This window comes from Anguilla anguilla, chromosome 5, assembly GCF_013347855.1.
Source record: "Anguilla anguilla isolate fAngAng1 chromosome 5, fAngAng1.pri, whole genome shotgun sequence".
In the NCBI taxonomy this organism is placed as follows: Eukaryota; Metazoa; Chordata; class Actinopteri; order Anguilliformes; family Anguillidae; genus Anguilla; species Anguilla anguilla.
Genome location: NC_049205.1, coordinates 51,239,996 through 51,383,842, shown reverse-complemented (window position 1 = coordinate 51,383,842; position 143,847 = coordinate 51,239,996). Strand labels below are relative to the sequence as shown.

The following is a 143,847-nucleotide window of genomic DNA, read 5'->3' as shown; positions in this document are numbered from 1 at the left end:
TCCATATAGAAATGTTTTTTTTCAAGAACGATGTGGAAGAACTTGACCGGCCTGCACAGAGCCCTGACCACAACCCCATCCAACACCTTTGGGATCAGTTGGAAAGCCAACAGGCTTAATCACCCAATCAGTGCCTAACCTCACTAATGCTCTTCTGGCTGAATGGAAGCAAATCCCTGCAGCAATGCTCCAGGGTCTAGTATAAAGCCGTCCCAGAGGAGTGGAGGGTATAGCTGCAAAGGGTGGACCAACGCTATTATTAATGCCCATAATTTTGGATGAGATGTTGAATGTCTGGTGTCCACATACTTTCGGTCATATAGTGTACCATCTGTATATAATAATCTGGTTGTAAGAATTACTGAAACACAGTAGAATTAAAAGAAGCATGAAAGATGCATGTAGATTAATCATTCCGAATCCCATTAGTCAAAAAAAAAAAAAAAACACTCATCTCTTTCTTTAAAAAAATGAATCTCTTTAATTAGATGACAAAGACTTTACCAAAAGTACTGTGCTCCAAGCGTTTTTGGCAGTCTAATGCACTGCATGTGTCAACAATGGCAATTAGAACCTTATAAAAGGACTGGAAGGTTCCCAGTAGATTTGCTTGTTTTGACTTTATTTCCAGTGTGTGAATATGTATTGTCTGAGATGAGCAATTGGTAGGCTTGTTGAGTGTTCAACTGGGAAAAGTAAAGAACTTTGATACTGTTTCTCTGTAAGACTCACTAGGCAATACAGTACATTTTCCATCCCCCTATATTGCACGAGGTTGCCGTCAGTAGGACACAGTTAGCTCTACACTCAGGTTTCCCTCTCTGTGTGAATTGAGCACCCAGGTCTGAGCAAACACCTTCTGCTCAGTCAGCTTCTAGTCGGCTAGCTTTTGTGTCAGCTTCCCTGCAATGCCTTATGGTTTGAAAATAGCTACACATTAGTCACATAGCCACATTTTGATACCTTACTTCCATTTAGCTTCTTACAGACACCAAAACTAGATACGCAGAGCTTCTGCAGTATTAAAAGTAGGAAAATATATACCACAGTGCAAATGTAGTAGTTGTCAGGCAGGCTCCACGCTAAACGTTCCCAATGTAGCCAACTACATTTTCATAGAGACCACTCTCCACCTTCACAACTGTTGCCTGGTGACTCTCCTGCAGTGTAATCACCAAGCGTGATTATGAATTTTCTGGATTCTTGTTTGTTTCTATGTTGCTAGGGCAGGAGTCTATGACCAGTCATGGACAAAACCACAGGCCATCCCCAAAATCTCTGGGAACATGTTGTTCTATCGTTCTGGCCACCACAATAGCCAGAATTGCTGCTGTCGTCGAAGAGTTGGACTTTGAATTTCGGGAGCCATGTCAGGATGACCTCTGTCCCCTTAGGCTGAACTCTGTCTCTTACACATATATATGTAGCAGCTTTGTTTGTGTACCAAAGCGCTCCTCAGGGACCTGTCAGCATTTATTACCTGGCTTCTTCCCGCTCCCTGAAATCTATCACTCACCAGGTCAGTGAACAAGTATCTGCCTTTGACTGATCTAATGCAAACTGACTGAAGAAGTTTCACCCTGCAGACCTCTCTCTGATTAGCTGCTCTACTGGTTTCTGCTGCACAAAATGACCAGTCTTTAATTTGGGTTTTTTTGGGACTGCCAGTTTAAACTTTTTTTTCCTTTGGTCTGCTGCCCCCCTCAAAGGGGAAATGAAGAGATTGTCGGCCCATATACAAACCTTCTGTCTCCCTCTCATATCCCCCATCCTTTATAGTGTAGTACTGCTTCATTTCTCTCCTGTCTGTTTTAAAAAAAACTTTCCAGAGTGAAGAAGAGGTAGCAAGGCTGATTGGCAGGTGAAATCCTGTCTTGAAGTCCTACTTAAATCTGTGTTAAGCATCCCTAAATACACAAGCCAAGGATTGGTGAGGCAGAAGCACATCCATGATGAGGTGTATACATTGCATGGTGAGAGCTGAGTAGGGGTTGTCAGGGCTGGCTCATGTGCACCGGGACTGTCGGCTAGTTCACAGTTACAGGTGTAAAAGCAACAATCTCCATTATTGAAAGTGAACAACACTAATCTGGCCTGGGACCTGGCAAAATCTGGCGATGAACAGTGAAGCATATGACATGATGGCTTCTGTGCTGCATGTTGATGACATCACCAAATGACCCAACCAACAGTCACTGATATCCGACCCCTGTGATGTATCCACATCCCATGACCCTGACGTAACCAGCAGACAACATGCTTCCTCTGTAGTGATGTGGCAAGACTGGCTGTTTATCTGGTCAAGAATTGCTGTTGCTAAACAGGTCATAGACAGGGAAAGAGACCCTTGTACTTATTAAAATTTACTCAAAATATCAGTCTGGATAACTGAAAGGACTGTATTCCAGCAAAGGCGTTATCTTAGTGTAATTTACAGTGATGAACTAATGTGTTATGTTTTATCATCACACAAAAACACAATAGCAGGGCTGTAACTATGGTGACAATTAAATGTTTAAAGGTTATTCACAGTTATATTAAATTAATTTATTGTATATTAATAGAAGCTATTTGGCTTGATTGTTATGTGCTACCTAGTCTGCAATTTACATTTTATTTTTTTCTTTCTATTTTAGGGACTAAATCACAAGAGACTGCTATGATTTGATTTAAAGGAGTTATCTCAAACTGTCTGTCTACAACAATAGACATTCAACTCACTATAATGAAAAGTAGGATTATAAACTGGCATAATATTCAAGCAGTTATACACTCCTGTAAACTGTATGGCTTTAGGAGTGGAAACATATCAGCAACTTTATGCAACAGTATGATGAACAAAATGTACTTGTTTTTATAAAGTGGAGGCCAATTGTGTTTTTATTACTATTTTTTATGATTCAGTTAGGCAGGTGGTTGGGTTTGGACATAAAGTTGAGAAGCTGAGTTAATAGATAATGATGTTCGAGACCAGAACAGTGTTCTCTGGGGGAAGTAGGTGGTAAGGGACTGATGCATAGAAGAGAATCCAAATGAGTCTCATCTGTGACAGAATTAATTTTCCAGATGAAACAGATAGGCAGACAGTTCCTATTAGTGTTAAATAACCAGGTGAATTTGGTTCTGCAGTGCCTGGTGACTCAATATGTATAGCTGGGGAGAAGATTGCTCTGTCATGCCACACCATGTGACCTGTTATGAATTAAGGACCAAGATTGCACTTTGGCTGGAGCTGAATTTAAAGCATACTTTCAGCCTTCTCTTAATGGTAGTTCAGCTCATTTATTTGCAAGTACCAAGGCAGGACAGCTTTATATGTTCATGTGAGGAACAGGGCTGGGTAGTGCTGGGCATTCTCCTGACTTTAAATACAGAAAGAGCACACAAGCACGCATATACATGCACGTACACACGCAAATGCAGACTCATTCACACACAGACATGCACACATGCATGCCCGCATGAACGGACACATAAATGCATTCAGATACACGCACACACACACGCACGCATGCACGCACACACACACACAAACCTGCACATACATACTCAACTACATTGGTAACAGTGCCTGGCCTTGCGTAGCAATATAACAGCTCTTCTGTCTCTAAATGCAGCCTCTTCCCACAGACATTTTGTTGCATCGAGGAAGGACAAGCGCCTGCTCCTGTTTCCTGAAAACAGAAAACTCTTTGTTTGTTTAACTGCACTAAAACAGAAAAAAAATGATCCTGTTCAGGTAAGCTATTCGATCTGAACAATAGTGCAGGAAGGCAGGAAACTGCAGGTGTGGGCACCTTTGAGTTGAGGATAATTCAACCATGAATAACACTGCTTATTACTGACTGCAGACGGTGATTTTTTATTTCGACTTTTTTTTACCACTGCTTCTTAATCAGAAATTACCACAACAATCTTTTTTTTTTTTAGAAGGCAGTGGTGACCACTGCAGTGTGAGACTTCACTTCAAAACACAAAAAAATACATTTGCTATTGCATTCTGCCAGTAATGTCCCTGCCGGTGATGCCACTGTGGGTATAGCCTCTGAGGTGTTCTACCACAGGAAATACTACTGAGACGCATGTTGTTTTCCATCTTGTTTTTATTTTGGTTCTCTTTCCCCCCAAACACCTCAGTGTCATATTTAAGCAAAATACATCTTTTACGACTGAAACGTGGGTCGCCATGATTTCATGTGCATGCGCCAGGGTGCCCCTGGGGGAGCAGTATAATGACTGTCATTCTGCCAGTTCTGTCCGCCATGGGGATTTGGACAGATTTATTACCGCAGCTACCCAATACCATAGGACTAGCTCACATCCCAGGGCTAGGCAATAAGACAGCCACAGACAAGATTGTAGACGGCTAGAACGGTGTGTTCTCTTTTTCTATGGTCCATCCAGTGCTTATTCTTTGCAATATCAATATGCGCCACCCCCCAGATCTCCTGCTTTCATTACTGCAATCTGTAATGTGTCACCCCACCAGCCCCCCACCCCACCCCCAGGTTGTTTCTAATCCCAGCACATAGTCCATGTTTGTCAAGCAATGAGCATACCTCTCCCTGGGGAAATCACCCTCACCATGTGGTACATCTTTCCCCTGAAACACTGAGACTAAAATGTGAAAAAAGCAAATGGCTGAAAAAAATAAAACGATATAGAAACTGTGCAGATGTAGGCAGTGAGAGGAAGCTGAGAGGTTTGCATTGCAGACAGGCAGGACCTGCATGAGCTCACAGACACTCCGACCTCGTGCATCAAATTATGTGAGAATAATGTCCAAACTATTCTGGCCTTGGCTGGATCATTAGTTGACTGTGACTGGCAGTCTGCATTCCTGCTACAGACGGGTATGAAATGTGATTTGGAAAGGGGAAGAGGCCAGCTGAGACGCTGAGGAGCGCCGTTTATGAGCTCGCTGAAGGTGGGACCCCTGGTGCTTGGTGTTCTTTGGACAGTGTGTGTTCTGCTCAGGGAGGCCAAGAGGGTCAGACAGATATCAGTTCTTTCCTGGCATCAGAGCCAGTCATCCCAGAATGCTTCACTCTCCCTCTGCTGCCTGCTTGCCCCTTGTCTCCCGGGCTGTATGGAGGCCAGAGGCAGAGGGAGACAGCAGTTTGGTTTGAGGCAGATTTCCCCCCTGTATTTTGTACATATTGGCTTCGCTCCTGGACAAATCCCCAATATCTCTTTCAATCTGGGCACCTAATCATCACCTGATTGTCTGTGAAATCTTCCTAATTCCCTTCCTGGCTTTCCCCAGGTTTACCCAGGTTGTCTCTGCAAATGAAAAATTAGTCCTCATTTGCACATTTTGTTTAAATAAAGGTTTGTAATGTTTTTGTTAGCCATAATTGAATCTGTGAAAATGTATTGCTTGAATGGAGAGGGATTTTCTTAGTGAATCAATTCCCCATCTCCCATCTCATCCCTGCCAATGTGTGCCCACTTCCCACCCTTGCACCCAAACAGCTGATCTGATAAAGATGATGTCATCTCAAACATGAACACCTAGCGACATAATACGTATACAGTATTTGCACTTTTAATTCTCTAAAAGCTAACATTTGAAATTTGAAGGTTGTGCAAAGGAGTTTAGCTGGGAACAAAACAAATTAATTTGCCACAAGAGGCGTCCAAAATGGATCCCTGACAATATTTCACAAACTGAAAGCTCTATGAGGAAATGGCTGTCCTTGCATTAATCAAACCACCCACACACAGCTGCGACAAGTACAGTGGGTACTTGCAGCCATAGAAAAACAAAATATATTTTTTGCTTCACTTTAGCATTAGTTTCTCTTAATTTTGCCTTGAGTGAAGTGTGTTGAGGCGGGAGTTCAAATGTCTTCTTACCACCTGCCAGAAAAATCACCAAAGAAAGTGTGGGAATGCTAAAATAAACAAACAACCGTAATTAGATTAATTGTGCGTGACCTGCTAAGGATCACACTACTTTCTTTCCCTGCTTGTGGGTCCATAAATATCAATTATATTATTTTAGCAATTCGTTTAGTGGTGAAATTGATTTATTGGAATTTATTAATTGAATACTTAATTCTGTGTCTCTGTGGTAATGGTAAAAATAAAAAATAATCAGGTTTAAATCTAATGTACCCAGATATCTACTACTCACTGTCAATATGGTATGAATTAGAAATATATTATTCACAATACCACTATGTGCTTTTATTTTGCAAAATAACCCCAGATTATTTTTGACAGAATGTTTAACTAAACAACAGAGAGCATTTAATAATTTGCATATGTCATACTGTTTTCCACACAGAGATTAATAAAGCAATGTCCCTTGGTCAGGAAATAGCAGGGGTAATTTTTGCTCCACTGTAACAGTTGGTAAATTCTGCCATGTCAGGGACTGTGCATCTTGTATAATGATAACATTTTCTAGGTCAGAGCACTTAAAATGCCTCTCTAAAGAGCTTTAAATAAATTATACCTTTCCTATATTATGCTTGTACAGCTGTTTGCTGTTTCAAGGACAAGTACATCATTACTGACCGTTTGCACAAATTCCCAATCAGCAGTTTGAGGGAAGGTATGAGAAGAGTACTACATAGGTACCTGTGTGTGAGAATGTGTGTATGTGCATGACTGTGTGTGTGTGTGCGTGTATGTGTGCGTGTGTGTGTATGTGTTTGTTTGTTTGTTTGTTTGTAAGCATCAATGTGTTTGACTGTGTACACATCGAAAGGTAACCTGCAAGTAAGGGAACAGCAGAAATACGTGAAAGAAAAATTTTCACCATTCTCACATGCAATATAAATGAGGAAGTTAATGTTTTGTGACAGAAAATTGACAGGAAATAAACTGCTGTGAGTTGCCTCAGCTTTTTTAGGCTTTGGTCAATCAGACTTGTGTATCCCAGGGTTCTTACTAAGACGTGTGTGGGCAGTATGGCGATATCCAGGGGGATGTAATGCCTGCAGCTTTGAGACTGGGATGGATCAGACAGCTGGGAAGATTAGATGAAGGACAGGTGCCTCTGTACATTTGAGACAGCATGCATAAAATTTAACACTGCAGAAAGTTACTCCGCTTTGCTATATAGGCACTTGTTGAAATTAGAGTCAGCTGATGTCTGCATGTGTGGAAGACATACTTTTTGTGTTTTAAAGAGAAAGTGTGTGTGTCCGTGTATGTGTGTATGGGTGTGTGTGTGTGTGTGTGTGCATTTACATGCATATCAGTTTGTGTGTGTGGGCGTACTGATTTCATAACACAGCAAACCCCTCTCAAAGCATCATATCACAATTCAATCTTAGTTTTACCAAAATTACATATGTTCTTTTAGCCACATGCCATAATGCATTCATATTCCAGATACGGGTTACATTATCTCAACCGATGACATTTCATATAACTCGCTGGCTCTAATCCAATAATATGTAATTGTGCAATGATAAGGCATGGTCTCCACCAGTTGCATTACACTTCTCTCTCACATCATTCTGGCACTCACTCTGCAGTAGAAGGCATGGTTAATGTATTACCAGCACTGGGAAAAATAGCTGGAGACTGGACTCTCCTTTCTCCCTTAGTTACTCAGCATCCTCTTATTGGCCAGGGAGTTCCTAGTAAAACCGCATAATTAATTCACAGCCTCCAATGGGCGCTAAAGGGCTTTTCGCTTGTATTTTGTAATGTCCTCTTAATCTCAGTTGAAGCACTCTATGTTCTTATGGTAAATTAAAATGGAATAAACATTCGGCTTTCGAGGTAGAGGATGACACAGACTGTGTGTATTGCACAGAACTTACTACGTGGGGCTCAGTGCTTCAGCTCTGGCAAGAGCTGTCTGAAGTGCATCCACACAGATAGCAGTGATTCAAATCTTGGACATGGAAACTGGTCAGGCAGTCTTTGGGCCGCACTTTGTCAAACGGTCTATAGTTGGACCCAGACTGCACAGGCGGATCCCTGTGGATTAGCGAGTGTTGGATGGGTAATTCACAATATTTCAGCCATACTCCAGTAATGGTCCTGTATAGCAAACAGCCAGTCCTGCTCAGAGAGAAATCTTTTTTGTAGAAGAACAAGACCTGTAAATGATACTGGTTACACATGGTTATGGTGTACTACTAGGGATCTTTTCAAGAGAAAACTATTATGATCCAACCGGGAATGAAAAACTGTCTGAATGTATAGCAAACAGCCAGTCCTGTTCAGAGAAAAATAACAAAATAATAATTAATGTATTCCTCAGGTCCTCTTTGATCGCTCCTCCTCTGAAGTAAAAAGTTAATTAGTTAATAGTTAGTAGTAGTTAATAGTTTTTTGGTTTGTATTTTTTACAAAGATATTGCTTATAGGATAATACTAATAATACATTTTTTCCAGCATTGTGGCTGTGGCTGCACTGTGTTTCTAAGGCCACCAGGCACAGCCACAGGCATCTGTATCCACTTGACAAACAAAAATATTTTATTTGAGAATAAAAACTTTCACTTCCACTGTGTTTGAGCTTCTATTACTTTGTTTCAGTAATATTTAGTATAATTCGGACTCTTGTAAAACAAACTAGCAAGGGTTACCTTTCCTAAAAGACTGGGATTATGTATGTAGTCAAAAGGGTTCAAGAATAGTAACCATTTCATTTTGGGTATGTCATTTTCAGGCTTGTGTTAAAAAAATGGGTGCTTCTTTTCTGAATGACAGACTGAGGTGGAAAAGTTATGCATACAGAAAAGTTATGCATTTCAATTGAGTAATTCATCTTAAATCAATTTTCCATGTGTACCTCAATATCTTTTGTACTTGCATTTTATATCTCAGAACAGTTAGACATGGTATATTCTTTAATTATTCACAACAGGCACTCCAAAGAGCACACCGACAAGTAAAGGAAAACCGTCTTTATTAACAATTAATTTAGAAGTTCAGTTATCAAAAGGACCCAGGGTCTGCTTTCTCTGCACCTCCTATTTAACGACCTCCCGGAGCTCACCATGCAGTACAGGAGGCTCCCCACAGGTAAGCATGCCTGCACATCCACTGCACACTACACTCTAACAATTATTCCCCAAAAACGGTTTTGCTTGCACACACACAGGGAGGCACTCTGCACTCACCCCCACCGCACACAGTTAACAACCTCCCTGGAATGGCCTACCACCTGGCACACCTTGACTCTCTTGGGGGAACAGTTGTGTCCGTCTTGGACACACACTGTCTATACACCACAACCCGCCAACGCACAACATATAACAAATAAACCAAAATACAGAGGAGCCCCCTCAACTGTGATGCAATGCTGGTGGGGGACTGCCACAAAATAAAAATGAACACAACACAACAGAAATGTAATTTTTTGCCGCCATCCTCCAAGCTGGGGTGCAGCGCCACCTCATCAAGCTACTCCATGGCGGAAAAAGACATCGCCGTAATAGCCTGGGCAGAACAGACAGACAAACAGGAAAACAGAATTAGCGAAAGCATGTTCCTTATGACCTGGGGGGAACCTCCCCCACAGTAGCTACATATCAGCTGTCCGCTTAGTGGTCTCTTGGACGATATTGCTCACATGACTGCACACTTAGATCTGAGGCTCGATTAATATGGTTTAGAAGTCTGGGTTCTGTGCCTTGTTAATGCCCTCACAGGAAGCACTCTCAGAAAGAAGGTAGTGAAATTTGGATACCTTCATCGTTGGCGTCAAACCCGCCATCCGAGAGTACCCTCCTAACTGTCGACTTGAGACCTTCATCATTGGTGGGCACTCCTGAAGCCTCGGGGGGAGGTTGGGTGGTGCCATCCCAGTTGTCCACTTGGTAGTCTCTCAGACAATATTGCTCATATGACAGCACCCTCAGTTCTGAGGTCCAAGTAATATGATTTTATTATTCAGACTTTATTCATTAATAATAATAATAATAATAATAATAATAATAAAGTTATATTGCATGTGTATAAGGTCAAATAGATTTGGCCTCATACACTTGCATGAGGTCAAATAGATTTGACTTTCTTCTTCAGATGAAGCATCCTTTTTTTTGGGAGGGGGAGGGGGTTTCCTGGTTTGGTATGCCAGGACATATAATAAAATGTTGTCAAGGGTTCTCAGAAAGTACTACTTACGCAGCTGCATCATGCAGGAATAACTAGTAAAAATCTGAAGTACTGGGCCAGTGACTTATTTTATTGTTTTGGCTTTGCACCCCAGCACATTGAATATGAAATAAAATTATGAAAATGCAGTTAAAGTGCAGACTGTCAGCTTCAATTTGAGAGTTGTTTCATCCATATCAGGTTTTCAATGTTGGCCCTTTTTATACATAGTCCCCCCATTTAAAGGGAGCAAATTAACGTAATCAAAAATAAAGTTGTCACATTTAGTACCTGGTTGCAAATCTTTTGCATTCGATGACTGCCGGAAGTCTGTGACCCACAGACATCACCATGTATGGTGATGCTTTGCCAGATGTAAATACCCTTTAGCTGCATTTTAACTTCATATTGTTTTATTTCAAATCTAATGTGCTGGAGCACAGAGCCAAATGTTGTCACTGTTCCAATACTTTTGAATTTAACTATGTGCGCAGGTACACTACTGTATTGTCAAAAGTATGTGGACACCTCACATCCAACATCTCATCCAAAATTATGGGCATTTATATGGAGTTGGTCCAACCTTTGCAGGTATAACAACCTCCTTTCTTCTGGGAAGGCCTTATACTAGATGTTGGAGCATTGCTGTTGGGATTTGGTTCTATTCAGCCAGAAGAGTATTAGTGAGGTTAGGCACTGATTGGTCATATAGTGTATAACAGATTGACAGTTTATTATTTTTATCTAATTTGGATTAAGTAAATTGGAAAAAGTGCTATGGCTAATTATGAATGCAGGGCTGCCAGCTTCAGTGAGATGTTATAGCACTACACGAGACCAAAAGATGCAACACACAATGGAACCTGATACTTTATCCTCCCCATGGTGGTATTTCAACAGAGCAAAAGAAAAAGAGGTAAGAAGACCGAACTTACCCAGGGTGGTCAGAGTTGCAATTGTTGCCAGTAAAAGAATCTTCATTATGACTGCCGCTGACCTTCACTGTCTTTCTGTGACTGTTGTCACTGTTTTGTGTTAAGAGAAGTCACGTTAAGTTGACTAAAATGTTCACTAATAGAGAAGGAAATGTGTAAATGAGAAGTGGTAACCTGCTTTTAAATGAATGCTCTCACCATGTTTGTGCAGATGCTTACTAACTGATAGAAGTGACAATTCTTCTGCTTTTCTTTTTCATTTTAGAAGTTGGTGCAAGAATAAGACTTGTAAATGATACTGTGTGGCAAACACGCCTGCCACAGACCACCGAAGTGGCTTTCCTTGGGGCCCTCCAGCACAGAGACACAGAGAGATGATGTTCCAACAGTCCAGATTTATTTTATGAGGGTTTGGCAAGGTGGTACAGCCAAATGAGCAGACCTTAAACCCTGTCATGACAGAGAGCTCCCCTGTGGGTGGGGATGGCAGATTTAACCTGTGCGCAGTGATTACCTCACTACGCACAGGTGCAGCCACTCCTGTTCCTGGGTCCAATTAGCCTGGCCAATTATCTAATTCTTAACCAATTATCCAATTGGCCAGGTCTAATTAGCTTGACCCAGGGCAGGTGTGGCTGCTTAAACCAGCCATCCCCACACCACATACCCCCAACGCCAAACTGAGGCCAGGGAGAATCCCTGGCCGAAGCCTACTCCCCCCTCCCCAGCACTCCAACCAAGCAACAAAAAAACAAAAACAAAAAAAAAAAATCCAAGCGCCCTTAACACTTTAAGGGCCCCGGAACAGTCCAGTACAGTCGTGACCCTCCCCCGGACGATGAGGCATCCCTCCCTCCTCCTCCCTCTCGGAGCGCGGGGAGTCCTGGGCTGCTCGGCTGGCTAGTGGGGGTGTCACCGGCTTGGGCTGTTCCAGGGGCTGTGGTGGGGTGGCTGGGCTGCTGGGCTGGTGGGCTGGCCTTCTTGTGGCGCTGGGGACCAGGAACCCTCGTGGCTGTGGTGGCCGCCAGTCGGCTCTGCTGGTGGGCTGCTGCAGGCTTACCCCCTCATGGGCTCCGGGCAAACCAACCAGGCCAAAACAACAAACTAAAACAACAAACGGACCAAAAAAGGAAGCAAAACGGCACGGCCACCGCTCGTGCGCCGCCCGTAGCTGACCTGCCTTCACGGCCAAGTCCAGCTCACGGCGCGACCACTTCTTGTGCACCGCCCGTAGCGGACCTGCCTTCCTGGCCAGGTCCAGCTCCCCTGCATCCCAGCTGAGGATCGCTTCCTTCCCCTCCGTTGTCATTTCCCGCTCCCTGTTTTTGGCCTGGAGGATCCGCCCGAAGCCCTGTCGGGAACACCTCAGCTGCCCCTCCTCCAGTGTGCTTCCTGGCTGGCCCTCCTGTGTCTCTTTCCTGTGCCGGAGCAGCCCCACGTTAGGCGCCACTGTGGCAAACACGCCTGCCACAGGCCACCGAAGTGGCTTTCCTTGGGGCCCTCCAGCACAGAGACACAGGGAGATGATGTTCCAACAGTCCAGATTTATTTTACGAGGGTTTGGCAAGGTGGTACAGCCAAATGAGCAGATCTTAAACCCTGTCATGACAGAGAGCTCCCCTGTGTGGGTGGGGATGGCAGATTTAACCTGTGCGCAGTGATTACCTCACTACGCACAGGTGCAGCCACTCCTGTTCCTGGGTCCAATTAGCCTGACCAATTATCTAATTCTTAACCAATTATCCAATTGGCCAGGTCTAATTAGCTTGACCCAGGGCAGGTGTGGCTGCTTAAACCAGCCATCCCCACACCACATACTGGTTACACAGTTATGGTGTACTACTAGGGCTCTTTTTAAGAGAAAACTATTATGATCCAACCGGGAATGAAAAACTGTCTGAATGACACAGGCCATCTCACCACACAGATAGCCTATACATCTGTTTCCCGAACACGGGCGGTGTTGTAATGCTCCGGGACAGTGTGGGGGGCCTTGTAAATTCACAAAAATGTCCTCTGCACCACCAACACCAGCTAATTTGCCTTTTGGATTGTTTCATTGGGCTGAATGACCTGTTCTCGTCATTATATTATGGTATGGTACATGGCTGGCCAGTGAAAACATGGCTGAGGTCAGGGGGTTAGAAGCCTTACAGCAATCATTGGATTCCTAAAAAATATTTATATTAATATTAATATATACATATTTAATTAGCAGGTGTAGTCTCACAATTATTATAATGAACATCCACAAGCACACACGCGCATACATATACACAAACACACAAACAGAACTGCAGAGATATGACCAGTCAAACAGACAAGCTAGTGATAGATATCATGTGTACAGCAGAACACATGCTGTTTCCTGAAAGATCAGGAAGGCCTTATCAATATCCCTCCAGTACAGATACAGAACACAAACTGTGATCCTGGATCAGACATTGGCCGTACTACTGTAGCATGATTGAAACTACTGCCTGATGAAACATGTATCCAATAGGAAACCATTTCTCACACGTTATATATCTAATAGCAAATGTGCCCCCAAACAATTTTATCTGGTATAGCAGGGAAATGGCAAGAGTCCATGTTTCCATATGTTTAGAGTGCCCAGATGAGCAGTGCTGATGAAAGTTAAGTTATCAGAATCAGCTTTGAAAGGAATGCAACCAAGCTTCACGTACATGAACAGCTAACTGTATCTGAATGGAACAGCCAATAATGTTTACCATGTGTAAGATCTCTGTATTCTCACTGAAGGTAAATTGTCACCTTCTTTCGAACTTACAGACTGGCGGAGACTCCCCAGTGACTTTAATGTCTGGGTTCAGATAGTATCCTGATTAATGGTGCTGTGTCTGATCCCAGAAGGAATTGCCCTTGGAATCTTTGCCTGAGTAAGCCGAGAAGGCTGATTAATCGGATGGGACGTCAAGTGCTAAATGTGCCGTGACCAACAAGCAGAAGTCAGTACTGTTGGGAGGGACTGGGTGGGGAAGTGCTTGTTTGCAGTGGCGAAATTAGGGTTGGTGACACCCGGTGCGGTTGACCGTTGGTGTCACCCGATATTGTCGATGTGGGTTGGGGGGGGGGTGGGTCACAGTCTGACATTGTCGCTGGGGTTGCGGTGGGGTGGGGTCGGGGGGCGGTGTGGTCTGTTGGATGTTGCATTTGTGCGTTATGCATTAAAACAACAAAGCGCTCCTCCTCACATTAATACCGCTAATTAAATCAACCAGCAGTACACTGCAACGGAGAAATTTGCTGTTTCGACTTGTCACCAGTCATTTCGGTGTTACCCCCCTCTGATGGTGTCACCCGGTGCTGGCCGCACCCCCCACACCCCCCAAGTGATGCCTCTGCTTGTTTGCAAATGTCTGTGGAGGCCAGCAGAATCAACCACAAAACAGACATGGTGTGAATGTACACTTGTGAAAAACAGCACATTAAATCTGCCCTTCATACATTTTACTTCCCCTTTTGCCATTACATTTTGGGCATTATTTTGTTTTACTGTGGAAAGAAGGCTGGAGTGAAATTAGTGAAATTAGCCCATACCCTGCAGACAAATTTCAATCTGTATTTCAGGCCAAATATAGGGCAGCCAGGAAGTATTTGGACAGTGTGCAATTTTTGGTGTTTTGGCTCTGTACTCCAGCGCATTGGATTTGAAATTAAACAATGAATATGAGGTTAAAATGCAGACTGTCGGCTTTCACTTGAGGGTATTTACATCCATATCAGGCGATCCATGTCAAAATGACAGCCTTTTTAAATACATAATTCCCCCATTTAGGGGGCCAAAAGTGACCAGACAATACAGTTCAACTAATACTGGGCAGCATTTTTTTTTAAAAATATTAATTTAATTTCTGATCCTTGGAACTTCCCCGAAACATTGGGTCTCCCAATAAAGTCCCAATGTGAAATGATTATGATGAGCTGATAAACTCTAAAACTACAAATATTAATACAATATTTAGGGATCCCGGGGGTCATTAAAAATGCTGAAAGTGTTTTATTTGGAATGGGGGAGATTCAAGGTTATGGAAACGCTTGTAACTTGTGTTTGAACATGCTTGATTTTACTAAACACTTTTGCATAGCTATACAGTACATGCAACTATCATACTACAGAGATAAGAATTGCTCTGCACGAACTGACGGCAACATTCAGTTCTTGAAAGCATTTTCTCTCTGATGGTTACAATTTTTCTTAAAAAGGTCCTTGAATGACACATAAATACTGCAGGTACCCTTTTTATTACTCTTCTCTCAAAAACCAAATGGGTAATTTATGTGGCAGATATGATTTTATAACTTTGTTTTGTAAAATAATTTGCCTAAAAATTTCATTTCTTAAGTTTGTGAAACCAGAGAGCAAGTTCATGAAAACATCTTCATCTTCATGTACCAATTGCCTTCGCAAATTTTCAGCATATTGACCTTGGGCTTCTTTGGGTTCTGTTTTTTGTTCTTAAGCAAAGACTTATTTAGCACATTATAAGAAGAATGAATTAAAGTTGCCCTGGGAGAGTGCGAGCTAAAAACAACAAAAACACAAACAGTCCCTCAGTCCTCCGTGTGACTCCACTGAGTCTCTGTGTTTCCTGGAGCGATGTAAATTATCCAGGCCATGCAGCAGGGAGCTACCATCGAACAAACAAACAAATGAGCAAACAAGCAAAAAGAAAGCACTACTGAAAGACCCTCCACAATCAGAATAAGCATATAAATGGAAGTTGCTTTAATGTGTGGAGCATTGTAACTATGGGTGTCCTTGGGCTACGGATTGCAAAGAGCACCAACCTTTTTTTTAGTGTGATTTCATGATAAACAGAATGTTTTGTTCAGCTGTGAATTAGGTTGTGTAAATCTGGTCGCTAGCACAAGTAAGCAAAGTAAGCAACCTGTGAAGTAAGAGAGCACTCGAGATATAGTAACTAAATAAAATTTCAGCCAATACCAGACCTCATCTGAGAAAATAATATAATTGTTGGTTTCCAGGAGTTTGACCTGCCTCTGTGCTGATATTTCTTAGTTGAAGCCCACTAAGTACACACAGGACACATTCACCACTTTAACATGGGAAGGAAGGGACGAATACAGATGTTTGTGATGTGATTTTTGCATATCTGCCTGGAAAATTGTAATGCTGAACAAACAATGATATAAAGATTAATTAAGTGATCTGTAGCATCTGCTCTGCTTTCCTATAATCGGGTGATTGCCATCTGCCATTATGTCATTATTCCTGTAGCTCATCAAAGAATGGTAATAGTAAACATCATTCTTTATTGGCCACACATCATTAAATGCACATTACATCCTCATTTCTTCAGTCAAATAGTGAGGGAGTTCAGTAGAATGAATGAGTTGTGTGTGAATGACATCTTTCCAGTTCATTGGAGTCAATATAGCATGAACAGTCATTTATGGGGGAGGTGACTTTCAGGGTTACCAACTTTCACAAAATATGTGTGACTAGACCTGTTTATTAGAATACCGTTGATAGTCGCCACATGATTCTCTCACCTTTGGTTTCAATTAACACCCGGTTGCGATACAACTTCAGAGTGTTTCGATGGATATCGAAGATGGCCAGTGCTATAAATGGAAAAGGGTGTGACTTAGTTGATTCCACTCTGGATCAAGTGGAAGGCCATTGGTGCTACATTTGTCAGAGGAATATCAAAAGACCTTAGATGGAACACAGATCAAAACCTCTATAGGATAACGCGTGCATCCTATTCTGTTAATCTGAGTTTTGGACATTTTGGAAATTTAAACTCACAGTACAAGCTGCTTTGGAGTTGCATGAAAACCATGAACCCCTGATTTGCCTCTATGGCCTCCACTGTCAAGATGGCAGGTCATTCGAAACTTCTCTACGCATGTAAAATATATTTCATCACACACACAAACCATCTGGGCCAATCGAAAACATACACTAAAACAAAAATATTATTAAAAACTCCAAATATCAAATAAAGTTAACTATCCCTTTAATCGTGACACCAAAATTTCAAGCCGGCAATAACACTATCCTTCCATTTGGGGAGACTGAAGAATCTCAGTGTGATTTTTTGGATTATGAAAATTACATTAATTAGCACCCCCTTTTTGTTGTTGACTTTGAGATGTATGATATCAGCCTTGAACTTGATTTCATCAGACATGGGAATTTCTGAAATCCCTAAAATGTAATTTTATCGTAAACCCACGTATGCCAACATATTCCTATAGAGGGCACCCCTACCAAAGTTACGTGAATTCACCCTGACTATCTATTTCTCAGTGAGATCTGTTCAGTTTTAATTTTGAAAGTTGCTATTATCTCTAGACAGGAGTGGAGGTACAGAGAGCGAGAGTTCGACAAGAGTGCAGTTTGGAATAAAGGTGGGTAAAGGGTTTGAACAGAGGCACAGAAGCATTATTGTGGCTCTAGGGAGGTGTAACTGCAGCACTATTGAGAGGTTTCAGCTCATTTCCCACAATATTTAACAATTAGAACTAATGAAATACCATTCTAATAGAAGGGAGACTCTATTACTCTGTATTCTCTGTGTTTTAATTTAATTTGATTTCAAGAAGAAGAAGAAGAAGAAGAATGAGCAACCATTGTATTTTTTTTAAAATTCTTGGTTATTAGTGTTTAATTTCTCATTTATATATTTTTTAGTACTGAAGTACCTAAGAATGTGCATCTGCTTCCCCAGGACTCCCTGCCAGCGTACTGAGTACAGACCGCACCTTAGTGCCATGTTCTGAATGCTGAGGTATCAACACTCAAACACAGTTTACAGAGTTTCAGACAAACAGGACTAAACGGAGCCCAGCGAAGAGGGATTGACTGAGCAACTCTGCAGGTAGATCATTCATAGTGACAAATATTATTGCATATTTGTCACTATGAATGATTTCAGATCTTTAGACAAAATGTAATATTAGACAAAGTGAAACAGCATAAACACAAAACATATTTTAGAAATTATTATTCTATTTATTTAATGAAAAAAAACCATATCACCCATGTGAAAAAGTAATTGTCCCCTTAGTTACTCAATCAATCAATTAACCTAATTTAATTGATAATTAGATTCTGCTGATTGAACAGAGGCCAGGCTTGATTGTAACATTGCTTACTATCAGAGTAGTAACCACAACATTTCTACAGGCACACTATGCCATGATCAAAGGAAATTCCAGAAGAGATGAGAAAAAAAGTTGCTGAAATTTATCAGTCTGGAAAGGGTTACAAAGCAATTTCTAAGGTGTGGGGACTCCACCAAACCACAGTGAGAGCCATTACCTCCAAACGGAGACCACTTGGAATTGTGGAGAATCATCCATGAAGTCACAAAAGATCCCAGAAGAACATCCAAAGAATTTCAGGGCTCTCTAGCTTCAGCTAAGGTCAGTGGTCATGACTCCATAATAAGAAAGAGACTGGACAAAATGCGATTCATAGGAGAGCAGCAAGGTGGAAATCACTGCTAACCAAGAGAAACATCAATGCTCATCTCACATGTGCCAAAAAGCATTTCACAATAAGAGCATCATACCAACAGTCAAACATGGTGGTGGCAGTGTGATGGCGTAGGGATGTTTTGCTGCCTCGGGACCTGGATGACTTGTCATTATTGAAGGTACCCTGAATTCTGCTCTGTACCTGAAAATTCGATGTCTGGTCATCTGCCCATGAGCTGAAGCTAAAGAATAATCAGGTTATGCAACAAGGCAATGATCCCAAGCACAAGGCAATGATCCAAAACACTAAAGCAAGTCCACATTTGAATTGCTGAAACAAAACCAAATAAATGTTTTGGAATAATCTATTCAAAGTCTTGACTTGAAACCAATAGAGATGTTGTGGCAGGCCCTGAAAGGAGCAACTCATGCTCAAAAACCTACCAATTTGTCTGAATTAAAGCAGTCCAGCAAAGAACAGTGAGCAAAAAGTCCTCCACAGCAATGTACAATATTGATATGAAATTATGGGAAGCGTTTGGTTACAGTTATTGCTGCTAAAGGTGGTGCAACCAGTTATTAAGTTTAAGGGGGCTATTACTTTTTAACATGGGTGATATGGGTGTTTGATACTTTTTTTAATGAACTAAATGAAATTATTATTTAAAAGGTGTGTTTTATGTTTACTCAGGTTTTCTTTGTCTAATATTACATTTTGTCAAAAGATCTGAAACCATTCAGTGTGACAAATATACAATAATAGGGGAGATCAGGAAGAGGGAATATACTTTTTTTTTTTTTTTTTTTTACAGAACTGTATATTCATTAGGGATAGTAATAACAGAAACAAGCCTGGCAGACATGCTGGAAGGACCACTTCGAAAAACCTCCTGCAAAGAAACAGACGCTTTTAACTGATAAAGATAAAACAGAGGGTTTATATACCCTATTTTAAATCCTGATGCACCAAGCAGCTTTTGGCAAGGCAGTGGTAAAATCTTGCAAAATCATACCAAGGCATTCATTTTTTTAGAATGTCCTAGAATGCCTCAAAGGCCCACAGCGGTCAAAAGTTTAATCCGTACTGTCAACGCTAAAAATGGGCGCAAAAAAAAAAAAAACTACTCAGGCTTTCTGCAAGTCTGAGACCAGCAGCTTACGTGCAGACCAACACTGGGTTAAAACTAAGAAAATATAGCGCACCTACAGATCAGAAGCTTAGAAGATGTTTTTCTATATGAAATAAAGAAGCTCAGTAAGAAAGTCACCTCATGCAAGACTCAGGCAATTTTTTGTACAGTCTTGAGTGCAAATACAGGGCATCCTCGAATGGAAATGCCTCTTCGGTAAATCCATTTCCTCAGATGATAGTTGGTGTACCAACAAATGTAGACAGAACACTGGCTTCTTTTCATCTTGCTTTTTGTAGCTGTGACCGAATGTTGACCGAGTTAGAAGAAGGCATTAAAAAAAAAAAAAAAAAAAAAAAAAAGTTTGAAACTGTGCGCAGAAATAAATGAGGTCATATATACACAAATAGGTATTCTACACAGCTGTATTTGCAGAAAGCAACCTATGTGTACCTAAGCTACAGACTCCAGGGCCTGGAATTTCCGAAGTAAACTGATTTACTCTCAGGTGGTGCAAACTCCTTTCATATTCAATGGGCCTCCATCACAAAACTTTTCGTAAAGTATCCTTACTTTTGTTCTTATGAAAAACCAATATGGCATTCATGACACTTGTGCATACATTTGTTTTTGTGCATATCCTAGGTGTATGAGATTTCTGACTGTTTGTGAATTTTATGCACAATCCTGTTCATGTGATTAATGTAAATAAGCAGCCATGAACAAATACAGATTTAAAAAAATAATGCAGAATTATTCTTGGAAACTCAATCAACTGTGATTGCATGCATGTTTTATGAATGTGGCCAAATTTGAGTAGTGGGATATTGGGACAATGGTTGCAATGTTAGGGTATTACAGGTTCTTTTAGGTGCACTAATGAACTGATATCTACTCTGGTTAGACTCAGAACACCAGATTAGAGCACGGTTATGTTACTTTTTTATTCTCGCTTTATATAATTAGGTAGATTTCTGAGAACTCAATTCTCTTTATACTGATTCAAAGTGGGGGTACTAAAAAAATGAATAAATAATGCAGTTTGTGTTTTGCATCATAATTGTTTTTGCATCTGAAATATGCTTTTGTACGAGTAAAACTCATTTCAGTACTGTTTCACATAATTTACTACAGCTCTTGTTTGCAAATCAATTTTGATTAAGCAATATTTACTCATCTTATTTGCATTTGGTGAATGGACTCCCATGACAGTAAAATGCTTCACGGTAAAAATGATTTTAATATGGGAAAGTTTATTTAAAGTCTTTATTCTCATAATTAAGACACACAAAGAGAAGAGGGAGTTTGTACTCTGATCCAATATATAGAGGTGTTCTCATGTGGCTAACTGGTGTTTTGAGGTGACAGACAATTCACTGGTCTCCCTCTCTGCAGAACAGCAACATTACCACAGTCCAAGTCCTACCACAAAGTAATTTCCAGCTGTGTCTCCTTGCATCTGACGGGCGTACTCACTGCCCTCCCCTTTAACTGAGACTCATGTGGATGCAACTCACATCCACCACCACTGAGGCAGGTTTTTGTGTTTTCAGGGTGCGGAAGAGCTTTATCAAGACTTTACCAAGGCAAAATGTTGTATTACAAATTGCACACATTCCCATCGCGATTTATGAATGCTTTCACATTCAGACCAGCAGCTGGCATTCAGTGGCCACTGTGATCAATATAGTGGGCCTTTAGAATCTCTCTCACATTTTCAACACTGAAGACACCCCTATGCTCAAACCATCGTTGAGCACTACTGTGCTCAAATTAAATTATGATTATTGGTCGCTTTAAAGTGATCAAAGCCATTGTGCAGTCCCACAGGTCCCTCCCACCCTTGATGACACTAAGGCCAATAATACTTTCCTCTGTGGGGATTTCAGTCACAGCTGACACTGGCATGGTCTGGATTTGGTGGAGCCAATCCACACTAGAATAACCAGTAGCCTTTCATGTTTTGTCTAAATGTGCCATCTTATTTCATTTTGATTGTGGACATGTCTTTTTTTAAACTTTTTTCTTTTGCTCACAACAAAATGAATCATAAACACACATGCACACACACACACACACGCATGCACGCACGCACGCACGCACGCACACGCACACACACGCAGACACACTAACAAACTTATTTCTGTCATGTCAAATACTGAGAGTGCTAGATGACAAATACCATGATAGGGCAGACTTATCTCTCAAATAAATGTCTTACTTCTGACAAGTTCTGAAATATTATTTGAGAGAAGTCAGGCAAGAAAGGTCACACTGACATTGCTTATCTGATTTTAATCAGAAATCCATGGCTATTTGAAATGTTGCTGAGATGACAAGCAACTATTTTCGAAATGTGAAATCTTTTCCCTGTAAACTTAATATACAGTTATAGCCATAAATACAGACATAGAGTATTAACAGTTTACTGTCTTTTCCTTATGTTTGGTTTCCCTCCTTCTTCCAGACATGTTTACTTCTTAAAGTTTACATACTTAGCTGTGATAAATTGTATTTCCTTTTACCATGTGTTGAATTTATATGAATTTATTCATATTAAATGTATTATGCTGAAGCATACTTTAGGTGAAGCTACCATATAACATCAATTACTGATCTTTATTAATACATTTAATAACCTTGATCTCCTTAGCTATAATATTCAGGGACTAATAATCTGGGACTTATTCATACTGTAGCTCCATATTTTTCTTGGTTCAAGATGCCTTCCATCACTACAGTTGAGCTGAAACTCTTACACGATGCATAATGATTCCAGTACTTCATGTACCAGATATGCTACAAAATTTTCTCTCAAGGAAAATAACAGTCAATGTTTTCAATTTTTTAAACACAAGTTGCTTCTATTTTTATTCCGCAGTCTTCAGAGTTGCATGCGGTAGAGTGGCAGCTAAACATTGATGTTCATAAAAATATCAAATACACCACCGGCCTTTTCCCCTGTGATGCTCAGTAACTCAACATGCACACCACAAACTGTCAATCTAACGCATGAGTATCACTCTGAAAGATATGCCCTGCAAATAAAATAAAAATTTTCCATGAATTTTGTGGTAAAGGTCTATAAAATAGCAAAGGTACAAAACTATAAACAGTTGAAATGTAATTAATTGTGTGAAACATCGTAGTACATTTAACATTTGTTAATATATGCTTAACATATTTGTTACCATTATTTATACTGTAATGTTCTGGCAACCCAGCTGCCAGTATTTTACCATAAAATGTACTTCTTCTTTTTTTACAGTGAGAGTTAACATTTCTAGGTCAAGCTTTGGCCTTTTTCAGTCTATTGCTAATAATCATCTGAATATGTAATAATCCATAACCGCAGTGGTTATGAATGAAGTGTTCACTGTTCAGGAAAGTACAGCTTTAAAGGAAATGTGATGATTTTGGCTTCCTTTTTAATGGCCCCACTGTGGAACCTTCAGAGAATAGCTAAGCAGACTCTGAATTTTAAAGCACAATTCAATTCAAAATGTATGAATGTAGTCACAGTAATTCATCTTAAAAAACTGCCTGTCACTAATTAAATGTGAAGAAATCTAAAAGATAAAATAAGGTGCATCATCTGCCTTTCTATACCTATTAAGCATTCCCCCTAGAGTGCTCCTACACTCACAAACACAGCACACATATTCAAATATACTATCAGGGTCGTCTTTCAGGTCATAGTAGTGACAAATGAAGATTTATTTGTTTTAAATAAATGGTTGAAAGGTACATCCTTTTCTCTAATTTTACAAATGAGAGCAATTTTCACTCTTTGCCCTTTGGTGCATTCAGTTAAACCAAGTGGTACTTCATCATGGAAATGCTTATCTGGAGAGTGATAATCCTAACGGACATAAACATTGTGCATTAAAGTTCAATGACCTGTGTGTGTGGTTCGCCTTCGGAGCCTTCATCTAATCAGCAAGGGAACAGTTTTTCACGTAATTTGGTTCCTGATACACACTTTGTGTGTGTGTGTGTGTAAAGTATGAGGAGACCTTTGGCAATAGGGTTTCAAAAAGGGTGTTTATGTTCTTTATATTCAGAATAATCTGTTGACTCTGAGGACGGCATCATTGGCATCACTTAGCAAAGAGCGCTGTGCACTTCAACTGTCATTAGTAAGTCACTGTTGGTGTTACCTGGATAACGATCCATTTACATCTGCTTATGCTTGTCTTGGCTGTTGAGCATGAATGCAATCCTCTGGTCAGAAGTGTACCAGGGGATAGAGTTTTGCACTCTTTTATTCAATTTAGGGGCATTACATTGTAGTCACACATGGAATGGAAAGACATAGTTTCCAATGGGATGCTGATGACTGGATTAATATGAAAAGGTGAGAGCGGTTATTTTATGTACAGAGAAAATAGACTCTTCTAGCAGTGTCTAAAAGCCAATATGTCTGGCTGCACTGGGCGTTTAATGTACTTGTAGTGTCCTTCAACTAATGTCACACAATAGTCCATATAGCCGCTATCATGGCCACTGGATACATTCAGTGAATGGAAACAAGTTTGAAATATCCAGTGCACTACAATTGGTTTGTAGTATGCACAGTGGTTTTCTCCATATAAAGTCAATCAATAGTTTAAAATCAGCTTGGTTTATAGATTTGGTTGGAGAGGTCGACGGCAATATAGCAGAGGCCCTAATGTGCCACATTTCAAGATATGTCCACTGAAAAAAAGAGAAAAAACCCTCTTTGAAATGTGTTCAAATATCATATATCAAACTATGAATACATTTTCACAATTTAGCTTCAGCCGACTATGTTAAATGAGATATCACTCCTGGACTTTCAGAAATGTAGATGCCTGAGGAGCCTTGCATACTGAAAATGATCTATTGCTTGCTTTTTCCAAGTATTTGTTCAAAACAGATTTACAACACGTCTGTTAATGCCTCTGGATGTTATGGTTTTAGAGTAGAATCTAGGATGGAAGATGTGTGTGTGTGTGTGTGTGTGTGTGTGTGTGTTATTTTGCTGTCGATGACAGGCTGATGATTGAAGGTGTGAGGTGAAATTTGGAAACAAAGTTGTATGCTTTTTGCCTGCAGGGGCTGAAGCTAAGTGGGGCTGGGCTTAGTTTCAGTTTCTTATTAAAAGTGATGTAAAGACCATTAGGGGGCAATCTTCCCACTGGCCCACATAAAAAAATGACTGGCCCTTTGCAGCAGTGAGAACAAACATCCAGACTTGAGGATGATAGACCTAAGGATTCCACACAATGCATTAAAAACATGTTTCATTATAAGCCCCCCAAGTAACAGTTACAGTGTTTCTGAATGTATTACATAATTCCTGATATAAAGCTTTAGACAGTGATGTATTAGGTTACAAAATATGACTTTGAATGAAATATCAAGTATTCATACTGGTTTCACAATATACATTCATTATTAATATTTAATAATAAATTCACAGTAAAATTATGCTTTGTAGTCTAATATATACTCTTACTCCTATTACATTCTTTATCAAGAATGGAATAATGCATTAATGCTCTATGCATAATTTTAATGCGACATGTATGTAATTCTCATGATTGTATCATAATTGCTTTATGTAGATTAAGTCCTTCGATTTAAATCCTTATTGTATGTTTTCATTGCTAGATTTTATTCAGGAGAAAAAAATACAAACACACTCATTCACCATCTTTACGTTTACTGTCAGTTATAAATATCCAGAATATTTACATTTATAAAATAGTTTTACATCTTCAGTCTGATATATTCTACCATATCGGCATTTCCTCCAAACTTGATTTAACTCAATTTCATAATAAACTACAAACCTGAGACACTAGGAAAAAAATACAGCAGGAAACTTTGCAATTGCTTGCTACACAGTAGCAAAAATATACAAGGTACAATACAAAGTGTTTTGGGTCCAGCGCAAGTCATTGCAAAAGAAAAAGAGAAAAAAATGATTTGCACAAAATGTAGTCCGTTGTAGTAGTCTCTCAATATGCAAAGTATAAGCCAACCACCTGGCTTCTTCGTAAGCACACGTAGGAAAGAAATGTTTGACATATACTGAATGACGTCATCTGATGAAAGGGAGAGACATCAAGGTGTGTGAATAATTGCTGTTGAGTTTATGTGATTCTTGACTTCCAGGATTGCACACAGACAGATGGTCTGACCTGGTCATAATGACCTGGTCATGATGAGGGGCCAGTCAGGACATGAGTGATTGTCCATGACTGACCAGAGCACTTCTGCAGAGCCAGCTGGTACCCAAACTCACTCTCACTGCTCTCCACCAACTCAAGGCATCGCTTTGACTTCCTGTTCTGGATGGAACCTCCCTACAAAACAAAACATTCATATTATAGTATTCACATTATTAGAAAATGTTGATTTTTTTATTTACTAATTAGTATAATAATAATAATGATGACTCAGGAGAATTTATCCTATCACAAAGGATAACTTAAGTTGTTATGTCACCACACATACACTTCCAATAACACTTACACAGCCAGTCACAATGTAATGACATAAAATCTATCCTTTATTTACATATTTTAAGGTGACTCCATAGCAACAATAGCTGTGTCTCCATTAGAATATAATGGTGAATTGACTTGGGAGCTACAAAGACCATGATATGTGCAATCAGTTGAGCGGCATCAAAAATCTTTTGTTGAAGTTGGTTTAACTAAATAATACAATTTCAATGCTACCCGGGTCAGCTACATGGAACCTGTTGACATAACTGGGTTATATAAGTCCAACATTTATGGCAAATGCACACAAGTACCCCTCGTCCATCCCTCACTCCTTCAGCTGATTACCTCCCCCCTCTGAGTATCAGACTTGCTGAATGAATATTGTAGTGAGAGCCTATCTTCCTTTGTGGGTGTGCTGCAATGGGATTAGATGAGCAGGGGGAGAGGGAAATGTGCTACTGTAAGTCTGAGCCCCAGCTCTCCTCTGTAATGGAGGAGCATCTCAAATGCGCAGAGGTTAATGGCGTAACAAGATGCAGCTGCTGTGCTCTCCTCTGCACTAATGAACTTACACTCCGGCAGGTGAGCTCCCGGCTACGCCGACAGAGAAGGGCCTGTAAACTTAGCATAAAACAACAATTCACCAGCCATTAAATTTAATGTTCTTCTCAGCAGGAGGAGCAAGGCGCAGTAATAATGGCACCATGATGCGAGACAATCAGCTCAAACAGCCCATGCTGCAGATCCACCCAGTGAACCAACCTACATGGTGTTATACAGTGTCATGTGTCGTACTGATCCAATACTGCTGCAAATTAAACGGCGACAGCAATAATAAAGCAAAAGAAAGAAGGAAAGATGTATGTCTCATTCCCCATTGACAAGCCGTCTTCTATGAAAGGCTGAGACTCCAAAGGCCTCTGTCTCTCTCTTTCTCACATGCATGCACATACACGCACACACAGCCGTTAGTTGTGTTGAGGGTTTTTAAAGGGCCAGTATTTATGCACCAGTAATTATTCACTATTAATGAATGTGTTCACAAATCTTCATTCTGTGTATGATGGAATGTCAGGGGTGGAATATCACTGTTGCACAAAAGTATTAATATTTTCGAAATCAAACAATATATGCTTTAGATCTGCTACTCATTGCAATCTTACTCCACCAGTTTCTTCAGCATTGAAATGTCAAATGATTTGGTGTATTAAGACCTTTATTTAGCGTACAACACATTTGTGGAACTTCAAAAAGACCATCTGATAACCAACCACCTTATAAACATGTTGAAATTTTATGTGTGGGAACTGCACCCAGAACACATTCACAGATTTTGGGAGCAGATTTCCCAAGTTAGGGGTCTGGTGGCTGTAGTTAATGCAGAACCCTCCTGGTGATACCCGTTTGCTCACTTTCATGTTACATTTGGCACTTCAGTGTTCCTGTTTTCAGTGTTTTAATGATCTTAAAACAATGGATTCACCAATCTCGCTCCAGGTACCCAAACCTATCTGCATCCCAAAGACTTTCATTTCACTCAGTTCTCTATTTCTCATTTAATCCTGTATTACACAATAGGTACATAATTCTGATGTTTTTTAAAAGTTCTTTTGGAGGGGGGCTCCATGAGCTGGTGTACGATGCAATGTAAATATTATAGTTACTAGTTATATTGAAAATATATAATATCGTTAAATACAGTAATTTGAACATTTGAATGAGAATTGAAAAGTGGGCCATGCACAGCATTTCCTCAGAAGGGGGAGAAGAGCTGATATGTAAGGTTACAGCTTAATCTGGCACAGTTTATTTATGCTCTTCTTCAGTCCCCCAGTGCATGCTGGGAACTGCCTGGTTGCTGTCAATCATGCCAAGGTGTACAAGATAAGGCAATTATGCACTTACCTGCTTTGAAAAACAAAATACACGGATACAAGGCTTGAATGTTATTCATTTGTAATTTAAAACCCTTCATACACACTATGACATAATGATGAAACAAACCATGGCTATGGCTGATTAATTATGTTCCATGTAATTCATAACATGCATGAACAACAAGAAAGCACAGTCAATGCAAAAGAAATTATGAGTTAGTTTCAATTCACGCTAAATCTGGATTTTAAAAATATATGATGTTAACAACAATCATGAACAGAGATGTCAAATGCAGTAGCATTTAAAATTACCATAAAATTAGACCTCCAGTTGACTTTGGAAGGTTCTGGCTGCTTTGAGATATTTGCAAAAGTTTGAAACATTTGAAATAAGTTCCACTACGTATAATTAAATTTTTATTTAAGCCATGGTGACTGCAAAGGGAATCTAATTAGAAACCAGAAGCCCTGAACTGCATCGTCTTATCAGCCAAATTATATATAGTTTCGCATGCAGACATTTACATACACTGTAACCACAGTGAGTAGGCACCAGATCACTGATTATTTATTGTAATCACTGCTAAGTTTCAAACATGAGCTAAGCTGCTCCTTTCGCTACGTTACAGCAAACCCCTCCACCCTCGGACTACTCATAAAAGGGCTACATGGTTGAAATCCCGACCACATTAAGCATATACCTGCTGGCTATCTGATGGCTTTGATCGCACAGCCTTCACCACCCCAATTACTCTGCAGTAATTCGGCTGTACTTGACTGAGTTGCTTTGCTAAATGGAGCTGGGGGCCCATTAGCCCCCCAGGCTTCGGGTGTTATCTGGGCCTCGGGCCTGCTGAGAGCTACCTTCATACCCCATTGAAGGCAGAGCGCTTACCCTGCGTCAAAGACCTGCAAGGGCAAACTCTGAAATTTCCCAAAGACCTCATCAGAGCTCTTTTGTCACAAGTTTATCAAGGAGATATAGTCCTTGACATAGGAGTAGTCTGGAAAACAGAATGCTGGTCACTGAAATCAGTAATTTCCTACATTTAAAGTCAAGAACTCAATATTTTCATTGTCCCAATGATTTATGTACAAACGCTGTACAGCCTGGTGAAGACTTATGATATTCATCCTGGTACTGCAGTGATGTATTTAACTTTGAACACATTATGTATTCATCCACCTGACTAAAAATTAAATGAGAAAAAGAATACTAAACACAGTAATTCATCCTTGATTAAAGAGCACATTATAAATGTTTATTACAGCATCCTGTACGGTATGTAGCCCTGATTTAATATAGAAATTCAAAGACAAGAATTGCACAATATTCAATCAAATACAATTAGGCCCAGATTCAGTCAAATTCACTTAGACTGCTAAATGGTATTATGATATTCAGTCAAACTAAAACAAACTAGATTAATCTAGCATCATAATTCAATAAAGTCTGCTTTGCTCCTGGAAGTTAAATGCTTCTTGACAATAAAAATGCATTTTTATCACGTGATTGATATCCAGGATTCTGATTGACTGGTCAGATACACAAAGTGGCAACTGCCTTGTTGTGCTATGTGTTTCAATTTTGGTTGCAATTGTCTAGCATGTTAAATTCAGCTCAATATTCTCTGTAGCATGAAAAAACAGGCAGTTGACACTTTAAGATGACTTTCAATTACCCTGAAAATGTAATAAGAATAAATTGGTTCATTTTGTTTCATTGATTTCATTTGGTTAGCCTGTAAAAACATTTCCAGATCAACTCGGCTTGTGTTTGTTATAAATAAAGCAAATATAATAATGCTTAAATCTAGCATGGCTTAAAGACAAAATGGTTTTCAGACTATTTGGATTTCATCATTAAAGCTTCTGCAGTTTTATAAATGGTTTCATTTACCTCCAGCAAGCAACAGCATGTTGTTAATTACAGAATTGCATGTGGGCCCATGCAAGTATGTCTGTTGAACTGGAGATGCAGAATCTGGATTTAACAGTATAGATAATTTGATTGCATACCATTTTTCCCCTGGAGTAGCTGTCAGCCTTTTGTCTGTATGCAGATGAGTTTTTATGTAATTCCTACAATGTTAACTTGGCAGGGAAAGAAAAGCCTTTTTCCCCTGCCAAGTAGAATGCCTTGAGGATGTCCTGACTTTACAGTATTTTAACAGAGAATCTGTACTTTCACCCTGTTTGTGTGACCTGAAGACAACAAAACACCCTGCTTGTGTGATCTGAAGACGACAAAAACATGTTCATCAATAACCCAGATAAGCTTGGGAAGCTTAGTCCAAGTTCAGATTGAATTTGTGAGAGTAGGGCAGAGTAAACTGAACTCATTTTTTAAAACTCATCTTATTCTGCCCAACTGAGTAAAGATTACATAGTTGGCACCAGCAAATTATCAAATGAAATTACTTTCCACAACAATGAACAATGAGTTGCTTGAGCAGACCCATCTCTTCTTTCTCAAACTTTGCTTGGAAGATAAATAACAACTCTCAGTTGACTGTTTTTTCACGCTGAACGAAATGCCTTCTGAAAAGATTAAAACAATCTCATTGGTTTGTGACTTTATTAACTGAAGTGGCCTGCATATTCAGTCATCACTTATTCATGCAACCAAAACTTAGAATATCACTACTTTCAAGTGAGCTGCCTGGCTGTTTGTATACAACTCACTGTATGAGCAATAGTACATCAAAAAGGGTAGGATTCTTGAAAGGCCTTCAAAAAAACTCATACTTTCAAAATGTGAGCAAAACTCACATGCTCATCCATTCCGACTTTGCCCCCTTTAAGCTAAAAATTAGTGACAGTCTGTAGGAGCTTGGGTATTGAGGACATAATTAGCGGGTGTTTGTTTCCTTCTAAATGATTTTGAGGAATGCAGATGTTTAATGAGGGAAGAGTCCAGTAGACAGCAATAGCCCCTAATTCAGTAGTTGGGTTAAGTTCTCAGTAGCACCAAGGAGACAGTACGAAAGCTTCAGGGTTTTTCCTCCCTACATTGTCCCCAGTTATTACCATTCCATGTCCGTCTGAATCATCAGCCTTATTTTACTAGTCAACAACAAATGTCTTAGGCCTTCATTTTCGCTGAAATGGAATTGGTTTTTCCCCCCTCAAGATAAAACACACATAATTCTTTACCTGAGTAAACAGCCAGTGCAGCTTCATCCTCTTTGCTGTAGCGTAGCTGCACTCAATTAGCCTCGGCCTGCTGTTGACGTCCACCAGGCACTTGTTATCATCATCGTCTATGGTAGGACTCAGGACCCCCACATGTAGCCACTGACTGCTAGTATAGTACACATTCTGGAATGACAGAGGATGGATCTGTTGAGTGCGGCATTTTAGAATCACGGCTACATTCTGAAATTGAAACAGTTCTGGAATAACAAGAAACTAGGAGGTGGTGGCATAATATACTGCTAAACTCTGACAAAGATTTACACCTTCGAAGAAGACACAACATTTTGATGTTCACCAGATTCTTGGGAACTGGCAAATATTTTAATTCAGCTCGACATTTAAGCGTTCACTCTTTTATCACAAGCTGTCAGAGCACGAAATAGCACTCTCACATCCTCCTCAACAGCTAACATGTGCAAAATATTATATTAAGAATATTCAAACTGTACGTCCCTTTTCAAGATTGTCGGAATCCTATTTAAGAGTCCACTTAGTCACTTATGTGAGCCACTTGTGAGATCCGATTGACAGATGAGATATTTTTATTCAGTGAAATACGGCTGCAGGTGTGATCTCTGCTGCCCTTCACATTCCTTCAACTATATTAGCATGTTAATACCGTATGAACACCAATGGCTACTTTCAGTCTCTCATACTTTAAAAAAAATGTAGTTCCTTTTTCCACTTATTTTTTATGAGTGACATAAATGTCAAAGCAGACTTACTTCAAGGCTAGACACTGTTATTAAATTCAATCTTAGATTGCCCCATTTTCTTTGCCTTTTAATCAGCCTTGATGCACATTTGTATTAGTGTTTAAGAGAACAAGAGTTACAGCTACATTATCCCTGGAAAAACGGATTCAATCAACAAGTAACCTTCATTTTGACACATACTGAATTTTATGAAGTTAAAGACAACATATTGATGAAATCTGGACCTGCATCTCTGTTAGTCTACAGGAGTCCAGTGCAACATCAGTTACTTATGATGTAAATACAGCAAAGCCTATATATACAAAAGCAGAAAATGAACAGTAACAATATCTGATTTTATCTGAATTTATTTAAAGCTTTTCTTCCCTTGATCTGAAATGTACATGCAGAAAAGGCTTCAGGTTTACCTGATGCAATGCACTTCACTCTATCTTCACATTAGTAAAATATTGCCCAAAATATCTTTCCAACATGCACATGAATAAGATCCATGCAGGCGGCTGCACATCAAAGCAATATGCAAATGTCTGGTAAGGCCTTCTACATGTGCTGCTGATTTGCTTTGTTAAGACCAAACAGCACTATTTAGGGTTGGGTTCCTTTATCAGTGGATCTAAGCAGTGAAAATCTCAGGGTAACATCAGTATTCTTCTGTATCCTAATGATGATGTTCACTGAAAATAACTGGATTCAGGTTTTCTGCTTTCATTCGTCCAGGCGTAATTATGCGGCATTCGCTCAGGAGGATCTGGCAACGGGAGAATTTTCGGTTCCCTCCCTCGGCCTTCTGGGTGTGTCCTTGCGCAAGACGCCTAACCCCAATTGCTCCCGATGAGCTGACTGATGCATAGCTGCCATCGTTGTGTGTGTGCGTGTGTGTGTGTGTGCATGAATGGGTGAATGAGAGGCATTCATTGTAAAGTGCTTTGTGCGGTAGTTGCTGAAAAATGTTCAATTTCAATTTCAATGGTATTCCAAGGCAAAAGGAAACAGACTTGATGAAAACATTTATTTTTTGTGTGTAGTAAAAAACTATTAATTGGCTCTTTCAGAAGGGTTGCAGGTACTGTGACATTTCACAAATCTTTTGCTTTTCTGAAACTTCAACAATTAAAATGGACACAGTAATAAAGATCAACACTCAAAGCTACTTTCAGTGCAAAAATCTGTACACAAAAATATCTGTATCTTTTTCTATCTGTATACACAGTATACAAAAGATACCGTGCTCCTGGTACATTGTAAAAGATGTTCCTATTGCCATAGAAGGAGAAGATTTTCCCCATGCGATAACCCATGGAAATAGAACAGAACTGGTTTGAAAAAGTATCCCTTACCAGTAAATGCGATTCAAACAAATTTTATGAATGGAATAAAAAAATAAAAATTCTCATTATCTCCCAAGTTAAAACAACTCAACTTTGAAGCCAACTTCAGATATCAAAAATGAACAAACACAGTTCCTTCTCGTATCTGGAAATCTCTGGCTATTACATGCATTACTTGCTCAGCAGTGTCTAGTTAGGGATACTCAGAGCAGAGGGGGCTAGCTTATTTTACCTTCCCATCAGCAACAGGACTTTAATTAGCACTTTACAATTCGCAAATCCCAAGTCAAATAACAACATATTTTCATAAATACAGTGCCTGTACAATGGTCTAACCCTACATAACTATTATGAGTCACTATAGGGCACCACAAGGGCCAGAATACATACCACTACTTCATACATAATTACTTCAGGTAATTGATTTTGGTTTTTGCCATATCTCTACTTTCATTACACATTACATCCACTGTACCGTATAACATTGCAATGAGATCTGTTAAATTGTTTTGGTTCAGTGCTATAGCACATTAAAATATTGATACAAAAACAACTAATTCAGAATTACTTTCAGTTAATATCCACCCACAGAATATGGACGTGTAAAGTGTGAAATGTAGTGTCAAGTCCAAACAAATCGATAAGCATAAACAAACAGATCAATAATGTAAGTTACACTTTTCTTTGCCTGTAAATAAATATTTTTCCCGTATTTATGATACTGACTGCTACACGGCTTTTTCCAAACTGAAGAAAAGAAAAACAGACTTTTTCAAGTGCTTTTTTTCAAGTGTTTAGTAACAGCATAGTTTAGTAACTTCTTTCAGAGGTCTGTGAGTTTAGTTCCCTGCTGAGTTCCATCATTATTCAATGCACTCACACCATCCTACTGAGTCATGGCCCTCACAAATGGCTGGTAGACTGGTATCTTGGCTAAATGTCATTTAACCACAGATAGAATAGGGGAAGATCTGCACTAATCAGCCAGCACTGAAGCTTGGTATTCTACTGATGTTTAATACTTTGTCAACACTTGCAAATGACTTTATTTGAAGTAACAGACATTCCATCACTACTGTCGGCATTTTAATTTGGTGAGGGTTTTCTCATTTTCCTTGGTCTTTCAACTTTATTGCTGTAGGAATTTTTTGTGGGAAAAGGATAATTCTGCATTACTACTTCTGTGTTTTAAACTTCTTCATAACTGCATTACTACTTCTTGAATAAGTAAATTACATTTAAAGATTTTGGAAGTCTTAATGTGCAATTTTCAGTAACACTGGTTAATTCTAGATATGAGATAATATGAGAGTATAATTTATAGGGACCATTTGCATTGCACACAGCAGCTTGGGTTGCAGAGGAAATCTCTGAGGAGTGAATCTATTCTCTCTGACAGAATATTAACTCTTTCAGACCTCTTACAATCTTGCGTCATCTCTCTTTCTCTCTCTTTCTCATTTTTTGTTTAACAAGGCTACCATTTTGAATCTGGCTCAAGGGCATCCTGATTCTTAAATTATAAATGTGTTATAAAAGCCATCATATTATACAATTAAAGGAATATTGTGTTTCTGTTGCTGCACAGATAACACACTGAAATATACTAAATATATGGAAATATTGTACATGACACATTGATATATGGTATATACATTACGGATAAAAATGTATAACATATGAGTATATGCTATATGCTCTGAAATGTATAAAAAGTGCTCCACAAGGTTAAACCAAAGCATATAAAAAATCCCCTTAAATAAAAGCTGAGAATGTGCACTTTAACCACATGTGAATTGTCTGATTACAAATCAAAAATTGAGGAGTACAGAGCCAAATCAAGAAAAAAATGTTTAACATAATGGAGCTCATAATATAAATGCTGTATATCATCTCTGCATTGAATGTAACCCAGGTTTCATTGCCATAGCAGCAGTGTGGGATGGCATGGTGATGCATAGAGATGATCCTGGTGTGGCTGATCACTATCTATGTGGCAGAATGAACAGTGGACACAGTTCAGGAAGCCAATTAGCGATTAGCCCAGGGAGATCAATAAGCACAGCAGACACTGACACTAACTGCATTTTCAACAGAATGAAGAAATTCAAATTCAAGTTTCTGTCAATAATATAAATAAATAAACATTGCTAGTTCTTTACTTTTTTCTATTGTCAATATAATTTATTTGTTATTGCGTGTATTCTGTCATGCATGACTTTGTCATGTCATTGCTCTATAACTGCTGTACATCAGCTATACATTGGGTTGAATTGTTGTATTCTAAAGTAATATTTTTAACTTTTTGTTTTCTGTAAAAAAAAACCATATACTGTAGACCTCATTCTTCAGGGTATTAATATGTAATCATTTTAAAATACAGCTGTAACCAAAAGGACTATTTTAAATGTAATTTAAAATAATCCTCATGGAGTTCCTATGGGTCATTCTCATTTGGAAATGAAAAAAAAAGTCATTCAGCAAGATGAACTGAAGCTGCATTTTTTCTGTAATTGGGGCCATTGATAGAAGTGCTGTACATCCAGGGCTATCAAGATACAGCATGACCTCCCACTACAGTGATAATTGAGTCCAAAAAAAGCCATTGGCTTGAAGGTTTTTCAAACCAGTAGTTTTTCTGACTCCGTTATCTCTGGGATATTCTTTCTTTGGCTGTGATCACTGAGCTTAGGACGGGGGTACTGACCTGGGGGGTCATCCCATGGCAGATGTAGAGGATGGGGACATTGTCTGTGTTTGGCCCCTGGTCCAGACACAGGTCAGTCCTGAGGGAGCTTTTCAGCTGCAGATGCACAGGAAACAGAGAACAGAGGGAACAGAGTCAAATGCTGCACTCTGAAAGGTCAGTCACACATCTTCATGCTCTGATAATATTGTCAAAGAAATCAGCAGGTTACTGAACCCTGTGCAAAACTACTAGATCTACTGAACAGTCTATTTATTGTGGCAAAGATGTATAGATGAATGCTTTTTTATTTGACATATTTATACACAACCCATTGAGTAAGCATGGAATAAACTGTTACATTGCAAGTGATGACACACTCTGTGTGTTGTATGAAAGCTGATTTGAGTCGAAATTAAAACCCATAAACAAAAGTGAGTGCAACTGTTTGTGACTGCAGTTTGTAATGCTTTTCACCCTGCGTGTGCGTGTGAATACTTTATGCACCATTGAAAGATCAAAGGGAAAGAGAGCAATCTGAAAGCCCCTAAAGAGTTATGCTAAATGTCACATGATATTTTAACACAGTAACAGCAGCAGTACATTATTTTCCATTTGTAGACCTACAGCTCGGATAGACACAGCCTTTACAGATGTAAATCATAAGTGGTTGTCATTCACAGGACTGATAAAAACTCCAAAAAGTGTTTCCCACTTGCTTGAGCCAAACAGAAGGTCATGCAATGCACATCGAAGTGCTCATCAAACACAGACTATCAAGCGAGTCTGGGTATAATTCATCTCCTTGTTCTTATGCTTCATCATAATGATGCTGATCTATTTTTCAGAACTGAGTCATTCAGTGGAAATGTATACCCTCAAAATTCACCCAGGCTGCTTATGCGAAGCTGCTTGTGTGCTGATATTTGCTAAAATGCTAGGAACTGTAGCTCATGAGTGGAATAAAATAAGACAAGTTTGGGTCTTTTTTTAACAGGAATAATGAATATAAAAACAGCTTCTCTGCAGAGTAACTAGAATGCAGGTGCAAAGCTGTTCCTCTGGCATTGGTGAAAAGCCCTTTGCATGGCGTCTCATTCAGCTGCTGAATAATGTGTGAATAACTCCCTGGTGCACAGACTCCTGTACAGAGAGAATGTGTGAATATTACCCATGGAAACCACAAATTGAAGCTACTGACAAGTGAACCACGGGCTTTACAGCAGCCGGTGATGAACAGGTACAGATAACAGCTCTCACCACTCCATAGGCCATGATGTCAGTGTACATTCTCATCTCGGAGTAAACGTTGACTAGGTACCATCGAAACGTCTTGCACTGCAGCCTTTTCCTCAGGGCCTTCCTCTCCGAGACATCCCCAATGTCAATTCCTGGGTCCTGTATGCTCACAAACACACGCACACACACACGCACACACACACACACACACACACACACACACACACACACACACATACACACATACACACATACACACACGCATGTACACACACACCTTATTATCAGGGTAATCGATCGCCATGTTTTCAATGTATTTTCATACAGTTTGCAAATGGCTGTGGAGTAAAACAATATGTTATGCCACTATGCCACACAAAATCATACATCCTATGAAATATTTTTCTGCCATGCAGCCTGAGAAACAAAAGATTCCATCTTTCATGAATGTTAACAACAGTGAGTGATGCCTTTTCCCACAATGCCCAGCTTGCTGCTGGAAAGGAGACAGATTCCTCCGGGGGACAGCTGGACTGACAGAGAGAAGAAGCCCCTGAGACCACAAAGCATGATGGGAACACAGCGAGGAGACGGCTATCACCAGCTCAGTCGCCGATTCTTCCAAACACACCCACACTCCTGAGCAGCTCGCTGCAGAGAATACAGCACTGCTCTGTCGCTGAACCCGGAACGCACCGGCACCGCTGAAGTGCTCACGGTACGGATAAACAGCTCTGTTCATCGCTGACACCATCTCGCGCTTGCTCTCACGCCTCTCACAGTCAAGGTCCCCCCGCCTGCTCTTCGGCGGTAATCTGTGGGCTTGAGCGGTAACTGCGGAGTCATTTCCTCATTATTTCAGTCCTCGCCACTGCAGGACCTCTCACACTGTGTCACTTCCCACACTAATAAATTCATGCGCCGTGATGATACGCGATATAGAGGGAAAAAAAAGGATTTATTTGTTAATTCAGCTGCATTCGTTTTTGTGGTGTTATTGGGCACATTCCACATGCGCAGCGATTAAACAAACAGGTCTGGTCTCACAGCATCCTGTAATAAACGTTGCTTTACCAACACGGCTGGCTAGCCTCCCCACCAGTTAAATCCTCTCTGGCATCGCTAACGGACTCATCTCAGGGGTATTGAGTGCCTGTGGATAAGCGCGCGCCCCAGTCAAATCATGCAAATGGCAGGGAGACGGCACAGCCCCTAGAGGAATTTTCCCCTCTCATGCTTACAGCAGCTCTGTCCCCCCCACCCCCTCCTCCCCACCCCCCCCACGCTCCGCCACCAGCAGGCCGTCATTCACACTCCAGACAGAGGAAGACGGGGGGGGGGGGGGGTTGGGGGATATTTACAGCGCCACGCGAGCCAGGGCCGGCAGGACAAGCAAGCCGTTTATCTGCCCAAAATTAACTTGTCTCTAATTTCCAGAGGGACGCGATGGCCGCCTGGCGGTGAGGGGGTGGGGGCTTGGCCAGAACCCCGGTGCCCCGGTGAAAGCCGAGAGACGCGGAATGTAACGGGAGCCTAATGAAAAGAGATCAGGAGCAGCTGTGCGCCGGATTCAGCCGGGCTCGGGGATCAGCGCGCACGTGGGCAGCTCCCGGAGAGAGAGAGAGGCCAAAAGCGGAGGGTACATCTGTCCAGGCTGAACAGGTTGGATTAGAAACCTGCTGTCTTTCAACACAACTGATATCATTATTTTTAGCCCCCCTCATTGTTTTCAGAAATTGTTTGCACGCTTTTGTTCATATAAAACAGTCCAATTAAAAAGTACAGACGTAACAAAACAGAAAATAATATTTAAAAATGTGTATGGAGCACTCATTTATTAACTGAATCATAATAGTTAAGTCTATGGCCAATAAACTTTTCAACAGTTTATTTATTTGGTATGACTACTATCTGGGCACTACTCAGAAAATAGAAAATTCTGGATAGTACACGCCCCAGAGATAGCATAGGAGCCATATTAGTATATGGTCATTTTTGTTGTTTAAAGGCAATTTATTTCCAATTTATGTGAGCACCTGGGCGTATTTTCAATTTTTGTGCAATTATTGATTTTTAAATTACATATTACATAATAATTATAATTACATAATTATTCCCTTACCCTGACCAGTGAGTCTGTGGGAGAGGTTTGCATTGGGTTGATTACATAGGTCACTTTGGGTAGTAAAAAAATGCATATTTCAAAAAAAAAAAAAAAAACACTCAGCACAAATTATACTAAGTAGAACATTCCAGAAAGTAGAATGCCAAATAGTAGAGGTTCTATTGTTTATTAATTCAATATATGAGTTCACATTTTTAGCAACTACACAATATAAATTTATGCACAAAATGCACTTGTTAGTATGCTACACAAAATAGCATCCAGTCGTTTGTTAATGTAAAGGACCTCATCACAATTTGTTCCTGAAGTAGGTTCTAATCGCACTGTTTACGCAGTCTGTTCCTGATGTAGGCTCAAACCACATTAACATTCACACTGTGTTCCTGAAGCGGGCTCAAACCACGTTAATTCAGACGCTGTGTTTCCGCCTCACCTCCTGTGGAATGTTCCAGGCCATGTAGACGTGGCTCTTGAACTCGTCCATCCACACCTCAGCCACTCTCAGAGCGTTCCTGCGCACGTGTGCCGTCAGGTCCTCAGTGTATGGCTTGTGGGCACGTTCAATGTGGGCGATCCGGGCACAGGGCAGAACCTCCACACTGCCCCCACACTGCCACACCTGGTATTACATCGATGGACACACAGACGCAGAGAGACAGATTAGTGAAGTGGGATTCAGATAAGCAAAATATACTGAATATGCAGCTCATGTGGAGTGATATTCACATAATTATAATATTGAATGTATATGTCTGTATGCACCCCCTGCCTAATTCAGAAGCACCCCCTGCCTAACTCAGAAGTAAAATTCAGAAGCAAAGGTAAGCTCTGTCCTTTGACACACAGTTCATCACAGCCTTTATCCAACTGGGCTGAACAATCTGCTAGTGCCATATTACCACAGCAGGGAAGACCAGCTGTGGTGTGAAGCAGTACAATGTGCCACTCCAAAGGCACAGCCTTTATATTTCCCACATTGCTGGCTTTGGACTACGGCTAGGTATAATAATAATAATACATTTATTCGTATAGCACCTTTTCATACATGGGTTGCAGCACAAAGTGCTTTACAGCAGACAGGCAAAGCACATGTTGAATCATTTTAAGATAAAAGTAAAAGGCTAAAAAGAAGAAAAATTTGAAAATGATTAAAAACTATTTAAAATGGCATTAAGAATACAGTGGATAGTTCAATAAAAATAATTAGATTTGTACAGATTTGTATTAACAGATGGTGGAATTATTGCTGTTATGCTACTGTATGTATGAGTTACAACGTTATCAATTGCCTATTTGACTCAATGCAGGTCATGCGTACGCAATTGTGGGGAGCGCTCAAGGTAACTTCAGTGTGAAGTAATAGTTCCAGCAGAAAGAGAAGATTTGTTGCCCATAAATGGCAACAAAGCCTGAAATATGTTTGTCAGAAGAAAAATTGTATACAATTTGTATACTCAATAGTAGGCAAGTAAGCCATTTTGGACACAACCACAGTGTACCTCACTGGAGACTGTAAGAGTAAATTCAGTAACAGCAGCAGTGGGAACAAAGCACGTAACCAGGAAGGCTGTAGGTTCACATCCTGAATGCATCATTGCTACAGTAACCTTGAATAAGTTTACATATGGACTCAAATGTACTACCATGCACTGTGTTCATTACTGATATGTAGTCTGCTGCTAAAAACCAAAGTATCCATACTGAAGCTAATTATCGGTGATTTGTTAATCCTGTTTACTCATTCATTCATACGAGGGATTAAATAAATGCCAAGTTACCATGGTAACCTTGAACAAGGTACTTAAATTCAATTTCTCTTTCACAAGTAAACATTGCTGGATGGATGAAATCTAGTCCAGAACAGATTTACTTCATTTGTAATATCAGCTGTCAGTTTACATAATGGACTCAAATAACGACCATGCACTGTGTTCAGTACTGACCAGAGGTACTGACATGTAGTTCTGACACGTAGTCTGCTGCTAAAAACCAAATGATCTATGCTGATGTTAATTACTGGCAGTTTGTTCATCTTGTTTACTCTTTTATGCACAGGAGGGATTAAATAAAATCATCCACTAAGCCTGTTGCAAATGCACTTACTGAACAGGTTAGTTTATGCAATTATGCATAAAGTGAATTCCACATCTCCAACTGGCAAGTATTCTTGGCTTCTGAACATCCATACAGCTTCCATACATTTTATGTGTGTGACTATTTCATACTCTGGGTGAATGCCTCACATTTACATGAAAGCTTTATAAGTTATATCGCCGGATTCAGCAATCTCATTTTACAGTACAATCTACTTGGCAGTCGCTAAAACCAACGCTGTCCGCTGTGATTCATTCTACAAGGCTTACAGTTAGGATGGGGAATTGGTAGCTGTTTTTCATCTGGAGAGGTTTTACAACAGTTTGTGAAGGTTAGAGTGCTTATTCTGTATAAGTACCAACACCCATTTTTTCATTATAACACAACAGAAGGAAATTACATAATTGTTATTTATCCGCACATGATATACAATTATACAAACATATAACCTTCTCATATTGTTTCATTTGTTTAAAGCTTGCTCTTTGGGTAATTCAGTCAACAACAACAACTACAAAGAGGGGGATAATTTTTGTGTGATTTTTAATTTACATTTTACATTATTACAATTTCAACACTGTAACACGATGTAATTAATCTGCTAATTATTGCTCAGATGATTAGTAGGCTGGAAATTAAAATGTTGATTGAGTATTTGAGTTTATTTACCTCTCGAAATACACTGGCTGGCACAGCATTGACCTGATTCTGAAACGTTCAAGCTGGTGGCCATGCTTCTCAGCAGAGCCCCTGCACTCCAGGCTGCAGCGCTGAGGAGAGGCACACGGCCAGCATGGAGACTGCACGGAGACTCCAGCTCCTGTGAGCGCTACGCTGGTGTCCGTGCTGGTGAGAGGGGCTCTCTTTGAGTGCAGAGCAGCTGCAGCTCTGGAGCTGGTGCCAGGGTCTCTGCGACCTCTCATCTCACAGCACTGCCATCTGTTAGGAGCCCCATCACAGCCCACAGCCAGAATATAAGCACTGCAGACACGGCCAAATCAACCTGCACAACGAGGGGCCAGTTCCTCCACAGCAAACTTCCTGTTTCAAGCCAGCAATCAAAACAAATACCCTGCTCTGCCCAGCAACTTAATCCAATCCTGTCTCAGCTAAGCAATTAGAACACCGCAGGTCATCTCTACAAATGCAAAACACAGGTGACTAGCTTGACCACCTGTTTTTGGTTTCGGTTCACACTGATGCTCCAGCAGTTCTTACAGGATGAAATAGAGTGTTTGTGTTTTCAAGAAAAAAAACTCATTATCTTTCTTTAAAGCCTGGCTTTCCAAAACACATGAAGCAGATCCAACATGGAGACCCTTCTGTCCCATTGTGCGATTGATAGTGACATGTATCCCCCCTCCTGTTGTGTAATTAACAATTATCTGAGTCATTGCTGGTTGGGGAGCATGCAGCTGCACTGTGGGTCCCAGTGGACTGCCAATTCTCTGACTGTGCTGTAATACTGGGCCATATTACCCACATACAGTAGCATTGCGGTTGGACGATGGACATGTTTGATGGGCGTGTCCGCCGGCAATATGGTGCCATTCGTTGAAACCGATTGCTGTATGACTGGTGTTAGTTCATTCCCCACACAGTGCATGTTATGGTTGTATTACGAGCCTTCACCAGAGAATGCCACATTATTCCAGCTCTTTCTTTGGCCCATCTGTCCCACTGCCGAGCTGGTATGGAGCTTTCCAGTGGTGTACATTACACAACACAGCAAGTCTAATGTGCAATACGTGGAGCAAGGCTTAAGCATGGACATTCACAGGAACTGCACATTATCGACAGAATGACCGGATGAATAATTCCTGCCTGTCGTTCGGCTAACCACCTGGGAGATAACAAATACACTTTCGTGTAGTCTGCCTGGAGCAGTGGCGCTGTGTGTGTGTGTGTGTGTGTGTGCGTATGTATGTACATATGCGAATGACAAACTATAAATGATGCATATAATCATTTGCGGGAGAAGCAATACAAGCCATACAACACTTTTATTTTAAATTAATTTTTATATTTAAAAATATTTTCTGTAAATGATTATTTTTAAAAGAAATTACAGAGGGTCTCCTGAATATCGGAGGCGATAAGCAAAGGCCAGTTGAATTTGTGCTAATGTTGTTGCAGTGTAATGGCTGCAGCGGTTGCAATGTAATGGCAGAATTGTGTTGTGTCAACTCGAATCAGCTGACTGAAGATAATGTGATTACAGCACCGATGTGAGTCTGAGCTCTGGGCGCCCAGTAGTAACCGGAGAGGCCGGAGGGAGAGGGGGCGCTTTGCATCAGTCAAACCTGCCCTGGCAGCAGAGCCATATGTTCCCATAATGGGACAGCAGATTGCTTAACACAGCCACTAATGGGTTCGCTGAGTAACAAAATGGAAACAGGAACAAAGCGAGAAAACTTTGAACATCTGCCAAAGAGAGGCTTCATCCCGTTCCCTCCCAGTGATGTCTGTGTTTGTTTTCTTGCATATGTTATAAAAGAAATAAAGGGGCCACACTATAAAGCTGTTGTCACTGTTGCTGATACAGACTCAGAAGTAATGGGGGTGTACATGCAAGAACTGTCTTTCCCTGGGACTTACTCTGACACCCAGCTCCACGTTCTCTCCCCCGTACACCTCCATCCCCTCATCCAGAAGGCCGATTTCCTCAAAGTACTGCCTGTCCACCACAAAGCAGCCAATCAGAGCTGGGCTCCTACAGGGACCAAAGAGGGACATTGAGAATGTAACCAGACAAGGCAGTGGCGCAGGTTAAATAGTTAATTAACTCATTTCTTTTGTACAATTTTCAATGTCATTTCTTTCAGAGAACCTCCAAGCCTGCGATATGAAAATAAACCATGACTAAACATGAGCGCAGTACTTTCTTCATGGCCAGCGCTAAATTAATCTGCCACGCTGCTTGTTTGCGTATGGGTGCAATAAACATAAATCCCTCATGGCTGAGGGGGTGGAAAAATATTTCCACGCGCGCTTTGCATGCTGTTCAGGGGGCCACTGTTGTATCGATCACAGAGCACCGAGGCTGAAAGCGCCTCCACCAGAAACTCCACAGCCCTGAGGTGGGAGGTTGCCTCCATTATTCACACACATTAAGGAGCATTGATCTTTAAGAAGACTCTTTAAATCTGCCACAGGCCATGGTACATTTAAATAAGCTGTACTCCTACGTATAGATTTGTCTCTGTGAAGCCACATCAGTAAGCACTCGTGCACTTTAATGGCTGCGGGTTCCTTCAGCGTGATGCAAAGAAAACTAACGATACACCTTAAGGGAATATGCTATTCCCTCCCTGATTAATACAGCACTGTGTTACAATAAGGCGATGCCTGGATTGAAACAAGACCTGCAAGCCATCTCCACAGAAAAGTCACTTTGTAACGGCAAATTATTTGGACAATAAACATATACATTTTAATGCTATTAATTTCTTTTCGCAAGCATTACTTTTTTCACAAAGGCAGATTTGGTGGGTTCAGAGATCACCACAAGAAACTCAAACTCTATGATCCAGGCCTAGGTCTTTTTATTAAATAGTCTTTCACACATATGTATGAATACACCATTGTCTTTACAGTGTGCAGGAAACACATAGTGAAGTGTACATTAGCAAGATCCCAGTTACCTGATAGGAGCAGTGGAGTTGGCCTTGTTCCACCAGGACTTCGGTGGGTTTAGGTAGCGACACCACAGCTCCCAGTCAAAGCCTTGTGCAGACAACGGGTACTCCTCGATCTCGAATGTGTCGTATTTAATATTGTCGAACGACGGGGAGATGATTCGAGTTCGGTCCTCCTTAATTCTCAGCAGGATAGGTTCAGCCCTTAGAACACAATGGCAAACCCTATTACCGTTTCCTCAGAGACCCAGATAAAATCAAGTGTTTAATCCATTTCAACATACCAGAAAGCAGAGAGAAATACTCCAGAAACATCCAGCACTTCAAAGAAGCTCATTTTATTCCTTTTACTAGATAGTGACATATCAGAGAAATAGGAATTTGTGTTTGGGCTCTTTTCCGTATTGCCAGCAAATATACGATCCATATCTTACTTATTCTTTATAGTGTGATCTATTTCTAATTTATTCATTATAAAACCCTTCACCCTTACAGTTATGTTGTCCACAGACACAGGAAAAATCTTAATGGAAATCTATTTCTGAGATAGCCGTACATTGCTATGGCATGAATTTGTACGGCTTGTGACTGAAAGAGCGGGTTATATAGTCGAGGTTTCTACTGGACTGTTTCATTTCAAAAGCTCATACATATTCATACAAATCCACTGCCTAGATAATAAAACTTCCTTCTTCCCATGCAATATGCCCTTCCTAAGGTAATGCATATGAATTTCATTTACTGCATAATAAATTGCTTGGACAGTCACGCGACCTATTGATCACTGCCATTTGCACAAAAACCTCCCTGAACAACTCGCCAGATAATTGAAACTTTAACTGCACGGCGATGTGATTAATATGGATGCCTGTCACCCGCTCACTTAATTATGGTAATCTTGGTATCTTTCAAAAAGAGCCACATTCAGAATCAATAAGGCTAAATACACAAAGGTTTATGCTAATTAATTCTGCAAAAAAAAAGAAAAGAAGAAAAATCACAGAATCAACATTCAAAACAGGACAACATGAGCAACAGAATTCAAAATGTGCCTCTGGTTTATTGTGAATGACAATTCCAGCCATCAAAAACATAACAAGTAACTAAAAAGAGGTATTTAAATAGCACAATTATTTAAAAAATATAAAAATGTCATTCCATTTAAGAGGTTTGTAAGGCCATTTGCACCCCTGCCAAATATATGAAGTATAACAAGCGTGTATTACTCATTGGTGTAAAAATGTGTCCTCAAATGAATTCCTGAAAGCTGATGTTCCCGACACAGTAATCTAAGGTTGTTTTCTGTATCAGGAGTTGGTCAGTATGGATTAAAGGCACAAACATTTTGGAAGCCGTTCAAAGCCTCTGAAAGATTTGGATCAGGCCGCTGAGGGTAAGATTATGTGACAGGAAAACTCTGCTAGAGAAACTATCTCTTTGACCTGAGGAAGTGTGGAACAGATTTGATACTTTATCACCATGTGCGATACACCAGTGCTCAGGTGACACAGCCATCTTCACCTCCAGTAAAAAGACCAGGGTTTAATCCACATTTGTTCTTAACTTAAGATTAAATACATACAAACAAATACAATACAAACAAAATTTGCTCATCAAACTGTGTCCATGAAAAGAAAAAAAAGCACTTCAAAGAAATCAAGGGAAAGGGAAAAAGTTGAATCACTTTTTTTTTGACTCAGTGAAAGCCAGTGAAAGATTCTCAAATTGCCTTAACATGAATAACAACTACTGCAGAAATAAAATCTGTTACCACCTCAAGTAAGAGCTTACATTTTTTGAAGCAGCAGGACATTTGTGCTCCTGCTGTGAGCAAGTAGAGGAAATGTTGAATATGTGAGAAACAGACGGGGGGGGTGCTCACCATCCAGTGTTGAACTCCACGTGGGCATCGAAGAGTGCCACGACAGGCGCAGTGGCCGCCCTCCACCCGCTGACCCGCGAGCGGATCAGGCCCTCCTGCCGGGTGTGGCGCACCACCTTGATGAAGCCGGGCTGCTGGCCATTGGTCTCGTCCACAAAGCCCTGCAGCTTTTCCTTCAGGTCCTCTGCACACATTGGAAACACAGCAGACAGATACTGAGGTCTGGTCCAAATCAAAGATGGTAAAGTACAGCGAAAATCAAAACTGCCTGTGGGTTCTTTCTCCCTCTTTCTCTCTCTCTTTCTCTCTCTTTCTCTCTCTCTCCCCTTCCCTCCCTTTCTTCATCTTGTCCTCTCTGCAGACTTTCCAGTTTTTTTCAATTTGTTTCATTTTTATACATGAAAAAATAATGCAATATCAGTGAATTTAATCAGGATTCCAGAAAGCCTTTGAGATCAGTAGGAATGGCAGAGAGCCTTGTCTGCAAATGAGGAGTTGCTGATGGATGCCCTGGGCTCTGCAGTGATGACACGACCGTGAACCACCCCCCCCAAACACATCCCCCCCCCCACCCCCGCCACATCTCTGACTGCACTGATTGCCTTCATGGGTCAACACACACTTATTGGCAATGATTTGGCCCATAATTCATCTTCTGCTGATGCCCTGCAGTAAGGAGGGGCTCGGACCTGGCCAGCCGAGGAGGATGCTTCGGTTACCACAGGGCTATATGATGCCATAGCTGTGACATGAGGCGTTTCTGGGAGAGGGTGATTTAGGACCTGGATACCGGTTTCCACTCTGAAAATAATAAGTGCCCACACTCAGTCCCATGTGCAAAACAAGCATGTGATCAGAGAAAAGACAGATTCACTCATTATGCCACATAATTAAGTTACGTTATGAGTATATTATGTTAATACGTTACAATTATGCTGATTATGCCCGATTAGCTATAGTTAGTTGTGAGTTCAATAATAGTGTTTCTCAATGTGCATATCAATCTGTCATTACTAGCCTCTTGTGCATGCAGTGCCTTTACATTACACTGTTACACAAAAGCATTGAAATGTTTGAATACCCACAGACCTACAAAGTGGTTTGCAGGTTTTTCTGAAAGCACGCCAAAGTGGCAGCATTCTGAAAAGCAGTAGGTGTTGGAAAGCACTGTTATATAATATCTCAAAATATTTTAAAAAGTACTCAAAAGTACTTCAAAAAAATATATTTTCACTGTGTCATTTAAATTGGCTAGTTTCAGCACAAAGGTCCACCACAGAAGTCCATTGTACCAACGCCCTCAGATAGTTAGACTGTACAAGCTCTATACTGTCTAAAACTGGGGTCCATTTAAAAATACATAAACAACAACTCTATGGCAAATAACCAGAAATCTATATTTTCGAGTTATGGTCCAGCAAGGAATCCACTAGGCAGGCCACTCAGAGCAGCTGAGACAGGACAGAATGATGAGGAAAAATGGCTGAAACTGACTGTTTTATTCTTGCCATAATGCTGACCTGGACTCAGCGGGTTGGGTAATGGTCATCATTTGATTGTTTTTTATATGAGTCAATCAATTTGGCGCATTGTTAGAGTGCTATTCCTTTCCTCATCACAGTGGTGAGACGGGTGTGTATCAGTGTATCACGGCCACTGTTGTCATGGCTATCTGGCTGAGCGTAAGACCGAAATGATTAAAGATAGCACGCACCACACTCCTGACAAAACTGGGGTGTGATGATGAATAAAGCCTCTCCCTTTCCTGGAGACAAACTAGGCTCACAGCGACACTGATGGCCCGAGAGAATGGGCGAAAGGGACAAATGGGTGAATTGGGCAATCTGTCAATACCAGCCCCTGCAACAGCCCACAAAAGGTGCTAGAATGGAATAGGACAGGCTCTGCTCACTCCCTGCTGAGGGCTCTGACTCCATGTATCTCTGAATTCTAACTGAGCCAGGCTTGATCACGGTACAAAGACCATAAAGCTGGCATACACGTTAAGTCTGACTTCACATCTATATTTTAATGAAGCTATATCAACTGCACATAGGCAGAGATGTTAGATTTAAAGGGATGTGCAGCCTTTAAAGCAAAATCAGAAGTTAACTAAGACTTTACCTTTTTTACCTCTATTATTTAAATGGATTCCACACCACTCCACACTGCACCTCCTCTCGCACAGTAGATGGCATTGATACGGTATGTCTGCACTCCTGTACAGAGCCTCGTACGCTGCTCTAATGCCCACAGAATCCCCAGCTCGTATCCCACAAATTACAGTCTGCAGTACACCACCTCCAAATATCTCCGTGCCAAGAGCACTTTAACAATTAAAATCCTATAAGACACCAGACTCTTTCTGAACTCCTCGGCAAGGGCAAGAAACTTGCAAGAGGTTTTCTTTGCATTAAGGAATCCAAACTCATGTTTATCCCATCTGTGCTTACCAATATATGAGCATTGTCTACTCAGAGGCAAAATATACAGACACTTCCGAACAAGACTGAAGCTGAAGGCTGTTTGAACATAATACACATGTGCTGTGAACAAGTATCAGAAGAAACTCTCCATCAATTGCATCGATGTCAACACAGACCACTGCATGATTAGTATCCAGAATTTTATTTAGAGAATATTATCTACAAAATCCGTTCTTATTTAGACACATGTATTTGGCCACTGCGGTGTCTTTACCAGCAACAAATATCCAGAATAGGAGATAACAGAAGGAGCTGACAGCTGAGTTTGGATTGGCTAGAGGAAGCAGTCCTGGCTGCAGTTGTGCTGTAACAATGATTAAAACAGCTGTGCCAAAATCTTTCAGTGGTGCCAGCACAACCACACTCCATATGGCATGAATCATAAACACATGGCTCCAAACACCGTCACTCCCCATAAACACACTGCCCTATATGGCATGAATCCCATAAACAGACTGCTCTAAACACCATCCCTCCTCACAAACACACTGCTCCTCACATACACACTGCTCCTCACATATACACTGCTCCAAACACCATCCCTCCTCACAAACACACTGCTCCAAACACCATCACTCCTCACAAACACACTGAATCAAACTGATGGCAGGAGACAGCAGTACAAATTCTTCCGTTTGAAAAGGACATCACTAATTCTGCCACTTAGTAGCCGTTCCCTCCCGCCCACATTTAAAACGAGACATAATCATGGAAATACTTTTTTTTTTTTAAACCTTCATCCTTTATCTAATTAGGTAGGTCAACTGCTAGAAGTGTGATGACACTGAGTGTACTTAAGGCACAAGTGAAGTGTGTAGGTTGTTCTGAAGGAGCAATGACCTGCCCTGTTTAACCAAGCACATGAGAGGCCATTCTCAAATACCTTCCCTCACTATTCATAAAGCATGCTGAACTTTTCTGTGCAAAGTACCGTTCTCGTATGAAATATTCAAGTAAAATAAGTGAAGCTAATGCATCCATTGTCCTATGTATAATATATGAGCCCTGACATGTAACCGAGGCCTCTTTGTGATTAATGAGAGGGTAAAACTGTGGATCCTCATGTTTCCAACTTTTCACCCTTCAGTTTGATACATTCCCTGTCATGGAGTCCACACAGTACGGATACAGAAATGATGAATCTCCGTGGACTACATTTGCTTCGCAGATATTTTTTCATATCATTTGCAATAAAGCAATTCAAATGCAAGAGAATTGATTGGGAATAACAATGACAAAATGTAATGGATCACCATCAATCATAACAAACCAATTAGAGTAACAGGTCCATTACCTCAGCAGAGGCCCATGGCCAAGTCAATAAGACTTCTGGCCAGAACTGACCTAACTATACTTGCATAAAAACACTAATGTAGCATAACAGGCACAACGGTGTCACCGCAACCGTGTAAGGAAAATACTACGCAAGATGTAAAAATTCAGTTTGAAGGTTCTGGCACAAGGGTGTGAAGAAATCCATGGGTAAACTGACGTCAGCTGCTGGACACACGCACGCATTCTCCAAACACGTCTCTGTGCTATAGTTGGCTCCGTGCTTTATCTTTCTACCTCCCGTTCACCGTGGAAGGATACTAGCTCTAGCGCCCGCACTGTGCACAGTTCTCATTGCGTCAGATTACAAAGAACGGCAGCCATTTGCAGGATTATTTTGTGGAGATTGTGCGAAATATGATGGGTATTACACCGCTAAAACAAAAGCAGCTTAGCTCCATCATAATTACTGCGCAGTGTGAGCCATCAGTCAAGTCACGGATGAGGAGTTAAGGAATGCATCTCGCTGCCAGAATTAATAACATAGTACTTTTATCAGCTCCAGCTAATCTCATTTGGCACGCCATACATTGCCTGCTCAAGAGTGGTATATCTTGTTATGTATCTAAATCTATGTATATTAGCTAATTACAATATCCTGGCAGTTTGGTGTGTTAAATTTGATGATTGCTGAATTTGCCAAATTGGGAAGAAAAAAAATTAATTTATTTGTACAGTAAACCTATTTCATAAGTAAAAATGTTGGTTCAAATCAGACCTAGGTTTGCTGCATACTGTAGAGGCTCGGATCTGTTCGACTTCTTTACTTCCAGACTGAAACTGCTCTTTAGAGAGACTGCACAGTACTCAGCCTGAAAAACAGAGATGTAGAATGAATACGCTTTATGAAAGCATATTCGGGGAGGCATCTCCTCACTGAAACCTGCCTACACACCAGCAGAACCTGCTCCTTGATTTTCATGCATTTTGTCAAGCGTAGCATTTTGAGACTCGGATACAATCAGCATTCGTTCTTAACTAATTATTTTTTGTTCTTCACAAATACAGGTAGTCAAGTTCAGCTAAACTAAATCCCTAAAACTAAATTTGCCAAACTGAGTTTGTGAAGAAAAGGTGTAATGCTTACATTTACTTGTGTGTCAAAGTTAAGAACAAATGTTGAATGAATACAGGCCATATCAATTTTTTGGTTCTAAGCACAAGCAATAGCAACATAATTCCTATATCTCTTTCAAAATATTTCAACAAAAAATGATTTGAAATATAGTCTTGTAAGAGTGACAGGGTTTTTACAATGACAGCAAGACATGAAGAGTATGAATTACTAACTGAAACACAAATAAACCAAACAGCCATTGTTTAAACCTAGGAAAGATATAATGAAAGTTCCTGATGTCATTTGACAGAGCATTCACATACACCCTCCATCTATTAAATCTTCCATCTTTGCCTTGCAATTAATACAGAGAGCAGCACAGACATAATTATCTCACTGAGAACACTTGCTGTGTACGAAATCGCATTTGATAATCTTTTAGTATCTTGAAAGCTAACCTTGATTTCAAGGGCAGCAACACGTCATTTCAGCCATTTAAGTCAACATGATATCCATTGATGTGGGATTACAGATGGATTAGCTCGACTTAATAAAAGGCTGATCTTTTCATTTGTTCATGAGTAATTTATCCACTTTTGACTCGCAAGCCGTATGTCAAATACAGTACAGTATACTGCCAAGAATACCACATACAGCTACGTCCACAGATGTGGTATAACAGAATATATATACATCATCCCTGGACTCCCCCCTACCACCCCCAAGATCAATACTTTAAGTGCGATATACCTTCAGTCAAAATCACATACATCAATGTCAACTCAAAGCCTCAGCCTGTGTAAAGACCCAGCTCCTCATACAACGACCCACCATTCGCCCGACTCCCTAATGATCAGAAACGCTCAAAGCCTATCTGCTGCAATTACGCTACAAGGGCAGTTTTTTTTTTTTTTTCTTTTCAAAAATTAATATGCCGTATTAAGGTTAATTATCCTGTCAAATGAACACTACGGGGGCTGCCGGGGCTTGCTAGAGTACGGCCAGTGGAGCAGAACAGCGGTGTAAAGGGTTTCCTCCCCAACAACAGATTATTTCACCGCAGGTACTGTATACTCCTGAGCGTTAGCATAGATTAATTCCACAGTAATTTGCATGGTTTTAACACAGGAAAAAACACACAATATGCCATGCCCTATCATAACAGTAATCAAAAGGGAGACTTGGATGGGGGGGGGGGGGGGTGTTATTCTGAAGTTTAAACTAAACTGTGCAGATGGATAGTTCAATCAGGATATACACAGGTCTGCACTCGTGCAGCACTGAATAGTTACACGTGAAAGTGAATTCATTTTGTAGTTCAGTCTGCATAGAGGACATCTGCGACCATTCTGTGGTGCAAATGAAACTTTTTACTCCCGGGGAGTTTTCAGACTTGTTTGAATCTCCAGGTTAGTTTGAGCTGGGACACTGGATTAATCCAGTATTGTCTCTTATAGCACAGCAGAAAATCACTCAGCAGTGATACAGGAGGGAATCTCTTCTGTGAGTGTGTGTGCTACACAAGCAGCCATCCGTGTCAGTCACCCTTGTGGGGGAGAATGCCTTCCTGGCACACGGAATAAACATCAGAATGCTACCTCTTACCAAGTATTATCTAAATGATAAAAATAAAAAGCAAAAGGAACTTGAAACAAGACCAGATGTAGAAACTTATTAATGTCTGTGGTTCTTCAACTTCTGATAACCTCTGAGAAGGTCAAATCCTCATGGATGAGTTTAATAAAGTATTTCTTTTCTAGAGTGAGTGACGTGTCTTTATTGAAATTTCTTGTGGAACCAATACCACAATAACCCTCACAAGAGATAAGAGTGAAATAGAGAGGAATGTATAGGGAATAAAATAATGAAAGAAACAGTGAATTATTTAAATTCTATGATTAAATCTGTTCAGTTTTATTGGATTGTCTGCATCATGGCTGAAATTAGTTGTTTCATGTTTTGAATAACTTCAATAATACTCCCTTGGCATGCCTGCCTTTTATCTTCCAATTCTATTGTCTAGTTTCTATCTGAATAAAGTCTTGCTAATTAATACATTGGCTCAGATTCAATAAACACGAAATCTTAACTTTTACTTTCAAAGAAAAACTTTCTTTTCACTTTCACATTTGTAAAAAACAAATGGTGATTGAATCCTGGCCATTATGCCACATTGTTATGACATAATGTGAACAGAAAGGTGCAGTGGGAGATGTGGTGGATGTCGGGAGCCTTCAAGAACTGTAATTGTAACGATGAATGGAAAGTTAGGTTTTTTGTCAGATTTAGATTTCTGTATAGTGTTACCCTGTGTCCTGAACTGCCCTTAATTCTGAAACTTTTGTGACTGCTAAGTGTGGTCCCCTCTGTTTGTCCCCATGCTGGCTAGTGGAAGCTCATCAATGTCCTGGTCTTTTCTATCAACTGGTAGCAGTGTAGCAGGGGACAGCAGGTGGTATCCCTGGGTGGACCTATAACTGCACATCTCCCGTACACTAACCATGACAGGGCCAAATCTGCCAGCTACAGGTATCTCACAACAACGCAGTAGACTCTGTAGACTTGAGGCTTAGACACAATAAAGCTGGTCAACACACTGACAGTGTTTATTAGTCGCACAGATCCCACTGAAACGCCCCTGCAAACACTTTGTAAAGCTGCTGGTGGGAGTTTAAAGCTGTGGCTGGCTTCGGGGAGCCGAAGAAAGATGTTGTGGGTAGTTCTCTGAATGAAAGGGGCTCCACACAGTCAGATCACTCAATCTAAGTCTCTGCAGAATGTGGGGAGAGAGAGCATGGAGCCAGTAAATCTTCACAATCTGAAATAAATCTAGAGATAGTGGCTCAGAAACCTCCACACAAACACACACACACATGCGCGCACACACACACACACACATACACACACACACACACACACACACAGTGGGGTGCAGGGGATCAGTACAGACGAGAGTAGGGGGTCAGTACACGCACAGCCAGTGAAAGTACCAGGCGAAGTGAGGCACAGCGGAGTCTCTGAATCACCTCTCACCTCCAGCAGGGAAGGCAGGACAGCACAAGAGAGCGGTTTCAATTGGCCGACTGCTAGGCCCAGAAGGCGCTCTTTCAGCACAGTGTTGTGTCTGAAAGTTCCTCAAGCCCAGTAGCTCGGAGCACTTATTTTTTCACTGATACTGTACGGCCAGGGAGACGGGCAAGGCTGCAGCCAGTCAAACAGGGGCTCCCACAGGACGCCGCTTCACTGCAGGCGTTGTTAACCGCGCTCTCTCCCCGGAGACGCCAGCCAGGTGCTCAGAGACACACCGGGGGACCAAGGCCGACACAGAAACATCTAAGCGCTTAATTTCCCTGTCTGATTATGTCCCGCCGCTGGGCAATCGCCGGCTGCTTCCAGGTCATCTGTATTCCACTTCTCCACTTCTCTCTTTTCAAATTAATCCAATCAGCACAAACTTGCAGCCCCGTGTCCAAGGCATTAAGTAGATTAACACAGATTAAAGAGAAACCGCCTGCTCATTTCTGAGCTCTCGGCTTTGGCAGACACGCCACTGGACAGGCCTGGTGGAGTCTGCTGTCGCCTTTCCTGGCAAACATTTGGGAAATACTCTGCATTCTTGAGGGCATACTTTCTGACTTGAAAAAATATTTGCTCAAGGAAACATTCTAACAAAAAAAACAAAAATATTTTCTGATTTAAGCAAATATGTCTACACCTGTCCCATTCAAGGCCCTTGTAAAATTCCCTTTTAGAAAATTATTCATAACGCCAGGCAGGTGTGTGATGTATTCGGTTGAGAATAACTGTAAGAACTTCGGCATTTTCATATACACCTGACATTCACATAACACATGTAGCACAGAGCTTCATTAATGGGTGAACACGTTCTGAGAGATGCCAGAGGTACACCAGGGCAATGAATCCTGCCAGTTTTTGCTTATTTCTGTGCAAAGCATAATCCCAAAATGCCATGGGAATATTAACACGCGAACATCAAATACAAAATTAAACATTGCTTCGTCTCGTCTTTTCCTTTGACTCGCATAAAATCTCATGTTCCGCATATTAATACATGCAAATAAAACATATCCAACAAGGAATCAAGAACCTGCTGCCCACCCACTGGTGGCATGCACAGTTTGGTGTCTGGACTTTGTTGATTGTGGGTAACGCACAGGAGGTGAAGTGAAGCTCACCGTTGTTGCTGTTGTCATCCACCAGGATGATCTCTTTGAGGAGGTGGGACGGCGTTCTCCGGATGGCCGAGTGGATGGAGCGCAGGATGGCGGACAGCGCCTCATTTACGAAGATAAACACGATGCTGACTTGCGGGAGGTTTGCAGGGTACGAGATGTTTCTGCAGCTGGGATGGGTGGGGCGAAGAAAAGAAGAGTAGACTAAGGTCAGGTTTGTCCTTCAGGGTTCAGATCTGGAGCAAATGAGTGGTTAGGAGATGGCGCTACTGTCACTGAAAGATAAAAAATTATCTGGTTAATCTGAAGAGAACATCGAGGTGCTGGAATTCTCTGACAGCACATCTTAGGTCTTGCTCTAGTTTTTATCTCATTATATCACTGTCATATGCTACATAATGAGGGCTGCTGAGAGCCTGTAGTCACCTACCTGCATGCTCTCGCTATGAAGTTGTGCAGCGATGTCGCAGGCCTGATATATTCATACTTATAGCAGAGGCTTGTGTATTCCTTGAAATGTATATGATGTAATACATTGAAATGTACCAACATTTAGTAGAGTGATACAGTAATAACAAAGCTAAAGGCTCTTGACTTATGTAGATTTTTTTTACAGAATTAAAAGCCAAATTGCAAGTGTTTAGTGAAATGGCAGGTGTTGTTCAGTTCAGCAGGCTTCCTTCCGTATACGTACCTCACGAGTAGAATTGTGGATGGCTGCTCATTACCATCAGATGTAATAATCATGATACAGTACAACAGCAGCTTTAAAAGGCAACTATATTTTTCTAATATTCTTTGGCTATATTTTGCTCTTATCCATAGTATCCTATTCAACATCTGAGGTGGACATTTGCTCTTGCTGGCTTAAATGGACAATAAAGCTGCAGCCATAGTGCTTTGCTGTAACGTTCCCATTCCACGTGATTCACAGACTACAGCAAGAGGACAGCTCCATACTATACGTGTATGTCCATCGGCCAAAGTGGGATAGGAAATTATCAAATGAAAAAAACTGGCAGCTTAAGTACCATTGTGTTAATCTACAGGCTCCTAACTGAAATTAATAATGTTTTTTTTTGTTTGTTTCCGTAGCTCTGTTAGCTATCGAAAGCAGTGAGAATGTATTGCTTTGCTGGGTTATTATTTCTGTTGCAAGACTATTAGGACCTTTGACTGGTCATTTTTCAACCTTGTGGCTACAGGCATTGCCATGGAAACAAAAACATGTTGTAACGCGAATTCTGAATTATTTACATGCAAAGTAAGGCAGAACAGATAAATTGACTAATACCTTCCTAATCACAGCCTTTTTTTGCTACAGTATATCAGTCTTCGTATTATGCGAAAATACCCATTACCCATTAGCCATAGAAAATTATTATTATTCACAGAGAGAGAGAGACAGAGAGAGAGAGGGAGAAAGTGAATTACCCATCAGGCCTCAGGTCAGGGATGGGCCGGTCCAGGGAGAGGCGGTCGCTGAGGTAGCCATTGTAACCGTAGTACTGGAACTTCTTGAACGCGATCCTGCGGCTCTCGGGACTCAGGTCCTGACCCCAGTGGGTGAACAGGGAGGAGTCCGAGAAGGATTCAACCGCTGCGTTCTCATCCTTTGGGGGTGTCTCTGTGGACGAGGCAGAGTAATTAAAACTGTGAACACAATACTCGCTTTCTAACGACACTGTGGAGGACGTCTAGTGAGAGATGGCTCCAATAACAATGAAATTATGAACTTCTTGAAATGAGGTTCGAAGTGAGGTTTCCATAATTATTTTAACAGTCAGACTGGGATGTGTCTAATATTACAGTAATCAGTGTGGTATCAAAACTACAGTTAGTTATATATGTTATTTTCCCTCTACAGCACAGCATTTCACCCCAACTAGTGCCATGGGACTTGTTAGCTGCTTTTGTTTACGCTGCTGGCTACAGATAGTCCTGTAGCCACACAACACAGAATTCGACAATCGCTAACCTTGATTTTGTTATGCTCTTGCATTATACATTTTGTATAAAATATCTATCGAATATCTACATTGCTGTCTTTTCAGTGTTGTGGTTATTTCTGTTGTGTCTCTATTCTGTGAAATATAAGACTTTTACCTTTATACACACAAATGGTGTCACAGTATGGTAGAGCAACCACCAAGAAAAACACGTCTCATTAACGCTAACCGGTAGCTTCTAATCTGCAGTGTAATCACATAAGTTGCTGACTATTTTAGCTATATGTAGGTGGCACTCCTGCCTGGCAGATAGTTGTAGTGCTATAAAATCCACTTTTTTTAAGGCAGCTCATTGGCAGTGAGACCTCAAAGCAGCAGCTCATACACGTCTTCATACAATAGACAATGCATGATAGATGGCCAAAACAGGCATACATTAGACATTCCAGAACATCACAGAGGCCTGCTCTACACCCATAGTCTAATAAATACACACAATGATGAAAAGCTCCACTCACGTAATTCTAAAATCATAATTAACAGACCAAGTTATTTAACTGGCACTCTATTACACCAGCATGGCAGGTAATAACTCATAATTTCCATTGTGACAGCAGACAATTACTGCCGGCTCGGGCGAACTGCAGCCAGGTTCGTTAAGTATCTCTCCAGTGCTGAGAAGGTCTGGATTTAAGCCACACAGAGAGGCGCAGAGTGTTCAGCAGCGGCATGCCAGGGTATTCACACTGTCACGCCTGTAATGAGCACTCCAAACATTGTCTCCAATCCCCCTGTCGCATTTCAAATCCTTGAAATGAATGTGTGAACAGGCAGGACAAACAGCTCCCTTGGCGTACACTGGTATAGTATATACCAGTGTATCTGTGATTGTTAGCGCCATAGTTTCGTCTGGGCATTCTGTAACCCAATCCTCACACAGCTGATACATCTTCTATGACTTATTTATGTGAGTTTCAATTGCAGAATTGGCTTTGCTAACATTAAAAATGATGATGATTAGATTATATTTTAACGACGGGGTAACTGATATGGAATTACACCATTCATTAAAAATGAATTAATGTGTAACAGGAGTCTGTGGTTTATGCAGTTACACAGGCCATGTGCAATTGCCTTCCTTTTAAACCTGACTTGACCCAATCTCATCTCCACCCCTCAACCTGTTAACCATAACCTGATTTAACCTAATCAGAAATCAACCAAAACCCCCTAACCCCAATTTGAAACCTAACAACAAATCACTCTCCTTACCCCAGCTTTCCCACTAACCCTAAATCAAACATAACTTTTTCTGTAATTTCTACTTAGTATATAGTGCCTGTGGATCCACATTTTTAAACCTTTTTTTTTTGTTGCCATACTTCCTTTTATCTAAACACAGTAAAACGTTCAGTGCTAATTTAATTACCTCTAACAGAGGCTAATGAGTCCACGAAGGGAAGAAATGTTCCCCATAATAGTAAAACGTCAGCGCCGATTTAACACCAACTACATTTTGTTATGAACCATAAATGTGCACTTGTGTGCAAGGCATCCAATAATGCAATTACATATAACTTGTTGGCAGTTGAAAGCTACATAAAAAAGTTCAATACACAGCTTATGGTTACATATTTAACCTCTCGTACTATACCTTAATTGAAGGCATGCATAACCACATTAATGTTTAAATCTCACTGAATATGCATGAAGTGTACTGTGTAAATCTCACAGACACCACACGAAATGCAGTGCGTAAATATCTCGAAAGGTGTGTGGAATGCTGTGTGTCATCAAATGTGTGTTAACGTAGCTGAAGACGCATGTATTGCAATGTGTAAATCTCACTGAAGGTGCATGGTGAAGGTGCCTGCATGTATTTATACAAATTGTTCTGGATTAGGACATCTGCCAAATGCGTTAAATGTAAATGTAAAAGTAAAACTCACTGATGGTGCATGCAGTTCAGTGTGTAAATACCACCGAAGGTGCATGCAATACAGTGTGTATTTGCAAAGGGCAGAGGATTGAAACTCTATTTGTAGATGACAGCAGTCTCCAGCTCAGTGAATTCTGGAATTCTGGCAACAAAGGAGGAAATCTGCATGAGCCCTATAGGTCCACAAATGTGTAGGCTCCAGTACATGTGTCATAGCTGTGACAAGCCCCCGGGCAGATTTTGCTCAGCAGTTACAGGGCAACTGGGCAAGATCGTATCTGCCTCCTTGCCTTGTCCCCAAACACTGAATCACTGCTGCAAGGTCTCTCATTACAAACCAAGCACACGGCTTACACTGTTACCACAGAGTCCCCAGAGTTATCCAGAAAGGATGGAGTTCATCGCACAGGTTCTCACCACACGGCAGAATGACAGCCTTTGAAAGCCGAGTTCTCCTTAATGCTCGGCACAAAGAGCTGCAGAGACGGCGCTGTAATTCAGACCTGTTAGAGGTCTCACCACAGAGCCGCCAGTCAGGGAGCCGAAATGGAGGCAGGGTGGGGCTCCAGCCGACTCAAAGGCCGCACTGTTACCTGTGTGCCACCGAGAGGCCACACGCTCCCTGGTCACCTCCCTACGAAACACTGGAGAGCAACAGGAACCGTCCCAGAGGCCCACGGCTAAATAAAGGCTGATATTGACTGAAATTAAGCCCAAAGAACCGGGAAGGCTTCAAATGCCGTACAAAAGTACAGCAGAAATATGAGCCCGCATCATCAACCACGCCATGCAATCTGGCCTGAGGTAAGCATGCTGAGATTTCTTAAGGTCACAGTATTAGATGCATTATCGCAGAAAAACTTAGATTTAGGTCTGTGTGGTTTCCAAAGTTCAGTGTCAGGTGAGTTGCAAAATCAGGTGATGTTGATTCAACTTGTCCTCTTCTTGGACTTTACAAAATTATTATAGCCTGGTTTGAAGTCAATCACATTATGTTCTGGAATGTTCGGTAAAAAATGAAAGTATGTAACAAGGACTTGCCATTCGAGACCACACATCCTGCACAAATTAATATTCTAAAAGTCACAAACTGGAAAAAGCCACGAACATTTCCCATTACATTTTTTTTCCTGTTTTCAGCCTTCAACAATGCTGTTGAAGAATTGTTTGGCACTCAATTCTAATGTTGTTAGAGGCAGTCCAGCCACATGCTGACTGCATATGCATCCAGTCGTACAGTTGTATGCAAAAAATTTGGGCACCCCTGTGTGATTCAATACAACAAATCTCTGAGTGAACAGAAGCACTACGTAGTACAAGTTAAATATGAAATATTTCTGCACATCACATTTTCGCAGACTCAAAATAATAAACTAAAGCGAACATGGCACATACAAATGTTTGGACACCATGTCAGTTTTTACATAAAAGCAGCTCCTTTAGCAGACCTATAATGGCCTTCAACCATTTCCTGTTGCCAGCTAAGTGTTTCTGTTCTTGCTATTGCATGCCCCAATGATTTTCAATAATATTCAATTCCGAGCACTATGTGCCATTGCAAAGCCGTCAACATTCTTTTCTGTTCTTCATGGCTGATTTTGAGGTATGCTTGAAAGGTCCGTTTGTGGTCAAATTAAAATTTTCCAGGGGAGTAGATGCCAGATTTATTAGCAAAATATTTTGATGCTTGCTGGAGTTCATGATTCAATTAACCTTAACAAGAGTGTCAGTAACAATAGATGCAAAATTACCCCATGACATAAAAGATCCACTGCCATATTTCAATGTACGGTAGGTATGACGTGAGTGTCATTCTCCTAATCACGATGAAATATTTTTACAGGATGAATTAAAAATCTGCAAGGACCAATTATGTTCTCTTTGCTAAACCTTAAGCAACACTCATTCTTCTTGAATGTACAACGTTCTGAAAATACAGACTCCAAACTAATCTTGAACCTGGGAAAAATAACCACTGGCACCAGGTGTATTTGTTGACCACTGTAAAAGGTAATGAGTTTCTGGGTGGGAAGTCAACCATGACGACCAATCTCCCATTTCTTCAGCTCAATATGTGACACACACAACTTTTCAGTCATCGTGAAGGAAGAGCATTCAGTCAGATGGAAATCAGACTAGGGACACAAAAATAAGCTGAATGGGATAATCCCTCAGAAGTTTTTGGGTGATTTTCTAAGTTTCCGGTTCGTTTGCCTTGCTGCTGGGTGGTCCGCTTCAGTAGGGCTCCCCAGTGATGAACGCAATAAACTCACAAGATGGGTGGATCCAGCATATATTTGCAGTGACTCACTGACTCAACAAATCACACAGCTTTGCTGGGGAAAGAAAACTAATTTGATTGGAACATAATATAGGTCAGTGACTGACAGCACTTGCTAGCCCCACCAATCAAATGATTCATGGAGCGTTTGTCAGCAAATGAGGTTTGGAATCTGTGAGCTACTTCTAAAGGCTGCTGATGGATCTGTGTTTAGTAAGACCTTAAATGGTGGAAAAGGACATAATGTGGGAGTGTTATTGAATTCACACTAAGCAAATGCAAATGGATTACAAAAAAAAAAGTGATTGTCCTCCAACATGATGGTGCTCACTACATATATATATATATATATATATATATATATATACACACACACACATTTTATGAAGCGTTCATGCTCTGCATTGTTAAATTACTGTTTTACTAAATCCAGTGATCCCGTATTGTCTAATCTGAAATTGTTATCCATAATTGCGAAAATGTCACATTCACATAAATTCAGCGCACTGCTTAATCAACAGAAATAATGACAAGATGGATGATGTGTAAAGAGATTCCGAAAGATGCCGGAGATTACTAGGGATACTACAGCTCAGAATCCTCACACATTCACTTGCTTTTTTTCCTTCAACAAAATATTTAGCATGAGCAAACATCTGGTCTAACAGTAAATATAAAGTCAACTGTCTTCCTTGCATTTGCCTCAATTCATCAATAAACAAATTAACTGAACCACATAATGCATAGTTCACTTCTCTTCATTACAGGCGATGCTACACTTAACAGCACACTTAAATAAGAATAGCAGTTATTCAAACCTATAGTTACATGCAAACTATTTGCATTGTTTGTTCATCATCATGGCAATATTATCACAGCATAAACATGATAGTAGCACTGCCAGCAACAATAATATTGTAATGAGCATGCCAATCACGATGATGTAACACTGAAATGATGAGTAGCGGTACAGCAATTGATCACCAGCCCTTCAGGGTAAATACAATTATGTTGCCTTTATTAATGCAGGTACTTATGGGCAGCATTTGGAAGGATGGATGAGTCAACGTGCTTGTCGATATTTATTGGATGTTAGGGAGAGGGGAATAGCATGAATATCAGGTGCCCACAAGGTATGCGTTCCAAAAATCAATCTCCAAACCCAGGGCCAAACTGCTGGTCCATCTATAATCACAGAATTGCTGGAACAGAGCTGATGTTCCTCACTGCTCTCAGCATGAAATACAACACCACGTTTTTAATTTATATTACCAGCATGGGCACTTTTCAGAGTTATGGGTATTGGTATTGATTTTTGTATAGAAAACATTGCTCTGCTCTTTTAAAAAATTCTTTAAGGTCCAACTTTTCTATTACCAGAAAAGTGGGGGTGGGGGTGGGAGGAGGGGGGGGGGTATATTCAATGTTGGTTTAGTTATTCCTCAATGCAAAGTGTCTGAAAGCTTTGAGTGACTGTAGGTTGAAGGAGAGGGGTGAGGGGGGTTACATTCTCTTGTTGGGAATTAGTGGGAGTTAGCCCCTTTTGTTTTGGGGCATTTCTCAATGAGAAGGACTCCGGTAAAATGCTTCCTTATAAAAGCAGCGGAGCAGCAAGCTCCATTGTTTCAGCTGCAAAATCGAGCTGAACCAGGATCTTTGTTCCGTCCTGATCCAATCAGCTCCATTCAGAGGCCCTACTGCGAACTGGGGTTTCTGCTCTTAACAGAAAACACTAACAATCATGTGACATTAAAGCCAGGAGGTTCTTCACTATGGAAAATAAATCAATAAATAAATATGTTGTCTTGCAGATTCCTGTCAGGTACAAATAAATAACAGATGCAAAGAGGGCAAATACACGCAGAGGAATTATTTTGGTATTTTTACCAATAGACAGACATCTACGCATCATTTATCAGCAATTGTACCAATATTTTCCTCATAGATTTTTTTGCAATTTTTTGAATTTTTAGTTTTAGAGAAAAATAGTATTTCTTCTTGTGACCAGAGAACTTAAAGGAGGGAAAATGATCCTTCCCAATTCCTCCACTCTCAGCGATGGTGGCCCAAGGCTCTTCCGGAGAACCGCCTGTTCCACTAATTAGCCTTAAGATGGTTTCTTTTGTGGCCAGGATCAGCAGCACAGAGAGGGTCACGGCAGTGCAGTTTCACAGAGACGAATTGCCTTGGTAACCTGCTGATTGGGCAGCTCAGCGTGCTGAATCAGAGACGGGGTCAATGCGTTCTCCGGGAAATGCATAGAGGCCCATTCTATTCAGCTAAAGAGCTGCTTGCTGCCAGTCTTAGGTGAGTGTAGGGTGCTTTGAAATGAACGGGACACAGCAATTTACAGGACACTGGGGTACAAAAATGTACTACTGAATCATGTAAGGCTTCACAAAGAGAGGCCAAGGGGCTAATCATGGCCAAGGGGCTAATCACTCAGGGAAAGATCTATGGATTACTATAAGGCTACTTTTACCATGTCAGAGCCAGTAATCCTGATTGAATAAAAACATGCATGCTTGTTATGTAGTGATAATTTATAGTTTTACACCAGTCTACGGTTCACTTGGCATACGCCAACTACTGATTTATAGTGGCAAATTACTTACATTTTTATTTGGTTGGATTAGTACCAATAGCGTTCTAGTGCTATAGATACGCAATGACGATTGGTTCATATTTTAAAAATGTCAAAGCAGTGGAATAATAATTTATCATGTTAATACCAAAAAGGTACATACCCACAGAGGTAAAGACCCCACACTGATCCGGGATCAGGCAGCAGCTGACCTGAGGCGGTTCTCATGGCTGTAGCTTGAGCCCTCAGGCAGTGTCACATCTCTTTATTCCACATCACCTCTCATCATATCACCTCAGGGAAATGCCAGATCACTGTGTGACTGTCGCCCTGTCTCTATTTTCCAGTGAGACGCACTGGCGTGGGCTGTAGCACGCATCCAGGTGAGTCAGAATAGAAAGGTTGCCATGCCAACATGCCTAAGATAAACTACAATACAGTTATACCCGTCAAAAGGACCTCAACACACTTTTCTACCCCAGTAAAATCACCACCGGCTCTTAACTGGCTTTGATAGGTTGGTGTACGTCATGTCTGCCAGTTAAAATGGTTCGGCATGACTGGCACTTTCAAACCTAGTAACGGGCATGCCTCCAGGTTTTGCTAGTCATACTAACATTGTCTGGTCAGTTAGCAGTAATTGCACAAGCTTTCCTCATGATACATTTTCTTCTGGGATTGTTTTTAAATTTTACCTTGTTCATTAGAAAGCAGGAGGGAAACATACCACCCAACACGTAAGCCATAGCTGCCTAGAAACATGCCAGTTCTTATAAATCAATGTAGCTTCTGTACACTGTGGAAGCAGAAACATTGCACCAGGTGGAGAACACCAAGTTAATAAAAATAGGGTATGGGTTGTTTTATCTTTGCCCCCATAAATCTTTCTTTCAGGTATGCTCCATGATGGCCTTATGTCTTACTCAAGATTTCTCAAGATTTTGCCTAAGCTTCACTTGTCCATATTCCATCACAGTTTACACTTCCCTTTCTCTGTCTCTTCCCTATGTTTGGCTCTTCCAACAGGAAAAAGCAAATCTGAGTAGAACCTAAAGCACACTGCTAATTCAATGTGGAAAATTTTAGCAGAGCAACTCCTCTGTACCAACACCATGCAGGCACTTATCTTGCACTCCTAAGTGAATAAACCAATCAATATTACAGACTGAGGAAAAAGCATTAGACACAGTGTCTCCATACAAATGGCTTTCCCCAGCCAGTAAGATGAGCACTTAATGAGAGAATGCACAGAGACCCAAACTTTTCTATTAGGGTGAGAATGAGCTCAAAGTTACAAGCCAGCAGACTCCCCCTTTGACCTGTGGGATCATTTACATTGCTAATTAGCAGAGTTAATGGAGAAAATTAGCTTAATTATGGGGGTGAGGCTGTCAGTAGGGAAAAAAGATTGGGAATGGATTCTTTGTATGGGGTCACAAAATATAATTGTTTTGTAATGCAAAACTTTTTTATTACATATTAATTACATATATATTTATTAAAATGTATTAAAATTTAATTACATGAAATTTAATTCCATGATTATTCATCTGTTATGGTGGTAGAATTTCTAATTAAGGTGGCTCTTCTTAACAAAAGCAAGGCTACAGGCCACATTGTTCCAATAACAACACACATCAAAAAGGATTCTTACATTTTTAATCTCTTTTGAAATTTTCACCCCATTGATTATTTCTCATTTCAACTTTTGCAAAGTTATAGTCAAATTAAAGTACATTTAAATTGATATTTTTCTACTTCTATACAAGTAACTTAATGAATTGAAATAAAGTACTTAGATATCTTCAGAATTGTATTAAAACTAAAAACCTGACAATTATATAATTGATCATTATTCATCTCCTTTGTATTAACCTAAATTGGGCCAGATGCATTAATTTTCTTCAATGAATTCAAGTGTGTATTCAGTGTATTCAAGCTCACACTAAATACTTTAACCAGGTCCACCTATGCTGATTCGAGTCCACCTGTGTTTTCCAATTGCATGATTACAGAAAAAAATATCTCTGACTCTGAGAGGTCGCACAACTGAAACATTAGATCGGTCACACTGCCATGAAGACCAAAAAACTGCCTGTGGAGCTTTGATATGAAGCTGTTCGGAGGCATAAGGCTGGGCAACGTTAGAAAAGATTCACAACATTTGAAATCTCCAAGGAGCATTGTAACAAAATGTAGAAAAAATATGGAACAATCCAGGCACTACCAAGATCCAGCCAACCTCCAAATCTGAACAACCTGACGAGAAGGGCAATTATCAGACCAAGAGGCCAGGTGCAGCACTGAGTTAGAAAGCTTGTTGGCTGAATTCGAAGAATCTCTTTATCTGGCCTCTTGGGGAGAGTGGAGTGGTCCTGAGACCTCCTGGAAGATTTTGTGGTCTGATTAGACTAAAGTTGAGCTCTTTGGCCTGAAAGCAAAACTCCATGTTTGGCACCAACCACACACAGACCATCACCCAGGTAACATCCCTGCCATCAATCATGGTGACGGAATCATCATGATGTGAGGTTGCTTCAGGAAGCACTGGGAAGTTTGCTGCCATTAGCGGTAAGACTGATGGAGCCAAATACAGTCAAATCATTAGGGTGAACCTGTTACAGTCTGCAAGAGATCTTTGATGGGGCAAGGATTCATGTTCCAACAGGACCCAAAGCACATGGCAAAAACTACAGAGGACTTAGAAACAAGAAGATCAGTATTCTAAAAGCACAAACTGAAATCCCATTAGAAATATATGAAATTACTTGAAAATTGCTATCCAGCTACACTATGTGTAACTTGGCAGAGCTGGAGCAAATCTGCACTAAGAAATGGTCAGCTTGCTGACTTAGTTAATTACACTTCAGCAAGCACTACTTTTATGATACAATTAACTTTTACATTATCATCAACTGCGTAAAAGAAACTGGCTGATCTGATTGGCCATAATGAAAGATAACCCAAGGTAATTTATTCCTCCTAAACCAATCTCTTCCACAACGGCACTTCTGGAGTGCTATAGTCTCTAGTCACAAAATTACTAAAACTGATTTGGACATGCCTTAATGTACCACCAATTTGCCTTAATTACTGCCATAGTTTGGCAATTATGCCTTGACTGAAAAAATAGGGCCCTTAATGATTGTTGGAAGCCACTCATTGGCAGTGTGCATTTTGACATTAGCATTACTACATTTGTGCGACAATGTTAAAGCTGCCACTAGGTTACGGTCAGGGTTTGTTCCTAAGAGGGTAAAATTCTGCTGTGATACAGTTTGTGCACAAAGCCTTGCTCCCCTCATTATTAGCACAGTATAGAGCAGGACAGAACTCAAGAGGTTGAAAATAACTTCCCCAGCCCCACTTTAACGTTTTACATTCCCTATAGAGTTGACAACTCAGAACAGCTACAGTATATTGGTCTTTTTTTACAAGCCATAATTAGGAAATGAGGTTATTCAGGAATCAGGTTCACTTGGCAGAACTAGATTATTAAAGATATTTGGTGGTTTCCCTGGGTCTTTGGAAGCTCTAACAAAGCAAAAAAACACCTCTGTAGATAACAGATACAAATTGGTTTCAGGAACTGCTGTTTTTTAAAGCACCTCCATTATATCATAATAGAAACTAAAGTCAGCAGACAGGCAACAAAGGATGAATTGCTGCTTTATCGAAATCCAAAGGAGATATATCCTTCCAAAGCTGGTATGCAAAAAACAGTTTTGAATGTCTGTGCAAGTTACCCTTCTGAAAAGAGAAGACAGTAGATTTTTACTAAGAACTAAGAACATCTGTAGAGCTGTTTGCTACATAGACCTTTGCCTTCCCTGTAAATGAGATAAGGTGAACATCTCCATGTGGAGATGGTTATGGGAATCCTGTCAAAGTAAGAAAACTAAACTCTTCAAGTGAAGTCCTTAAAAGCAGCTCAGCTTCAGTCCCAGGACCCTTGCCTTGACAGGCATGTCAGGAAGATGTGTATGAAAACAATGCTCACTGTGCCTCTGTGTACAGCACACCGTGCATGCTTTTAAACGGACCATTACAAGTACCAATCACCCATCCCCCAACCAAAGCAATAATAAAGGTAAGATAAGGTCAGACATAATAACCCTTTAATTCTTGCACGTCCATTCCTTTGATAAATATCCTTGACACTTACCTGCCCCCCCATTTTACCATTGATTCAAACCACTTAAAATACTGTTTTTTAAAAAGAGCCAGCAGGCACGTCCTCTTCAGGTCTATAATGAAGATGTCCCAATTTCCTTGTCCCTGTGTGGTATGCATGAAAGCTGGGGTTAAATGGCTGACGTACCCTGGGATCACTGTTGGCAATACATTTTTGTCTGGTGTTCTTCTACAGAACTGTTGTTGAACACTGGTAACATACCCAAGGGTAACACAAAGGCCAACTGAAACAATAAGATCAAACCCTGGATTAATATCCACTCAGCTTTCAATCAGGGCAATTCAGCAGTGTCTTGTTGGCACAATGTTCCCTTGGGTAGCATTACAAGAAACTAAATACAGTCCTCTTTGGCATTTGTCTATTCAGTGACATCAATGGAAGGCAAAAAAAATAAGAATATTATGATCCCACAAGGTCTTACAAAGTGTCTAAAAAACTTGGGGATTTCATTTCAAGGAGGAGTGAAAAGATACGCCCAGCTGCACCAGCTCTTCCGCTAAAGGCGATGTGTGTTTCACTGAGCTCAGAGATTGCAGAAGGGATTTATCTGTCTGTACAAAACAAAAAAAGATTTTGTACTTCTCATTGCTCTAAATCCCTCCCTGCAAGCTGTGAATTGCTGATCATTGTGGTCGGGGGCATCACTTCTGCCCAGGGTACGGCTGGGGCATGCGTCTTCCCCTGTGAGAGAAGCCAAGAGGGACGGCAATGCCCGAGAAACATCACTTCGAGTCCATTAGCCTGAATTAAAAAAAAACAATTTGCAATTTATATGCAATTCACTCAATGGAGGCAGACATTGTGCCCATGAAAACTAAAGTTAGCTAACTTTACAAAAACTCTAGAAAGTAAAAGCTGGTATTAAATCATTCAGGTAGATGATGAACAAACTAAAGTAAATAAGCATTAAGGCAAACAGAAACAGCGACAATTCACACACAAAACACCTTGTGCCATACTACAAGCTCCTGTAAGAACCCAACACATAAGAAAGACAAGGACGCACACTCCTGACACACTTCTCAGTTTTAGCTGTATATGCCCACATCTAGCCAATGTCGACACGCACAGGAGATTTTAGATACCAGCACTGGCTTCAAATATAGTTTATTTGTGAATCTGGTTCTGCTGCCAAAACCCACAGGTCTCAAGACTTTGGATGAGATTACATTTTTAAAAAAATGTCCCACTGTATAATCTCAAATGGCAAATCCAGTATAGGTGTTTCTGGGAAAGGACTTTTGAGTTCCTTTTGGATCTGAACCGCAACAAGATAAAACTACTATTTGAAATACCGTCTGTCGGGGTTCACCTTCTGATTTGCTAGGAGAGCCGTCTGTAGCCAGACCAGCATCCAAATGAAAACAGAAGTTAAAAAAGTCTTTTAAGATCTGGGATTTCCTGCCAGGCCTCTTCCAAGTTAGTAAAGTAAGATTTGGATAGCGATGATCATACCATATAGTTTCTGCCAATGATTTCTTTCTTTTATGTCAGGCATAGATCAGATTTCCATCCCTTTGAATCTTTTTAAATAAAAAGAACAGTTACCTCAAGAGATTTTTTTTTTTGGGGGGGGGCTCTGTTTATTCCACAGTCAATGCTCCTTATATCTCAAACCCTAGGAAGCCTTCTTGGACAGCTGGAACTTGGACAGCTCCACCCTTACCTACAGGGATGCACACCTGAAGATGATTGGTCATAAGTCTCAACAGCTCCTGTGTGTGTGTGTGTGTGTGTGTGTGTATCCATGCTTGCGATACTTGGATATTCCCTATTAGAACTTTGTTACTCGTTTTACTTTTTTTGTGCTTCTCATGAAGGGGAATAAAGGAGCTCTTGGCTTATTTAGAGCATTTTTGTGTGCCTGTGTCTAATCCAATCATAACACTGCACATTTGGTTCCTTGTCACAAAGCAGCAGGCCATCCCCGTGGGCAGCTAACTGTCAAATTGAACATCGATCATGAGATATTATTGCAGCTAAACTTAACAGTGCAGAGCAAAGAATTTACATCATGTAGCCTTACATGCCAGGTCACTGAAGCTGGATGTTAGGGTAAGACCTGCCTGTCCATCTCAAATATACCAAACAGAGCAGAATGTACTGTTGAGGCAGAATCTGGAGCATTTGGAGGCGGAGCAGAATCAGCACGCTCAGACTGATGAAAGTAGATGCGGTGACGAGACAGGGCTTTTTGGGCGAAAAAGAAAAACACTGAGGATAAAAATGGGTTGAAATGAATCATGTGCTCAGCCATGTGTAGTTTTCATTGCATGCGGGGAATGAAACAAGACATTCAAATTTCCTGCTCTAATTGTATTGTTGGATCTCTTCCACAGCATACAGATGCTGACAGGCATGCAGCTAATATATTAAATCAAACCTATCTGGACCTGAGGGGCTTCAAGAATCACAGCGGTGTAAAAATGATTTCTCTAGAGCACATTTTCTTTCGTTTCTTTCTTTTTTCAGCCATTAATACAATAGCTGTGAATCTGCACCCAAGACTGTAGTTGTGTACCAAGGCGTTCTGACTGAAGTCTGCTGTTTATTCTTAACGTTATTGCACCATAGGTTTTTTTTTTGTTCTCTGTCAAGGAAATGAGCTCGGAGGCTGTGCAATCCCACATCCCCCTGACATCGGAAACACACTCCTTTTCTTTTCAAGGCTAATTACACCACAGCTGGAAGGAAACGCGTTCTGACAAGCGCTGATCCTTATGTTTAATCCATTCAGGGCCGTGCAGCTACAAATTACACACAGAATTTGCAACTAAACAAGACAAATTTCTGCCTTTCAAGTCTTTCCACATATTACTTCCTCAAAGACAGGCTTTTATTTTTCCGGCTAAGATGAACACAATTAGTTTTGACAAAGGCAGCAGAAATGTAAAATGAGGGGACGGTGAATCTGGATTATCTGTCTTGGAATTTTGAGGTGCTGCAAGACAGGAAGAAGCAGTCACTACAGGAGGTGCTTAACTGGCAGTGAAAGGGGCTTATCAGCGAGTTCTGAATAGTAGCTTTAAAACCTGCGCTCTGCGAGATATTGGTTGCTGTGAATTGATGTTTTCGTACGGTTGTGTGTTCATTCTGACTGCAGGACTCACCGGGGGTGCAGTAGTGATTTACAGTGAGCAATCGAGGCACATCCGCACATGCCTCTTCCATTTCACCCCAAAGGGATCGAACAGGGGGTGTTTAGTTTGAGTCTTGCAGAGCCACGTGCAGCCAATAATAGGCAACCAGTTCTAATTGGCCGTATTAAAAATGGAACATTTCTCACAAAGCATTATTAATGGATAAACCAGGGAAGACTGTGGAAACAGTGGTGGGCTGTTTTGCATTTTTATGTAATCATTTTTCGAACACACATTTAAAAATGCTGCTCTTGTTTATTTAAAAATATCTGTACATAAGCCCTATTGAGTGTGATTCAACTGAAGAGTTATAAAATGTCTGCTTTGATTCACTTTTGGATATAGGAATTGGGAGAGTGCCTTTTCTGTCACAACAGCCATGTTTACATGTAGATTATCTAATCATTCCAAATACATTCATTCCATTTGAAGATTCTAGTTGAACTGTTTACATGCACATTGACCTGTTTACATGTGCAAGCATGTAATAAAAATGAAACTTTTTTTGATATTCACAGAACCTAAAACTCTAGCTAACTTGATCTGGAATTTGAGTATGCAGAACAAGAAGAAACACAAAGTTCTATAAATATATACAAATATACATTGCATGCTGTGTACAATATTTGCATTGATAGTGTCTCTTACATATCAGACAGCATTTTCACTGGAATATAATTTTTCTCCTACAGTCATTAAACAGCAGAAGACGAGCTCAAGAGCAGTTATACCACAATGTCCACTCAGCAAGGTGCTGAAACCCAATACCACTGCCTCCTGCCAAAAGCAGAAGTGAATGGATGAGAGTCCGCAGCAAAGACTGCTGGGAAAAAGCTGTGCTGATGGAGTTTACTGATGGACAGTCTTTCATGAAATTGTGCAGGTTAATGAAGGGGCATATGGCTCCAGAGGAGGAGACAGTAACAGCCCCGATTCCACTCATCACACCAGCTCTGATCTTGCTGTACAAGCTAGGCAGCTGTGCCGAGTGCAGGGTCATTTCAAATCAGTTTGGCATCCACAAAAGCGCAGTCAAGATGTGCGCATACATGTTTTGAAAGGGCATGGTGAAAGGGCCAATTAAACAGCCACGTTTGTTTTTTCCAGATTTCCTCTGGAATTTGTTGACGTCACTTATTCCGTGATTGAACTTGTGCAGAAAGAATATTTGTTCCATCCAAATACCGCAGCCGGTTAAAGCGTTTACATGGGTAACATTCTCCTATTGATCAGACTATCAAAATGTTTACACCACCCCTTTCAAACCAAATGAAATTTAAATTGGAATGGGACAGTCTGTTCTGATTGAGGTGGTCACATGAGACATCTTTATTCTGATTGGGTTGGTAATCTGATTAGACGTGGAGTATGAGGCTCCATGTAAACGTAGCTAATGTCTGCATCAGGTAGAAACAAGTTTTGCCCTCCTGCTCTCTGATTGGCTCACAGTATAAAGGGTCTTTAAAATGACGTGATTATGTTGAGAATCTGTGATGCATAGATACTTAGGTGGGTTTAACGGCTCATTAGGTAAGCGGTCACTCAGCTGCATCAAGGTTATGCATTATTTAAAACAGAATGGGGGCTTCAAATGCTGGATGGCATGCAGTGGTTTACTAAGGTAAACTGTAATACTAAAAACAAACTTGTTAAGTTCACTAAAAGGTGAACTGGGTAAAGCTACTGGGTAACCCCTTTTCAGAATCAGAAATAATTAAGCCTTAAATCAAATCATCAAAAATTATTAGTATTCATATAGCGCATTTTACAAACAATTGTCACAATACGCTACACAAACAACCCTGGCCTAAACTCCCACAGGAGAAAGCCTAAGGCAATAGTGGCAAGGAACAACTCCCTGGTAACAGATAGGAAGAAACCTTGGAAGGAACCAGACTCAATGGGGGAACCCATCCTCCTCTGGTCGGGTAAGAGTGTAGGTTTAAATAACCAACACGGTCAGTCAGTTCACGTTGATCTAATTTGCGGCAGCTAGGTGACAATCCAAAGGTGGCAGCTGAGGTGATGGGCGGGGCCGGGTGCCGACAGAGGGGAACGGCAGGCGACGACAGAAGTGGGCAGGGTGGAGGCGGCGACGAAAGAGGGGCCGGACTGCAGTGGTAGGGGAGTCCCGACGACAGAAATCATAAAATTAAAGCACAAATTTGGAGTCCTTTAGAATCTTAAATCATGACTGGACAAAATTTGCCATCCTCTAGCAGCTCTTTTCCAAAGCACCATCTAATTAAAGAGATGAGGGAAGGATGAAGGAAACCTTGATATATTGCTTCCGTCAAAAAAGCAAAAGCACCACACTTCAAAGAAAAAACTCAAGTACTTTCTTATACTTACTATATTTAGGAAATGAATGGGATGGGATTCCTCAGGTGACAGAAAAGACATCTTTGAAGTCTCAGACCAAAGCAGCCAAAACAAATCACTTTTATTCCTACAAGTATTTTGCATCTATCTGAAATTTTTTTCCTCCAGCTCTTGAACTGCTGTAGTATTTCTTCCCCCCCAAGCTTACAAATTGATTGCTAGTGATGGATTCGTAACATAAAATGTTTCTCAGGAGGCGTTTCCATGGTGCTCTGCCATGTATCATCCAGACCAGTTCGCCCACATTGCGATGCTGGTGTGTATACTGAAACACTGAAGAAAAAAAAGATAAAATTACATTCAATCCTTCCAGTTAGTTTGATTTGTGACTAAATGGTGGCAGTGTCAATGGGGTGCAGTGTTCAGGTTGTCCTGTGGTTAGTACGAACAGATGCCAAACACTGCCAGTGCATGCTGCTTCTGGAAGGTGTTGCAGTACATCCTTGACTCAACAGTCAGTCTAACTTGCGCTCCCCCTCTTCTGAAGCTCCAGCCAGCCGTACAGAGGTGCACACCTCCACTCCACTCCTGTGCCCCATTCTTACGCTCTATCACAAGAGCAGACCTGCTCAACCCTTCCCGCTTGGTCACTTTCTATTGGCAAAGCACCACAAAACCGTTCACACGGGCACTGATGCATTTTCTGTTCCACCCCGCTGTTCTTGACAAAATAATTCCCCGCTCGGGGATTTATAAAGTATTTATTTTATCTATCGGCTGTCCCCTCCGGCTACCCCTTGAAATAACTAAGCCCCCCCAAGAGCCAACACAGTAAAAAAACCTAGATACAATAAAGGGAAAATTCAGCCTGACACTTTCTAACAGCTGCATCATAAAACAATTGTAGCCCGTCCTTTTTTCCTTTAAAAATGTGCGCTCGGTGCCTCTGTCTCAGTAATTCAGCCATCTGCTGGCAACATGTAGCCCATTAGTACAGATTATGAGGTCTCTCAAATACTCAGTAAGTTCGGAGTCATTGAAATATTACATTCTATGAGCTGTATTAAATTTGTATCCCTCTCAGAAGTCTGCACTGAAGACCCGTCTTACTCTCAGCATCCTGATACATGCATAATACATGCAGACCCTGAACTCAATCTCCCATGAATCCCCAGCTGGGTTCACCAAGACACCCCTGAATGTCTTGTGGAAATTGAAGGTTTTTGTAACATTCTTTGTAATAGAAGAGAAATCATGAAAAAGCAGAAGAAAAAAATTAAAAATTAAAAAAAGAAAATCAGTGTCCAAAAGCATCGATCGCACACCAGCAGGGAGAAAGAGGGTCAATGCCAGATCGGAGACACTGGCCAAACACTGATTACAAATCAAGCAATGATAATGGCAATGAGAATGTCAGAGTCAGAAAGGCATTAATTAATGCCTTATTTGATACAGCTTTGAGCACAAAGCAGTTTTGTGTTCGAGCTTCTTTTCTTTGGGTAGACGGCCAAAACAAATACGTACATACCACTCGCTGAATGTTTCATACACTTTCTCAGGACTTGAGTAACAGCATGTTTCCATGCTTCCATGCAAGACTGCACGGCTTAATTTCCAAGAAACAGTAAAGCACACGAAACTTGCTAAACCAGATGAGAAGCGACTCCACGGTAGCTAATTAAATAGAGACCTTAATCCTTATCAACACCCCACAGATCCCCCTGGAGTGCCCGCCAGAGTCACGTTGTTTATCTGATGCCATGGGTCAGCTAAAGGCGGCTGCAGCCACCACCAACTGGCATTGAGGCCCAGCTGGCAACTGTCATCGGCGAGGGCTCCTTTTGTCCCCTTCCAAAGAGCTGTGAGTTGTCTTTTCATGCAACACGGGTAGAGCAGAACCCCTCCGAGCCAAACACAACAGCAGGCAGCAGCCCCCTCTGCTTACAAATGCTCTCTCTCTGTTTCATTCTTCCTGCATTACTTGCAGGACGCTATTGTGTTTCTCAGGAATGCGCAGGATGCAAGCAAAGACCTAAACATGCCGTGTCGCATGTGCAGTATTGCATTTACAACGGTGTTCTTCTTTGTGCTCCAGTCTCCATCCCTTTATTCTCGCAAAATTAAAACGTCTCAATGCAGGTCACAGTGAAGCAGCACATCAGCAATTTAGTCATATACTATGTAGAAGAAAATACAAATACAATATGGAAGCATAGAAGCATACATAATCTAAAGCATTTATGGAGATCACACATACACCCACACACATTGCAGACCCCCTACGGTGCCTTCGCAGACCCCCTGTTGAAACCCCCAGGTGCTAGATAATAAATGGCCACATTCAATCATAATTCCATGCATCCATATATTCCCAAAATGGAATCTCAAGTCAGGCATTGGTACCACAGCACATAATGCAATGTGTGCATTTGATTCTATGAAGAATAACCATAAAATAATTAATTCAGGTGTAATTAATTAAATAACAAACTGATTAGATATGAGGTCCAAGGGAACCTGTGATTTACGATATGAAGACTTCAACACATCTTGAAGACCCTCTTGATCTATGAGTCTAGTGAGCTGTTTCTGTGGCTTGATTAACAAGTGTGCCAATCAGCTGAACAGTCCAGGTAATTACATTTCTCCTACTGTGTGTCAAACAGTAGTGTTTCCTTTCTTCAAATTCCAAATCCACAGATAAATGTGATCATAACAAGTAATACAAAAAATAAAACATGAATTGGAAAATTTCCACATGAATCACACCATCTGTGAGCTCCAAGGGCAATAAAGGGCAACAAAGAAACCTCAGAGAATCAATGCATTTCCCTCGGAATTCAAACTGCATTACCTACGTAGACTGAGCTGTAACAATAAGTAAATAACTACCTCGTAGCGCAAGATAAAATTGAGAAAGAATTAGTGACAGATTGGTATGGATTATTCATTTATTCACCTTATTAATTCAGTTACTTACATTGTTTATCAAGCAAAGTAAATGAATGCAGATGGAGATTAAAGGTTAGACTTCAGCCCCCTTCAGTCTCCAGCTCTCCCGAGCGGGCACCGCTACTGTTGCGACGGTCGCACACGTCCGTGAGCGCGAGCCGCCTGCGCCAGCACAGCTCATGTGGAGAGGCAGCCGACTCGCACGCCCGGGGAGAGTATTCCATTAACGCTTTAGATAAATGCCTATACGGCTCTCTGGAGAGAACCCGTAAACTGGATAGGCAGGGATGAAGGTGCGATGCCCTGGCTGAAGTGTGAATATTCTCTAACACCGCAGATTCTACTGATAAAAAAAATCAAGGCCGGATCGTGTGTGATGCATCAAATATCTAATAATGCCTCGTACAGGATCACAACCCTGATTTCTTTTCCTTCTCAGTCAAGCCATTCTCACAGGAGAAGTCCTTATCAAAAGAGAGAAAATAATGTGACGACCACAATGCTGCCTGCTTCTGTGTAATCCGGTCTTCAAATCTAGGTGGGTGTGAAAAACACACACCTAGTCACAGCTGCCTGTGAAAAAAACCCAAAAATTTGTTCCTGTCCCACATACTTCCACAGCTTAAGTTAATACTCTGGCCAATATTAGAAAACAGTATTATTCTCTGCCTGGTTGTTTCGAACTGAGTGACAAGCATCTCTAAACGGATACCTCTGAACAGAGATGAGTTGGATTAAGATGTGAAACAGGAGCATCAGATCCTGAGTTCTCAAACAAGTGCACAGACTCAGGTCCAGACCCCCAACAGTGTGACATTCTCAGGGTGATTGTGTATGCCTGTGTACGCGTATGTGGGTTGTTGGGAGCTGGCAGAATATCTGCAGGAACCTTAGCTGGCAGGTAACTGGAACAGGACCATTAATCTGCGGCAGGGGCTGAGAGCCGGTATAAATAAGCAGGTCTCACAGAACAGCCTATTAGACAGCGACAGGCTGTGTGCAGTGATCTGTGCCGCGATTTGCCCTTTGGGCACCTTTGGATCCCAGACATTGGTGCTCAAATGGCATAACCGGTGTTTGGCTGTTTCAGTTGGAGCTTACAACATAACAGCATCACAACATTATATACAGTATGAAGCACATTACGAGACGTTCATACTGCTCTGTACTGTAACTGTATGTAATTGTACTGTAATGCTTTTCTGACTCCTTTAAATGTGCCATGAATGCTTTATGAATATAATTAACTTTTTTACCCAACTTTCTTTTTTCTATATATTTCTATATATTTCACTATTAATATATATATATATCATATACTGTATATACACACACACACACATACATAATATATTGACAATTCAACTTATCAAATAAGCACTGAAAAATAAGGAATGACCAAGTGTCGGTAGTGTTTTATAAAGCAATTCATCAGCTGCCAGAATGTAAATAGCATTGGGAAAATCCTGAAACTTCCTTTTAGTAGTAGACCCTGTGAACCCCACACAGGAACAAAACAGAATTCCATGCAAATTCAGGTCACAGCAAGTAACAGGTTATTTTATACATTTTATACACCTGTCCTCTCATTTCACCATTCACTGGGTTCTACTAATAGGTGCATTCATGTATACACTAATGTGTAAAAATCATTAGCCATTTGCTAATCCTCCTCAACAAACTGTATGCCTTTCAGGCAAAACAAAAGTTTGGAAGAACCTTGCCTACAGATACATTTCAGGCAATGTCACATTATCAGCTCACTTGAAAGACTTGTTGGGAAAAAGATGTTTGGGATGGTTTAGGATGTTTCTTATAGGTTGCACTATACATTTTCAAGGCTCTAACCACATATATCAATACTGCAAATTTAGCTAGTTTCATGGGTATACGAACAAACATTTTGGTGCAAATTGTGTATGTTTGATAAGATATTAACTATGCTATCAGTTTTATATTACACATTCAAATAAATACTAAAAATAAAATAATGGACTAGATTGGTCTGCTTTGAACACATTTGTAATCCTTCAATGTCCTTTTAGGACTTTCTGGCCAGTGTGAGGAACAACAAAAATTGCATAAATAAATTTAAAAATCAGAATTAATGTGAAAGTTAAAGACTTTTCAAAACTGTTGTTCGGTTGTACCTCCTCCCATTGCATTATGCAACGTGGAGAGTGCAAGATAACTATTCTTGGAGAGGAACCAAGACTTATGTGTCAAACTTTCACTGCCGTTCACCAGACCTTTAGGGAATATGAAAGCACCCTGAAAGGCGCTGGCAGTGGTACGCCGCTCTGTCTTCAAAGCCTGGCCCAGAACCATCAATGTCATCTGCTGAGCCCAAGCCAAACTGCACACGGGCTCCAGCTATAATGGCACAGATGGCTGCCTGCAGCCACAGCCACGCGCACTCATTTCAATTTATAATTTGTTTTAACCTTTTTATGGAGTCAGAACCGTGACACCGAGCGTTATCTTGCAACTTTGAAGTGCAAATCAGATCCCGCTCAAACAGAAAAACTGAATTCCTCTCACATCCAGGATAAAGGACCTTTACATCACAAAAAAAAGCCAGCAATGAAACTGGTGGGCATCAAATACTGCAACACTTCGAGGATTCCAAGGAGACAGATGTTCACAAAACTGACAGAATGAAAAGCCCTTGAAATAGCAATGCTGACAGCTGATGTTTTTGGACGCCAACCCAAATGCAAAGAGACTCGTGTAGCACAAGGGAGTTAAATCCCACCGCCACTCTCACAGGGCAATGGCTGCAACACCTTTATCAAAATGAAGCTGCTGTTGAGATTACAAGGTCTCTGTGCACTTGGAAGACAAAGATTCAGCAGATATGTTTATGAAATGCGATTCATAGAACTGAGAACAAGTACAGCAGTATTCCCACAGCTGTGTCTGTTGCCTGAATGCAGTCCACTTTTGTGCTTAACTTTGATTCAAAATCAGAATAAAAAATTATAGTTTGAGCTCACCAGCATTAACATGCCAAACTTTGCCAAGGACTTCCTGGACCAAGTGCCCATTTTTGTCCATTGTGACATTCTAGGTCGTTGCTGTCCACAGTCTGTTGTAGTCTGTATTTCCCGGTCACTTGTCTCCCCAGTACTGTCTCTGTGTCTGTGTTCCCTGAGCTGCTTCACTCCCCTGTACTTGTGTGATTTCACTATTCGGGTGGTTCCGGGTTTTCGTGGTTTCCCCCCTTCTTTCCAGTCTCGCTTTACTTTCTTCCTGCTTATTTCTAGTTTTACTAATTTCTACTAATCCCTATTAATTTATAGATTGTAAAGTACTAACCTCACTAATATACTAACATGTGAATATTACTAATGGACTAACACACACTAGTTTTGGGTTTTTGATAGTTTAGATCACTATACTAATACATTAACCAGTCTCCCCTTTTCCATGCTGCGCTGTAGCTCCGCCCCTTTTCTTTCTAGCCTGCTCTAACGCTGAGTTCTGCAATTGCCTGCACCTGTCTCTTGCTCTGACTGCACCTCTCTCTCTCTGCACGTGTTTTACCTGCTTCACCCAGGCCGTCTATTATCATTGTTGTCTATGTGATTCCAGTCCGCGTTTTGTCAGTCCCCTGTCATTGAATTAGTTTTCCTAATGTTCTTCACCTGGATGTTGTTTGTTACTCCTCCCTCACTCACTTAACCCCTCCTTGATCATTATCTTCCCCAGTGTATAAATGTCAGTCTTTTCCACCTGTTCAGTGTCAGAACTTTGATTGTATTCATTGTGCCGATTGTTAGTAAGCCTTTGTCTATCGAGATTCCTGCGACACCCCTTTGCCCGACTTTGAGTTTGCCTGCCCCTTTTGGTTTTGTTTGCTTCTGGTTTGACCTTCGCCTTGCCTTGACTTCTCTTTTGCCTGTCCCTTTGTACCTTCGCCATTCTGATCTCCTGGTTTTTGATTTTTTGCCTGTCTTTTCACTATTCTTTTGGAAACTCGATTCGGCACCGTCCTCTCTCTGACTACCTGGCTTCGAACCTCGGACTGATTAAAGACAACGTTTTTTGGATTTCCCTGGTCTGTGTGTGGGTCCTTACACAGAACATCACACAGTCCTCCTGTGGCATCATTTCCTTCAGATTGTTAGCATTTTTGAGACTTCTGGATAAATAAAATAGAGAGAAATAAATGCATTATTTTGAAGAAATTTTCCTAATTCCTTCAAAATAATGTATGGTATTTGGACGTCTGTTTGTATATAAAAAAAAGAATGGTTTCATCCATTTTTATAATAAAAGATGGTGTCATTTTAAAACACAAATTTCTAACAACTAAGTGGTAAGCCCACCTGTGATGGCCCTTCACACAATTACAACATCACGTACAGGGCTGTATTTCGAGCTACCATTCACAAGAATAAACCATTTGTTATTGTAATGTTGTTATTGTTGCCATTCTTGTTAGTAATTTCCCTCAGTTATTTGAGTAGTTTCTTCAAATTTCTTTGCTCAAATTTCTTTGTTTGCTTTGAATAGCCACAATGTCCTTGTCACAGAACCACTTGCGGTGACATATATAACATGCACAGCAGCGTTAGCTTGCTGTTAATTATTTCATTTGGAAAATGGCACAAGAATTCAGCGGATTTAGTGCCATTTAAGATTGAAATGTGTGCGGATAGAAACCTCCCATTTTTAAATGGCAGCTTAATTTATACACTGTGACGGGGATGAATATGTGAAACTACGTGTTCATTTTCTCCATAGAGGTTTTTTTCTTTGAGCTGTTAATCCATATATGGGCAAAGGGTTTTGCTCTGCATTATGCCAGACTTCCTTTAGGGAAGTCATCACTATCTAGAGTCTATTATGATGTCATACCTCTTTCCACTCAGCTCCTCGGGAGCGCTACCAGTATTCACACATATTATACCTCTTCAAATCATGACATTCCAATGTCTGAAGGCCAAGTGTACAGTGTCTATCATTGGACTGGGTATGTGTAGCAGACCAGCAGGGATCTGGCTTCTCCTCCATGTCTGCTCTCCCCACAACGACCTCATTCCATAACATGCTGACCTTTTCTAAATGTTTGTTTAAAAAAAAAAAAAAAAAAAATCAATTATTGCACAAGCAAAATGTGTTTTGGAAGGGAACTGCAGAACTGCAGATGGAATATAATTTTCAATCAATCTCAGTTTTCTATAAAGGTCATTATTTTCTTGGACTGAGATGTAGTTCTCATCAGAGGCCATTAGCTGTTATTGGATATTAATTTTCTTTGCTTGTAGCTATGTTTTCTGGGGGTAAATGGAGCGGCAGGGTAGAGTGCAGGCTGGCCCTGCTGCCTGAACAGCCTCCACTTTTTGAATCAAACTCTTTCTCTTCCCAATTTGGCATCACAAGTTGTGCCTCTTGAGCCAGGACTACAGTATGCCATCCATACCCATAAACAAAGCACGGCAGCTGGTCAGCGGAGGCAAATGGACACGTTCCTCATAAATTTGAGAGAAAAAGAAGGCTCAAAAGTTTAATATGATGATAATAAAATTCATATTCTGTTTCAGACGCTGTATCATTTCACCACCTTGATGCATTCCTCAATGCACCGAAAGCCCTTCTTGGTGACACAACATTCCAGGACATTTACAAAAACACCGTTTGGGCAGCTGGACATCAGGATTACAATCAATGACCAAAGGAAAAAAGGAAATGGCAAGTCTGAGGCTGGTAACAAAGAAGGCTACAAGGAATATGAGAATGACCTGAACAGCATGGACACTTTCCATGCATCATGGATGCAATCATTTGCCAGGTGACAGAAAGATTCCAAGACATGAAATGCTTTGACTCTGCTTTGATTTTGCAGCATCTGAGGAGGAGCTTCATTGATGCAGAACTGGTCAAACTGTCACTGGCCTACCCTCTCTTTGACAGCTGTAGGTTAGAAAATGAGCAACAGGCGATCTATGAAGAGGCGACTTTTCATAAAGTGCTGGGTGAGCTACTTCAGATGAACATAAAGGCTGACTTAACTGGCCCTTTGTCAGAGATAGTCCAACTACTAAAACTGCCTATCCTGCAACAAGAGTATCAGCTGAAAGGGCCTTCCCTAACCTGAAGCAAATGGAAACATTATCTGCGCAACACCCGTGGACAAGAATAACTGTCACACCTGGCGGCTGAGTTAACATTGCCGCAGGACCTCTCTGCAAAGATGGAATTCTTCTACAAGTAATGGGTGAGTAAAAATGTTTTTGAAGCGACCGATAACCTGAGGAACCCTGGACACCTGAAATACCTTGGCTAATGGCACAACCCAACCTCAAACCTGTCACTACAGAGCCCAGCCAGCGCTCATACTGCTGACTCTACGCCCTTGGCAGCCCCTGTCAGTTGTTTCTGGCTTCCTCCTCAGCTATTCCAGGGGTGAGCTAAGTTAGTTCTGGATTAATTCCACAGGCTGCCGCCTGAATGGTGTTCTCATTTTGTCCTTTCATTTGCGAACCATGCACTTGCCTTTACACCTCTCTGAAATGTTTGCTCAGGTGTCTGTATGCCACAATGAATAAACAATGAGTCACCAGTCCTCTTCCATACATTACCCCTCTGTACTCATTCAGCCAGTAACCCCAACCAAGAGCAACGCAGCACTGAAACCTCCTTCGTTACTGCAGAAACAGCGTCCAACCCAGTAATATAACCTGCAGCTGCCGGGTTTTAGTAAATCCAGTTCCTTACCCACAGCACCACCTTCAGCAGCACAGAAACTGCCTGCCTGTTTGAACAGCAGTTGGATTATGGCCGTGTTTGAATGGCTGCAGTAAGAATCAGTGACCTATACAGAAACGGCCATGTTTCCCACCCTCTGGCGCACCGTCTGAAGCCATCTGAGAGCTCTGGCTCGGTTCTATCCTTCAATCAATGTACCCTATCCTAAGAGACAGGTCTATAGTGCTCCAAGTGAAAGCACAGGCACAAACTGACTTTGAACCCTCTGTGATATATGTCAATTTCAACAGGCTGACCAAGGACATTTTTTTACAAACTTTGAAAAAATGAAAAATAGATCTCCCGTGGGCCTCCATGACATTCTAGTGCCCTACTGGTCTTTGGCAGCTTACAGGGCGCCTTGGGTTGTTTATGTCCATTTCGAAACAGCAATAAACAATTTTTTCATCAACATACTGGGAGTATCATAAGGCCTAATAAGAATGAATGTTACCAAACCTGATTTGGAGATTAGAATACAACATTATTCTCCAGAGCTTCTCCCAACTGTAGCTGACCCAAAAATGAAAGGAAAAAAATTACATGTGCTGCAGATTTCCCATCCCGCAAAATAGATATTTCCCAACCCCATTACGGTGGGATGCGGTTTTGACATTCTTGTCATTTCTATCCAAACGATGTGCGGATCAACGGTGGCGCATCAGTGCTGGAAATCAATATTTTTTGATTGAGATTTGATATGTTTGTCTGTTGGGAATTTTATTTTTATCAGAACAAACTTGTGAACACTCTGAACTGCACAACCGTTATACCGGATAAAAAAGGGACAGCTCTACGGTGAAAATAAATCTAAGAAAACTTACACCTTGTTTCAAACCAAGCCATCACTAACTGACGTTTCCAATTCCTCAAGGTATAGCATCTTGTAAAGTGAAGCCATTATATCTCCATGTCTAGACTGCACTGTGAACATAAAATTGAAACACATTGCTCTGGGACACATCACCTAATTCTGAGACAGATTTTATATAAAAAAAGCTGGCAGATTTTTTTCCCTCTCTTGACAGATGGAGAGCTCTCTCTTCCACCAGGCAAGGCGACAAACTAATCTGTCGGCATTTTTGCCACCTCTTGCACCTCTTACATCATGGATTATCAGAATTCGGTCATTCCATGTCTTCTCCAGCACCATAAGGCGGCTTAGAACAAAGCAGATGAGAGGAGGATTTATACCAGTCCTATCCCTCAATGAGTGGTCGATTAATGATACCTCAGCAGGGCAAAAATTGTCCTTCAAGGGCCATTATAAACCAGCCCCTGAGGACATAATACACTTATCGTGCCCACAATATTACCCACAATGCACTAAGCTGAGGCACCAATCCAACATTATCAAAATACAAATTTCTTTTTTTGTATAGCAGAATCTCAGACTCACAGACTGACAGTTCAACTGAATGAATATGAAACTGGAAGTAGCATATGCAATTGCACCATATCGCACACATTATACTGCCAGTGATGAAAATGCTCAGCATTAAAAAGGCACAAGTTAACGCAAGTTACTGTGACATGTGGGTGCACAAACCATGATGATGCCATGGTGATTCTATATATGATTTCCCCCCAAAATAAAGCTGTTGGGTGCTTCCAGGGGACATGTGGTTGGTTTTGTGTGGATCACAGTTAGGTTTGTTCAACTCAAAGATAGTTTTTTCTTCTCCTTCCACACAACATCAGGTCACTGGGAAAATGCACAATCCTTCTCTCTGCACTAATGTATGATTCCACACAGGTTACATCAATCAGGCCTGGGAGTTAGGGCTTGAAAGTCTGCCTGAAAAACCGTGGATATTTTTTCAAAGAGATGTTCAGTCCCTAACTGAAATCTTGTGGATTGGTGTTGCACATCACTTCCAGGACATTTTAAGTAGGTTCCTTGGAGTCTTTATTTACTATTTGCTTTTTCACTGTCCATGCTTCAATGATACATAAAACATTTTCTTGTGCACCCAAATGCTGTACAGAAGTATGGTATATGAGAGAGAGAGAGAGAGAGAGAGAGAGAGGAACTGCAGTAAATAAATTGCTGCAAAGCACAATTCATCATTCAATGTGATTTTAAGGTAATTTAAGGTCTCTATTTAAAGTGCTTTCTTTTTAAATTAATCCGAGCCGCTGCTTATGTAGGCTGCTAATAATAAGAGCAGAGAGGGAAAGTCACCATGGGACTGAAGCACTGAATGTTTCTATGCGCATGAGTTATTCATCATTTTCTCTGGGAAAAATATCAGCGACCCTTTCATCATTACCAAGCGTTTGTCAATAGCTAGTTATGGCAGGTTATGCCAGCTAGATAGCAAAATGATCTAGGAATTGTTAGTGAGCTAGCTAGGCAATGTTAAATACAAACTATTGATTTTTCATTGGAATATTTCTTGATTACTAAAGGAAATTAAGGCATGTACCCTTCATGGAATCAAACATGTTTCTTCTGCATGCCTTGCTATTCACCAACTATGTTAAAATGCATGGTCATATAAAGGTGACACTGTAGTATCATATTGCACTACATTTTAGGTACATCTAAAAACCTTGACAAAAAGTAGACTTGAGATTAGAGTTAACCTTCTTTCAACATGAGATCAGGCCACATTTACAATGTGGTATTTTGAGTGACAATGTATTGGCTCTGACCAGATCCTATTGTGAGTGTATTATGTGTGTGTGACACCGGACAAAGGACAGTTTTTAACAAACACACATTACAGTTTTAAAAAGCTGGCCGTGGAATTAGAGGCATTCAATCAGGTCAGAGTTTCAGAATCTGAAACACCAGCAAACAACTCAGGAGCAACAAGGAAACAAGTTCAAAGTTGTTGTTCCATCCCTCCACCCCCTCCCCTGTTGTAATGCTTGCCTGTACTCACACAGCCGAAGCTGGTAATTGCTTTGCTGAACCCGCTGAAAAGCCTCCATCACTAGAGACAGTTTAGGTTGCTGTTTTCTGGAGGGCTGGGTAAAGTGCACCATCAGATTCCTCTGTCAGCACGATCACTTTGGGACGTCAACCTGCAACCGTGCTAACCTGCGTTCTCTCACATTCATTTCTGCTGTCCCAGTGGCTTCTCAAGACAGAAGCGGGCACGTGTAATTCCACGGTACGCTGCATCGTCGTGGCACGTTCGGAGAAATGTGATTTCCAATATGCCGTTGACAGCATTTACTGCCAAAATACCCAGGCACGTACGTAGAGTCTGTTTATGCTCCACCGAGACATGCCATAACACACCTCTCTCGATCCTGCATTCAGTTTATTGTGTAAACTAGCCTTTCATAGTCCTGGTCTCCTGCCCTGTGCAGAACATCTACAGGAATAGCAACAGCAAATGATACCATTAATGCCATCATAAACAGCAATTACCTCCTCAAAATTTCATGTTACCTTCTTAGCATATAATAATAATAATAATAAGAATACATTTGATTATATAAATCCTTTTACAGTGAAAATTTTTTGATTTTACAGTGGAAATCTTAAATGGAATTCCATTACTATTACATCAGTAGCATGTCATTTTTATTTAAAAACCTCACAAGTAAATGCCTAAAACAGGGTTAGACCATTTCTAGGTCTCATAAATCAATTAAATCTCAGACAAATTGCAGATATACCCTAAATGTTCCAATTTATAATCTACTTCACTGCAGAACCACAGACTCCTGTCAGTTCAGAGGCAGTGATCTACTCCTGGATCTCCACCTGCTTTTCTCAGCTTCAGCTGTTAATAACTAAAAATAACTTAGAATACACCAGATTTGTTTGCATCTGTTTGGGATTAACTTCCTCTCAGTTACACACACACACACACACATACGCACAAATGCACACACGCACACACACGCACGCATGCACACGTACACCACTCGGTTAAATCTGTTTCCAAGCTTCTCAGGTTTTCAAACCTTCTCAGGCTAATCTGAGATTTTTCCTCGGGATGGCAGTTATGATTGAATCCACCACTCACTTTACTGTAATACGGTGACACATCAGTCTGAGAGTTTTGCTTCTTCTGATCGAGTAGCACTTTTTCCACAATATGACTTAACAGGTTTGACGGTTTTAGGCATTAATGCCAGGCTTTGTGGAATCTAAAGTTAATGATTGCATGGTATCAGTACACGGTACAGATGAGAAAGGGAACCCTACAGGCAGCATGTGGATTTCAGAGTTGCTGGAGAATTACTGGATCAAAGAGCCTTGCCATGTCAGAGACCTTCTTGTGCATCACGAGAAGTTTGCCATCCTACTTATTCCCTCATAGGAACTTTCCACTCATTTCTTTCTCTCCTTTAGCCAGTGAGGAATGTTTCTTAATAATTCCAAAGCAGCGGAATCAATCATACTGTAGTTGATTCTGCCCAAGGTATGAACAGAAAACAAGCACTGTACAGCAGCACAAGAGGGAAAAATCTTTTTTTGTAGTTAACTCCAGGCAATGGCTGCTGGCTTTGCTCTATCACCACCAAAGCAAAGTGATTCTTTAAGGAATATCAAATGTCTTTATGAAGAATTCCTAATCTTTTTAGAGGACCATGGCTCTCACTTGCCCCTTAAGCCTAGCTTTACAGTACCACAATCTCAGTATGCACAACCAGGCAAATGATACCCCCTTACCACAGCAAGCTTCCTTTTGAACAGCAAAACAAGTTCGGCATGTTTCGGAAATCTCTGTTCGCTTATTCCATCCAAAACAGAGTAAAGGACGGACTACATTTGCCCTTAGGGAATCCTATAGAACCGAGTAGGGATTAGGCAACAGAAAAATGTAACTGTGTCATTTAGCTAGTGTGTAAAACAGACTCATCCTCACACACTCTGAGCTGCAGCAGGTGTGGGTGGCATGTGGTGCATGGAAAGCCTTCTGGAAAAGGCGATTCCAAAAATGGGAGATCAAAAAAAAAAAAAAAAAAAGGATGTTTCATTGTGCTTACAGCTCTTCAAAAAGCCACTCACTTACCGTACACCACTCCCTAAAAACACATCCCTCAGTGAAAGAGCCTTTCCGCAGTATATTACAGGCAAAGCATAACCTCTCTGCGTGCCTGCGTGCACACCTGAAAGGCACCAAATAAAGGTACCTGAGTAATGGTGACAAATTGCCCCTGAAATAGGTTAGCTCCTGGAGTAGCCCAAAAGAATGAGTCGGGGAGACCATAAGCAGGAGTGCACTTACTGAGATAGGCAGCTTCTATCTCAGGCTTTTAAGTCAGGGTCCCTACAGTAAAGCCATTACAGCGGCTACTGCAAATATGAAGCACCCTTTCAAGTGTAACTAACGCAGTGTCTCTGGCCTTTCATTAGCGCACTGTGCCTGATTCATCCGTTCGGCAGGGTAAATTCACGTGGGCACGCACGCTCACAGATTGCGCATGCCAAAGACCTCAACATCTGTGATGCTTTTTTTACTTCAATCTGGACCAACATTATTTATCATCGTTCGGATCTTACAATATGAAAGATCAAATGATGCCTTAACAAATGATTGTGAATGCACAAAAAAAAAAAAAAAAAAAAAAAAAAAATATATATATATATATATATATATAAAGATACTGACTGGCAGTTTCATTAACTATCTTCAGTAATGACAAATGGGTGGAGGCAGACCAGTCCAGTGCACTGTGGGAAGTGACTTTGCTCTACATCTGATATGCAACATGTGTCAACCAGCGAGCTGATCGAGGTAGAGAGGTTAAACATATGCTCACCTTTCACATTCATCACTCTTTAATTCCTTTGCAATATTCAGTTATTTTTGGACAGTCTTTCCTCTACATGCAGTCTGAAATTGACTCACATATAAGACACTATCTATTTCAACTTAATCTCATTGTCATTTTCAGTTAAAACACAACATTTCCTACCACTTTGACTGGAAACAGCATTTAGACAACAGTCTCATCATCTTGATTTTAGGACAATGATCCTGTTCTAGAAAGAACTAGATAGGAGACAGGACCTTCAGATGTTATTTAAAGTTTATGATTCTTTTCTCACAGGAAGTACATATAAGATGTATAAGAAGGACACATCATGCGTTGCTGGGAATGCGTAGCAGCATTAATTACACTGGTGTATTCCCCTTTGACAGCTGTCTTGGCAGGGGTCTGTACATGTGAGGAAACTGTGAAAGTACATCAGCTTTTTAAAACTTTTTTAATTAGCCACTGATTTTTAATTAGTGTTTGACACTGTGGGTCTCATAGTGAGGATCATTAATGGCCATCATAACTGAACTGAAGCTGATGACCTTTGACACCTCGTGATAACACGAGGGTGGATCCATCATCCGGGCAGGGACTGGGGAATACGGGGTGAACCGCCTGCTCTGTCTGCCCGCATCACGGAAAGCAGCACTCACTTTCCCCAAAGGTTGCCAGCCAGTCACAAACGCTAAAGGGCAAGACAGACAGGCACAGCGAGGGGGAGTATGGAGAAGTGGGGGTGGGGGGGTTGTGTGTGAATCATGAAGAAGCCTGCAGCTCCATGCCCAAACAGCCTCAGCAAAAGGTCAAAATGTGTTAGAGGCACACCTCCTGTGCCATGGGAGAAGATGTATTATTTACAATAGTGAAAGACAATATAAGAACATGTTTACAACAAATGTAATGCTGTACAACAATGTCAAAACAAACACGTACAATATTCATCTTTGCCAGTTTCTGCTTTACTGTATCTGTGGCATAGCGCACACATTTTCTGTGTGTATCTGAATATAATACACAAAGAAGGAGATGTTATTATACATACCGTGTCCACCTTTCCAATAGTAATACACATTATATCTGGTATACGGTCCTAAGGAATTTGCACTGTGGATGATGCAAATATGAATTAATAAATTTACAACTTCCAGGAGTGCGTGGTGTAGGTGAGGAGTGTGCATGCAGTGGGAGTGGGAGTATATGAGTGTAGGGTTACGAGGGGTTTGGAGTGCCAGAATATCGGAAGAAAACCTTGTTCCTAACAATATTTGAAGCCTCTTTCTGCGCTAAAACATGAAATTTCACATCAATTCATGTGTATAGCACATTTACCCAAACTGGTTATAAGGCAGTGATCAGACTTGGCATGCTGCTTTCATTTCTGGATCCTGTGATTCTGTGCTTTTCCTGTGCAACATGGATCCCACAGGGCTCAGAATACACTCATGAGTGATTGGGGCCCCTTTGGGTGTTTTTGTTTTTCCCTTCCCCTGATCAAAGGGCCAAATAACACAATCATATTTCTACCGAGAACACAGATATAAACTGGTTACCTTTGAACAGTGGATTCAGGCCAGTCTGGTGAATAGAAAATTCTATCCTTTAAACAAGCAAGATTTATTTTAACTGCCAAGCTTTTATAATAATAAGTGCTTGGATTGGGTTGGAATGAAATTCATGCTTTAAATGGGAAATCTGGCAGAACATATTAAACAAGCCATGAATAGCTTTATACAAGTCAGTTCACCAAGGCCTACCATATGAGCCATTCGGAGGAAACTGCTGAGATCCTGGCTTTGATTTCTTTCCCCCTGCACATTAAGTGAGGGCAAGGCCAAATAATCATCTTAACTCTGAAGTGCAACGGGATAAAATGCAAGATTTACTCCTCTCTAACAGGGAAATCAGAGAAAAAGCTGAGCAGCTGCACAGAAAATTCTTTGGCTGCCTCATTAAAAGATGCTCTAAAATACAGTTTAATTATTAATGTGAGTCACCTGCTTTTAAAGAACAGCATCCTCTTTTTGACGCATTCATACATTACACTTTTCTAAATTATTTAGCGGTTCGGTCATGAAGCCAGCAACAACAATAAAACATAATGGAAAACCCTTACTGGGAATAGGGAGCCAAACAAATCCGGACATGCTCATAGTTTTCTCACTTAATAGATGTCATAGGGGTGTTGCCATTCCTTCTAGGGATTTGCAATAGATACAAAACTAAGGTCTTTGAGATAAAAAAAATAAAGTCTTTTATTCTTTGTTCAAACACAGACTCCTGAAGGGGGCGGGGTGAGGGGAGAGGTGCCCTCCGTTAAATTAAAAGATTCCTCCTTGTCGTTCACGCTTGGCTTCACACAACTGAATGGAGGTGCACTAATATAGAGGTTCTATGTGAATATTGACAGGTTATTTAGATGTATCAGGCAGTTTGCGAGGAAAGGAGTAACATTCAGCTCCCAACAGCTGTGTACCTATTCTGCCTAGCAACACAGCACATTGTAGTAGTAGTATAGAGAGTCAATGCAATCAAGACCTTAATACATTATGCAACACAAAACCATGTAATTAAACTTCAAATGAAAACCTTCTCACAACCTGGACTTTCAGTTAGGTTATTACGTAACCAATTCAATAAAGTGAATCAGTTATATAACAACCTTAGGTGCTCTTAAAAGAGCTGGACACACAAGAACTATAAACACTTCTTTTAGGGGAGAGTCTGTAGACAATTTTTTTAGGGGCCTGACTGCAGACACCATGGCAAGTATCTCTGCATATGCGTAAAAAATGAATAGCATTTTTTGCAATAAAAGCCCATACACCATATCCCGTTCTTTATTATTAATAAAGATGATTGATAAACATAACAAATTATGTTTTGGAGTTCCCGCCGCGATATCTGATGGGCACGGGGCCATCGGGGAAAAACAGCACAAGCCCCTGTGACAAAACACATCACAGCAGCACATCTCTCTTCTATAATGAATCTTCAGTTCTGGTCACACTGTGAACATAAAGTGATGAAAGAACAAAGCATCTTGGGAGTGAGCATCTGCCCCAGTGACTTTCACCTACCTGCCAGATTTACTGTGAACAATCTCTCGCGAACAAATCGTTTGGCTCTACTCTCAACTGACGGTTCGATATCCCGACTTAGAAACAAATGTAGTCCCAACACGATCTCACTCCCTTGCATTTTCACAAGAAAAGCGTGTTCCGAACAATTCCTAATGGTTCTGAGCACTTTATCACGTGCACTTTTAAAATTTATTTTTAACGAGTTTCTAACAATTTCATGTCACAAACAAATTCATGGCCACTATGAGGCAAAGGCATAACAATGTCTGGAAGATGCGTAGCCTCCATTTGCTCTGATGTTGATGGAAACATGAATGAAAGCACCTGCAGGTATGACAGGGGTAATCCTCCATTTGGTTACTGTATTCTGTTTTGATAAGTGAATGAACAATCGGTTTGGACAGCCTATCATGTTTCTGGAGGAACATTTTAATTTTTGTTGATATGACTTGGTTGATATTATTATTTTGTCTCACCAAAATAGAACTTAAATTAGGAGTGAGTGGTTTTTAATGCTGTGCTAATGATTTTGAACAAAAAATGTCTGTAAGCAATAGAAAAAAATGGGGAAAATGCAGTAGATATTCAGGGTAAGGTAGTGGCCACAGCATATGGCACACAGCAAAGAAAAATCACCATTTACACCATGCCGCTGTCCATCTCTGAAAATGCCAGTCATAAAGTGAACAAAACACATTCAATATTCCAATAGCCAGCAGATCGCTCAAAGGATGCTGGGAGCCATATCAAGTGGGTAAGTTATTTACGCCCCATGTAGCTTTGCCCTCTATAAAGATGCATAAAAAGCAAACAGACCAGCTGCTTTCATTCCATTATGTTTGAGTTTACAGCACAGGAGCGAACCATTGGGATAAAAGCCTGAGACCCAGGAGAAAAAAAAGTTTAAGTATTTAAATGCTTATATATATACACACACATACACACACATATATATATATATATCCCTTGTAGTGTATTTTTCAGCATATCACAATATATGGTTCTTGAGATTAAGACCAGAGACTCATGTTCTCTCTCTCTATCTATCTTGTGAGTTGCTCCCTGAATCAGAAGAGGCTGTCTCTAAATCATTAAAGAGCTCATATAGAACAATGGCTTCTAATTGGAAGTATAAATAATAATTACAGCCTTTCAAAAAAAACCCAGCCAGACTGCTGGAGTAGAACTAATAGATCTGTGGGCTGATTGAGAAAAGTTTTGATTTGATTTGAATGAAAAGAGCAATTAGGAGAGGAAATATCCCACCTATTTCCTTGAGTTAAAGCTGGCAGGTCCCAAGGATGTCCCATGGGTTTTGTACATGTGATGTACAGCATTAGAGCTTATTCAACCAAGCTGGCAGCAGGAGCAACTGACTTGGAACTCATCAGAGACTTTTTAAATTTACTTTTTTTTTTCTCATTTCAAGCATAAATGACTGATTTTATTTAATTGCTTTTTGAAATAATCTGGTTCAGTTCTCTCACAGCAATTAAATATTTGCTCTATTATTGAGACACAAAAAATGACCATGAAGGTCTGCTTTGTACATTCCTGGTGTGGTGAGCTTTATTTTGCGATCATTAAAAAATAATTTCGGTCACCTCTTTCCCACAATACACAAACCAGTGCTGGCAAATGATTTGGGAATCTGCTGCAGGATTTTTGCAGCTCCAAAAACCAGTACCCAGAATAATCCATGATTTAAGGTTTATTCACACTGAACCTTGCAATTAGTCTAATTTCACTGCCAATCCACAAAATGTCCTTTAGTTTTGTAGTGTGTCTGTGTGTGTGTGCAAGTGTGTGTGAGCATGACCCATGTATGCATCGTTATGAGTTGTGTGAGGACACGTGTTTGTCTGTGTGTGCATGCACATGTTTTTTGGGGGCACACTTGTGTCTGTGTGTATGCGTGTGCTATTATCTGATTAATAGTCTCGGGCCCCATGGCCAGGAGAAGCATCAGTATTGTGTCAAACAGACCTCAGTGCGGTTACCAGGGGACCCACGCTGCGAAGCTATTAATCAGCCACGGAGTGGGCCTCACACAAGCTGGGACCAGCCCCAAATTACCCATATGAGCGCAGCCCCTTATCAGTGACCCAGAATGGCAGTAAGGGCCCCTGAAACTTGAGGTCGGTGCAGCAGAAGGGATTTATCAGCAGAGCTCCTCCTGATTTTCATTATGGCGGACGTGTCCAAGGCCCTCCCCGTCAGACCTGCAGCTGCAGAGTCAGTCAGCGGTGACGGTGTGAGGGCTGGAAGGGAGGGCCGATGGGGAATCACAGCACCGAGAAGCAGCACCGCTACGCAGGAGCACAGCTCCGAGCAGCTACCGCTTTTCCTCCATCGCTTCTTCCCTTCCTGTTGCTGCTGATCTGCTGTCAATCTCTTTTGATAACAATGCAACTGCCTAGTTCCACTTACTTAAATCTCAGCACTTCCAATTTCGCTCCAGAGAGAAATCTGGGCCTGATGCTTTGTTATGTTAAAATTGGTGTGAGCACATGTTTCCCAATTTTCAGAGGAGACATTCTGCTGTATTCTGAGGAAAGGGTGCTTTTATTGAGCAGTTTTGATGGGCAGATGATGTTGTAACTCTCAAGGCAAATTCACCAGCGCCTGAAAAGCAGACACCGCTTAGAAGAGGTCAGTAAGTCAAAAATGCCAATACTGAATCAAAGCTTGCATCTTTGAATGGAAAACTTGCAGGCTGAAACTTTTTGGCCTTTTTGGCAAAAGTAGACAAGTAAAACTCATACAATGGACAAAAATCCATGTTGACAAAAAGTAAAAATACTTTTTTTAAATCCAAAAGAGGTATCCTACTTTCCCTGAAGGGACTATTTAAAGAACCTGAGTCCCCTGAAGAGTCATAAATTAACTGAGGTCTAAATACCTGGGGCCAACTTAATTTAGTTTACATATTGTGTCTTTCTGTCCAGTTCATTCCAGCCTCCAGGCACACAGGTTTTAAGTGATCTACAATGAGCCTTCATAGAAACCAAGTAACTATACTAACTATACTAATTAATTAATATCTACTACTTAGGCCGTGTTTTTCATAAATGAACATGTGCTGGCTAGCCAGTAGTTTTCAGTGGAAGAACATCTAAGCTGACATGAAGCTGTTTGGAATAAATAATACTCCAGTCAATTAGAGGGAGGAAGGAAACTCAAAATTACAGATGTCCACCATCTAAAAAGCCTGTCTTGTGAGTGTAATTACCTGTCTACATACTCCAGCTTAAATACCAGTACATGACATTTTGCTCACCTCCCTCTTGGTAGTATGTTGGTATAATTGAACAATTCAGATTTGGAGACTGAATTAAATTTTTCTTGGTGGAAATGTGCAAAATATAAATCCATTTAGAAATGGAATCACAATTCCTGTCACTTATTTACTGCATGGCAGCTGGCCTAATTACTTTCAGCTGAGATATTGGTTGTTGTGATCTGGAAAGTGATGATCACAGAATCCTGGTGACCACATGATATTGATATCATCACAATATTACTGGAAGCACATAGCCTACGCCATCACTAAAACTATGGCTAAACTGGCCATGTGAAAAAGCCATAACTCTCCCTGACCCAGTGAGGGGATTTCTGAATGGCTGATTGCCTGGCAGGCAACATAAACACAGCAGAGAGTTGCAAATATATTTGCGCCACAGAGAGCATGTTCAATAATACTAACAAAGTGATGCTATGTGGAAATCTTTGTAAGGAGGGTGGTTAGTTTGCTTTACTTAGCTTGTTTAATTGGGAATTCATTTCCAAAACATGTGCCTTAGCAGTTTTCTCATTTAAAATGATTCTAGTGTTGGTGGATGTAGCACAGAAGTGCTTTAAAATGAAGATGATTTTATAAAATATGAAATCGGGGCCTTTTAATAATGGAAAAGTGGGAGGACACTGTACCAAGAGTACGACTGTTAAAAATACCTCAGTGATTGCCATAAAAACTGTGCTCCAACTGCACCCCACCATGTTCACTAACATTTGCTTTTCAACTCGCAGCAAGACCAGGCATGCCTTGGAAAGGGAGCTGATCCCTGGAAAGCAAGCGATGAAAGCCTCTACTGCAATGACTACCAAAGAGCATGTGTGTGACAAACAACCTCTTCCCAGATGAAACGTACCAGATTTAGATCAAAAAGCCTGTGTATACTGTATAGTCCACACTGCACCTGGGCTCGAGACCAGGCTGTTATGAAGCAATGGTTCACCGGAGAAACTTCTTTTCTTTTCTTGTGGCATGCTTCAAAAATGCAAGTCTTTTCATCACACACACAAAAGCAGATACACGCAGAACCACTGGGCTGCTGGATGGCTCATTAGGTTGAGGCGCCAAACTGCGGGGCATGGATGAGCCTCGAGGTCTCGGATCAAACCCAGCCAGCGCAGCATGGGATAGAATATAGCAATTGGCATGCGGTTGGGTCCAGTCAAATAGGTTCGCTGATCTGGCACCCATTGACTGCAGTCAAAGCTGCACATGAAAGGTCTTCCTCTGACTCCACTCTGTGATAAGCTCAAGTGTAAGCTTAGCCATGCTGTGAAAAGAAGGAGCTGGAGAGGAGAACCGAGGTTTACACTCTCTATGTTGGGTGCCAAATTTATTTGTTATTTATAAAGTGAAGCTTTAAAAAAAATGTTGGAATAGTAACACGTTACTTATTTCTCTTGTTCCTGGTGGATTCCTGCTGGTTTTCTTGTTCCTGGCACTGGTGGATTCAGCAACTACCTATAATTTTAGATTTTCTCTCTCCCTGTGTAGAGGTTGGCATAATTGGATTCCTCCGGTGGCCTGTGCTGATTTTTCATCAGAAGTAAACACTCATCCTGGCTCAAAGGGTTTCTCAATTGATACGACAGCTTGATTTAATTAGAACGCTCTTAATATAACGGTGGATAAAGTAAAATTATCATCTCTCCACTGATTTAGTGCTGGTCAGCCCCCATGGCCCTCTGCTCATTCAATCAAAACAACAACAATCCACTTAGGAGCAATAAGTAACTCGCCCCCAGAGGAGCACTCAACTATAAATCTCCCGAAAAAGGAGAAATCAGCCAGAGGGACACTGCCGTTTCCCCCGACAACAATTCGAATGAATCTGACAAACCGCACAGGGATCTCAATAAATTTATCATGCATATATGAAGACCGAGGGGCTTTGCAACTGCCAATTAAGTCAAATCTGAGGTAAAATGCACATTCTTCTGTAATGAGTTCATTTAGCTATTCTCCACAGACACAGTAGTGCAATAAGATAACCCTCACACAGGGAGGTGTGTGTACCCATGTGTGTGTGTGTATGCGTGAGAGTTTTTAAAAAAGAAACCCAACTCTAAGCTTGACACCAAACAGGTGGGTTTGGTGTATGACCAGACCTTGTGGTACCGGGCCAAAGTCCAGCTGAGACAAACTCTGAGAGAAATTAACCTGGAACAAAATCAGAAACAACGACATTGGACTGATTTAATGGGAAACCAGCACATCTTACGTTTTCAGACCACTCTGTGTCATATTCCATTCTCAGCGGTACTGACATTGGTGAGGACATTCTCAGCTTCACAGTAAAAGCACATTTTCTGGTTTTCCCCACAAAAGACAATCTCTCCTTTGGGTACCCAGGAAACTGTGAGCCATACTGTATCGTGCACTCCAATAAGCAAGTAATGGAATCAATGTGCCATATCGTCAATGGACGCCATGCACATTAACAGCTGTGCATCTTTAGTCATGATTACATTGTTGATATATTTGCGAACTAAATTGCATGTCTTTGGTAAGTCAACAGTAATTTACTCAGACACTCATGTCACTTTTGTTCAACCATTGTGATAATATCAATGTATTTTCTAACACCATTGGCAATACACCTGATGCTGTTGCTTTTGATGGAAACCATGGGGAAGTGTTCATAATGGAAGTGATCTTACAAAACTTGAATTATAAAGCTTTGGCAAAACAACAGATAATTTTCACTCCAAGTGCCAATAGTTAATTTTTGAAAGTCGAAAACATGTACACAGACCAGTAGTTAGGGGATTGTAATCTGCATGCCTCTCAAAATATATAGCAATTAGCTTGGTACTGTCCTGTTTCAGGCATTGTTGGCAGCCTCTCAATCTGGAAGAGGCAGTGCTTTTATATCCCTAAAAGAGTTTTAAACTGCCTTTGTAAACTGATTGATTAATCTATTCTATAATCCATGTAACATGTATGGGAATTGAAATTTTTATTTTATTTTATTGTACGTCACTGTATAGAGATGTGTGCATATCTGCCAGTGTGTCAACAGGTGTGTGCATGTGCACGTGAATCAGTGTGTATAAGTTTTGGGCCAATATTGTTGAAAGGTTCCTTATCCAGACAGAATCTCACTCTCTCTTTTTCTCTCTCCCTCTCTCTCTATCCTCCCCTCTCTCTCTCACACACACACACACATCACTTCTCCAGAATAATAACGCATTGGCAAAAAAAAAAATTTTCTTCCTCGAATATGGGAAATGCACAATATAAATGAATTACTAGGCAAAATGTAGAAAATGCTGGCAGAAATGTACTGCTTTCAGAAACAGGGGAAAATAGTGCATCACTGCAAAGGAACGAGCCAATACAAAGTGCACAATGACAAAAGCAACAGAGATGCATGAAAAGTCTAACTCCGGGGCACTGTATATTCTGTTGTGTTTATTGATATTCTGGGTCCTTTCAGAGTCTCAACCTGTCTCCGAAACAGTATTAAATATGATCACAGTGTTGCTGTGTTATGTGACGTGGGAGATGACGTGAGTGCTATTTTAAGACGTTATTTAAATATGCCAATATGAATGTACTACACACTGTAACACTATATGATACTGTTGAAACTGTTGCATTCAGTGGTAACAGAACAACATATTTTAACAATAATACTGTAAACAAAGTGAATGTAGTAAAAACAAACATTAAAAATAATTGCTATTATTGCTGATCAAGGCTCTATTTTGCGATGCAAGAAAATAGTGTGCTAACAAACTGATTTAAAAAATATACTGCATATTCACAAAGATAAATATTTCAGTTTAAAAAAATGTCCTCTGCTTTATCTAATATTGGACTAGGGGATAACAAGTCAATTGCAGTATGCAATCACAGTGATGATCATGCGCATGAAAACAATCATTTTCACATGTAAAGTGCTCAAATACAGAGAATCCTGTGACCAGTTTTCTTACTGCAGAGAATTTTATTACAGTGCCTAAACGGCAGCATTTAGCAAATTTGTATTTTATTTAAGTGACACTATGGCCAGATGAAGGCACAGGTCAGCACTCCAACTCAGGGCAGCTTCTAATGGAGGTACAAATGAGCCTGCTATGAGGCCATGTAATGTACTACGGCAAAGCCGCAAGCCAACAACCTATCACTGCTTATAAATAAAATGTTTCACCAAAGTGGCCAACTGCATTTTAATGCCATCAGGCGCTGGACTGCACCTCCGAAGCTGTTACAACGTCTCAAATGCACGTAACATCACAGGTGGCACAATCCTTCCCATCCCGCTGTTCCCCTAATAGTACCAAGGAGGATAAAAATATAGATCATGGGTGCAAGATTATAAATCACAACCTAGGTACCTCAGGAAAAGAAAATGTTAATATGTAAAAAATAATGTATGCATACTGTAACCAGCACAGTGCATCTAACAAGTGAAGTGTTTAACCAGATGGGTGTGAACGCGAAAGTGTGAAAGTGAATTATAAAGGATAATTTGTATTTTTAGGATGTACCGCACCCCATGATGCCCCTCACCTGCTCTCATTAGCTCTCAGTGGGTTCTGACTCACTGTCCTAAAGCACCGAGAGGGTTCTTTTTTCCCCCCAAAACTCTGTAAGGTCACAGAGTGAGTCAACAACTTCACACACCAAGTGAGATTATACAGCAGGCTACTGGTTCTAGTGGAACATTTGCACATGTATCCTGCCGAGTACTAAAATTATAACCATTGGTAAGACTCTTATCCCTGCACCATCGCATGTCTGCAGAACATCTGTGCCAGTGCACTAGGTGCCCAACTCTACACCTGTTTTTTTTTACTCACCTAATTTGGATAACAGCTTGTCTGCACATAGCTCATTACAACTGTGTGAATGCCACTGGAGTCTGGAGTGAATAACAGAATACTGAAGGTGCAAAACCAAAGCATTTACCTTAGTGTTACTGCATTGCCCCTACATTGGCAATTCTGTATAATGCCAAAGAGCAATGACACATAAACATGAAGGTAGTAGTTTTTTTCAGAGCACTGCCACTGAAAGGTGGCTGGAATCGGAGGGGTACCAGTCTATAGGATTTATACTAGATACAAAAGCTTTCCTAGCCAACCACTCCACAGTCCTCAGAATCCTCTGAAAATCCTGTCATTGTCTCAGAAAGAGGTAATTTTCATTCTTCAGATTTTGTGTTCAAACTGACTCAACACAGCAAGTTCAAACACATGCCACCGTTTATAAAGGAATGTTTTGGGAATAACACAAATGGGGTATTAGTTTAGAACCGTTTTCTTCTTAATCTTCTTTAGAGTTCGAATAAAATTACTGCCACTCGCTTCAGGTTGTTTTGTGTTAACCGGGTTATATGATTACAATGGACCGTCCGTGCTCTATTATTACATTAACCCTTTTTGTTAACCTGTGACCAAAGTGATTCCAAACACATGCGCTCTGGAACGCGTCCTCGTACTTTTCTGCCTTCACGGCCCCGTGTTAGACTTATTAGTATTTCATTTTGTCCTGCTTGATTTCATTCAGCGACAGCGTTCCAGACTGTACATTCCGCCTGAAGCCTGGTTTAAGTTTTAATGACGTTTAATTTTCCGGAAATCCATGTTGTTTCAACGGCAGACATAAACCTCCACGCGAAAGCTTTGACCTCAGAAACGTCTTGAGCAAGCGGAAGAGATTGGATCGAGTTCTGGGTATTAAATTTCCGACAGCAAGCCTAAAGCAGTATTTCTATTTTGAATGTTTTTTCTTCCCAAACAATGTTGAGATTGTTGCGCGCACAAACACTTCTCCGAAAAATCCAGCGAAGGGAAATAATGTAAGACCAGCATGCTTCTTGTAGAAAAATGTCAACGTAGCCGACAGGCAGTGTAATTTATGGGGTGCCGGATAAATCACATGCCCATGTGGAATATTGCACCCAGTGAGTCACTGATTCATACAAGAGGCTGCCTTTCTCAATATCTGTAACACTGACCATAAAATGTATCTCCCGTAATTCCAACATTACCATTGCCTTATAAGTAATCAGCACAGGCGACTAAGTATTTTAACCTCAAAAAGAACACAAATTAGGAATCTGTCGCAAATGCATAAAAATTGACATTTAACCTGGCTGTAGCCTATAACGTATCTAAATATACGCATGTGTGGCTATTTTTAAATAAGCGCGAAGCTATAATTGTTTAGAAAACAATACAGAATATACACTATAACCCCTACACAAAATATTTATTAAAAATTAAATCTGTACCTTGTATGTGCTGGTTGACAACATTCTCGAGTCGATCAAGTCTTTCTATAATCCTCAAAGTTTCCCCCTTGTTGTCCTCCTCTAACTTTTTCTCCGGGACAGGTTCTGGAACTTTGATGTACACATTCGCGATGTAATTAGTAACCCATCCTACATACAGCAGACACACGATATTGGTCATGCCACTCAGGATCACACATGTAGACACCAGAGTTTTTGTTCTCCTGGTGCAAGCCATTCCTGCATCCCTCCATATAGCCCTCTGAATTTGAGACAACAGAGAACAAGTGCGGCAGATCCACCTCAGTTCAGCCTTGTGTCAACTAAAAGTTACTTCGTGGCTTGGTTAAATCCCGCATCCGCACATTGGAATCCCGCATTAAAAAGGCGTCTCGACCAGGTTACAGTCTCCGTTTGTGTTCATCTCTGACCTTGCTGTGGTAGGCTACATTTCCCGTTAGATATAAAGGATGCAATTCGTTCAGTTCCAAACGCGGCACGTGGAAATAACTTTTCAGCTCATGAATTCCTTTCGTGTCATTCCAAAGCAATAAGACGCAGGCTAAAATTAGACAGCTCGACAGAGCTGAAACCTGGACACCCCTCCAGAATTGATGGCGAATGAGACGCGACCGCCGAGCAGCGCGCTTCGTCTTCAATTGGATAGCGGTCCAATTAAAAGGAGGTTGGCTTTCTGCTCTTACTCTTTGAAATATGAATAATTATTCGATAGAGTTATATCTGCTGAAAGGCTTTCTAAATCGTGAAGATGAACTTATTCTGTTCACGTTCTACTAAACAGAAGGGCTCAGACCGCGCTTTTTGCGAGCACGTTTGCTGTGTGCTACTATAGTCCGCGTGAATCCTGCAGTGCAAATCACGGCGGGCACATCACTAACTTTAAATGTATGGTATTTACAAAATACACACCCCTGCTATTTAAGATAATGAGTGCTTTCACAGAACTAGCCTACATTTTAACGAGTGCTGTCTGTATTGGTTTTATGTGAATATCTCCAAACTAATACTGAGTGGTACCATGGAGATTATATTTGGGAAAAATTGGGACAAATTCGTCGATTAGTTGATTTGTATCTTTTACATACCAGTTGCAGTATCTTATAACATTGTATTTGGTTAAATCCATGGTCGTCAAAGGGTCTTTTTCAAGAAACTGCTTCTAAGTCAACTTTAATGTATAGGAAAATATTGAAATACCCTGTGTATTGACCAGTTGAATATTAACTGTAATTCTGTCGACCAGTCCCTTCAATTTATAAACGCCACACTAGCCTACTATTGTTACTCCTTGGTGTGAGAGAGACTGACTACCACGTTTAGCATTTAATCTAAGACAAGAAGAGCATCGTTGAAGGTCGTGGCTACCGAGTCCACCACACAAAGTGGCATAAACACAGGGTTAATAATTTTGCTTTACGGAAAAATTACTGTACAGAGTCGTAACGAGTGCCCGGCAATTAAAAAAATACAATCAATTATATATTTACAACGGCTTTTATACGTTGCATGACTACGAAGATATAATTGTAATAGGAAGCCTACAATAATTAGGCCATGTATATTTTATATCTCCAAAAAACTACGTAGTCACATTTGCGCAGTAAAATGTCTGAACACGGTATTGCAATGCAATCGACTGATTAAACGTCTTCATTGGGGGGACACTGCTCAATACGCAGTCGGAACGGTTTCCACATTTTCAAGGGTTTAAGAAGTGTATATATATATAGAATAACTGAACCAAATCTAGCAATATGTTTTCTCCCCTTCATAATGTGTGCCGTCAACTCGTGTATGACTTTCCGGTTTGAGATCTAGGAAACGGACTGCAGTACTTACTTAAACCACATGGTAGAGACACAGGAATTTTAGATGCACGGGGCTGATTTTTAAAGCTATGGATGAACCTGTCAAAGCAGTTCTTTACTACTCATCCTGTATCAGGATATAAAGTACAAATAAAGTAACACATATTGAAAATATACCTAATAATTCACCATAATAATATTTTTAAAATTAATATTTACATTACAGGCATTACGTATTGAAATTACGCAAGTGTCCTCCTAGCCTCGCGAGCCAGTCTCTTTTTAGTGTCCTCCTGACCAATTAAGGGAACGCCTTAATTCCTACTGTTAATGCCTACTGTTCTCAGTGTTCCCAGGATATTTCCTTCTGACTGTGGTTTCATACTTACTCAATTTGAGTGCTTTGAGCTACATAATAAATTTGTATTGCATGGTGTGCATGGGAGCTCTTTCCTCATCACACAGCAGGTAATGTGGCACTATAAACCTTTAAACTGCTTTTGGAAACGAAGGAAGGATTGTAACTTAGAGCTGTTCAAGCCAGACAACTATTTATAAACTCGCCTCACCTTTATGACAGTAATCATTTATGCCTTTTTAGCATTTTTATCAGAGGTTGTAAAATAAAAACACAGAGACTGATATCGCTATGAATAATGTAAGGCAAATAGCAGCATGATCATTATTTGTTGAACTGAGATTTAATGGAGAAATCTGTTTCTTTATCAGTCTTATTTGGACTGAAGTCAACTGAAATCAGGAGATCCTGGCTATTGTATGAGTTCTACAGCTCTTTGCATGTGGCCTCCATCGTAATGTTACGATGATTCTATCTTTAACACGCTCTTCTTTTCTCTCACAGATTTGTGTTGAGGGAACGGGCTGCGGCAATTGGCCTATCCGTCATGACCACAGGGTATTCTGTGCATTAGCAGGATAAGGTCAGGCTCTGCATGCGAAGCAATGGTGGTTGAGTAGGCACTTCACGCCAGGCTGCAGGGGTGGATCCTGTACTGTTTTCCTACGGAAAGGAAGGTATAGTTGCCGTGACGACTCACTGCGCTTATCCAGCGCACAGCTGTCTCTCTCTCTCTCTTCCATGCACCTTGAGCAGGTGACAGGTGTCATCGCCGGGAGAAAGGAACAACACCGCTGCACACTGAACTTTCCATAAGTTGACCCAAAGATCATTTCCAGACAACAACCTTTTGTGATGCCAGGACTGCCTGTGGGCGAACCTGATTGGTTGTGGGTTTGAATGCAGAGCAGTTTTTTTTTTTTTTGCTCGGGACCTTCACTGCACAGCACACGTGCAGACTGCACGTTTCTGTAAACAGCATCCTCGCTTGAGCAAACTGGGGTTGGGAAGTAGGCCACCCTATTCAGTGAGGTATGGGGGATGGGGGAAGGGGGTCTGGTTGACATTCATATCAGAGGCAGTGATGAAAAATCACTTATGAAGCACAGCCAAGAAATGCATCTGTTGCAAAATGTAGGGAAAAAATCTGTGTGATGCACAACTCCGTGATTTGAATGTGCTTCTCACACTTTAGTTTGAACACCAGGACCCGTCTGAAATTCTGTGTTTAACATGGGCTGCGGCCAACGGCTTTGGTGGAATCCCTCTTTTGCTCGTTGTGCATCCAGTCAGATCAGAAACTCTGATGTCAAAAGGAGTTACTGTATATTCTTAACAAAAGTCAGCAGAAAATGTATTTAATCTACTGAAAAAAAAATATATATAAGGACAATTATTTCATGTGCGTCAGTAGAGACTTTAATTTGATTTTGTCTCTCATGTGCAGCATAAACAAATAATGCTACACACTATCATAATTTTGGTGATTCATAAAGTACTGATGATAATAAATGTTTCTTTGCATGGTTCATTAAGGAACACGTTTGCTCCAGACATATAGCGCTGAGGAGCAGTGAACTGGACCCCTCCATTAAATACTGAAGATCTCTGAGCTGCAAGCCCTGCTATTCAGCTGTAACAGCACAGTAATGACTTCCTGTATTAATTTACCTCTTAAGATTCAGATTAAAGTCTTAAATTTGAGCAGCACTGATATGGGCGGTGATTTCAGTAGTGTATGAGGAATGCCTTTTTTTTTTTGGTTCCCACACTGAGTGAGTAATTTCTCCTTCCAGGTGAACAGCATGGGTTATTTGTTTCACTCCTTGCAAACCCAGAGGCCTGCCAAGAGCCCTTTTGAATCATAATTACTGATATCAATCACGACGTTAACATCAGCGCATCATATCGGCGAGGTGTTGGTGAGCTATCACTCCCCGTCCTGATCTGGGCTCCTCGTTCCCACCTTCTCCTGCCCAAAAGCGTGATTTATGCTTCGTGCCTTCCAAGTGCAGGCTACAGGACAGAGAGATGTGATGCCCGATTCACCTGCTGAAAAGACGTTTGATGTTTCCGTGCTGGATCTGGGCCAGCACTCCGCTGGAGTTCTGCAGTCGTTATAAACAACGTCACAATCGGAGGGGTGCTAGGGTGTCTACTGGCTGGAGGGGGAGGGGGGTCTAGAGAGGATCCAGGGGTAAACAAGAGAGGGTAACGCACCTGACATTGATTCTGACACAAACATGCACACACACAAAAGCACACACAACCTTGCGACTCCTCAGCACACATGGTTTATAAATACTAAATACCACAGAGTCTTCTCTTTTGTTATTGTAAAGCAAATGGGTTACGGATCAATTCGTCAGATCAGACTTTAATTTTGAAGCACGGTTTGTAATAGAAAATGGATTTTTTTCCCATTCAGTGAGAGCTGTAAGGATGGTTGCGGGAGATGGGATGAGATATTCAGTGAAGTGTCACAGTGAGGCACCAGTAACTTACACCATTTCCCATATTAAGGGCGTTCGGTTGGGCGGGGGTTTGTGGTGCGGCAAATCAGTGATGAACAAAGAGCTAATTCTCATGCCTGCTGTAATAAAATCAACCTGGTACTGTGGCGGATGTGCTAGGTTTCAGACTTAATCCACAGCATTATCCATGCAACGTCAATGCTAATCCGCACAAACTGGGATTCTCCTCTCAACAAGTTTCATTCATGGGTGTCCCCTGGAGGATACCGTCTGTGCTGTTATGTCACCAGCCAATGGAGTTCATGCATACATGCTATGCCACACGTCTTTGTGTTCAATTGTTATCGTTCACATTTTTATTTGTATTTTCCCTGCCTCTCCCCTATACCCCTGTCTCCTGCCTCCAATTCCTTGTGCTCTTTCCCATATACCCTGTCCCTCTATTCATTATACCCTAATTCCTTGTATCCTATGCCCTATTCCATGTCCTATGTCCTCTGTTCTCTGTCTCAAATCTCCTGTTCATCATTTATTATTCATTATACGCACTCACTAACTTTGTGGTTGTAGATTCAATGGCCTTGCCTTTATACAGTCTATGCATTGTACCCTTGAGCTAGGTACTTGACCGGAATTGCTTTAGTTCACATCTTGCTGTTTAAATGTCTTGTACTGTATATCACTCAGGATAAGAGCGCTTGCGATAAAATGGCTACATGTAAATGTGAATAGCACTAAGCACAAAGTTAAGACAAAACAACAAAGTTGTTTTTCTGTCTCGTGCAGAGATTAATGTTCTCCTCTGAGCCTTGTGTCCTGCTGTTGGAGCTTCCACGTGTGTCACATTCTGAAAGGGGAAAAGTGACGGGGAAGTGGATGTGGTGATGGCCATCATAGGGAAATCTGTTTTTCAGCTGTTGTGAGCTTTGTCCATGAAGCGAAAAAAACAACGGGCACAATAAGAGATTGAGCTGGGTGACGTCTTTTAAGAGTAATGCTACTGGTGAGTCACTGCGACCCTGACGTATAAGAAAATAGATGGATGGATGGCTGTTCGTGAGTTGAGTGTTTGAGTGTGCCGGCTTGCAACCCATTCCCAAAAATGACTTTGAGCACTACCACGACCTAGAGAAGAATGTTCCAGGGATGCAGCTCTGCTTGTTGAGGTTTAATATACCCCTCTGCTGTGACACACAGGAGCTCAAGCAGCAGAGTGAACAGGCTCAGGCTAAGCTCTGACATTTCATACAGGAAGTCTGCTACATTCACCAGTCCCTTCCCTGCATACATTTCGGCAGTTTTCAATTGTTCGATCCCTGGCTGGCCATAGGCTTGAAAGAGAGCCACCTGTGCTCTTGAACATCGGGTCTCTTACATCGGGTAAGAAATATAACTCATTCTTTTTCTCACAAATCTTCCTGTCTTTGTGCACAATAGTAGATAATGCAGGTAATTATGACAGGTCCTCACAGATGAATGTAAAGAGCACATCATTACTGCAGAGAAAAGCCGTGTTACTTCATTAGCCTTCCTAGAAGCTTCCGCCCCCCCTTTTTCCACTCTGCCCCTTTCTCCAGAAAAGGTACACTGGGAAAACACGTCCAAAGCGTTCATAATGCAGTGCCCCCATCTCACCAATCAAATGAATTATAAAGGCTGTCTACGGCTCCCTATTCATTCCACCCCCAACCCAACCCCCTGCACCCTGCTTCAGATGCTACATGCAGGACACGGGCTCTAACATTGCAAAGTCTCTCAGTGTTTTACCGCTCCAAGCAAAGGAGCCATCTCATTAACAGGAAAAAATAGCACGCCCATAATGGCGGGGTCCTTCTACTTGCCTCTTAGGATGCAGGAAATGCCTTTTGTTTCAGTTTACGAAGAACAGGAGCGATAAATTAGAGGGCCACTCATAACAAGCTAGAAAAATGATGCATAAAGCATAGCGTGGCGTGTATCTGTAGTCAGGCTCAGGAGGCAAAACAATTTCCTCTCAGCCGGAGATAGCCGGGGCAGCACCTCACTGCTGCGTGGGACTGCTTGATACCCAGCGCAAGGATGCCTGTGTGGGCTGTGGGGAATAAGGGCAGAGCTTCTGAAAGGCCAAAGCGCTGATGGCTACATGCCTCATTGTGTCTTGCAATGAGATGGGTTTGCAGTCATGATCCGGCATACTGAACAATGTATCAGAGGGAGAAGGAGCCAAGCACATGTGTGCATGCGCACACAAACACACACACACACTCCCACGCACGCACGCACGCACGCACGCACACACACACGCACACACACAGACTTATGGAAATGCCAAAGGAAAATAACAGCCAACCATCTTGGCTATGAAGCTTACAATAAGAAGAGCAACATAGATCTCACTCATGCATTTGCTACTTTAGAAAGAAAATCTACATTTTACCAGCAATCAGGGTCAATCTGCATTTTGCCATGAGTATAGTGGAGTGAATCATTAATTGCTCTCATGGTAAAAAATAAAAGTCAAAGATTGAATGAACTATTGGAATCACCTAATTACCTCATCAAAAAAGTTGAAAAATGTCTTTTTTCAGCGCATCTTCCATTTCGCCAGCTCATTTCTTCATGAAATGTTGTTTTCAGTCATCTGGAAATATTGTTTGCCAGGTCTAGCCCTATTGTTCATATTAATCAGGCAAATGCATGTGTGTTTCTCGTACTCCTAAGTTGCTCTGGGGAGTTATGTATTGCTCCCAAGTGGAGTTAAATTTCCTTATGTGTGCTATTTAGACATGTCACCTAGCTAGCTGCCATATAGCAACACCAACTGCATCATATAGCTAATATGTTTTCAGTAGCAATACACTAACACTGATACTGTATAAAATATGTCACATTACATAGAGTAATAGAGCTATTTGAATTATATGGCTAATATTCCTGTCCATCTGCTTCAATGGAATAGGATTTATGCTGTATAGGAAGGAAACCACATTTATGCATTTATTTTTAAAGAGAGTAAAGGTAGAGGTGCGATGTAAAATGTTCTGTTTTTTAACTGAAACCTGTAAAAGCAGGGCTGGACTCAGAGAGTACCTTCAGTAGACTGGTTGGATTGTGGTTTGCACGGCAACAAGCAACACTCTGGCACCTTCACTTTGTCTTTATGATCACCAGACCAGGCTATTTCACAATCGCTGCTCCATGTAACACTAAATAGCATAACGTAAATGATGATAAAATACTTGGAAGGACACATTGATATAACACTGCCATTAAAAACAGACCATTATGGTCAACGGATGTTTTATTTTCTGACAGATAACGGACCAAAATGGATTTATTTCCAGCACAGCCGCAATATTCTTTGTATAACACAATACCCAGATTTGCTTTTAATTTGCAGTATATGTGAAATTGCATGCATTTGTATGCATATTATGCTTCTGACATTTCAATTCCATTCCAGACCCCGGCCTTCAAAGGAAAACACAAGACAAGACAAATATTGCTTGGGCTATGTAATTATTATGGGGCGTGCACACACACGCGCGCACACACACACACACATACTCACAGACACACACACAGTCATGCATACGCAAAGTTTTATGCAATAAATATGCATGTTGTGTCAGATTTAATCTAATTAGCTGTTGCAAAGCCCCTCGGCCTTCAAGTATATGTACTGTATGATAAATTTATTGAGACCCTTATGTGGTTTGTCAGATTCATTTGAATTGTTGTCAGGGGAAACGGCAGCGTCCCTGATTTCTCAGTTTTGGGGGGATTTATAGTTGATTGCTCCTCTGGGGGTGAGTTACTTATTGCTCCTAAGTGGATTGTTGTTGTTTTGATCAAATGAGCAGAGGGCCATGGGGGCTGACCGGCACTAAATCAGTGGAGAGATGATAATTTTACTTCATCCACCTTTATTGGAGGGTTCTAATTAAATCAAGCTGTCGTATCAATTGAGAAACCCTTTAAGCCAGGATGAGTGTTTACTCCTGATGAAAAATCAGCACAGGCCACCAGAGGAATCCAATTATGCCAACCTCTCCATGAGCAGAGAAAAATATTTCAATTACATATTGTCAAATATTGTGTTACATTGCGGTATATTCCTATGTGGTCGAGGACAATAAAAACAAATGTCTAATTGTCCATAAAAATATCTCAAAACATGGAGGCATCTTAAAACCTTCACCGTATTGACCTCTGATTGCCGTGTTTTCATCTTCAGGGCATGGACTACATTTTCTGTGAGACAAAAACACTCCTTTTCACAAAGAATGTAGACAGCCCACATTAATGGCATAGGCCATTCAAATTGTAATATTTTTCAGATGAAGCATTAGTTTTAGTTTTCAATGCGAAAATATTACAGCTATTACATCAAAAAATGACCCCAGTATACTATACATTGAAGAACAGAGATATAAACATTTATAATGGCACAGAAGAGAAGAAAGAAGAAAATGTGCAAGGTAATGTATGGAAATTGAGGCTGTCAAAGGGCTTCTCAGAAAAGTATTGCTCATGATATAAGATGCCAAGAGCTGCTTATACTTGCAACACATGAAGCAGACTGAAGGAGGACATTTTTAAAATATATTCTATTTCCACAGCCAATCATTTTACCGACCACAAAGTCATCTGAAATAATTCAGAGCTCAAATGAATTTGCTAAGTTACATTCAGAAGCATACCGAATCTCGCTGCAACACATTTAATCTTCCATGACACAAAACTAGTGAATTTCAATCCAGTCTTTTATATAAAATTTATCCAAAAAAAAAAAAAACAAGAATATTGAAAATACATCAACACCGAGAACAATTTCATATTGATCAGACATGGATTAGGTTCCTCATTTACAGGACTTGGTTATTGTTCCTTGGGGGCACATAGCAGAGCACACGGTTTGCCAATGCCATCTGCTGAAGTGAATTTGTTTCCCCCATCGACATAATGAGTCTGACTCAGTTGCACTATGGTTACGCGTCACACATGGACACATAATAATGCCTTCAGTGATATTGAATTGTTCCACTGCTGACTTATGGAGGAAAACACATATTCATATATGAAATTGTGGATGGAACGCTCTACTTGTTATTAGGTGTGTGTTTCAGCCTCTTGTGTCAACCTGTTTTTATTTGCTTCAAAAGTTACATCAAACTTCATTAAGAGTGCTGCACAAAGAACGCTGTTCTCAAAATAAACTGGTCCCCTCTGAAAAAGGGAAACGTGCTCACACCAATTTCAACATGACAAAGTGTCTGGGCCGTATTGCTCTCTGGAGCATATTTCGCTGGAAGCCATTGAAAAGCACAGTTGAGATTTCAGTTGGCGACAGCAGAGCAGAAGCAGGAGTTGAAACAGGAGCAAGCAGCGATGGAGGAAAAGCGGTAGCTGCTCGGAGCTGTGCTCCTGCGTAGCGGTGCTGCTTCTCGGTGCTGTGATTCCCCATCGGCCCTCCCTTCCAGCCCTCACACCGTCACCGCTGACTGACTCTGCAGCTGCAGGCCTGACGGGGAGGGCCTTGGACACGTCCACCATAATGAAAATCAGGAGGAGCTCTGCTGATAAATCCCTTCTGCTGCACTGTCCTCAAGTTTCAGGGGCCCTTACTGCCATTCTGGGTCACTGATAAGGGGCTGCACTCATCTGGGTAATTTGGGGCTGGTCCCAGCTTGTGTGAGGCCCACTACCAGGCTGTTAAATAGCTGCAGTTCAGTGATCCCTTGGTACCCGCACTGAGGCCTGTGACCCTTGGCCATGGGGACACAGGCCATCAACCAGGCAACAACACACATCTTGACATGCATACACAGACATGGTAGCCTACAAATATATGTTCTCGGAACTGGAAAAAGATTTAATTTGGTAACAGCAAGAAACTTAATTCAGCAACTACAGACTGAACCCAGGATTGAATATTTGAACCACAACAACTTCCTTGTTTCCCATTAGTACTATACTTTTTTGACAACAACCATCACAACAACACAACTAGTGTTTTCTGTTCAAGTTGTGCCTGGGTTCAGCTGCCACTCATTAGACCAAAATCCAGCAAAGTGAGCAGAAATTTTGAAGAATTAAAATTTTAAAAGGAGCCATTTGAAAATATGTTAAAATGACTATGAAAGCTTTCAAAAGGTATAAAGCACCAATACTGCAATTTAAATAGAAAATAAATTGATCACAGTAAATGTAAATGTTTCAGATTAAGATACAAATATGAAGTGTAGAATTCAATGAAAAATTTAAACTGTTGCAGTTGCACATGCCACATTGCTTTATTCCATTTAAATAAAATATCTGATTATTATAAGATGTTGACCTGCACATTGTGTCTTAATCGACTGCTGTCGTCCTCTCTGGAGTTTGAGATCCCTGATGTAATGTCAGCCCCTGCTTTTAATCATACCAGAGTTTGCAGAGTTCTGCGTTATGAGCTTCAGTGCTTCTGTTAACCTACTGTCCTATAAAGATCATGTACTCCAAAGACAAAACTAGTATTTTTTAGTCTCCTCTGGGAGACCATTGCAGAGTGCCCCCCTTTGAGGACCTGTGTATCATGGCACCAGGGAACCAGTGGGGGGAGAGTGAGAAGGGGGAAACAAGTAAAACAGTTGTTATACGTTGTTTGATAAAGGAAAATTTCACCCAAAAAGTGAAAAATGGTATTTAATCCGCAGACAATAGTCGAAGCAAACTATTGTCAGAGCACAGTGCATGTACCGTGTCATGTCTGCTTGATGAGAGATAGTACTCTTGGAAGAGGTTAATTACTCATGATGTACCATGGTACAGCAGAGGACCAGTTTTAGTTTTGCCTAGCAAGATACATTTTGTAACTTGCAAAAAAGAATGAAGCTGCGTATCAGTTAGATTACAGGCACAATTAACATAATGAACAGCTTATGCCTTGCGACTAAATAGAGTGACTTTTTCCTCCAGTTTCCTGGTGAGTTCCCTCCCCCCTTATATTATAACATTTGACATTTCTTGTGCATGTGTGAGAGAGGGAGTGAGAGAGATTATTATGCCCTCAGGTTCCCCCCTGTGCTGAAAACTCAAAAAGTAAGGGAAAGAAAGCAGCTGGTATGTTCCCTTTTTATGGGTCATTAGGGAGAACACTGCTGCTACTTACCCAGTTTATATGCCTCCCAGCAGCCTTTGCAGAGATCTACTTTATATTTGAATATTGAAATGCATTTGCATTACTGTGGTATAATGGCACAGCAATGGATTTATTTTGGGTATGTGCTTTTTGTCACCAATATCCGATAATGTATAGTCCTAATTTCCCATGCATCTCTTACATCATTCCTCTAATGTTTAGCCATGCAATTGGTAAAACAGGGGTCCTAATTACACAGTAGACTAATAGCCACAAGGAAAAATGTTGAGTGAACAATTAAAGCACCATATACAGTAGATAGCAAGAATAAGCCATTTAAACTGGTGTGGTCACTGTCTGATTTGCTTGCTCCCATTTGGAGGACTTGAATGGCATGCTATGGTATAAGCACAGGTGTTATAAGATGCAGTGAGAAATATATTGAAGAATCAATGTCACACCATACACAGTCCTTCTTTCAGTGGCCATAGCAACAGCACACTGGATATTCAGTACAGAACTGGTTCATTTTATAAAACAGTTGCAACACTTTTCTGAACTTGAACAGAGCCTTGTTTTGGCCAGAAGGCAGAAATACGGAAAACGTTATATTTTGTATAGGTTTTGTACAGAGTATGTACAGGTTTATGCATACTAAAGACAATGAGCTATACCTGGGCTGATAACCAATAAGCCTCAGCTGTTGAGGCTGCAGGTGATACTAAATTTTGAGGCCTGCTCTGTATCTGCTCCTCCCCTCAAGGATCTTTATGATATCTGTGACCATTTATTTTCTAAATTCAGAATCCTACAATAAACAGATCGACACTTTGATATTTCCCTAAAGTTTCATATGACAGTTGTCAATGACACTCCACTTCACGGAACAGACAGGATTTTCATGAAACTGGAAACCGATGTTCTGAGAGATATACACCTTTGTCCTGGTGCTAAATGACTTCAGATGGCCACACTCTTTATCACTCCCAGATTTGGGATCCAAGTCAGGGATGCAGAACTGCAGGACCGTATTAAAGCTGAATATTTTCCTCCAAGAGTATTTATATTTATTCATTTTTTTGAAAAACCTCAATCTACTGGTTGGATGCATCTGCAAATGATAAAACCATGAAGCAAGGGAGACGGCAAAGAGAAGTGTCCCCATGATGAGAAAATTAATCGCAAGGCAAGAGGGGAGAGGAGCATATCTCCTGTGTGATGGGGGAATCTGCCAATATATTATTTGCTAGAATGCTCCATCTAACTTAAAAACCAAAGTGACCTAGGGAGAAGGAAATATATATACATATATATGACAAATTAAAGAAAAATTAAAGGAAAAACCAACATAAAGTGTCTTTAAGTCAGGTGTTGGCCCACCACAAGCCGCTGAAACAGCTTCAATGCACCTTGGCAAAAAATGTCTAAATATTATTACCAAATATTATGCTACCTAACCTTTTAAGTCATTATAAAATGGTTTATAATATATTCTTATTATTGTCATAAAGCATTATGTGTATTTATGAGTGCTTATAACTTTGTACAGTATTATGAGCAGATTATAATGCATTATATAAGTATGCTATAATGCATTTAGACATAGGCATCATAAGTCATTATAAAATGCTTAATAATGTGCTATTATTGTCATGAAGCATTGTGTATTTCTGAGTGATTATGACTCTAAACTGAATTATGGGCAGATTATAACACATTATAACTACATCATTATGCATTATAGACATAGGCTTCAGAGAAAGTGTCACCTTTTTTTCCCCGTGATCTGATCAAACCCTGACTGTAGCAGTGCTGTGGCTGTCAGTTCCGAAGTGCTTAATAATTGGCATCACACCAGGGAGCAGGGAGGGTGGATTTTGCTCAACTGGGCTGTGCCTCTTTTGTTGTCAGTTGGGCGACAACAATAATAGTCTGCCTCTGCCTCAGTCAGCCTGTGTCGGCTGTGCATGAAGTGTGCCACTCCAGCACAGTGACAGCTCAGCTCAGGTGGTGGACTGCAATTGAAGGGAAGCAGTGTCTTATGGCATGCTCATTGAGCTGTGCTTGTCTGTGTAAAAATGATGAAGGTAGTGCCAAGAGAGACCTGTGAATGCTAGAGTGCAGTCAAAAAAATTTAAAAAAATTTTAATCCCAAGAAGCTGCTTTGGTATACCTGTGGCATAGGCCTTTATACAATAAGATAAATCTAGATATACTGAAAGTATAGTTGGAATTGGATTGATGCCATAACCCAGGATTCTATAAGCTTTGGTGCTCACTGAAATCACTTCATTGTTTTCAGTAGTGTCTTGCTCATAATATGTTTAATATTCAGTGTTATTCCAAATACATACAGGGAGGAAGCAGCCTGAATACAGAGTCCTCATGCTGAACAAAGGTTCTGAAATTTTAGTTCAGATTTGTTCTGAAGTGGGCCAACCTTTTCAGTGGCTTAGCCTGAGCTCTGCTTCCCCTGCAAAAGGAGTAAATCTTCAGTTCTGCTAATCTGCACTGTCTGGTTAAGATGATTAGCTCATCTCCCTTTATGCAGGCGGAAAATCCAAAGCCAGGAACCTAGAAGTTTCTTTTTCAGCAATTTATGGTACACCTTTGAAAACAGAGCAACACAACACAATGTCCCTCTGCCCACTGCTTTCACAGAAATGTTTTTCGTTTCCACTATTTTATTTATTTTAAGTTCCAAATGAATGGGGTTATTATCATGTGTATATTTGTATGGAGTGCACTTTCAACTGCATTAACTTGTATGAAAGGTGCTATATAAATAAAGTTTGATTGATTGGTTGATCATATACATAAATGTCTGTGTGACATCCTTACAAATTTTAGTGTTGACCTGTTGCATACAGAAGAGCATAGAACTAGGGGTATTTAAATAAAACTTGAATAATTGCTAATTGCTTACCCTAGGACTGCATAATATGGGAATTAGACTACAAGCGATGAATTGATGACATCATCACACCTTATTAATTTGTTGTCCACTGAATGTGTTTGTCACATCATAGCAGCCCGCCATATTACTGCATTATGGTTATCCTCTTGTGCCGATGCTTGTAATATTTGTCGGATGCATTATATGCCTTCACTACACTCTCACTGCAATGGCTGTTTTGTGAATCCTTCTTTACATAATGGAGTACGATTTAGATTGATGACAGTGTGACATCCATCCTTGTGTTTATGATTGAGAGTTGTTTTCCTGCTGCTTGTTGACATGTTGGTACAGCTACATCCTTTAAAAAAACCCATCTATTATTTGATTTAGCAAAAATAATAAAATATGTCTGTGGCTTGCCATACGACTTTTCAGGTACAAGTCTCATAAGGTTCGTGAAGGGATGCACATTCTTCCATGTCAAGTTTAAAATTTGATAAATCACAGTTTGCGAAGTTTGTGTGAATCAGTTGACAAATGAGGCCTGGGTGAGTGGCAGAGGTTGCACACTGACGCAGCAGTAGTCAGAGCAGCCCAGGCTGACTTAGCCCGTCCTGACTCGGAAGAACGAGGATGTGTTGAAGGATTTATGTCTGTCTGCTGCAGATTCCTTTTGCAGACTGAAGATCACGTCCGTCAGCTAATAGAATATTAGGCACTTCAAACAATCAACCAATCACAGGCTTTTAGAAGAACAAGAACAGAAAATGTGCCTTGGCTTTAGCTTATTTTTTATTATGCAGAGTGATATTATAATATTTTATCATATTTAGATATTTTATTTAAGTTGTTAAGGCAATCAAGTCCAATCAAAGAAGGGGCATACATTAGGGCTTTGCACACAGCTCAGTGTGCATCTCCCTGGGCCTGACACCCTAGGGGTGAAAGGTCACTCTGTCGGCCAGGGGGCTGCTTGGAGTTGCAGTGCAGTGAAAGGCTGCTAATGGAACAAGGTCAATGAGCATTGACTGTGCACAGCTGCACAAAGTGCAGGTTCTTTCTCCTGTCAGGGGGGAAGGAACGTGTCACTGTTATTCATGTGGCCATGGCAACACAGTAAGAGCACTGTAACCGCCTCCTCTAAGCACCATGTTATTTGCCTTGTTAACTTCACCAAAAGCAAAAAAAAGAAAATCTTACTTCACTATTAAGTTTAGAGGTCTATCATTTGTTTAATTTTAATGTATTTGTCTTTTGTTGCTGTTCACAGGAGAAGAGGAATCTTTTTGCAGGCACTGTTTCTTCAAACAATTTAAATGAAACTTGAATGAAGATAACATACTATAGTTGTTGAATAAAATGGAGACAATTACTCGGATTTTAAAGAGTATGATTCTGTGCACAAAACCGCATTAAAAGTTCTTCAGACTTCCAAGGTATTTTATATAAAATGACATGGGAAATGTATCATTTTTTCCCAATAGACATATGAATTGAAATGAGGCAAAATGTGACATTGATTATAGGAGTAGTACCAGCAGAGTCTTTCCAATTAAGTGCTTCATTTCTCCCTTTTGCAGCTGCTCTACACCCTAGCCTCATCCATTTAGGCCATGCACTCAGAAATCACCGTTCTGCAGTCTGTGAAGTGATTGCACAGCAACAGAGAGTGGTCATGTTTCAGCTGTAATGCCTTAATGGACAAACAAATTTGACATTTGTTCTTATCTGCGTCCTTGGTTCTTTATCCATGTAAGAAATTAATGTAACTGTGTGTGTGTGTGCGTGCGTGTGTGTGTGTAAGTGCACGCACGTGTATGCACACATGCATGATTTATATGATGTACTATACATATAGAGCAATATACTGTTTTCAGAGAATTCTGGCTTTATTTCTCACTGACATACATTTCAGGGATAATCAGTGTACAGGCAGTTTAATATGTTGAGGTCTTTATTTCTGGAAGCATGAATATTAAAATGTAGTAAATATCTATGAGCTTTTATCCCTCTGGCTGTTCTACTTGAAGTACACTCATCTGTGTTGGACACAAAGTGGTTTTACGCAAGTGCTTTGGAGGTGGGAAATATATAAAGGAAATTTTAAAGGAAACAAGGAGCATGAGTGTGCAAAGGCACTTAGCCCTTAAGTACTGATGCTGCACCCAATTTAATGTATGCATTCAATCATCCAGTGGACCTACAGTTAGACTGCAGATCTGGCCAGCAGGGCTGGAAACACTGCATAGCAGATCAGCTTTGGGCAGAGTAACTAGTCTCTAAATAGGCTTTGTCATATTAGAACATACGTATAGTAAAGTAAAGGTCAATATGCTATTATAAATATTTGTTTGCAGTCATTTAGGTATGTGGAAGGCCCCCATGGTCACCTAATTTATATACTGATCCTTTAAATATATATATATATAAAGAAAGCCCTTCAAATTAAACTTAAAGTTTCATAATGCTCTTTAAAAGAGGGGGGTTTGGACCTACCTAATTTCCAGCTGTTCTATTGGGCACCTCAGACTAGAGTAGCGTGGGTCTGGCAGTCCGATCTTCCTGAGTTACCCTCCTGGAGACAGACTGAAGAACCTGTGACATTAGCCTCAGTTCTTTATGTTAGCTCACACAAGTCCTTTCAAACCCGTACTGGGAGCCCTGTGGCAAAACATACTTCTAGAACTTGGATTGATATCAAATGGTAAATGGACTGCATTTATATATTTATACTTTTATCAAAAGCGCTTTTACAATTGATGCCTCTCATCTGCCAGAGCAGTTAGGGGTTAGGTGTCTTGCTCAAGGACACTTCGACACGCCCAGGGTTGGGTTTGAACCGGCAACTCTCCGACTACCAGACAATCGCTCTTACCTCCTGAGCTATGTCGCCCCAGGAGAGTGACAGGGTGTTATCAAACTATAAACAGTACGACCTAACCCCATTTCATCATAGTCCTCTATTACCAGAGCCCATAAAGGATGGAACTACTCAAATTTGGCTTACAAATAGTAATACAACCTGAATGATGAGGGCCTTCAACAATCTTTTAAACAACTTTTCAAACTATTTGGAATACCAAGAACTCATTTTTTCAAGTGCTCGCAGATTCAGCATTATATTCAAACAAAGCTGAGAGGACAGCCAATACTACCATTACCTCTTGATGAAGTGCTAGTAAGCAAGAAGGTGGTAAAGAATCTAGTCTCATATCTTTTTTCTAACCTTTGCGGTTTGGTCGAATTCGGCAATATTCGACAATATTCAAAAATATAGCAATTCAGACTCACCGCCAGGCCACAAACAGCCAAAGAGACAAATCTGTATTGATATTTAATTATACCATTTTTATATTAATTAGTCACATTAATTTAATTGCTTTTAGCAGATAAGCATTTGTTCATGAAAATAAAATAATCAATTGGAAGGAAAGCCCATTCAAGGAAAACATTATTTAATCCCCAGTACAAATGCAACAAAAATTATTTTCAATGATTCAACAGCACAGTAATTGTGTGATGTGATTATCGAAGGTGCTCTCAGTCAAATTGAAATTATGGCCAGAAGTAAGTTTTTCTTTATTTTGTGTGTCGCTGGTATACACCATGGAGGCCAGAGGATAATAATATTTTTGCGATTAATGTCAGGAACACACACTGTTTCCTGCATGTGGCAGACATCAAACAAGGTTTCATAGCAGAGAGCAAACAGTTGGCATGAGACAGAGATTGAGTTACAGAGGTGCACAATGCAGTAAGATGTCCTGCGTGTTGCTTGTAGAGTATGTGTAATGTGTTTCTTGTATTACCTGTATTACAGAATGGGCCGGGTCATATTTGCACAGGTCCAGCTTGGTTGTAAATGTCACACCAGAGGTGAGGGGTCCTGCTGCCTCCTGTTTCCCCTCCAGTAGGTGGCCATCTGGCTGCCCGCTCAGACAGCTAGAACATCTGAGCTTCATTCTGTCTTCCATAACAGGGGAAGACGAGGGCTTAGTGACACACAAAAAAAAAAAAAACATGTCATATAAAAGCCCTGATCATGACTTAACAGTGGAAGCAGATCTAAAGCCGCAGGGTGTGCTTGCTTTTGTTGTTACTCAGCCGTTGAGTAGAACAGCAACACTCGCTCGTGGGCCTGATGCATGTTGGAAGAAACTATACATGTTCTTATCATGCAATTGCTACATCTTGAGAAATTAAGCATTCACATTCGATATGAGATGTTTAATTTACAGCTCTTAAAGCTGAGCGTACATTTTGGTATTATGAGACGATCAACATAGCTCAATAAACTGCACTGTTAAATTTACATTTTAAACAGATTTTCAGCTGACGATTTTAACCAGAGGTAATGAGATGCAGCTGCTAATGAACAGGACCCGAATGTGCACTGGTGTGAAGTAACATTCACGGTGTCGGTAGACGGGGCCATTGAAACTGCACACATTTCCCACAAAATATCAGGATTATAGGCTAGCATGGTTCTCTAATGGGTTGGAGTGTAAGGAAGTAAAGAAAGTAAAGTAACTAATACAAAAAAGAATAGAAGAAAGCTGAAACATGAATTCACATGCATTCTGTTATCACCTTGTCTTGTTACATTACCTTTCCTCCTGAATTTAATTAGTTTGCTCTGCGATCGCTCCGCCTGTCTAATTGCCTCAGGTTTCACAGACAGCCCTAAAGGCACACAACGCTGCAGCTTTCAGGCACACTTATTTTTAGACCATGCATCAGGTGATTGCCATAGCAACCCATCAGCCTATGATTGGCCACCTTTGTGCTCTGGACAGTGCCATGGCAGGAGATCACAGTCCTTTCAGCGACATGTTCTCATGAAATGGCCATCCCATCCTGGCCTCCCACCCACTGGCAATACACTGCCTACTGATTGCGAGAAAGGATGAATAATGCACTTCACTCTCAAGGCTTTCTGAATGTGTCTCCTGACCACAAAGACATATTTTCTGGATCTCCAGATTGCCCTTCTTTTAAAATGAAGTGTTGGCTTTTTTCACCCCATTCACCACCATGCCTCTGATATCTGATGTCTGGTGCATGCTGGGTAAATGACCTTTTTCAGGGCTGGGAATGTTTTACATCTGAACATGGGACACATTTACTTGCTGTACAGTTTAGGATAAGCCCTTAATAGTGCACAAAGGATGAATTTTAGCCCCATTCGCGAGCAGTTGTTGAAAAAGTCAATAAAAGATTTGTCCCAGTGTGATTTTCTTTTAAATCGTCCAGCTGTCTGCAACCACCACAGAGCTAAGAAAGCCAGATGGAAAGATTAAATTCACAAACCATGATGTTAGACTATCAGAGATGGTACAAGTGCTGTGGGATTTATGCCTCAAGGGACCATTTTTATTGTCTTTGAGAAACCCCACAGTCAGGGTTTCCAAACTGGCATCTGAGAAGGAGTTCCAGTGGTCCCCTGCAAAAAGAAATGAATATTTATGACTCCATATTTCATAAATTACATATATTAGATAAGTGGTCCTGGAGAGCCAGAGGTTGCGCTGGTTTTAATTTTCATCTGAAAATCAGCAACCAGTTTAGACCCTAGAAACCAGATGAGGAGAGTGAACTGCACAATCAATGAATTTTATTAATCAGCTAAGTGCTAACAATGAAAACTGTTTCTGATAAAATAAGCCTTGTATTAATTACACATGCTTAGTAAAATTCTGGTCATTGTAATTATTAAATGAATACATTATACTGAAAATCTATTTTTGATCTAATTTTGACTTTTCCCTGCACTAGTATATTAAATAGCCTCTGAATTCTAGTGAGTGTTTGATAAAGAAATGATTTTTGTGATATGTACGTAGGTGCTATGTCATGTGGTGTTCATTTTAGAGGACCTTAAGATTAAATTGTTTCTGAGCTACAGTATATGGGACACAGAGCTTGAAAGTGTTCATGGCTATGAATAACTGTTACTTAATGAGTATTGCAACTTACTGGACCTGTGTTTTGTAGGTGTGACAGTGACCTTCGCTATGCACTTATTGTACGTCGCTTCGGATAAAAGAGTTTGCCAAATAAAATGTAATGTACTGTAATGAAAGAGATATTTGCAGAAAACAGTAGTAAGAATCGAGCACATTTTCATGTATATTTCAGTCAGACACCCTCAAAAGTTATGCACACAACAAGCAGTTTCCCATTTTCTTTTTGATTGATGTCATTCAGAGCTGAGAGAGGTAATTATACTTTTTATGTTGTGAGTGCAGAGGGTTGCTGGCCCCGTTCTGTCAGGAACTCTTTTCCCAGGGAAAAAATAAGTGCTAGCAAGACAATGCATGATTTAAAATGGTGCTCCAGGTGTTTCAACATTTTGTGAAAGTTAAAGCAGAAATCTCACTTTTGGAATAGACAAATGCGAATGGTGATTAACTATACAATAGTCATTGAAGACCAGTTGAACCATGCTTGCATCAATGTGGTAATACCCCCCCGCCCAACCCTTTTTTATAGCTTGTTGTGGTGAGCCAATTTATTTATTGGGAGTTTGTAATAGAGGATAATGGAGTGTTACAGTCAGTAGTCATAAAACACGAAAGTGAGTTCGCAATTTTGAGCCATGGGTTGCTACATTGATTGAGCCATGGGTTGCTACAATGGTTTCATTCTGGCAACCGCCACTCAAGTTTCCATACTAGCCGGCCTGCACGCAATAACCGTTATAGTTTCAATATAGCAACTTCTTTGCAATTTCTTTTAAAGCACATGACATCAAACTTCACAGCTAAGATAATAATGGGTGTAATTTATTGTGTAGAACAAAACATGAAACTCCCTTTGGTTTATATTAACCACAGATCTTCTTTTCTGCAGAAAATGAAATCCCTATGGGAACAAAGCATTGGAAATCTGCCAAGGAAATCCCTGGCTGAAGAAACTTCTGCGTTACCCATCAAAAAGACATCATCACTGTAAAACTCTACTGTGTAATCAGATTAGAAACCCATGTGGAAATGAGATTGAGACACACAGGCCAGAGCGTGTCGCTTTTACCTTGTTGTACACATATCAATCTCGTCTGAGAGCAGTAACTGTAGTAAGGAACAGCTCTCTCCTCAGCTAGGGACGAAGAGCGCATGTGTGTGCACTGAGGGCGTGTATGTATGCTATCCAGTCATAGTACACTGGTTCAATGCAAAGATCTCATTCCTGATACACAATTTCCACACTGGAAATCGCATTGTCATAACTGGGGGTTGCTTACAGTACAATAAACTTTATACATACTGTACATTGTCCTTTTCTATGCTGATACAGTATAATGACTCTCAAGTCATTTCACATGTTTGTAACTGATAAATGAAGTACAGAGAGGCAGGGATCAAGCTCTGCGTGTTGGCTCAATCTCACTGGCCACAAAAACTTCTCATGGATTCTACCCTCCGCTTTTCATGAATCAGTATTCTGACACTCAAGTACCGTTCTTCCTCCATGTGATGAAAGTCGTGAGTCCCATAGCCTAACACCACCCCCTTCTCTACAACTATCCCTTTCCCCAGGCAATGTAATGCAATCTCCTTGTGTTGCCTGGTCACATTAATGGGATGAGACAGCCTCCAGCCTGCTGATCTTTGTGAATTAAAGGTCTCCCGTCCCAGATCTTTGCAGAGTTCAGTTCTCATTCTCCAGCTGGAATCTTATTTGCACATCAGAGCCTGTGGACATGCTTACAGTTTCAGTTTATTCAATAAAAAAGAAAAAATAATTCAAATGGATTTGAATGGAATATCTCCTGTAACCCTGGGCACTCTGCACTGATCTTATGGAACTGTTCATCTTCAGCCCAGATGTCACTGTTGATTCATTTGATGACAGAGATGGGTAGTGCCTTTTAAAAGTACCACTAGGTCTATTTTGTTGTTATCCTGCATTAAGAGTGTAGGTTACTAACCATGTTGCACTGTTGCTTGCTTTAATTCATTAGTAATGGAGCCATTTTTATTTCATTGATCTGAGCCGATTAGGTAGAAGTGCTGAGTGAGAATGTTGATAAGAGTTTTGCAGAGTTTTGCAAGCACAAGTTATTTCAGGGCTCCAGAACAGGTCATTTGGAAAAGGTGCTTTGCACCAATACAGTCCGAGGGCTGTTTTTTCTAGAATCAATGCCACATCATGCATGGGCACAGTCAATGACGTAGCTTGTGGGCACGCTGGGTATGACTACTAAATGTTGATATTTTCCTGACCAGAGGCAAGGAGCACAGGTGGAAACAGGCTGGATTATACTGAATTTATTATCAGTGGGAGTGTTGCAACTGGATTAATTGATAGTCAATCAAATGACTTCTTTTCATTCCCTTTAAGAGCTGTGTGCTTTGCACAGGGCATACTGCCAATTTCCATAGTCTATGACTGCAATGAAAGATGAGGATAAGAATATACGGCTGCTAATCAGATGTTTCTCCCAAGATGTTCTTTCATAGGTGGTGCAAAGTTGGGCTGTCACTTTAAAAAAAAATTGAGTTTGAACAAATCTCATATATAAGAGAAACTAATTCAAATTTGTTTTAATTTTTTTCTGTCAGAATTTTAATAAAACATTTTGCCTAAATGTTAATTATGGTCCTCTTGGGCGCATCCCTCTGGAGGGGGTTCCAGTTACGGCCACCAGGAAGGAGACCCAGGGGCAGACCTAGGACACACTAGATCAGTGGTCTCAAACCCTGGTCCTGGAGAGCTACAGGGTCTGCTGGTTTTTGTTCTCACCTTAAAATCAGCCCCCAATTGAGACCCAAGACACCAGGTGAGTTGAGTTAACTGTGTAATCAACTGCTCTAATTGATTCATGAAGTGCAGAGTCACTATGAAAACCAGCAGACCCTGTAGATCTCCAGGACCAGGGTTGGAGACCACTGCGCTAGATGGATTATATCGACTGGCTGGCCTGGGATCGCCTTGGGATCCACTGAGATGAGTCGGCGGAAGTCACTGGTGAGAGGGATGCCTGGGCTGCTCTGCTTGCCCTGTTGCCACCACGACCCTGACTGGGATCAAGTGATTAGAAAAAAGATGATTGTTTATTGTAAGTTAATTATGGGCCAGTTTTAATTTTTCATTAAACCTGTATCTTAATAGCTTAAATGTGCACAGTTCCATCATTAATTCAGAACAATAGCATGACTTACTTAAAATAAACTGAACTGAGTTCCTTCCTTCAAAGGGGGGAAAAAATGGCGACTTTCTCCTTGGTTATTTATTTTGTCTCCATGGATAGCATGACCCACATATTTGAACTTTATTTTTAGGCTACCTAATAATACGATACCCTCCAGACAAAACAATAACATGGCTCGTTGTTTATCGGTCTCTTTGATGTTGAGTGCCTGCAGATGATGTCAAATTAGCCTGAGAGGAGATAACTAATGCAGTTAAGGCATGTAGCAAATACAGTACTGGCACAAATTATGGAAACTTTTTTTCCATTTCCATTCTTCTGTTGTCGTCTATCAGAGTGATTTTAATCTGTAAAATGTATTCAAAACAATTATCTTCTTGATAAAAAGTGGCAATGACATTCTGTGCTCATGAACAATTTAAAATACGGTTTTCCATTTTTTTCACAAATATTATCATTTTGTGTAGAAAAATACAGGACAAAAAATACAAGTACTTGTTCCTACAGGGTTATTTAATTAGTTAACAAGTGATTACAGTCTAAGGCAGAGAGAGACAGTTCACTATGTATCCAAGTGGGATGGGTCTGTGTTGGCCATACTTTTGGTTACCAGCTTATTAGCTCCTCCCAAGAACATACCAGGCACACATGGGCTACCAGCTGTCAGTGTACCTCCGCCTGGGGCTAGCTATCTCCTATAGTACTGTGTGAACTGTAGGGTGTAAAATAGTGGCTGATTTACAAGTGAATATCTCAGAGGAGTGTGTTCTTTTCAGCAGCTGTGCTCACTTGTGTAGGCACTTGTGATACAGCTCAGCAGTGACTTGAGATGCACAAAACCAGTTCCAATTTGAGAGGGGAAAAGGGACAGGGTGGGATCAAACAGCAAGACAGGACCTCTTTTAAAATAATGACACCCAACCTCCTACTCAGTTCGGAAAGATCCCTTCCCTCCCATTTGTTGACTGATGAATTGCCCTCTAAAACACAACAGACACCCAGTCTTTTTGTTTATTGAGTAAAAGGGATTGCAAACATATTCATTTGTTTTTAGTAAAATAATAAATAATATGCTGGCATCAATGACACAGCCACAGTAAAAATGGCATAAATAAAATGTTCAGCCATATCATTATAAGGCACTGAAATGAATGTCCCTTTATTAGTAATGTGTCACAAGAATATGAGAACAATTAGCCAGAGACCTGCTGCCAGGGCCTGCATTTCATCACCTTCACATTCAGACTGAATGCAGAAGAGTCCAGAAAGCCTTTCAGACACACTGACAATCTGCCATGGGAGATCGCTGGCCTCAAACAGCTGGCCTGCTCTGAGCAGAATGAGGCATTATCAAAGCTTTATGAAAGAATTAATGCCAGCATCAACAATGGTCACCTTCATCTGTGACCATCAGCAATTTTTGTTTTTCATCTTTCTTCCTGATTTTCAATGGCAAATTGTATTTATTTATTATATTCCAATTTATTCACAGTAAAATCCTCTGTGAATACTGCAGAAGATCGACAGGCATGTATATTCTCTGTAGAATTTTCTGCCCTCCAAAGCTTCTGTTTCTCTCTTCAGACCTCCAGCTGAGCTGTGCAGTCTTTACGTCAGAGGAATACTCTTCAGGCACATTTGGTGCAGACAGACTGCAGACTCCTGAGTGAGTCACAGACATTTATGTCTGCCCTCAACCAAAGTGAGTTTTGTTCCAGAAACCTGCCAGCACAGGTTCCTGCAGCTGACAGCCTATATACACACACACACACAAACCACCTATTGCCCCGCACTGCCCACATTTAACACACACCCAAATTTTTAACTGTAAAAGGACTGGTTACTGGGCTTCTCCTGTGTTATGGTTTGCAGGAAAGGCCAAGCAATGTCACAGTGACAGTCAGGTTGACACATGACTGGTATCCAAACCAGACAGCTCAGCACTGGAATTAGAATGCTTGATTCCAGACATCAGACTTTTTATACTATTGAGGTAACAATCATCATGACCGTAGAGACCTTGGGTAGAGATGCCTATTTATTTAATCTTCGATGATGAAAATTATTCAGAGCAGAGTTTCCTGTGGAATATGCATTTTTTTCTGAGCTTCTTTCCCACTGTTGCACTTTGAAGTTGCACTTTTATTGCATCAGCAGCTTGGTGGCTGAAAAGCTTCGTGCTCAGATCAAATAAAAAGTTATGTGCGATGCTAATATTGCATTCATATTAATTATGCTAATATAACTTTGCATGCACACAAACACCCACAACTCAGGACAAATCTTACAGCCTGTTTGTTGTATGGTTCTGAACAGTGGGATGCCTTGGGTCTCCATTAGCTTTATAATGTAATGTAAAATCATGATAAAAATAGTTCCAAACAAAAGATTTCAGATATTTATACTGGAGACCATCTGAGTGACAGAGTCAGATTCTTTCCACTAGTAGCCATGACCAAGCTTATCACACCCACACAGATTTAGAGGCTGGATTGTGAAGAAGCAGACAGTGTTGCGGTTTTCACGCTCTTTCTTCCCGTCTGAAAAGGACTTCCTCTGTCAGAGCGGCTTGTCTCGGCAGACAGACACCAGGGATGAGAGCCTGCGTGATTCATTATTGCATATGCATGCATGATCCGGCCTTGATTTTTTAGATACCTGCAAAGCAAGAAAATATTCACACTTCATCTTGGGAACATTACACAAAGCGTAGGATGCCTGGTCCGTGCTCTGCTTTGGCCTTACAGCATCTGACTGGCAGGAGAAACTGGCTGTTGTCGTTGGGCTGCTCTCCATCTGTCCAGCAGCAGCTGTGTTGGCCTTCAGTAACAGATTGTGTAGCCTTTGACTTGATTTCTTCTGCTGAGTGATGAAAAGAGATAATGGCATGGTTTAAGCAAGAAAAATGACCTCCCGTCAGGTGAATTGTGGCTAACGACTCCGCCTGGTCAAGCAGACGATCAGTCACAGGAGTGGGTCACGTTCCACTTCAAAAAGCCTGAAAAATGAAAACATCATTTTCCCAGTATGGGAATGTGCAACCATGCACACATCAGCTCTCTGACTGAGACTGGAGGGTCACAGTGCCTACCAGCTCTACTGAAGACATAATAATAATAATAATAATAATAATAATAATAATAATAATAATAATAATAAAGAAGAAGAAGAAAAAGAAGAGGAAGAAGTTCCTGTCCGTTTAGCGTCTATGATGAACCACCAAGAGTTGGCTTGTACACATACTATTAGGTATATCTATATAGTTTTTGGGACAAAGACTTTTTTTTTTTGACACAATTTTTGATTTATAATCAAACAATTCACATGTGGCTAAACTGCACATTTTCAGCTTTAATGTACAGTACGGGTGTTTTTGTTGCACCATGTAGAAATTACAGCACTCACCCTCATTCAGGGCACCATAATGTTTGAGACAAGTGGCTTCACAGATGTTTCTGATTAGTCAGGTGTGTTCAATTGCTTCCTTACTACAGCTATAAGAGAGCTTTCATTATTATTGTAGTCTTCTGTATTCAGCAGTCACTGACAGATCCACACCTGCCCTGAAGAGTGTTCTGTTAGACAGCTATTTGGGAGTTTTTCTTCATTATGGTGAGAATTCCTTCATCAACCGTAGAGGTCTTCTTTGGCTTACCAGGCTCTTTGTGATTTCAGAGCTCACCAGTGCTCTCTTTCTTCTTGATGATGTTCCAAGCAGTTGATTTTGGTTAGGTTTGGCCTTATTTTCCAGTTTCATAATGGCTTCCTAGATTTTCATTGGCACAACTAATGTGTCAATATAGTCAATGAAATGCTTATAAGTAGATAATATAATATTATGAGGTTGCTAGTGTCCACTATCAAATATTTAAAAAACACATTGAATCAACACAGTGTTTGCACAATGAACAGAAATTTTATTATCAATTTTATTGTTGAACGATACAAGACTGGCACAGACATGAGTGTGTTACAGTTGCCAAATAAGTAAGAGCTTTTCCTGTGCACTATGCCAGATCACCATTGGAGAATATAATACAGTAGAAAAACAAGGGTGGAGACCCAAAGCTCTGTGGTTGGTGTACAAGGGAAGGAGATGAATGACTAGGTAATTAAACAAGCTAATTAGTGTGCTTAATGTTTTGGAGATTATAATGCCTGAACTGGCAGCAGTGTATATTTGAAGAATGTAAATGTTTGTTTGGTATGCTGGCAGTACACATTCAATGGCGTGTAATTTTGCATGAAAGAATCAATGCCATATATATATATATATATATATATATATACATATATATAATTTAATGTGAAATGATTATAAATGAGCTTGTTGGCTGAGTGAGAAAATCTGTTCATTTCTGTTTCTGCTTCTTAGCTTCTTATGATATGCCTCATAAACAACAAAAGAATTCTGGAACATTATGTAACACGTCTTTTTGTAGTGAAATGTGTTCTTACCACTAAATTATTATTTTTATTTTTTATAAAGACTGTTATTTGTCATAGCATGCAACCTAAAAATGTTTATCTCCTCTCTTATCTTATATCATCAAGAAAAATGGTATTAATCAGTCAATAAATTATTTGTCATTTTCAAACCTGGAGCTCAATTTTGTGCTATAGCCCATGCAGTATTTAACTGTGATGCTTTGTTTTTAAACCTTTAGACCCACCATTTTACTCTTGTGTTCTGTTTAAATACTATATGCAAAAGGAAATCTCTTAACGAGACAAGCTATTCATCCATTCCCTGAATAAACAGTGGTATTCAGCCACCTAATTCATTCATTATTGCGCAAATAAATTCAGTTCAATGAGCTCCATGTATGCTTACTTTAATTTAGTTGTAGACTGGAAACCTGATTCTTGTGGAATACCATATTTCATTGTTGAGTAGCTGAACTCTTCTTTTAATTAAAAAAAAAAACTGTTTCCTGTCACCTAAGTATGAACTATGTGAATGCCTGTCCATGAAGTCCAACACAGGCCTGGAGTCTGTCCAATAGAAATTCATGATCTATTGTTTCAAAAACTGCATTCAGGTCAAGAAGTACAAGAACAGACACAGTGTTATGGTCGGCTGACTAGAGTAAATCATTAGTAACCTTAACAAGTGTAATTTTAGTGCTGTGGCATGGTCTAAATCCTGATTAGAATATTTCATGGTTACCGTTTGAGCTAAGGTATGCACTAAGTTGCTAAGCAACAGCTTTCTCCAACAGTTTGTTCCAAAGTGAATTCTGTAGAGCATAACTCATTATCATCCTGATAATCCATTCCATTCAGAGTTGATAGTGATACTTGGTTATACAGATGTTTAAGGACCAGGACATTTGGGTCACCAAAACAAATATTAGGCCTGCTCATTGGAAGATCCTTAAACCTCCATAAGTAATGTCTTACATTTTGCAATGCAACTATTTTTTGGACTGGATTCAAACTTATCAGTTGAAGAAGAATGTTTTATGACGAATTCAGGACACGCTATGTTAAATGAAGTTGCTTTGCTAAGGAGCACCACAAGTACCATTGTTTCCCACAGGACCAGAGCATTTCCATGAAGAAGCCTGATTTCACATAGCCCCAGGAACTATTAACACGAGTCTTACTGAGATGGACTGCGTTCATGTAGTATATGCACTATGTATGCGTCTGTACATAAATGCATAAATGTAATTTAATTAAGGGTGAAGGAAATATATTGTCACTGGTATTTTATCGCAGCCAGTCCCCCAAGTTACATCCATAATCATAATTATTACCTACCTAGTGTTTCAGATGGAATAAGTGGTAAGTTATCACAGTCATGGCTCAAGAACATAATACAGTTAGTGATTCAGAATGTGCATGCATTTCTTCTTTTTAAACATTGGGTTTAAACCTGGGCACTGAAAAAAACGCTGTGCAGACAGAGACCTTAATCAAGTCGTAATGGTGAGTAATAAACCTTGGATTTTGGAAGCAGTACTTTTTGGTGTGAATTGAATAATTTGAGTTTTCATTGAGTAAAGCATTGAATTATGTGTTACTTGGAGTTGTTGGCGGATATCAAAATAGAGAGGGAATCAGGTCTTCGTAATGTACAGCCCAGAGGCCTTAGCTAAGGGTAACAAAGCTATCATCTGGAAAAGGAGGGGAAGAAAAGGAGAAAAGGGGTTCACTGTGCATTTATTCCCGCTAATTACTTTGCTATGATGGCATTGTTTTTGTAATTGCATTATCTGTACGGAAATTCTGAGCCCTCTTCACAATCAGATGTTAATATATCTAGAGTTGAATGAATGAATTTCCTTCCTTAGCACACTAATGAGAATGCGCTTTGAAGCCACAATGGGAGAGGCACCCAGGCTGATTATAAGGCTGGCCAGACTTCTCTGTGAATTCGGAGGCTCTAGTCATTGGAATGCTTTATTCTGCCAGCTGTGGGGCCTAGCGCCTTCCTGGCTTCAATATGCTTTATGAGTTCACAGCATGGCATTCAAACTGATTAAACTACTGTGTGCTGGTACTGACCTTCTGCAGAACTCTGAGAATAGAGTCATTGTCACTTTTGTGTCCAGGCTAATGAACACCAGAGGAAAGCGCTTGGCTGAAAATATGTGAAGAAGAGAAGCGATAGCTTGGATGTTTTATCTCCCTCTCAGCCCCGTCTCACATACTGTACACACACACACACACAGATATCAAAGCAGCTCACACCTGAAGCAGTACCGATGCCTCCTTCTCTACCCGTAAATGGAGCATAATCTCTCAGCAATCCGTGTGAATGCGGAGGTGGCTAAATTGCCCTTCGCCCAATGAGCCAGTCAGCACACCTGCTTGCTTCCTCTGCATTGCCATGACGACTGAGCAGTTTTGCCGGCTCCTTCACAGGAACAGAATCACTCCTCGGGCACCCTGCTCGAGCCTGTGGAAGAGCAAAATGGTCTCAGGAGCTGTTTTTGGAGAGAGAGAGAGGGGAGCAAGTGCAGAACAGATTTCATTTGGGCCCCTAGTGCAGCCAGGATCAGAGGATAGATCATATCAAAAGAATCACTGGCATTCTGTGGTCGTGGCAACCACAACGAGGGGGTGGAGCTGAGGCACAGGGCACTGATTTATTCTGCATACACATATTCTAAGACATATTCAATCTCATAGTTCTGGTTTAGGGTCTGTAATAGATGAGCTCATTTGAGTTTGTGATGAGAAATTGAGACTTATTAGTCTCATAAATAAGTCTACCTCTGGTCATTCCTCTTCTTCATAGACCCCAGACAGACTGTCCAGGGTACATAGGAAACTTTTCCAGTGGGCGTCAAATTCTTTTCTATAGTTCATATAGGGTAAAGAGTGAAGAGACATAGCTCAATAGAGAGAGGAGAGCATGAATCTAAAAACCATCAGATGAACCATCCTGCTTATGTGTCGTCATCATGCTCTCCTGGTGCAGCTGGTGTACTACTTTCTTTACCATTGTAATATGGTGTCAGCCACCATATTAGTAGCATGTTAAAAATGTGAGAGCTGTACGTTTAATGCACATGGTCAGGGCATAGCTCTTCTGTTTACGGAATCAGAGCAACCTCCAGTTGCAGAGGCACGTGAAACAAATTTCTATCAGTGCTCCTGCAGAAAAACCTTAAAGCTCAATAATGAATTACCTATCACCACCACCAAACCAAAATGGGTCATTTATAATTTAATTTAGGCTGGGAAGGCTTGCCATTCCATTCCGGCACAGAGTGATTGCCTGTTCTGCTCTGGAATTACACCCAAACAACTTCCATTTACCTAATTTTATAAGAAATTATTTTAAAATTCTGGGGCATTTTGGGGGCACATTACATTTAATTGAATCTAGGGCACCAATTTGGGAAGCCCTGCTCTCCACAGGACAACATTGAAATTTTGGGCCACCATGTGCATAGAAGCATGTTCATCTTGCAGTGCAGCATGCATCAACTTTAAAATGACTCAAATAGGTTTGATAATACTTTATTAAAATCATCTGCATGAACCATGTAAATAACTACATTCATCTAGAAGAAAGTGCCTGTCCATTAAGTGCCATTTAAATACGCTAAAGGTGGCATCTCCTATTTTTCAGTGCTGGTCCAGATTCCTGCTTCAGTTGGTCCCTGGATGTAACAGATGTAAGGCTTGTCAGAGTGCATTCTTCTCCAACTGAGGCGTAATTGGCCTTGGACAAAATGGTGGAGAATAGAAGGTTTTTAACAAGTCCTGGCTGAGCAAATACTAGACAAAACTAACAGGCTCTGATCAGAATATCCAGGAGTAATTCCAAAGTTAGTTGCAGAGAAACTCGTGTTAAAGGGCTTTTAAAAGAAAAACACAACAAAGAAAAGACAGCTCTACTAGGCTTACCCCCATCTTATGCCAGCCATTTAGACTTTCCTAAGCATCTAAATATTCCTTTCAGCGCTGTATGGGCTGTAGTTGTCATAGGACTACCAACAATAATACATTGGTTGACAACTTTCTAAACAAATAACTTGGAAATACAGACCACATGCATTCAACAAATATTCCTCTGCACATCTGTCATTAAGAATGTATTAGCTATGCGGACTGAATATGTATACATATGAACATGCATATGTATATGTGTACAGTATGTATAAAGTTTTTCTTGATTAGGCTCTGTACTTCTCAATTTTAGATATGTAATCAAACAATCCACATGTTGTTAAAGTGTACATTCTCAGCTTTTATGCAAGGGTATTTTGGCAGCGCCATGAAGAAATGACAGAACTTTTTCTACATAGTCCCCCCATTTCAGAGCATCATAACTTTTGGGACAAATGGCATCACAGGTGTTTTTGATTAAACTGGTGTGCTTAATTGCTTCCTTAGTACAGTAAAAGTAAAAGAGAGCTTTCAGTATCTAGCTTCCAGTATTTAGCCTTTGATTGCCTTTGGAGTCTGTTATAGGCATTTATAAACAAAGAGGACCAGAGTTGTGCCAATGAAAGTGAAGGAGGTCATTGTGAGGCTGAAAAATAATAATAAATAAAAAAACAGCCAGAAATATAGGCCAAACCTTAGGCTTACCAAAAGCAACTGTTTGAACATCATTAAGAAGAAAGATAGCATTGGTGAGCTCACAAATCACAAAGGACCTGGAAGGCTAAGGAAGATTTCTCATCATAATGAAGAAAAGCCCCCAAACAACTGTCTGACAGGTCAGAAATAATCTTCAAGAGGCAAGCCTGTATGTGTCAGTGCCCACTGTCCACAAAAGACTTCACAAACAAAACTACAGGGGCTACATTGCGAGATAGCAGCAGATTGAATTCTGAAGTGTCTTATCTTATCTGCTCAAGTTCAATCAAATGCCTCCAAATTCATTGGATGGTGCTTCATCCTACGGCAAGACAATGAACCCAAACATACTGTTAGTTCAACAAAGGTGTTTCTCAAAGCAAAAAACTGTAAAATTCTTGACTGGCCAAGTCATTCACTTGATCTGAAGTCAAATGAACATGTGTTTCCTATGCTTAAATGAAAATCTAAGGCAACTAGCCACCAAAACAAGCAAGAGCTCTCTCTTGTAAAGGCTTGTAATTTGTAACATAGGACTATAACCCAATGACAGTTCGACTCTGTTGTCCATCTTTAATGAAAAATTTAGATCCATTATAGAACACAGATATGTGAAAGTTCTGCATATGTGTATATGTTAATGACCTTTTCTTCTTCTGCTTTGAAATTGCATCCTAATAAGCTGAAAAATGATAAATGTTTGACATTGTGAAGTGTGGTGATTTATGCAGAACCTTTAAACACTGTCCTTCCATCTTGTTGTGGGTATTACTTGACAATGAGCACTGCAAACGGTTCAGTGGGAAGTTCAACAGACACCTGTGGAAGGTATTAAAGCTTGATGTTACTGGTTCCAGCTGCACGCTTCTCCACAGAGTGGCACATAATTGCCTGAGTATTGCACAGGATGGAAGACACTTCAGTCAGCGAAACCAGTGACCCCCTCTGGCCGGGTTCCTGAAAGCTGTCTGCACAAGCTATCCATGGTGTCCTCTAACTCAATTTCTGCACAAGCTTAACTGCAGTACTATGGAGTAAAAAAAGTAGGCATTTTCACTACTGCTTGAACAATCAGGCATAACTCATGGTATGAACCAGTCAGTGAAGGCTAATATTCTTTGGCAAGAACCTCTGACTTCCTCATACTGTCACACTTGAAGTACAATGAAGGTAAAGTAAACTTGATGACATATAGCACTGGGAAGGGAGGCAGTGGCTTCTGACTACCCAGCTCATCTTAATCTGCTTCTTGCACTGTTAGTGAATGAAAGCACCCATTAATCTGCCAAACAATGGATTAACTCGCATGATTTCTTGTTATGGAGTTGGAGCACTCTCATTATTTCTTTATGCTGCCTTCTTCAGAAACTTAAAAGGGAGGGTTGAATGGGAGGTGTATAAGTGACTACTAAATAAGATTGCTAAGATTAATAAATGCAATTATTTGGCTTTGAGGGAAACTCTGTCCTGAGTTCACTGTAGGCAAATGACTAATTAGTTCAGGTAATGAAGAACATGCATTTACGTGCTCAGAATGCAGGCTTTTAGGTTAACAATGTCTCACTCACACAGTAGAAAAGTGATTAAAATTTTAAGTTCCTTTTTAATGGCCATGCTCTTGTATGAAGTGCATAAAGAACCTTGCTATCATTTGCCCCTAATCATTTACCACCCCAGCCCCCAGTCAACAAAATCCCATCCCCCCCTTCCAAAATTCATCCTCACTGACAATTTCACTTTTGTTACCATTGCAATTAACCAGAGTGATGTCGATTACCTCAACATTACCCTGGTGTCTCCATAACAAGCACAAGAAGCAGATTTTTTTTTCTTTTGAGAGGAAAGTTGCAACCATGTTCTATTTTGATAAAGTAATATGCTGCAATGAAATCTGAAGGGGGAAATTGTTTTTTATTTTACCTTGAACGAATGGAAAATCTCTAACCTGAGATTTCAATTAATGAATGTTTTCTCTTGTCTTGTTTACATAGAATAATGCAGGTTCAGTTAATGCTGCATTGTATGTTGTGGCCTCAGACTATAATGTGGGTATTATTCTCTATTTGAAAATATCAAAAAATTTTCTTAAGTGTTTGATAATTATTTGATTGCATTTTGATTACCAGTTTAATAGCATTTTTGTCAAATAAATTAAAATTAGATTGCCATGGGTCATGGCACTTTTTTCTCTGCTTTATCAAAAACATACAGAACCAAACCAAACTGAAACTGTAACACCAAAACCATAAACTGAACTGCAAGTATGGGGAACTGTTGCACCCCGTCTCTGGGCATTCTCTTATTAAGTGCTTAGGGAAGGCATCTGTATGAAGGCACTGTGTCTGATGCATTTTTCACAGTCTGCAACACTGATTGGTTTATTTATGTAGGAGCGGCACTGAAGTGTCTGAACTAGACTGTTGAGCTTGGCAGACAAGACTCTCCATTGCTTGAACAGTCTGAGATTCGAAGAACAAGAATCTATCAATGCTACAGAGGACAGAGACCCTAAATGGCAAAGAGGAGACAGATCATCTTAACTCTACCGAGAGGAGCAAATTATGTTTTTAAGGAAGCAGGCAGTGTTGAGGTCAAGGTGTTCATGTTTTTTATTTTTATTATTAATATTTTTTTTTTACAGAGGTATGACTTTATCTATTTATTTCACTATCTTGTACACCTGTGAGGCATGTTGACATGACAGTCTGCCTGGTGAGACTCATTTGGATGTGTGCTACAGTCCGCGCTCACCTGTGCCACTGGAAAAGAGGGTTAGGGGGACTGAGACACAGTAATCTGGCGTTTCCCTGAGGTGATATGATGAGAGGTGATGTGGAATAAAGAGATGTGACACTGCCTGAGGGCTCAAGCTACAGCCATGAGAACCGCCTCAGGTCAGCTGCTGCCTGATCCCGGATCAGTGGGAGGAATGAACAGGTCTAAAATATTATCAGGAGGAAGAAAATCTCATGTTTTAATATATTACGTAAAAATTATATTTAAAAAATACACAAATCGGTATATGAATACTTGGTATTGCAGTTTTTAAAAAACTTTTTGATTGTTTTACTATTTCCATGAATTTACATTGCATGAATAATTATTTGGTCTCTTATTAACTATTCTTGCTGCAGTGGTCTGCTGTTTTTGCTTTTCGAAAGCCAGCGGGACCAGATGCTCGCTTATCAGCCTAGCCCAGGGTGTTGTCCTGGGCTATGGCACAGAGGGAGGAAGGTAGTTTGGCCTAGTACATGAATGTATGTTCACAATTAGCCCTGCAAGGTTAGAACATAAATTAAAATCAGGTTGGGGCTCCAGTAGCAGGGCTCTCCGTAGTGGCTGCCTGAACCATCATAGGTTGTTCACTGGTGCCCGTGGATTGTATAGTAGCTGGAGGGAGCTTTCATCCAAGAGTTTATTCTAGGTTTTCGGCACAGAGACTACATTTACTCAGTGTGTTGACGATGTTTATAGTGCCTAACCTCATCTTCTCTGTTTCTTCTTCCCTGAGGCTCCTGTCACTACCCCGCCCTGAGTTCACGGACCGCTCCAGCCTGTTCCCTTTCCCTGAGTTCACTGGATCGCTCCAGCTCTGTCCCTCACTCCTTGGTTGCGGACTGCTGCATCCATGTTCCTCCCTTACTTCATTCCCAGTCTGAAGCTCCAGATGTGTTACCCTGACCCTCTAAACTCTACTATACTGAGCCATACAATTTTACTTCTGCTACTTCAGTTTATTATGTCAACTGTAACTTGCCCAATCCAGTTTTTTTGCTATGATTGACCCCTTATTATATATTTGCTACAGCCATTCTACCGCTATTTTACACCAGGCCGGCCAGTTGAGGATGAGCTTCCCATCTATAGCCAGGTTCCTCCTGAGATTTCTTCCCATCGGGGAGTTTTTCTAGCCTCTATTTGAGGGTTTTTCTTCCCCACTGGGAGTTTTTTTTTTTTTTGCCTCATGCGCTTGCTATTTAGCAGTTCAGGCCTGGTTTTTGCCCGGTTCTTGCTCTGTTTTTGCTCTTTTCTGCCACTCTGTAAAGTGTCTTTGCGGCAGTTTCCCGTAAAAAGGCGCTATACAAATAAAACTGATTTCATTTGAATAGATGCACTAAAATATCAAACACAGAAAAGCAGCAGTTTTTCTTTTACTGAATTATATTCTGTTGTACAAGGGAAAAGGCTGTGCTTGAAAATGTACAATACACCTTCTGATGACATCATTCTCCGTGGGTTGCCAAGGTTTTCCCTGCTTTGAAAACGTCCTCCGACCCCCTCAGAGTTGTCCAACAGCACTGCGGACATCAAGTCCGGCAATTTAATAACCAGCACATTTGGTTCACTGAAAGGTGCCAAAGGCCACAATTACTGAGGAGTGAAGGGATTTTACGACTTTATCCTTTTCCTTGATTAATTACCAGGATTTCCCATAAGGGGAAGAAATGTTTTCTTGCCCTGAAAATGCATAACCTGTGAGGGGAGTGAGCTTCTGAAGGCTGCACCATAGATTATATCATACAACTCAGAGACCAAAATCACGATGTGATGCATTCCATTCACAGGATTCTGCTAATGCTACCGTATTACTGCCAATAGTTAGTAGCCCTAAATAGGCTTTCACATTTATTCAAAGTAATATGGTAATTTTATTTATACGTTTGTACTGGCTGCCATGTCCAGCATACCATGTAAATAGCATAATTGTATTGTAATTTTATGGCGGTTGATTTAAAGTGCTATCCATGTATGATTTTCTTCTGATGAAAGCATTTTCCTTTGTCTTCGCAATGTTTGTGGTCTGTCCACAAACAAGGAGGGGCAAATTCATGAGCCTCCTTGGCAGAGATGAGAGGACTGATTGGGGACAGAGGAGGTCAATTTTGGGCAAACAAGACAGCAGTCATCTGCAGCCAAGTCTGTCTCTCCTGGTATTTGGCACTTTTTTTTTTTTTTTGATATCTCGGCATTCCGTACCATTGTTCTGTGCCAAATAAGGCTGTTTAACATTTGGACAGTATATTGGTGGCATAAAAACATCTAATTTAATAATATCTGGTTCTTCAGGCTGTATCAACTATTCACTGCTTGTGCAGTGACCTTTCAAAGGATAACATTTTTGCCTTTTCTGTCAGCCTTTTAAAAAGGCCCCCTTTCTTTTCTAAATACTTACGTGTATTTTTATTACAACAGTATTGTTAATTTCTGTACTTGAGTTGAGTCACATAATATAAAACGATTTGTATTAATATCAAATAAATCACGTTATTGTAAATGGCAGAACTACATTGTTTTATAGAATAGAAAATAAATTAATAAATACACTAAATAAAAAATAATGGTAGTTAATAATAATAATATTTAAAAAAATAAAAAATAATAATAATAACATGATCATAATACTTTGGCAAAACGGAGGCCATCATTGGTACTTGGAGCTCAGTGATAGAAGGCTGGAGAAGCTACCCTGAGCAGCAAATGTTGACAGTAATTCGGCTGACCTCGTCTACGGTTTGAGAAGGAGAGGCTCACTGGTGCACCAATTTTTCATCTTTCTTTTTAATCTGTGGAGCAGTCAGACGCCTCATCATCGAGGTCAGGTTTGACTATAGCATTAATCTGCCCAAGGTCGGGACATGGCTGTGCTCCCACCAATGCCATAGCTGGACACAGAGCACTTGGAAAAGGAGCTTGAGGTTGTTTTTCAATATAAAAATCAATACACACAAAAAACAAAAAAATACATCCCTTTCCAAAAATTCGGAAGGAATGTTAGTTGACAACATAAACATACAATATATACGCGTGTATTGCCAACAATATAAATATATTTTGGATTACAGTCGTACAAATATGACTTGCAAAGTTTCATTTTGGGCATGTACTGTTTTTTGTACCTCACATTTGACAGCCTTGAAGGTTCTATCTAAAACCAGGCAGGTAAGCTGCTCGTCGGCCACAACAAAGGGTACACAAACTGTCCAAATAATGAAGTTGAACCCTCAAACGAACCAATCCGTAGTTTCCCTCCGTCGGACGTCATTGGCAGGAAACTAGGTGGAAAGAGATTCCCGACAGGTCAGGCGGCAGTGCTTCGCCCAGTCCATCAGTGCACGCCCCTGCTGATTAGGTAACTCGAAACAGCTGTTCACAATGAGGGGCGGGGCTGTCCACGAGGGTGCCTGGAACAAAGTTGTCGTGTAGTATCTGCCTTCCAAGTCCATGTCCGTAGCTCTGTCACAATATATAAATATTATAGTGACCAATTACTAAAAACCTTATTCCTATTATATTAAGAAGGAAATAAAGGTTGCTGTATTGACAAACCTCCCCACAAGGTTCACTCTTGAGATGGGACTGAATGTTACAGTATTAGCACCATCTGTTTCAATATGTAAATACAGACCTTCAACTGTAATATGCACATTAATGTTGGAATAAAAATCCAGTAACTCAATCAAAGATGTATGTTTATAATAGTGCCATGTTCACAAGTGTAACCCATTAAACAGCTGATACATCCTATCAGCATGTTGGTAATATTACAGCTGATTTACCCTGGAGAAATATGGGACATTTTCATTTGAGCTGATTTTTGTAGCTTTAGGCTGTAGTATTCAAATCTATGTCCTTTCTGTTTGGTTTGGATAACTCTGCTGCCCTCTCTGTTTTCCCAAGCATAAGTGGCATGTTTGCCTCTGGAATAGATGAAGAAGTGTTTGCTCTTTTCGAATTCTCACGCTAAGGATATCACACTGTTGTAGACACAGCCACTGACATTCAGGATGAGGAAAGTGAACAACTCTCCTGCTGCCTAATCTGATTCAGGAGCCCAGCAGTACATTCATGTTAGATGGTAAGAGAAAAAAGACAGCAGAATAATAACAGCTGTTTTGATGTCCAACTGTTTTACAGTGTATTGAATTACAAATATGAGTGGGAGGTTTGTGATTAGTTTATATATTGCACGCCTTTGTGTCCACTTCCCACATGATTGGTGCTTATTGCATGATGATGGATGATACATAAACACAGCACATGTAAGCACAACAAGGATTTATGAGTATAAGTAAATGGGAAAACATTTTTTCCAAGTTCAACTTATTTTTCTGCATCAAGACCTTGGTGAGTTCAATATTTGGTAGGCTAAAAAGAAATAAAACTTTCATTTATGTGCACTTCAAAAGTAGGATGAATATTGGTTGTATCAAAGCAGAACTCCACAGAGATGTGTTTGGCTTTGGCCCATGTTTCTTCTGTATGTCAACGTCTCTGTGTATCACACTCACAGAAGTTTATGGATGTGTTCTGTTCCATTTACAACAAACCTTGGTTAACGCACACATGTAGATTTTGGTCTATCTCAGCAAGCACAATGACTCTGTTTTATCATTTTATACTCTGGAGTGAAAAAGGCCCCGTTTAAGCTGCTATAGATTTTTTCACTGCTATCAGTGGCAGATTCAGCAGACGTTTCTTCATTATGTCCATATTCTGACTGAATTCCATTCTGAGTAAATGTGAGGGTGAATGAGCAATCTTGCATATTGTGTACCAACGTAATGCAGTACTTTGATAAACGAGTTAAGAAACCAGCTCGCCAGTTTTGCATCCGCCTGGCTTCCGTGAGATTCATTATCTTGTGCTTTGCGCGACATAAACTACAAAAGTCAACAGATCCATCTGGCTCAAGTGGGAGTAAAGGGGGCCATTTAACATCCGTCTGCCCCAGCCCTCCTCAGTCCCAAAGCAAAGCATGACATTGAATCGGTCCTGTTAAAATATTACTGTGCTGGAGCACCTAGAAATCACTTCATTGGCCAGCTTTGTCGATTCAATTGCAGAATTACATAGGATGCATCAGAAGCAAAGGGGCGGGTGCAAATGCCAGAGATATTTATGAAATATGGGGAAGTCGATTGCAAGGAACCCAATCCCCCTCTTCTCCATCCCAAACTACTAAGGTAGCCTACACCTAAGAAGATTACCGGGACAGTAATCTGAATAAGAGGATCTGCTAAATATCTAAATGTTACTGTGACTTCATCTAAGCAAAACCTACTTGGGTTCACTGCATGCTGGTCCTTACTACCTAGCTTGCAGAATGAAGCATGTTTTCCAAGAAGGAAAAATTAAATACAGAAATAAAACACTACTTTGGGAAACACAAGATGAATAGTTTGACAGTTAAGGAGAAGAAATATGCTCTGTATTGGTATAATTTATTTGTGATTACAGAAAAAAGAGACCATCTCTGGGGAGACTGAAAGCTTCATGAAGATGGAAAGTCGATTAATGGCTTGAATGTTTGTTGTGTGTTGTGAGGTTACAGAAGTCATAATGGATTTTCAGATACTGTGACTCTAATTATCGAATTCAAGAGTGGTGCAGTGCAATGTTTTTAATTAATTAGTTCATTATCATTCTTTATTCAACACAATGTGTATTGTAGTGCGGTTTGATTGAATTGAGACATCGTTTAGAAAAAATGCCTGATCAGAATTCTGTAGAGCCACACATATTGAAATAATGCTGAGATGACACACATTAAAATATTGAAAAAAAGTATTTGTTGACAAC

General features: G+C 40.6%; 1 protein-coding gene and 1 long non-coding RNA gene across 2 annotated transcripts; one reads left to right on the top strand and one right to left on the bottom strand.

Annotated features, from left to right (window-relative positions):
* Positions 1 to 25,281: 25,281 nt before the first annotated feature.
* Positions 25,282 to 103,019, bottom strand: galnt18b (UDP-N-acetyl-alpha-D-galactosamine:polypeptide N-acetylgalactosaminyltransferase 18b). Its single transcript, XM_035416815.1, has 11 exons — positions 102,407 to 103,019; positions 57,374 to 57,566; positions 55,943 to 56,109; positions 46,872 to 47,055; positions 44,996 to 45,193; positions 43,950 to 44,064; positions 39,691 to 39,876; positions 37,154 to 37,291; positions 35,915 to 36,010; positions 31,122 to 31,286; positions 25,282 to 25,944 (listed from the first exon to the last, which is right to left on the bottom strand). Exons 1-11 carry the CDS (start codon positions 102,642 to 102,644, stop codon positions 25,798 to 25,800), a joined length of 1,827 nt encoding a protein of 608 aa, XP_035272706.1. The 5' UTR covers positions 102,645 to 103,019; the 3' UTR covers positions 25,282 to 25,797.
* Positions 102,999 to 106,303, top strand: LOC118226855. The gene is made up of 2 exons (XR_004765109.1): positions 102,999 to 103,091; positions 105,098 to 106,303. It is a non-coding gene; the product is annotated as an uncharacterized LOC118226855 (long non-coding RNA).
* The last annotated feature ends 37,544 nt before the right edge of the window (positions 106,304 to 143,847 follow it).

What these genes read in the sequence shown, in the direction of transcription:
- galnt18b (XM_035416815.1), bottom strand. Translation starts at nt 102,644, where the DNA reads ATGGCTTGCACCAGGAGAACAAAAACTCTGGTGTCTACATGTGTGATC. An exon ending in TGTCAACCAGCACATACAAG is followed by an intron (nt 57,567 to 102,406) that starts GTACAGATTTAA and finishes CCTCGTCCACAG; the next exon opens with AGACACCCCCAAAGGATGAG. An exon ending in CCTGACCTGAGGCCTGATGG is followed by an intron (nt 56,110 to 57,373) that starts GTAATTCACTTT and finishes CACCCATCCCAG; the next exon opens with CTGCAGAAACATCTCGTACC.